Raw genomic sequence first — 116,157 nt, forward strand, 5'->3', positions numbered from 1 at the left:
AGGAAAGGAAAGGAAAGGAAAGGAAAGGAAAGGAAAGGAAAGGAAAGAAGAAAGAAAGAGAAAGAAAAAGAAAGGAAGGAAGGAAGGAAGGAAGGAAGGAAGGAAGGAAAGGAAAGGAGAAAGAAAGAAAGTCATGTTGCCCACCTGGAAGTTTGGTCCCTAATGGGCAGTTCCTTCTCTATTCACAGAGGAAACCCTGAGGGTCTTCCCCTCCCAGATCTATTTTTTAAATTTTTTATTAATTTATTTTGATTTATCAACAATCAGTTCCATAAGCTTTTGAGTTTTAAATTTTTCTCCCTTTCCCTCCCCCCAACTCCCCAAGATGGCTCGCAATCTGATATAGGCTCTACACATACATTCCTATTAAACATATTTTGACATTAGTCATGTTGTAAGGAAGAATTAGAACAAATAGGAAGAACCACCAGAAAGAAGAAACAAAACAAAACAGAAGAAAAAAGCAAATAGTATGCTTTGATCTGTATTCAAACTCCATAGTTCTTTCTTTGGATGTGAATAGCATTTTCCATCATGAGACCTTTGGAGATGTCTTAGATCCTTGCATTGCTGAGAAGGACTAAGTCTATCAAAGTTAGTCATCGCACAACATGGCTGTTATTGTGTACAATGTTCTCCTGGTTCTGCTCACTTCACTCAGCATCAGTCCATACAAGTCTTTCCAGGTTTTTCTGAAGTCTGCCTGTTCATCATTTCTTACAGCACAATAGTATTCCATTACATTCCTATACCACAACTTGTTCAGCCATTCCCCAATTGATGGGTATCCCCTCAATTTCCAATTCTTGGCCACCACAAAAAGAGCTGCTATAAATATTTTTGTACATGTGGGTCCTTTTCCCATTTTTATGATCTCTTTGGGATACAGCCCTAGAAGTGCTATTGCTGGGTTAAAGGGTATGCACATTTTTGTAGCCCTTTGGGCATAGTTCCAAATTGATCTCCAAAATGGTTGGATCATTTCACAACTCCACCAACAATGCATCAGTGTTCCAATTTTCCCACATCTTCTCCAACATTTATCATTTTCCTGTTTTGTCATGTGAGCCAACCTGATAGGTGTGATGTGGTACCTGAGTCGTTTTGATTTGCATTTCTCTAACCAACAATGATTTAGAGCATTTTTTCATATGGCTATAGACAGCTTTAATTTCTTCATCTGAAAACTGCCTGTTCATATCCTTTGACCATTTATCAACTGGGTAATGACTTGTACTCTTATAAATTTGACTTAGCTCTCTATATATTTTAGAAATGAGGCCCTTATCAGAGACACTGATTGTAAAATGGAATTCCTAGAACTTTTAGGCATCTGCCTACTTCCTTAAATCTCCTTCCTCCTTGAGTCGAGCCCATAGTTCTGCTCAAACCTAACTCAATTCCCTTTCTTGTCTGCCTTTGCAGTGCCCAAGATGCTTGCCACTAACTACGCCTATGACAAGCCCTGCTCCTGGGTTATCTCAGACGGGACCAAGAATGCCATGGCCAGTAAACGGATCCTCTATTTGGCCAAGCCCAAGGAGCAGAAAGATTGCAACGAGGGCCATGACCCCTACTGTATCTCAGTGGCTGCCTTGAGGGCGGAGCCATCTCCCCGAATCTATGAGCTTGCCATCCCTAAAAGAGTAGCCAAAAAAATCTAAGAGCCTCATGTACCTCATCATCACCCTTCTCATACTCCCAAAGGGTGGCAACTCAACCTTTCTTTCCAACTAAACAACTCCAGCATATCTTTCCTGTGCAATCTATTTTGAATGATGAGGAGTAAATGAGGGGAAGGGGTATAATAGTAATAATACTATTAATTATAAGCATTATAATAGTTACTACCATTTATACAGTGGTATTTTTTTTTTGTTTTTTGTCATTTTATGTTCATTCTAGGGAATGGAGACAAGAGAGAGATTTTGATCTCTACTTTACAGAGGAAAAAAATGAGTGCCAAAGAAAGATGAAAGTAATTTGCTTGAGGTCTCACCAGAAAATAAGGAGCACCACTGGGATTAGAACCCAGGTCTCCTAACTTCCAGCCCAGGCCTCTTTTCATTAGTGGATCATATTGGACAATGAGGTGGGGAAGAGAACCCAGGCTAACTGCTCCCAGGGGCTCTGGTGACTTGAATATAGTCATTGGCATAAGAGCCAAACATGTGGTTAGGCCTGAGTCAATAGATGATATACAGCAGCTGGCCTCTTGCTCACAAATGCGTCTCTAGAAAGCCAACCCAGGTTCATGTCATTTGAATGGGGCTGTTCCATCCTTCACACAGAAGTGCACTCTGCCACAGATTAGTATTAACAGTGTGGTAGAAGGAAAAACACATGCCCAGGGAACACATATGGAGGGGTACATACATAAGGCACATAGGTAGGGAACAAACATAATGGAGGAGCATGCATGAGCAGATGGCTTCCGCCATCGCCCTCTAGTGGCAACGTCCTGCTGCTCTCTGCTGGTGCACATACTTTGATGAGTTCCTGCTCAGTTCCTGCACCTGCTAGGGTCTCAGGTCTGAAGAGGACATCCTGAAAATATACTATTTCAGCTATCTGGAGTCATAGACCCCAGCCAGTCATGTGCTTCTGTGATTAGGCATTTAATTCAACCTTGTGTTTAGAACTCCTCTTATCCTGCTGTCTCCCTCTTATTCGACTCTCTCTGAGGGCTCTTCCCCAAACTGTACACATGTGGTTTGGGGGAAGGGGGAAGGGGGAAGGGGAAAGGTGCTACTTACTCCCCTCAGGATAGAAAGAAATAAGCATTTGTGTAGCACCTACTCCAGACACTGTGTTAAGCACTTTGAAAAATGGTCTTCACAATAACCCTGGGAAGTAGGTGCTTTTAAGATCTGCATTTTATCACTGAGGAAACTGAGGCAAACAGAGGTTCAGTGACTTGCCCAAGGTCACATAGCTAGTAAGCATCTAAGGCCTGATTTGAACTGATTTGAATTTTCTGAACTCAGGCCCAGTGTTCTAACCATTGATCCACCTAGCTGCCTCAGGGTTCTAGAAGGAAGACTGAAGGCTGTTTTTAGCACTTCTACTCATGAACCCCAATAATAACAACTTACATAACATTTTAGAAATATTTTATCCCTGAAATGCTGCTGGAAGATGGGTGCTATTATTATCCCCATTTGACAGATGATGAAACTGAGGCAGATAGCATGTAAACCCTTGCCCAAAGTCACACAGCTACTAAGTACCTCAGGCTAGATTTGAACTCAAGTCTTCCTGACTCAACACCTATCACTCTGCTATCCCAGCTCTATGCTCAGTATCAGGTAGATTTAATTAGCTTTTCCAAAGGTTATTTACTAATATATCTATTATTATATACATAAAATTATAATCTCTGAGTGGTCTCAAACTGAAAGATTATAGGTAGTAAGACACATGAGTAGAGAGCACAGGTAACAAAGGAGTATTGTGGTACCTAGTTACTATAACTCCCTTGCTCTTAAAAGTCCTCATGAACTCCCCGTCATGTGTTCATATCTGCTGGGCTCTGAGAGCTATTGCCCTTGTAGAGACCATATACAACCCTTCTCTTTGCCCTGAGGAGTCAGACTCCTTGAAGCTCCCTTTCTTCAGTGGATCTACTTTATTCTTGGAATGTCAGGACTCAAAAGAGCCAACTGAAAAATTAATTTAATTGCTTTAGTGAAGTTGAAGATTATGAAATAAATATGCATAAATCAGCAGCCTTTATATTGGCCAACCAAACCTGACAAGAAGAGATAGAAAAATTCCATTCAAAATAATTAGAGAATGTATATATTTGGGAGACTACCTTCTAAGAGATGTAGGAACTACGTGAATACAATGATGAAACACTACTAAAAATAGACAAGTAACTGGAGAAATATTAATTGATGATGGACAGGCCAAGTCAATATATTTAAAAAAAAAAGGCAGGCTCAAATAGAGGCAGCTTTATGAAAGCTTATTTCCTTCCTTCTTTCTTAATATGTCCTAAATTATTTTATTAATTCAGTGTCATACCAATCAAGCTACCCGACTTCTAAAGGATTATTTTCTAATATAGAAAAAAAGGATTATGAAATCTATCTGCAGGACCAAAAGGTAAAAAATTTCAAGGGAAATCATGATAAAAGGTGAGAATAAAGGGGACCTAGCAGTGCCAGATCTCAAACTATACTACAAAGCAGTAATCATCTAAACAATTTGCTACAGGTCAATCAGTGGAATGAATTAGGTGCACAACATACTGAAATAAACATGGTATCATAGTGTTTGATATACCCAAAGATCCCAGTAAAGATTCACTATTTGGCAAGAACTTTTATGAGAACTGGAAAGAAGACTGGTAGACATCTCCCACCACATAATATAATCTCTAAATGGATAATGATTTAGATTAAGAAAGGTCACATCATAAATTAGAAGAGAAAGGAAGAAAATACCCTTCACAACTACGGATAAGGGAAGAGTTCATGACCAAAGGATAGAGAGGATAACAGAAGATAAAAATGGACAATTTTGATCCCATAAAATTAGGCAATTTTTACACAAAACCAATGCAGTTAAAATTAGAAGGGAAAAAGTTAACTGGGGAAAAAAATCCATGTGGTGAGTGGCTCTGATAAAGGTCCCGTATCAAAGATACGTAAAGAACTGATTCAAATTTATGAGAACAAAGCCACCACCCGATACATAAATGGCGACAGGATACAAAAGGCAGTTTTCAAAGGAAGAAATACAAACTATCAACCACATGGGGAAAAAGTCCCAAATCACTAATAACTAGAGAACTGAAAATTAAGCAACTGTAAGTTTCCATGTCATACCCATCATATTGGCAAAGATGACCAAAAAAAAAAGGAAAATGATTATTGTTAGAGGCTGTGGGAAAACATGCACACTAATGTATTGTTGGAGAAACTGTGAATTGGTCCAGGCTTTCTGAAAAGCAATTTGGAACTATGCCCCAAAAGTCATTAAACTGTCCGTACCCTTTGACCCAGCAATACTACTATTAGGCCTATGTCCCTACGGAGATCAAAGAAAGAAGAAAAGGACTCATATGTATACATATGCATACATGTAAATATATACAAATAGTTTAGCACTACACAAAAGTATGTATACATATACATATATAGACAGATATGTCATATATATTATATGTCAGTCTTTTTGTAGTGGCAAAAAAACTGTAAACTAAGGAGGTACATATCATTTGAGGAATGACTGAAAAAATTATAATGCATAAATGTAATGGAATAGTATTGTTTAGTTTAAAAATGATGAAAGAGATAATTTCAGAGAAACCTGGGAAGAGTTACATGAACTGATGCAGAAATGAGCAGAACCAGGAGAACATTTATTTGATGACAACATTGTAAAGACAAACAATTTTGAAAGACTTGAGAACTTTGATCAATGAAATGACTAAACATGATTCCATATGACTGATGATGGAGCAGAGGGCACTCAGGGATCACCATAGTGCACAGAGTTTTGGGCCTTGAGTCAGGAAGACCTGAATTCAAATTCTGCTTCCAACACTTGTGTCCCTGGACAAGTCATTTACCTCTGTCTCAGTTCTGTCATCTATAAAGGAGGATAATAGCACTTACCTCCTAGGGTTGTCGTGTTACGAATTAAAAAACCCAAGAGACAGAGTTTCTGGGTAATTAATAATCAACTTGTTGTTCGGCTAGCTAATATTCAATAAATTGATGGTCAGTGGTTTCTCTCAGTAACCAAAGACCGGTAATGGAGATACTGAATGCCTTAAACATCTTTGTAAAAGAGAATGTTCCTGACAAGTGAAAATCAATCCTGATTGGTGGACATTTAATGAGGAGGGGCTAGAGGTCTTCAGTTCCTCCTGCTGAGAACGTGGGTTGATCATGAGACTTAGCCACCACCAGCAATCTGGACAGGGGAATCCATTTCCATACAGACCACTCTGGTTGGTTTTCCTTCTTGAGCTGAGTTACCCTAAACTCTAATGGAAGGGTACAAGGACAGGGGCTCACTTCTTTCAGGGTAAGAACTTGCCTAGACTGGATTCTGTTTACACTCTAAACGAAAACAAGGTCTCTTAGGTAGGTTCTGCCCTAGACTGAAGAGCATGTTCCCCCAAGGGCCAAGGCAACTTCATTAATCAGTCATGTCTTTCAGAGACTGACTGACCTTCAACAGGGGCTGGGCCCTAAATGAGGAAATAAAGGAGAAAAGCCTGGATCCCAAATTAATAATTGGTTATTAACATAATAGAAAAATAATTTCTTTCATAAGGATCAAATGACATAGTATTTGTAAAGTGCTTAGCACAGTGCTTAACACATTGTAAGCATTATATAAATGTTAGCTATTATTATTACTATTATTACCACTTCTTGACGGAGAAGTGATAGACACAGGAAACAGGATAGGGAATTTTATTTTTCCTGACTAGGCATATTTATTAAGTTCTTTTTTTTTTAATTTGGAGAAAAGGAGGGGGTAGATGAAGGGATAGCCTAGCAGAAAAAGAAGAGAGAGAAGGAGAGGGTGAGATGGAGAGAAAGAAAGAAAGAAAGAGGTTATGAATTCATTGTCTACTCTCTTCTCTGTTACCATGGGTCATGCTCCTCGAAACTGTGCTGCTCCCTTGAGTCACGGCCTCTCTGACTGGAAGGTATAAAAAAAGTGAAGTTGTAAAATTTCAGTGGGAAAGCAAAAAAAGTGTATTTCAAATTTTTTTAAGTTGTGTATCAAAATGATAAAATTTAATGAGTCATAGTTCTTAAAAGTAGTAAGAACATGGCGTTAAAGTCAACTTCAAGCTTGAAACATTAAAGGAAAATTGAAATAACACAAAGAGAAAAAACAAAACAAATATATAAAAACAAAATTTTCATAGAGAGGACAACTACAATGCTTATAGCAATAATTCTAGAAATCTTGCTTAAAACAGAAATAATAATAATAATAATAATATCTAAACTCCCAGTGCAGAGGGGAAAAAAATTCGTAAAAATTATGTTCCCAGATGAGCTCATTCTTATAGTAATGGTGGCATGGTGTGGTATGGTTGTTTTACCACTCCTGTTTGCCCCCAGCCTTACTGCTGACTCATTGCCTGGGTGTGTTGGTGTTGTTCGGTTGTTTCAGTTGTGTCCAACTCATGACTCCAATTGGGATTTTCTTGGCAGAGATGCTGGAGAAGTTTGCCACTTCCTTCTCCAGCTCATTTTACAGATGAGGAAACTGAGGCAAACAAGATGAAGTGACTTGCCCAGAGTTACACAGCTAGTAAGTGTCTGAGGCCACATTTGAACTCAGGTTTTCCAGACTCTAGGCCCTGAGTTCTATCCACTGTGCCACCTAGCTTCCTCGCCTGGCTGTATTTACCACTATAAAAATTCTCTTTTGGCTCAGAAAAGTTATAACAAAAGATTTTTATTGTTTTTTATTTTGATCATCATCACCATCATCATCATCACCACCACCACCACCACAATCATCATCATTATTGTAGTTCCAAGCACCCAGACAGAGGTAGCACTCTGGCAAAATACTTTAGTTTTAATACCACCCCACTCTATCTCTTCTGGTTTACTTTCGCTTCAATCATCTCTTCCCAACTGTAATCCCCAAATACTTGTGGTTAACGCTATTTATAAAGATAAAGTAAACATTTAAGACAGAGGAAAAGACTTCAGACTCCCAGGAGGATGTACAAACCCAGAATTATGACCTTAGGATCTAGAGTTCCTGGGAGTGGGAGGAGGTCCAGAGACAGAGGATTTGTCCCAACACTCCCCATCCTGATTCATGCCCACAGACTCCACTCCTGAGGACAGCTGCCTCAGCCTCTACTTCTACTCACAGATCCATGTGACTTCTCACGACTTTCTCATTCCTTTCTCCAGTTTTATGTGTCTTCTATTTGCCAAGAGTTGAGTTCCTCATCAAGTCTGACTCCTGCTAGATTTCCTTGAACTGACCTCTTCTTGAATTGTTCCATTGTCTCTAAAGGGTCACCTGGGAGCACGATCAATCTTGTCTCAGCCAATGGTCTCACTCTTTTTCTAATTCAATCAAGGGACTTGTTTGAACTATTGGGCATGGGGGCCATCACCAGCCATCTTGACTTATGCCTTGCCATTGGACTCCAATGACTGTAGGAGAGAGTGAGGCTGGCGACTTTGCACAGCTCTGCCTCACTTAAATCCAATTAACTTGCAAGTCAAGACATCACCCTCCCGATGTCATCGGTCCTCTCCTCGTCAGAACGAAGGCCAAACAACAAATAACAACAACTGGGAATAGCTGTGGTTTTTTAAGTTAGTTTAATACTTTATCAGCCCCTTACTTTCTGTGATTACATCCTGGGTTTTCAGAGAACGCCTTCTCTATACAAATAAAAGACTATACACTTACCTTCATTGAATTTGGTCTTACAAGATTCATTCCATAATTCTAATTTGTTGATATCTTTTCAGTTCCTGGCTCCATCATCCAGTATTTTAGCTTTGCATCATCTGCAGATTTTATAAGTATGTCATTTATACCTTTATCTAAGTTACAGATAAAAAATGCTAAACAGCCCAGGAAGAAACACAGATCCTTGGGGCACTGCCCTGGTGGCCACCTTCCAGGTTGACATAGCATTATTAACAACTCTTCTGATTTGGGTCATTCAACCAGTTCAAAATTCACCTAATCATGCTATTATTTATCACACAGCTCCCCACATAGTATAATATATACATCTTTATTATAGCTATATAATTATATCTATAATTACATCTACATAATACCAATTCAATAAACATTTATTAAGAACCTACTATGTGCCAGGCACTGTGCAAAGTGCTGAGGATACAAATTAAAACAAAAAAAAAGACAGTTCCCATCCTCAAGTAGCTTACAATCAAATAGGGGAAGATTATACATGGATCACTAGATCATAATGCTCTTGGAGCCAAAACCAAGCAGAGTTACCTGAAAAGTTCTGAGGCCTCTCTGAAGGACGGCTTTGAAAGGAATTTATTATTCTGCCTGTCAACCCTCCAACCAGAGGGGAGAGGCAACTGACTGTGTTGAGAATAATAAACATAATAATAATAATAACTAACAAACACTTATATGGTATGTACTATGTTCTAAGCACTTTACAATTATCACTTCATTTGGTCTTCACAACAAGCCTAGGAGATAAATATTATTATTTTCCCTGTTTTACACATGGGGAAATTAAGGGAAACAGAGGTTAAGTGGCTTGCCCAGGGCCACATAGCTAGCAAGGTACCTGAGTCTGGATTTTAACTCAGATCTTAGGTGGCTGCCTATCACCTCCAGATCCAACTATAAAATCCTTTTGGTGTTCAAAGCTCTTCATAACCTTCCCTTTTCCTCCTTCTTTCCAGTCTTCTTACATCTTAGAGCCCCTCACTCCCCCTATACACACACACACACACACCTGCAGTCCAGTGACAGTGACCTCCTTGCTGTTCCTCACACAAGACCCTCCATCTACCAACTATGAGAATTTTCCCTGGCTGCCCCCCATGCTTAGAATGCTCCCCCTTCTCAGCTTCAAGTCCCAGCTAAAAACCCACTTTGGATAGAAGCCTTTCCCAAGCAAGCTTCCCAATTCTCTTAAACAGTACTTTCCATTAATTATCTCCATTTTATGTTTCCATATCTTGTATGAACACAGTCATTAGCATTAGACAGTGAAGCTCCTTGAGAGTAGAGACTGTCTCTTACCTCTTTTTTTATCCCTAGTGTTTGACACAGTACTTAGCAAATGCCTATTGACTGACCCACAGCAATCTTAACAATTGTTTGATTGATTAACTCATTTGTTTTATTTACCTTGTCTTACTTAGTGGGATTGGCTGACATGGTGGATAGAGCACCTGGCCTGGAGTCAGGAAGACCTGAGTTCAAATTTGACTTCAGACACTTACTAGTTGTGTGACCCTGGGCAAGTCACTTCACCTTACTTGCCTCAATTTCCTCAATTTCTGTAAAACAATCATCTACTTTTTAGAACTGCCTCCTCCATTGTCTTCTCTTGGAATCCTTCTCTTGAAAGCCCTTTAATCCTATTCCTTATTTCTCTTGTTCCTGCAGACTGAGTCCTCTTTCTCTACCCTCTGATCATACTAACATAGATTTAAATCCATGAGGAGCCTTAAAGATCATTGAGTCCAACCTTCTCATTTGTAAAATGAGGAAGCTATGGCCCAGAAACTAACAGATTTGGCCAAGATCACTGAGAGAGTAATAGGACTTGAATTAAAACCCAGGTTGTCTCACTTTAAGGAAAGCTAGATGGCGCGATGGACCTGGGCCTGGAGTCAGGAAGACCTGAGTTCAAATATGAACTCAGACACTTACTAGCTATGTGACCCTGGGCAAGTCACTTAACCCTGTTTGCCTCAGTTTCCTCATCTGTCCAATGAGCTGGAGAAGGAAGTGGCAAACTATTTTAGTATTTTTTTAATTAATTTATTTTGATCTATCAACAATCACTTCCATATGCTTTTGAGTTTAAAATTTTTCTCCCCCTTCCTCCCCACCTCCCTCCCCAAGATGGCACACAATCTAATATAGTCTATACACATACATTCCTATTAAACATGTTTTCACATTAGTGATGTTGTAAGGAAGAATTAGAACCAATAGGAGGAACCACCAGAAAGAGGAAAACAAAACTCAACAGAAGAAAAAAAAAATAGCAAATAGTATGCTTCTATCTGCATTCAAACTCCATAGTTCTTTCTTTGGATATGGATAGCATTGTCCATCGTGAGGCCTTTGGAGATGAATTAGATCCTTGTATTGCTGAGAAGGGTTAAGTCTATCAATATTAGTCATCATACAATGTGCCCGTTACTGTGTATGATGTTCTCCTGGTTCTGCTCACTTCACTCAGCATCAGACTATACAAGTCTTTCCAGGTTTTTCTGAAGTCAGCCTGCTCATCATTTCTTATAGCACAATAGTATTCCATTACATTCATATACCACAACTTGTTCAGCCATTCCCCAATTGATGGGCACCCTCTCAATTTCCAATTCTTTGCCACCACAAAAAGAGCTGCTATAAATATTTTTTGTACATGTTGGACCTTTTCCCATTTGTGTGATATCTTTGGGATATAGCCCTAGAAGTGCTATTGCTGGGTCAAAGGGTATTTTTATAGCCTTTTGGGCATAGTTCCAAAATACTTTCCAAAATGGTTGGATCATTTCACAACTCTACCAACAATGCATTAGTGTTCCAATTTTCCCACATCTTCTCCAACATTTATCATTTTCCTGTTTTGTCATGTGAGCCAACCTGATAGGTGTGATGTGGTACCTCAGAGTTACTTTGATTTGCATTTTTCTAATCAATAGTGATTTAGAACATTTTTTCATATGACTATAGATGGCTTTAACATTTCAGTATTTTTGCCAAAAAAACCCCAAATGGGATGACAGAGAGTCAAATACCAGTGGAAATAACTGAACAACCTCTCACTTCACCTCCAGGGCACTTTATACTCTATTGTGCTAGGCCTCCAAGTTGCTACCACCAAGGCCCAATGCATGATGGAGAAACCTCAGAATCATTACTGGAATGATATCATATCCTGAACCCTTCTTTCCCTTCAGCTCAAATTGTTATTTTTCAATGTATCCTCAATTTCTTCCAGATTTGTCTTCCTCCAGATTCCATCTCTGAACTTCTTCATAAGTCGAAACCCTTCAAAATCACCTTTGTAAATTCTTTCCACTTCTTCAGCTGAAGACTTTGTCTTCTCTTTTGCTTCTTTTTCTACCTCCTTCTGTCACAGAATTTGGAAGTAGAATGGGGGAAGTAGTTTAGAGAAGAAATGTCTTATTGCAACTTTTCTCACTGATCTTTTCTGTTTGTTTGCTTTGATTTTTGTATTCAAACAATTTGTTGATGGCTTTTAGGATTTTTAGTGAGCGTGTTTTATTCTGATTTAACCAACACCAAACAAAATGAACATTTTTTATACAAGAAATTAGAACAGAAAATAAGAATTGTATGTGAAGCTGTGAATATGGGTTGTGAACAACTTACTTTTAAGTTTCTAATTGACTCAACATGTTCTTTCCAAAGCTGTCTTGTATCTGAGTTTCCTACTGTCTTTCATTCTATTCTGTCCTATGTATTTTTAGATGCTTCAATGACCTCTTTTCTTAGTTTCCTTTCTCTTCTTAAAGGTTCAATCATCCCGTTTCTAACTTCCCTCCCCTCCTCCTTCCAAAGAAACTGAAAGGAAGAAAAATAAAACCCTTATCTCAGATATAAATAGTCAATCAAAACAAACTCCTTTAATTGGCTATGATTGACAATGTATGTCTCTTTGGAACTGTGTTAAAGAGGGAATAATATATACATATATATATATATATTTAGTAGGGTACAAAAGTCTTCTTAATTTGCAGACAAATAGGAGTGAAAGAGGATAAGATAAGGATAAGGAAAAAGGATAGGAGTTTTAGAAGGGTGTATGGATTAAGAAATAGGAGGCAAGAGGATAAGATAAGGGAGGCAGTGGTCAAATAAATCGTATTTCTGAAGAAGGATAGAGTAAGAGAGAGAGGGGGAGGAGGATAAACATTGAGAAAAAATAGGAGGAAGGTAAATACACAACTAGTAATTATAACATGTGAATGGGATGAACTCACCCATAAAACAGAAATGGATAGCAAAACGGATCAAAAACAAGAACTTGACAATATATTGTTTGTAAGAAACACACTTAAAAACTAGTAACACACATAGAGTAAAAATAAAAGGGTTAGAGTGGAATTTATTGGGCTTTAGCTGATAAAAAAAAAGCAGGGGTAGTAATTATGATCTCAAAGTTAAAGATAAAATAGTTTTAAATAAAAGAGATGCCCAGGGAAATGACATTATGTTAAAAGGTTCCACAGTTAATGAAATAATATCAACGCTAAACATATATGCACCAAATGCTATAGCATTCAGATTTTTAAAGGAAAAGATAAATGAATTACAAGTGGAAATTGATAGCAAAAACTATAATAGTGGGGGACTTCAAACTTCCCCTCTCAGAACTAGACAAATCTAACCAAAAAATAAATAAGAAAGAAGTCAAGGAGATTAATAGAATCTTAGATAAGCTAAATATGATAGACATCTAGAGAAAATTGAATGGGAACAGAAAGGAAAATACCTTTTTCTCAGAGATATATGGCACCTTTACAAAAATTGACCATATATTAGGCCATAAAAATGTTATAGTTAAACGCAGAAAAGCAGAAATATTAAATGCACCCTTTTTAGATCACACTGCTTAAAAATTGTAGATTAAAAATTAATTGGAGACTAAATAACTTAATCTTAAAGAATGAGTGGGAGGCAGCTAGGTAGCACAGTGAATAGAACTCTGGCCTTGGGTTCAGGAGAACCTGAGTTCAAATCCAGCTTCAGACACTTAACATTTACTAGTTGTGTGACCCTGGGCAAGTCATTTAACCCCAATCACCTTACCAAAAAGCAAAAAAAAAAAAAGAATGAGTGGGTTAAAAAACAAGTAATACTAATGTGGAAATATGTTTAATATGATTGTACATGTATAGCTTATATCAGATTGCACATCATCTTGGGGAGGGGGAGGGGAGGAAGGGGAACATTTGGAACTCAAAATTTTATAAAAGTGAATGTTGAAAACTAAAAATAGACAAATAAATGAATTTTTAAAATAAAGAATAAGTCATAGAAGCAAAAACAAATATTAAAGAGAATGACAGTAATGAGACAACATATCAAAACTTAGGGATGCAGCAAAAGCAGTAATTGGAAAAATTTATATCTGTAAATGTTTACATCAGTAAAATAGAGAAAAAGCAGATCAATGAATTGAATATGCAATTAAAAAACTAAAAAAAGAACAAATTAAAAATCTCCAATTAAACACTAAATTGGAAATCCTGAAAATTAACGGTGAGATTAACAAAACTGAATGCAAGAAAAACATTGAATTAATAAAATGAGGAGTTGGTTTTATGAAAAAAACTAATAAAATAAACAAACCACTAGTTAATATGATTTAAAAAGAGAGAAGAAAACTTAATCACGAATGTAAAAATGAAAAGGGTGAATACACCACTAATGAAAATGAAATTGAAGGCATTATTTTGCCCAATTATATGCCAGTAAATTTAACAATTTAAATGAAATGGAAGAATACTTTCAAAAACATAAACTGCCCAGATAAACAGAAGAGAAAACAGAATATCTAAATAAACCTATTTTAGAAAAAGAAATGGAACAGGCCATAAATGAACTTCCTAAGAAAAAAGCATCAGGACCAGATGGCTTTACAAGTGAATTATACCAAACATGTAAGGATCAACTAATTCCAATATTAAATAAATTATTTGGAATGATAGGAAAAGAAGTCCTATCAAACTCCTTTTATGAAACAAATATGGTGCTGATACCTAAACCATGAAGAACAAAAACAGAGAAAGAAAATTATAGACTAGTTTTACTAATGAATATTGATACAAGAATCCTAAAAAAATACTAGCTAGGAGACTGTAATAATACATCACAATATTATACATTATGACCAAGTGGGATTTATACCAGGAATGCAGGGCTTGTTCAATATAAAGAAAATTATTAGCATGATTAATTATATCAATAACAAAAGTAACAAAAATCACATAATCATACCAATAGATGCAAGAAAAGTTTTTGACAAAATACAACATCCATTCTTTTATTAAAAATACTTGAAAGCATAGGTATAAATGATAAGAAACATCTACCTAAAATCATCAGCAATCATTATCTGTAATGGAGATAAGATAGAAGCTTTCCCAAAAAGATCAAGAGTGAAATAGGGATGCCTATTATCATCAATATTGTATTCTACTAGAAATTGTACTAGTATTGTTCTAGAAATGCTATCAATAGCAATAAGAGAAGAAAAGGAAATTAAAAGAATCAGAATGGGTAATAAATAAATAAGGTAAAGTAATAAAGGTAATAAGGTAATAAAACTATCTCTTTTTGCAGATGATATGATGGTACACTTGGAAAATCCTAGAGATTCAACTAAAAAGCTAGTAGAAATAATAATTTTAGCAAAGTAACAGGATATAAAATAAAACCACATAAATCATCAGCATTTCTACATATCACCAACAAAGTCCTACCAGAAGAGATAGTTCATTTAAAATAACCATAAATAATATAAAATACCTGTGAGTATGCCTGCCAAGACGAGCCCATGAACTAGATGAACATAATTATAAAGCAATATTTTATACAAATAAAGCCAGATTTAAATAATTGGAGAAATATTTGTTGTTCATGGGCTGAGCCAATATAATAAAAATGACAGTTCTACCTAAATTAATATACTTATTCAGTGCCATTCCAATTAAATTACCAAAAAGAAAAATTTTTATTGAGATAAAAAAAATTAAAAAATTCATTTGGAAGAACAAAAGGTCAAAATACCAATGGAATTAATGAAAGAAAAAATGTAAAGGAAGAATGTCTAGCAGTGTCAGATCTTAAACTATATTATAAGGCAGTAATTATCAAAACTGTCTGGTACTAGCTAAGAAAAAGAATGATGGGGGCAGCTAGGTGGATAGAGCACCAGCCCTGGAGTCAGGAAGACCTGAGTTCAAATATGACCTCAGACACATAACACTCACTAGCTGTGTGACTCTGGGCAAGTCACTTAACCCCAATTGCCTCACAAAAAAAAAAAAGAAAAGAAAGAAAAGAGAAGAAAAGAAAAAGAATGGTGGACCAACAGAACAGAGTAGATGTACAATACACAGTAATAAATGATTATAGTAATCTTGTGTTCAACAAGTGTAAAGATTTTAAGTTCTCAGGATAAAAATTCACTAGTTAAAAAAAATTATTGGGAAAACTAGAAAACAGTATAGCAGAAACTAGGTATAGGCCAATTTCTTATACCATTTACCAAGATAAGGTCAGAATGAATACATGACCTAGACATAAAGGAAGGTATCATAAGTCAATTAGAAGAACAAGGAACATAGTACTTATCAGATTTATGGATAGGAAAAGAATTTATAAATAAACAAGAGATAAAGAACATTGTGATATGTAAAATGGATAATTTTATTGCATTAAATTAAAATGAATTTGTACAAATAAAACCAATGTAGCTAAGATTAAAAGGAAAGCAGAAAATTAGGGAAAAAATTTTATAAACAGTTTCTCAGAAAAAGACATCATATCTCAAATACATAGAGAACTTTGTTAAATTAATAAGAATATGAGTCATTCCCCAATTGATTAATGGTCATAGGATATGAACAGGCAGTTTTTAGGGGAAGAAATCAAAACTATATATAGTCATGTGAAAAAATGCTCTAAATAATTATTGATTTGTTGTTGTTGAGTTGTTTTCAGTTGTGTCTGATTCTTTGTGACCACATTTAGGTTTTCTTGGCAAAGATTCTGGAGTGGTTTGCCATTTCCTTCTTCAACTCATTTTACAGATGAGGAAACTGAGGTAAACAGGATTAAGTGACTTACCCAGAATCACACAGTTAGTGAGTGTCTGAGGCCAGTTTTGAACTCAGGAAGATGAGTCTTCCTGATTTCAGGCTTAGCACTATATCCACTGTACCATCTAGCTGTTGCCGTTATTGATTAGAGAAATGCAAATTAAAACAACGTTTAGATACCCTGTTACATCTACCAGACTGGCTAAAACGATAGCAGAGGAAAATGACAAATGGTGGAGGGGATGAGGAAGATTTGAGACACTAATACACTATTGGTGGAACTGTGAACTGATCCAACCATCTTGGAGAGCAATCTGGAATTATGCTCAAAGAGTTATAAAATTGTGTATACCCTTTGATCCAGCAATGTCACTATTAGGTCTGTTTCCCAAGGTGATCAGGGAAAAAGGAAAAGAACCTATATGTTCTAAAATATTTATAGTATCTCTCTTTGTAGTGGCAAAGAACTGGAAGTTGAGGGGATGTCCATCAATTGGAGAATAGGTCAATAAGTTGTGATATATGATTGTGATAGAATGCTACTGTGTTGTAAGAAGTAATGAGTGGCTGATTTTGAGAAAACATGGAAAGACTTGCATGAAATAATGAAGAATGAAATGAACAGAACCAAGAGAATAATGTATACAATAACAGCAATACTCTTTGAAGAGTAAATGTGAATGACTAAGCCATTCTGAATTATATAAATATTCAAATCACCTACAAAGGACCTATGAAGAAGGAAGATGCTATCCACCTTCTGAGAAAGAACTGACATATGGAATTATGTATTGTATAGTTTCATATATATGTATATGCATGTGTGTATGTATGCATGTATATGCATATACACATACACATATATGTATATACATACATACATTATATATGTATTATATATCTATCTGGGTCAAATGTTGGCTTTTTCTAGTGCAGGGTTGGAAGGGAGGGAGAGAAACAGCTTGGAACTCAAATGTAACAATAAATAAACAAACGAATGAATGAATGAATAAACAAACGATTTTTGTTTTAAAATGAAAGAAAATGTATATCTCATTCTTTTCCTTGAGTCTATCACCTCTCTGTCGGGGTGGCAGGTAACAGGCCTAGTCACGGGTCCTTTGGAATTGAGGTGCGACATTGCATCCATCAGAGTTAGAGCACAAGTCTTTCAAAGTTATTTTTCTTTATAATGTTGCTGCTTGCTGCCTCTGGGTTGTTGATATCTTTAATTTTTTCTAACACCAATGTTTTCCAGTAAGTCCCTCACTCATCCCTTTCCCAGAGAGCATCCCTTATAACAAAGAATAAAAATGAGAGGAAAAGAAAAAACCCAGTTCGGCTAAACTAACTAACCCTTTGACCAAATTCATTATTATCTACAGTGTTCTGCATCCCTACTATCCCATCTCTGCAAAGACAGAAGGGAGATGCACTCGTATACCTTTAATTTGGGGTCAGATTTGATCATTATAATTTCATTGCATCCAGTTGTAATTGCTTGGTTGTTTCCATTTACATTGCATATATTAGTTTTCTAGGTTCTAATAGAACTACTGCATCTGGCAGAGATTCAGAGAAGCTTTCCCATGCTTCTGTGTGTTTAATCATATTCACTGTGCCTAGACGCAGAAACATTCCCGGGCTTTAATAAAGCCCACCCTGCTCAGGGCACTGTAGAATGAAAAGGAGCCCGAGAAAAACAAAGATGCTTTGATATGTCTAGGGACCTCTCTTCTCAGTTGTAGCAGCAACAACTGCAGAAATCCTCCCCTGCTTTTATAATGTAGGTGACCTCCGACTAAAATGACCGCAAACTCTGACTTCCTCTGGACTCTCGAGCAGCAAGGGCTACGGCAATCGCCTCCCCATGCCGTCAGAGGCTAGGTTCAGTACGAGGTAAGAAGGTCCGTGGGTATGCACGTATCAACTTGTGTTTTGGCATATGCATTACAGAAAATTATTTAAAATAGCAAATTTAGTGTCTTTCACTGGGTCTTCCCCTCCCCATCCTCCCAACCCCCACCTCCAAGCTTAAACAGAAGAAAATGGTTTTTGTCTTTTTTAGGATTGAATTCCCTCTTTCTCATTCTCAAACCCCAAACTCATAAATCACAATAAAAGAAACCAGCTTTGAGTAACAGAAATTAGCAGCTTTGAGTAACAGAAAATCAAATTAGCATCTAAAAGGAACAGGCTTTCAAATACAAGCTGCAGTTTACCAGCTCTAGGAGGATACTAGGTCTCTTTTACCTTCTTTCTCCATCACACCCTCCAGGCCTTGGAGGGGTGAGGGGAAAAGAGCTTAACCTGATTAATGAGGTATAGGTGCCAGCCTGGAGGAGCTAAACTCCAGTTAAACCATAGGGCCCTTAAGGATCCTTAAGTGCGGATCTTAACCTTTAGCTTTTATCTTAACCTTAACCTTAATCTTAACCCTAACCTTTTCTGTGTCCTGACCCTCTTCGGCAGACTGGTGAAACCTAGCAACCCTTTCTTGAAATAATGTTAAGTGCACAAAATAAAATACCTGGGATTACAAAGGAAAGCTATTATATTGAAATACAGTTATTAAAATATATTTAATAAAACAACATGAATGCCAGGTTAAGAATCCCTGCCTGGGAGTCTCCCTTCAACACTCTTGCTTTTGCCCCAGGGGTCCTCAAAAGTCTCTGGTCTGATCCTGACCTCTCACTGTCCCTTCCTGAGCTCCTCCTCCCTCCTTGGCCCTCATACCCTCTGTTCATGGATGCTCAGCAAGAAATGGCAATCCACCCCTTGTCTGTCCCCTTCTCAGTCAAACAAGATGGAGTCTAGCCTGGTTTGGCCACAGCTCCCCTGGGCAAGTTGGTCACTTGTCCAAGTCACTGAGAACCGTCAGCACATGCCGCCTCTAGCACTTGTTACCTCCAGTCTTCCTTAGTCTTCAGAACTCCCATTCTCACTGGCCTCACTCAGGAGATAGTGGTACATGCATTCATCTACCAAATCAAGTCAGCTAGCAATTGCTAAGAGCCTGCTGTGTACTAGGCACTGAGCTAAGGAGAAAAAAAAGTCTCCTCCATAGAGGAGACAACATGCAAATGATATAGAAACAAGAATCAGACAGGATCAATTAGAGATAGACTCAGAGGGAAGGCCCTAAGATTAAGGAGGGTGGGGACCGGCAGGGTTTTAGATGAAACTAGAAGGAAGTCAAAGATGAGAGAGACAGAGAAAGAGCTGGCATTCGAGGCATGGGGGAAAACGCTCGGATCATGATCTAGAGTGTCTTGTGTGGGGAACAGCAGAGACCAGTATCACTGGATCCACAGGATCCACAGCAGAGTGGGAAGGGAGGACTAAAGTATCAGAACACTGAAAAGGTGGGAAGGGGGCTGGTTATAGAGGGTTTTAAAAGCCAGAGGACTTCATATTTGATCCTGGAGGTAATAGGGAGCCACTAAAGTTGATGAATAGGAAAGACTTGCACTTTAGGAAGCTCAGACCCTACACAGTTCTGAGTAGGAGGGGTTGGAGTGGAGGCAGGGAGACCAGCCAGCAGGGTACTGCAACAATCCAAGTGTAAGACGATTGGGTGCGGGTGTCAGAGGAGAGAAGGTGACATATAGGAAAGATGTTATAAAGATAAGAATAAGACAGGGCTTGGCAAAAGGGCAAAAACACTTTGATGAGCCTCAGAGATTTACTATTCTTCAAGGTCTTATTTGTGAACACTTCTTTTCTTCTTTTCTTAAATTTTTTTTTATCCTGAACTAAAATACCAAAGAAGTTCATTATCCATAAACACAACAGATCACAAAAAGAGGACTCTACATGAAACCATAAATCTCCATTCCGCATGAGTTGTTTTTTAATATATATGCACATATAAACATAAATTTTACATATTACTTTACAAACTGTTATCCTTCTCTGTTTCCTTCTAAACTTCCTACTGTTCTCTTCTGTGCATTTTAAAAAATGTTTTAATGGCTCTCTTTCTTTTTCTTTTCTTTTCTTTCTTTTTTTTTGGCATCACTATTGCTAACTCTTGCTCTCCTCCATTCCCCATTAAGCCAGAGAAAAGGGCAAAAAAGCCTTGTTACAAATAAACTTAGTCAAGCAAAACACTAGCACATAGTGATCATGTCCAAAAATGTGCCTCTGTACTTTGTGCCCACCACTCATCTACCAGGAGGTGGGTAACATGCTTCATCATAGGTCCTCTGGAGACATGGTTGGTCAATGCTTTGGTCAGAGATCTTAAGTCTTCCAAAGTCGGTTTTTCTTTTTACTGTGGTTGTCTCTGTTTAAATTGTTCTCCTGGTTCTGCTCATTTCATTCTGTGTCAGTTCACATGGCCCACCATTCTGTGAAATTGACTCTTTTGTCATTTCTTACTGACCAATAACATTCCATTATATTCATATACAATTTGTTCAGACATTCCCCATTGTCTAAGAGGTGATTTAAGGCACTCTCTTAGATTCTAGATATTTTTGTCTCCCCTCCTCCATCTCTTTTTAATCCTCCCTTGTTTTTCTTGTGACTATTCCCTCCTTGGTATTATTCTCTCTCTTAATCTCCCTCTTTCCCCTCTTATTTTCCTGTTTAGATTGATACATTTCTATATCAAACTATATCCAATCCTCCTTTGTTCTTTTTAGATAAGAGGAGGTTCAGATGCCCCCTCTTTCCATACCTTCCTCCATGGTTGTATGCTCTCTTTGTCAAGCACCCCAATAATAAGAATTAGCAAGTTCCATTCTGGTGTCCCTTCCTTCCTCTTTTTGTCCTCCCTTCCCTTGTCCCTTTTAAAACCCTCTGAATAGAACTAATCACTGCCCTACCCTCCCAACTAGGACCTCTGCCCTTTTGTTTGTTTTTTAGATCACTCAATACTCTTTGAAGATATTAAAGCTCTGGAGGAACATTTGTTTTGTCTTTAGAATATTAATACTACATTATCATACAGTATCTTCAAATTGCTCAAAGAAATGAACCTTTCTAGATTTCTTGTGGATCTTTTGTTTGTATTTCAATGTTCCTACTCAGCTCTTATGTTTTCATCAGAAATGCTTGAAAGTCATTTATTCTGCTAAAGATTTATTTATTTCCCTATATGATTATACTTAGCTTTGCAGGGTAAGATAGTCTTGGTTGTAAGCCTGTATCTTCTGCCTTTTGGAATATTGTATTCCAAGATTGCCTTTGTTTTTCAGTAGATGCTGTCAGGTTTTGTATGATCCTGACTGTTGTGCCTCAAAACTTTCTAGATGTTTGTAGTGTTTTTTAATTCAATTTTATTTTCAGTTCTGAATTCTCTCCCTCGCTCTTTCCCTTCCTCTACCCACTGAGGCGAGAAAAACAAAACCCATTACAAATATGCACAGTTCTAAAAAACAAATTCCCACATTAGCTATTCACCCTCCCACCCCACTCCCCCCAAAAAAGGAAGAAAAGAAAATATGCTTCAATCTGTACTGAGTCCATCAGCTTTTTATCTGGAGGTGCATAGTATGTTTTCATCATAAATTCTTTGGAATTATGGTTGGTCATTGTGCTGATCAAGGTATTAAGTCTTTCACAGTTGATTATTTTTATAACATTGTTGTTATTATATAAATCCTTCTCCTAATTCCACTCACTTTGCATCAGTTCATGTGTTGACCCAGATTTTTTTAAACCATCCTCTTCATTATTTTCTTACAACACAATTGTATTCCATCACTTTCAGATACTATAACTTGTTTAGACATTCTCCAATTGATGGACATCCTCTCAGTTTCCAATCTTTGCCACCACAAAAAGAGATACTATAAATATTTTTTGTACATAGGAATCTGTGTCCTCTTTTTTTAAAAAAAATCTCTTTGCTGTATAGACCAAGTTGCTGTATCACCTGGTCAAAAGGTATGCACAGTTTAATAATTTTTTGGACATAGTTTCAAATTGCTTTCCAGAACACTTGAACTGGTTACAGCTCCATAGTTGCTTATGATGTCATTCTTTTTTTTTTCCAGATTCTTTTTTCTTTTTTTACTTAATAGTACTTTATTTTTTCCAATTACATGTAAAAACAATTTTCAACATTCATTTTTTGGAAGATTTTGAGTTCCAAATTTTTCTCCCTTTCTCTCTTCCCTCCTCCCCAAGACAACAAGCAATCTGATATAGGTTATACATGTGCAATTATGTAAAATATATTTCCACATTAGTCATGTTGTAAAAGAAGAAACAGAACAAAAAAAAGTGAAAATAGTATTCTTTGATCTGCATTCAAACTCCATCAGTTCTTTCTCTGGATGGGGATAGCATTTTTCATCATGAGTCTTTTGGAATTGTCTTGGATCATTGTATTGCTGAGAAGAGCTAAGTCAGTCATAATTGATCCTCACACAACGTTACTGTTACTGTGTACAATGTTCTCCTGGTTCTGCTCATTTCACTCAGCATCAGTTCATGTAAGTCTTTCTAGGTTTTTCTGAAATAGGCCCGTTCAACATTTCTTATAGAACAATGGTATTCATTCATATACCACGACTTATTTAGCCATTCCCCAGTTGATAGGCTTCCACTCAATTTCCGATTCTTTGCCACCACAAAAGGAGCTATTATAAATATTTTTGCATATGTGGGCCCTTTTTCCTTTTTTATGGTCTCTTGGGAATACAGACCTAGTAGTGATATTGCTGGATCAAAGGATATGCACAGTTTGATTGCCCCTTGGTCATAGTTCCAAATTGCTCTCCAGAATAGCTGGATGAGTTCATAACTCCACCACTAATGTATTAGTGTTTCAATTTTCCTATATCTTATCCAACATTTATCATTTTCCTTTTCTGTCATATTAGCCAATCTGATAAGTGTGAGGTGGTATCTCAGAGTGTTTTAATTTGCATTTTTAATCAATAGTGATTTAGAGAATTTTTTTTCCATATTGCTATAGCTAGCTTTGCTTTCTTCATCTGAAAAATGCTTATTCATATCCTTTGACCATTTATCAATTGGGGAATGGATGTCATTCTTTATGTCTAAATCATGTAACCATTTGCAGCTTATCTTGGTATACATCATGAGATAAACCAACAATTTTTGTTGACTAGTGAGTTCTTGCCCCAGTAGCTGGAATCTTTGTATTTATCAAACACTTTGTTATTGTGATCATTTGCTTTGTATATTGTGTACCTAATCTATTCTACTAATCAACATCTCTATTTCTTACCCAGTGTTTTGTGATATAGTTTGAGATACGGTACTCATAGGCTCTCTTCCTTCACATTTTTTAATTGATTCCCTTGACCTTCTTGACTTTTTGTTCCTCCAAATGAATTTTATTATTTTTTTCCTAGCTCTATAAAGCAATCTTTTGGTAGTTTGATTGATATGGCATCGAAGAAGTAAATTAATGCAGGTGGTATTGTTATTTTTATTATATTGGCTCAACCAATTTGTAAATACTTAGTATTTCTCCAATTATTTAGATCTGTCTTTTTTGTGTGAAGTGTTTTATAATTGAGTTTATATAGTTTTTGTGTGTGTTTTGGCAAGTAGACTCCCAAGTATTTTATACTGTCTGCAGTTATATAAAATGGAATCTTTCTATCTGTTCTTTCTGGATTTTGTTGCTAATGCTAATGATTTCTGTGGGTTTCTTTTACATCCTGCAACTTAGCTGAAGTTGTTGTTTTGATTTTTTTAGTTGACTCTCTAGAGTTCTCTAAGTGAACTATTATACCTGCAAAAAGTGATAGTTTTGTTTCCTCATTGCCCATACTTATTCCTTCAATGTCTTCTTGTCTTTTTGCATTTCTAGTATAATATTAATAATAATAGTGATAATGGACATCCTTGCTTCACCCCTGATCATACTGGAAAAGCTTCTAGTATCCTTTCCGGTATTTTTAATAAGAATTATTGTCAAAAAGCTTTTTTTGTCAAAAGCTTTTTCTGCATCCACTAAAATAATCATGATTTTTATTGTTTTTGTTATAAATATGGTCAATTATGTTTTCCTAACATTGAACCATTCCTGCATTTTAAATCCAGGATGGTGATAGTGTATTATCTTTTTGATATATTGCATTAAGTTCCTTTCCAATATTTTATTTAAAATTTTTGCATTAACATTCATTAGGGAAATTGATTTATCATTTCTTCTCTTTGTTTTGACTCTCCCTAGTTTAAGTATCAAGGCCATACTTGTGTAATAGAAGGAATTTAGTAGGACCTCTTCTTTACCTTTACCCAGAGTACTTTCCCAAATAACAAGCAGAATTTTTAAAGATTAAAAAAGAAGAGGAGGGCAGTAGGTGGTGCAGTGGATAGAGCACTGGCCCTGAAGTCAGGAGGATCTGAGTTCAAATCCGGCCTCAGACCAAACACTTGACACTTACTAGCTGTGTGACCCTGGGCAAGTCACTTAACCCCAATTGCCTAAAACAAAACAAAACAAAAAAAAAAAGGAAAAACTCAGAATAATACTCAGATTAATGCATAAAAAAGTCTGTAACTATTTGCAATGTACAACATGTAGACTTCCCACCTCTAAGAAGGGGTGTGGGTGAATGTGTCTTCCCATCTTTTCTTTCAAGTCATGTTTGTTTTTTATAATTTTGCAACATTCACTCGTGATTTTTTTGTGTGGTTGTTCTTTCCATTTACATTGTTGTAGCTTTTGTGTCTCTTGTTTTCTTGGTTCTGCTTACTTCATCCTTCACAATTAATGTAGATCTTTCCATGTTTCTCTGTATTCATCACATTCAGCACTTCTTCCAGCATGGCAATATTCTATTCCATCCATGTACCTGAATTTGTTTAGACATTCTCCAATCAACGGACATTTACCTTGTTTTCAATTCTTTGTTATCACAAAACAGAACTTTTTGTTAACATAGTGTTGCCATAAATATTTTAGTGTATAAAGCTATAGACATTTCAGTTACTTTTTTTCATAATTCCAAATTGCCTTCCAAAATATTGTACAAATTTACTGCTCCATCGATGATTCCTATCTTTCCACCACCCCTCCAATATCGACTATAACTATCTTTTGTCAATTTTCAGAGAATAAAGTGAAACCACAAGACTGTTTTGATTTGTATTTCTTTTATGATTTGTGACTTGGAGTATTCTTTCATGTACTTGATAATTTATAATTCTTTTGAGAACTATTTGAGCATATCTTTTGACCACTTATCTACTGGGGAATAGCTTTTGGTCATATATATATACACACATATATATATATATATGTATGTATATATGTATATGTATACATATGTATATATACACACATATACATTCATACATGGAACCAGCAGTTACAGTAAATGAAGAAATTTTGAATGCTGTGGATATGTTCACTCACCTTGACAGTACACTTTCCAGGGATGTACATATAGAAGATGAGGTTGACACATGCATTGCCAGAGCTAGCTCAGTGTTTGGGAGGCTCCCAAAGAAAGTGTGGGAAAGAAAAGGTGTTAGATTGCCTACCAAAATGAAGGTCTACAGAGCCATTGTGCTGACCTCATTATGGTATGCCTGTGAAACCTAGACAGTTTACCAGCACCATGCCAGGAAACTGATTTGTTTCCATCTGAATTGTCTTAGGAAAATTCTGAAGATTACCTAGGAAGATAAGGGACCAGACATTGAGGTCCTTTCTTTATCTGAACTGCCAAGTATTCAAACTCTACTGCAGAAAGCAGCCCAACTCCAATGGGCTGGCCATGTTATTTGAATGCCAAATGTGCATTTGCCTAAAAGACTATTTTACGGAGAACTCACACAAGGCAAGTGCTCATACGGAGGTCAGAAGAAGCAAAACAAAGACACTCTCAAGGTCTCTCTGAAGAACTTTGTGAATTGATTGGGAGACATGGGAGATACAGCACAGGACTGTCCAGCACAGTGTGCCTGCATCATAGAAGGCACCATACCACAGGTGAGGAACCTGTAGCCTTAAGGCCACATGTGGCCTTCTAGGTCCTTGGGTGTAGCCTTTTGACTAAGTCCAAGTTTTACAGAACAAATTCTTTTACTTTTGTTCCGTGAAGTTTGGATTCAATCAAAGGGCCACACTTGAGGACTTAGAGGGCCACATGAGGCCTCAAGGCTGCAGGTTCCCCATTCCTGCACTATACTCTATGAGCAAAGCAAAATGGCAGTAGCTCAAAAGACAAACAGGAGACGTACAAATTTAGAGACGTCTCCAGTCCAAATGTTCATGTGAGCTATCTGTGTCTGACCTATAATAGAGCCCTCTGAGCTCAAACTCAAATTGGAATGATCAGCCACAGTTAAACATATTGTACCTTGACCCCAACATAGTGATGTCATTTTGGTCCTTTTCCAAAAGGAAGGACAACAACTACCACCAACCATATGTATTGGACACTAGACTCTTATCAGAAAAATTTGATATTAAGATTCCCCCCCATTTTATCACTTCTTTTCTTATTCTTGGCACACTAACTTTATCTGTGCAGAAGCTTTTAAGTTTCATGTAGTAAGTTGTCTCCTTTGTCTTTTGGAATTGACTCTATCCTTTGTTTGGATAAGAATACATCCTTCATCCATATATTTAAGAGGTATATGATCTGCTCCTCTTCTAATTTTATTTTATTGTATGATCGTTAATATGAAGGTCACATATCCACTGAGAACATAAGGTGGAATATCATATAATGTGTTAGTCTAAGCATAATTTCTGCTAGACTGCTTTCCAGTCTCCCCAGTAGTTTTTATCCAAATAGGGAGTTTTTTCCTAAGTCGTTTATGTTTTCCATTTATTAAATATTGGTTTATTGTGTTCCATTGCTTCTGAATTTTCTTTGTCCAATCTATTCCATTGATTTATCTCTCTATTTTTAACTAGTATCAGATTATTTTGATAATTATTTTATAAGATAGTTTGAGGTCTGAAAGTGCCTACTTCTATCTTATCTCTTTTCATCATTTCTGTTGATATCTTGATATTTTATGTTCCCAAAAGAATTTTGTCATTATTTTATTGAGTTCTGCAAAGTACCCCTTTGATAATTTGATTGTTATAACAATAAAAATGTAAATTAACTTTGGTCATATTGTCATTATTAATATATTGGCCCAGCCCAGGCATTAGCACTGAATATCCCTTTATCTATTGAAGTTGTTCTTTATTTCTTTAAAAAGCAGTAGGTAATAGAATCTATACAAGTATTTTGTATGCTTTTATAGGATCATCCTCAGATATTTTATGCATTTTATAGTTATTTGGAATGAGATTTTCTTATTGCCATAAATGCTGTTGATTTTTGAAGATTTATATTTCAGTCTGAAACTTTGCTGAAGCTGTTATTTCAACTAGTATCTTAGGTAATTTCCTAGATTTTCTAAGTAAACCATCATATCATCAGAAAATAGGGACAGTGTTACCCCTCTTTACTTACTTTACACCTTCATTTCTCATGTCTTATTGCTATTGCTAGCATTTGCAGAACTGTATCAAATAATGGAGGGGAAAATAGACATTCTTGGTTTACTCTTACATTTATTGGAAAAGATTCTGTTATGTCCCCATTCCATAAGATGTTTGTTTTTGGTTTTAGATACTTTTTATAACTTTAAAAAAGGTTTCTCTAGGTTTATTCTTTGTAGAGTTTTTAGCATAAATGAGCAATGTACTTTGTCAGAGGTTTTTTTTTCTGTATTCATTGAGATAATCATGTAATTTTGGATGTTTTTGCTTTTAATGATTAATTACACTGATTGTTTTCCTAATGTTGAACTATCTTTGCATCCCTGCTGTAAATCTAACTTAGCCATGATGAATGATTTCTTGGATGAATTACTGAAGTCTGACAATATTTTATTCAAAATTTTTGAATCTATATTATTAATGGTAATTGGACTATAATTCTTCTGTGCTTAGTTTTTCCTGGGTTTAGGTATTAAGACTATGTTTATCTCATAGAAGGAATATAATGAGGTGCTTTCTCAACTTTTGAGAATAATTTGTGTAGTACTGATACTAAATGTTTGATAGAATTCTCCTATCACTCCAGTAGGACCAGGGCTTGTTTTTCTTTTATAGCTAGCTCTCTTTTCTTTTTTTCTTTTTTTTGAGAATGGATTATTTAAGATCTCTATTTGATCTTCTGTTAATTTGGGTATTTTAAATTTTTGAAGGGATTCCTCTAATTCTTTTGTGTTCTGTTTTGTTTACATATAACTGCACAGTAGGTTCTGGTAATTCTTTTATTTCTTCTGGTTTTGTTGTGATTTCTCCTTGTTCATTTGCTATTTTTGTTGATTTGATTTTCTGAACCTTATTTTTAACCAGTTTGGTTAAAAGTTTTTCAATTTTGTTTGTCTTTTTAAAAAATCCTGCTTTTAGTTTTATTTATAATTTCTATTTTTTGTTTCCATTCTATTTTTCCTCTAATTTTTAATATCTCCTCTTTTGTGCTTAGTTTAAGCTTACCTGTTGGTATTCTATTCTATCATGGGACTGAGCCTCCTGATTCACTGATATTGTTTATTGGAAATCTTGAGGGGAAAAAGGAGATATTTCCTAGAAATTAGGAGTATCTGATCTCTTGAGGAAAATGGGTCCATTATATAAAATTACACCCAAAAGGACCTGAATGAATGCCTTTTCCCAGAAGTCTGTTACTCAACACGGATTTATGAAGTGCCTATTATATAGCAGACACTTGGGTAAGCAGTGGGGTTACAAAGAAAGGCAAAATCAGTACCTACCCTCAAGGAGCTTACAGTCTGGGGGAGACAGCATGCAAAGAACTATGTACACGCCATATATATTTATATATACGTACATACTGCATAAACTGGGGATAATCAAGAGAGGGAAGGCACCGGCATTAAAGAATATAGGGAAAAGCTTCTGGTAGAAGTGGGATTTTAGCTGGAACTCCTGCTTCTCCTCAATCTTTTTTGCTGGATCTTCACCCAGGTCATGTCCACTAACCATATACTCCCATAGGGTTCGTCTCCTGGGTCCTTGTCTCTTTTCCTTCAACACTATTTCTCTAAGTGATCTCATCAGCTCCCATGGATTCAACTTTCATCTCTATGTTGATAATTCCTAAATCTACTTATCTAGTCCTAACACCTCTGCTGACCTCCAGTATCATATTTCTACCATTACCCCCAAACCCTCACCTCTTTCCAACTTCCCTATTGTCATCCTCAACTCCTCACTCTCACCATCCCATATCCAATCTGTTGCCAAAGCTTGTAGATTTAACATTGTAATATCTCCTACATGACCCCTTCTCTTTTCCAACACCGACACTACGCTGGTGCAGGTCCTCATCACCTCACACCTGGACTATTGCAGCAGTCTCCTGACTGGCATCCCTACCACGTCTCTCCAATCCATCTTCCACACAGGTGCCAAGATTTTCCTAAAATACAGATCTGACCATGTCGCTCTCTTTTTCTCAGTAAACTCCAATGGCTCTTCATCACCTCCAGGATCAAATATAAAATGCTCTGTTTGGTGTTCAAAGCCCTTCATAACCTCCCTTGCCCTTCAATACCCTGTGATCCAGTAGTGCTGTTCCTTGAGTTGTAAGATTCAAATGAAACTGTGTAAGTAAAATGTTTTGCACAACTTAAGTGTTAGATAAATTGTCGGCCATTTTCAAAAATTATAAACTAATAAAGAAGTACTGACTTGGGCTGGTTTGGGAATACCACAGAATTCCTGCCCTCAAGGAAGCATATAATTAGTTTGGTGAATCCAGACCCAACAAGCAATAAGTTTCCAAGTAAGTTATATTTGGGAAAAGCACTCAGAAGAGTGGGGAAAGGAGGATCACTGGGTTAAGTTACATTTAGAATAAGAGCTGAGAAGGGAGGACAAGAGGATCAGTGGGTTAAGTAAGTTATATTTGGAATAAAGATGGAGAAGGGAGGGAAAGGGGATCAGCTGATTAGTTAAGTTACTTACGGAATAAAGCCTGAGAAGGGAGGGGAAGGGAAAGGACTGACAGTGTTAGACATAGAAGGGACCTGACGACAAGTGAGGTTAAGCGACTTTCCCAGGCTCATCCAAGCAATAAGTAACAGCGGGGATTTGAACTCAGGTCCTCTAGACTCCAAGTTCCATGCCCTTTTCATTGTACCAAGATAGCTTTCCCATCACCTTCCCCATAGGTCTTTTGCAGCAAACCCCTCTATTTACAAAAAAGGAAACAGACCAATAAAGAGAAAAGGACTGGTCCAAAGTCATTTGGTGAGTTGGGGACTGTGCAGTTATGTGGGCACAATGCCTCTCAGGGTAGGGGTCTTCCCTGCCCCTCAAGGTTCTTTCCTACCTCCTAAGCTTAAAGCCCTCTCCCCTAACCTTACCCTAAAGACCCCCCTACCCTTTGCCTTTGAGGCCACGCCCTCTTCCTAGCTCCTCCCACTCCCCTTTCTGGCCCCTAGTTTTCTCTCTCTGTCTCTCTCACTCCGCCTCTAGACCACACCACTTTCCCCTCCACTATTTTTGGTCTCCAGGCCCTCCTTTCTCCCCCTTCCTGGACAGTCTCACCCTTTTTTTACCCCCACCTCCCCTCCTTGTCCCTCCCTTTACGGCTTCTCCCCCTTCTCACAAACACATCTCTTCGTGGCACCTCCCCTTTTCCTGGCCCCTCCCCCTCGCTCCCCTTCTCTTCCTGGCCCCTCCCCTCGCTCCTCCCCCCACCCCTCCCTCCCACTGCCCGCAGCCTCCCCCTGCCCCCTGATGGAGGCGGCGGCAGCCAATGAGCGGGCGGCTTCACATCCGGGGCTCCCGGCGCGGCCGTCGCCTCCCGCTCACACACGGCCATGGCGGAGGTGAGTGAACCGGGGTTGGCCGAGGACCGCCCGCCGCCGCTGCTGTATCCCCCCAAACCCCCCACCTCCCGGTGTCCATAGCCCCTCCTGGCCCGCAGCTGACTAGACACAGATGGGGACAGGAGCCGGGACGCGGGGGGGGGGGAGGGTTTGTAGCGGGGCGCGAGGACCAGAGCCCGGCCACCTCCCGCCGGGGGCCGCGCGCAGCTTTCCTCTCCCCCCCCCCAACCGCCAACCGCCCCCGGCTGCTACATAGCGAGCTACGGGCCGAGCTCCGCGGCGGCGCAATAGTGAGCCGCGGGCCGGGGTGCGCATGTGCGGCGGCTGGCCTCGGCTCTGCTGGGCTGGAGGGGGGGCGGAGGAGCGGGGCGGCTGGATGGGGGGGTGGAGCGGAGTTGGGGCTGGGAATGGGAGGGGGGCGGGCCGCACGCTGGCGCTAGGGGAGCTGGAGGGGAAGAGGGGGCGGTGCGCGCCTACTCGGCGCTTGCAAACTTTGCGGAGCTAGCTGTTGGTACGCTGAGGCTTAGCGTCTCCGTGGAAGGGGTGTGTGTGGTGGTGTGTGTATTTTTTTGGGTTGGGGGACCGGGAATCGCTGAGATCTTCCTCCCCCTCCTATCCGCGTTCCCCCCACCTCCCCAGCTCTTGCTCTGCGGCTCTCCAGTTGACGCTCCGCGCATCTTAGCGTCGCGGCGCCTTTGCAAACTTTGCTGAGCGCACCCTGCGCTGTTTGCGCCGGAGGAAGGGTGCTTGCCCAGTGTCCAGCTAAGCCGTCCATTGGCCGGGTGCGGCGGGGCTGGGCGGGGCTCTCCCGGGGTTTTGCGAAGCAGTTGCTCGGGGTGGGGTGGGGAGGGAATGTTTGCGGCGCTGCATTGCACTCCCTGCGCGTTGCGCGAGCGCAGCTGCTTCGTAGATCTGGGAGCTTTGCGCTTTGCTGCAGCGGAGGTGCATGGGTTCCTCCTCCACCCTCAGAGTGGTTAAGAAACTTTTGCATGGGCCGTTACACTTGAACCTGGGACCTAGGTAAGGCGTTACAGCAAATGCAGGAGGGAGGGGAAAGGAAAGAAAGAGGGCTTTTGCATCTCAGATCCTAAAAAAAGGCAGCGCTGGAAAAAACCTTAGAGGAGGGAAATGATTGCCACAGTTCCCATTGTGAGTCAAGAGGCTGGGACCAGGACTAGAAGCCAAATCTGCTTACCCCTTCCCGCCCCTTTCTCCCAGGCCAGGGCTCTTTCAACTTTGCCTTACTGCTTCTCTCACACCAGAAAAGTGGGTTTTCTGGGGGATCCTGGGTGATGACAGAGATCAGCAATGCAGGTAGCAATATTATTCCTAAAGATTCAGTGGTTAACGTGCTGGTGTATAAAGTTGTCTGGGTAAGAGGGGCTTTATTCCCTGGCAAAGTGACATTTAAGTATTGCTTATGGTTTGGGTTGCTTTCTTGGCAAAACCTGGAGGATAGATGTCCTCCTATTGAAGGTTTGGTACAGATTGAAGTCATTAATTTCAGTAGAGGAGAATGTAATAAACTGATTTGTGGGGGGCATTTTGTTGTACCAGAGCCGCTGAGGCAATCCCAGGTAATTTCTGGTGGCTGCCTGCTCTGCTCCTGGTTCCACCACCACATTAATTCGTTCAAGTTTCCGTTCATTCTTCAAGCTTTAAGCATCTACTGTATGCCAGTCACTGGGGATACAAAGTAGCTTCTATATAGCTGTACTTTGCTCTCAAGAAACTTAAAATCTAGTAGAGAAAGACATTCACAATGATATATACAAAAAGGAGTGAAATGAATGCCAAAGAAAGCCAGGTAAAATGTTGTGAGAAATTTGAGGAGGGAGAAATTACGTTCTCTTCAAAATGTTGTGAAAAATTACTTGAGGAGGGCTGAGAGAGAGGGTTTCAGGAAAGGCAAGGTTTCATCTGAGAGATGGCACCTTAATGAGACTTTGAAGGAAGGGAAAGACTGAAGCGAAAGGAGATAGGAAGGAGAGGTGGGAGAATGAAGACCAGGACAGAGGATTAAAAATAATTCAATTTTACTGGAATTTAGAGTATGTGGAAGGAAGAGTATGTATTAGAGAAGCAGGCCTGGACCTTGTGTAGGGTCTTAAATATTAAGAGGCTTAAAATAAAACCCAGTATTCTTCACTACTTAAAGGCCTGAGAGAAGGGAGTGTGATGTAGCCAAAAGAACTCTGGGCTTAGAGTAAGGGCACTTGGGTTCTAGTCCTGATCGGGGCATCAAGGAAGCCAGGTTCAGTGGATAAAACACTTGACCTGGAGTCAGGAAGACTTGAGTTCAGATCTAGCCTCAGATACACACTAGCTATGTGGGCCTGGGTAAGTCACTTAACTGCTGTCTGTCTCAGTTTCTTCATCTACCAAATGGGGATAATAGTAGCACCTACCTCCTAGAGTTGTTGTGAAGATCAAATAAGATAAAGTACTTTGGTAATCTTAAAAGTGCTATATAAATGCTAGCAAATATTACTGTTATCTTTAACTTCAACTTGAATCTGAGTTTCCTCATCCATTTCCTGGGGGCAATGATAATTGTACCTCCTGCCTTCCAGGGTCATTATTCAGAAATGGCTTCATAAACCTAAAAATACTCAAATGGATTTGTGATCTCATTGATTTGGATGTCCCCTTCAAAGATACAGGTTGTAACCCATTCATGGCTTGTCCATGTTTTTCTATAAGGTTTATGTCATGGAGGAACTCATAATCCTTAAAGGGATAGAGATTGAACACTGTCTAGGGAATTCCTTCTTAATACAAGTTGCACTTTTGCTTCCATTTGAAGTCTAAGTTACCTAGAGAGTACAGAAGGGTTAGGTAACTTGCCCAGACTCACACAATCAGTTTGTGGCAGAGGCTAAGTATTGGCATTTCTTATTAATAGGATTACACAGTACTGTTGGGATTCGGAGATGGCAGATATTTCCACTTGGTAGGTTCAGAATGGACTTCAAGGAGGATGTTTTATTTGAGCTGGGCCTCAAAGAAGAAATGGTGAGGATTTTGACAGGTAACTTAGCGGCCCAGGAAAGACCTTCCAGGAAAAGGAATAGGTGAGGGGCAGCTAGGTGGTACAGTGGATAGAGCACCGGCCCTGAAGTCAGGAAGACCTGAGTTCAAATCTGGTCTCAGACCAAACACTTGACACTTACTAGCTGTGTGACCCCCCTAGTTGCCTAAAAAGAAACACAAAGAAGAAAAGGAATAGGTGAGAAAAGGTACAGAGACTAGAAATTTAGGGGCATGCCTGGTGCAGCTGGTACACTGGTACACTGTACTCTAGCCAGACTGGGAGAGGAGAGAGGAGAAAGATAAGGCCATGAAAGTAGGGAGTATTTAGATTGAAGATGGCCATCTGAAGAGTTTAGGTTTATTCTTTGGTCAGTGGAAAGTACTTGAGGATTTTGCTGGTTTCTTTCTTTGCTTTTTATCTTTCTACTTATTGTAGTTGTTCTGCAGTTGAAACTTGGAGCTAAAAGGTGCCTAAGCCTTGGCCTAATGAGAATAGACCAGCTAGTGTAAATCAGTTCCTGAAGGAATTTTAACTGTAGCTTCATCATCTCTTGACTTTATTTAAAAAAAAAAAAAACGATTGGTCCAAGATTACTACTTGATACTTGCAAAAAAAAGAATCTATCAGGAATATTGTCACTTAGTTCCTACCAGGCATTTTGGGTTGTGTGTAATCTTCCTGAAAATCTAGTTGGTGTTTAGATGAAGAAGAATGATTTTGAAAAGTGTCCTCTGTAACAGTGAATGGTTGCTTTACCTAATGGTCAGTAACACAAGAGCATGGTTAATTCCTAATCAGAGCTCTGTGAAGGATAGTTTCCACCAGACCCTTCTGCCCACTGTGCCAGAGTAGGCTTTTCTGCCAGTGATTCTGTGGGACAGCTTAGTTTTTCTGACAGGAGGGCATTGAGGCTTTGAGCACCACCAGTGACAAGCATGCATTCCCTGGCTTTCTGGTCCTAGAAATGGCCGTAAATCCATCTACTATTTGAAGCGTCTTCATCAGTTTTACTAGCTGGGCAGGGCAGTACTGTCAGCTTCATGGGAAAATTAAAGTGATTTACATCAGAGACCATCAGCAGACAATTCCATCAGGAGCAACAGCTTTGCCCTGTTATTAAAGCATGGTTGAATCAGGGAAGGTTCAACCAGGTGGGGTGGGGAATCTTTGTTCTCTCTGCCAGTATTTTGTACCTCTTTGCCTTGCCCTGTCCTCCCATATTTTTTCAGTCAACAAGTGTTTGGGTCTTTCTTTGTGCTGGCTCTGCTGGGTCAGGGGCTTGGGAGGCAGGAAGGGACATAGGGGATGCAAGAGAAACACAAGACACGATCCCTGCTCGTGAGTGGACAGCAGTCTGACTGGGGAGACAAGACGTGATTAAGATAGATGCTGCAGTGTGAGATCTGACTTCCCAAGTGTTGTGAACGGCTTGTTAAAACGACGACACCAAGACTTTGCAGAGTCTTGATTATGTCCAAGTAGTCACACTTGGAGGGTACATGTGTTCCCCTCGTATTGCTGTAACCCAAGTCAGTTACAGAGGAATTCAGTGTTACCATGTGCTCTGCTTCCGTAAGGTGGGCCATTTTGTGGGTATCCCAGACAACCTGGTTCTTGTGCTTTTTAATCACAACCAAGTGTTAACAGAATATTCATAACAATGTCATGGTTACAAAGAGACTGCTTGACCCCAGCTCCCAAAGAGAGCCTGAAGAGAAACTGAGGCATTAAAGCAGGCAGGGCTGACCTGGGGAAAGGAGCTGCAGCAGCTACTGCACAGGGCATAGGATTGCATAGGAACCCTACATGGGAAACCTTGTTAAAGTGAAATGACTCAGAGAAAGAAGGTGCGTCCTGAGAGCAGGCTTGGCTAAACTATACCAGCCAGTACCTAGTGTTTGCCTGGCACATTGAAAGGCTGAATAAATGCTTTTGGAAGACTTGGATCCAGGAGTTACCTTAAATTGGATTTTTCTTTTGTTATTGTTGTAAAACCAACCTCCAGGCTATGGGGATCCTTGGGATCACAGACATAGTTGGTTGCTTCCCAGAGTATTTAGAGTAGAGATTATTTCCCATAGATTCCAAACCAAATAAGAATGTTGTTCCCTAAAGGTGAGTTGGGCATTTAGGGCCACTGGTACCCTGGCATAAGTTACCCTGCCATTACTTAAATCACATCTGGAACTGCTTTCACAGCCAGTCTAGAGGCTGTAGGAAAATCAATCTTGTGACTTTTATCTAAGATATCAATTCATCAGCACGCGTTTATTAAGACCCTTCAATTTGCTAGGTATTGGCAATGCAGAGAGAAAAATGAACTAATCCTTGCCCTCAAGGGACTTACATTCTATGGGCAAAAACAGACATATGTAAGGATACAGTAAATATAAAAGTAATGGGGTGGTGGTGGGAACTGCTGGGGGCTTTGAGAAAGCTTCATGTAGGAGAAAGCATTGAGCTGAGTTTGGAAGGAAACTAGAAATTCTAAAATTATTCTAAAGGATCCTGAAATTATTCCTCAAATATTTTATTTTAATGAGGAATGGGAAGGACTTGAGGTCTTTATTATAACCACGTGAGGAGTTCCCAAAAACCTAAGTGCTTTCATTCTATCTCCTTTTACAATCTGCACAACATTCACTTGACATTTGTGTTGCGCTTTGTACAGATTGGTTAAGTGGTGTAGCCTGTAGAGCAAGTCAGTGGTCGAGCTGCGAAAGTCATCTGACTCCTACTTTACTCTTTTATGGCTTGTTTTCTTCCAATCTCCAAGAGAAATATTTTAGAATGGTGGTATGGTTCTGGACTTGGAGGTCAAGAAGACCCTGTTCATATCTCTGAACCTGGACAAGTCACTTAACCTCTAAGATCCCTCCTCCAGCTCTTAAATCTACAACTTTATTTATTTTTTTTACAGCATATATACCTTCTTAGCTCTTTCTGTTTTGTTGTCCAGATTTAGTTTCAAATGATATCTTTTCTAAAATTCGTATATGCTTGCAAAACAAAGATTTGCCGTCATTGAAGATATTCAGAAGACAAAATAGCAGGCCTTGAAAGCAGCTTCCAGAGGCAAATTTTGAGCAGTGGCAACATTGTTGGAATCAATCCTAAGGTTTTGAAAAATTCTAATTGGGGGTAGTGTTGGGGGGGGATGTGTGGAGCATGTGTGGTTATTGAAGAGGCTGGCCTGCTTTTAGAGCAGAGACTATATAGGAATAGTTAAGGAGAAGATTAAGTTGTCTGATGTCTTAAGATGGGGAGAAAGAAGAGACTCCCTCATTCTCAGTGGATAGTGGATGTAACTAGTGTTATTTTTTATGATGAGAGACTTGCAGAGGCAGCTAGGTGGTTCAGTGGATAGAGCATTGAGCCTGAAATCAGGAAAACCTGAATTAAAATCCATCTTCAAGACGGTAGCTGTGTAATCCATGGCAACTCATTTCATCTCTGTCTACCTCAGTTTTCTCATCTGCAAAGTGGGATAATATTATCTAACTCTCAGATATGCTGTGAGGATCAAATGTAGATAGAAGATGTTTGTAAAGTGCTTAAGATAGTGTCTGGCACATAATAGGTGCTTAATAAATCCTTTCTTCTTTCCTCTCTTTTCCTGCTGGAAGTTGGCTACGTATAGTATTTCACTGCATAATTGACACAGATTTTATGACAGGTTTTTGTTTTTGTTTTTTGTTTTGTGTTTTTGCAAAAAAAGGTGGGGGTGTGAACATTATGTGAAGCTTTTAAAAACTTGTGCCAGTGTTACTTAAAAATCATTTATTACTAAACTGTATCACTGGCAGATGAACTATACAGTTTAGCTAGTGGGGGAAGATGCAAGTTTTACCGTATCACGTGATTTGCTCATGGCAGCTTCGCCTGCCCACTTGCTACCCCTTGCGACTACAGCTCTTCATTGGGTTGAGTGACAATACCATAGCTTTCTAAATAAACCACGGAAGTGGGCTTTTGGAAATGTACTGACAGTTCAGGTGAGCCGAGAATTCTAGGCTCTAGGCTTGCAATGCAAGAGAAATAAATGCTTAATAGATGCCACTGGTAAATACGTTGCTGTTCTGTTTACATGTTAAGCAGCGTGAGAAACAGAATTATACAATGCTATGATTATGTGACGAAAGGTTATAAACCAGTTTTTGGACTGGGGGATGAGGTGGGAGAGAACCGGGTTCGATAATTATGCGGTGAAATACAGTAGAAGGGAGTTAAAGCCTTTCCTTTCTTTTACATGGTTTAGCATGTCTTGCCCTTTCTGTTATATGGCCTTTGGTATAAAAGGCAGGTTTCTTCCTAGGTCCAGCCTAGGATGACTTTATTTTCTGATAAGTCAAAAAGTCTGCACGCGAAGGATTAAGGTCATCTCTCTAATATGATCCCATGGCATGGTGAGGTCCTTGTGCTATAGTTGAGCTGCTTAGTACACTTGTGGAAATGTATTTTCTGACTTTTGTCCCTTCAATGACTGAATCACCATTGCAGTCACATTCCTAAAGTTTGCCTGACCAAGTCACTGAAGCTGTTGGTTCATTTAGATTTCACAGTCTGGCAACAATTTTCCCAGAGTCCAGAGTAAACGGTGAGAGGGGAAATGAGGGAGGTGGAGTATGACTATCAAGTCTCTGGGCAGGAATGGGGCATGAGGAAGTAGGGAACAATTTCTGGCAGACCATCATGTATGTGATCCGTTGGTGTCTGTTTCCTTCCGTAGGCCTCGGCGGGGAGGCAGAGCCCGCGGGTGGTCTCCTACCCAGCTCACAGCCTATGCCCCGGGGAGCCCGGCCTGCAGACAGCAGCAGGTATTTGCCCTCAAGTTTTCATGGCTTCTTTCTCTGCTTCCAGCCACGGGCACGGGCACCCTGGCACTTGACTGCCAAGGCCGAGGCCAGTCCCATCCTCCATTTGTCACCTGGCAGCTGGGTCTCTAACTTCAGTGCTGTTTGTTTTGAGACAAGCTGGTGAGTGGAGACTGCCCAGGGCTCAGGCAGGACCCACCCACCCCTTGCTTCTCCCTCCTAGGCCGGAGAGAACCCAGGGCAGAGAATAATGCTGGGTTCTGTTCCAGATTCTCTGCTCTTTACTGGCAAACAGCTTTCTTTGGCCTCATGGCTTGCTTGACCAAACAAGGAGGCAAAAGGGGAGCCTGGTTATAAGGTGTTTTCAACTCCAGTTAAGAAACATGATGGCAAAAGCCGTTGTAGTGCAATTGACAGCCCTTTATAAGACTGGCGTCAAGGGATAAGTCTCAAACTTCTTTCGTGGGTTAGATCCAACCCTTAAACGATTGATTTGATCTGTGGTTTATGCAAATCTGTGCAGTAGCAAGTGGTATTATAGAACTTGACTTGAAGATTCCTCGAGCTAAAGTAACACAGTGTAGGCAGGACTGGGGCCTAGATTGTCCTTTCTGGGGAGTAGTGTTGGTTAAGGAAGAGGCTGGCAGGCAGTCTATGCAAAATGAAGTTATTTATAAAAATAACGTTTTTGTGTTATTCCAACAGATTTCTAAGACTCTTTCCCAGTTACCTTAATGGTTTCAGTTTTTCCCATCTTTCTTAGTACCTAATACTAGAAAAGCTAGGTATATTTTCTTGGAGTCATTCATATTGTTGATATGCTAGAATTAAACTCAACAAATATATATTAAGGACGTCTTATGTGACTCTAGGGGAACCTCCAAAGATAAGTAAGACATAGTCCCTGGCCTCAGGGAACTTCAGTTTAATAGGACAGGTACCAGACATTATTCAGATTAGAACAAGTACATGAGAAGAGTATAAATTCCTGTGAAATCAAATGATGAAAGAATCACTTCCAATTGAGGGAGCAGAGACTGCTTCATGAGGGGAGGCTATATTTGAGCGTGGCCTTTTAAAGGATAGGTAGGATGGCAAAAGGCAGAGTTGGGGATAGGGGAAGCAGGGACTTTACTCCATTGAACAACTATCCTACAAGTCAGGGAAACTCACTCAGATTGGTATCCCCCACAGTTGTGTCCATGGGCTCTGATGACCACCGTTTCAACCTGTCAGAGATCTTGTCCCAAAACTACGGTATCCGAGAAGAACAGGAAGGTGAGACACAGGACAAAGAAAAGTCACTAGAAGAACTGGAGAAAAGCTTCAACACATCTCAGGTACACAGTGAGATGAATCAGGATGGGCTGGGAAAACCTGTCTTGGGTAGCCTCTAATCCATCCCAGTAGCCTCACCTCCTCACTTTTCTGATTGGGAATTCCCAGGCATGTTTTCAGCATCTGGGGATGAGAGTGAAAACTTTGAACAGTTGAATCCTCATTTGGTTCTTTTTAGGGGAAATAAGATATTCCCCAGTGAAAAGAGTCCTTGAGGGATTGACTTGTTTTCTAGTATCCTGCCCTGAAGATAAAAGACTCAGTTCACCCTCCCACCATGCCTTGGGGCAGTAGGCTGGTAGCATGAATGATTGGAATCCCAGACCCCTCTCCAGAGCTGCTTCCCCTTAGTGTTCCTAGACTCTCAACCGTAGCCTTTCTGGGAAAGGTAGCCTTCTGAGCCATTGAGGGTGGGGTGTGGGGTTGCTCAGGAAGTTGACACCCTATCCCTTTTCCAAAGGATGCTAGGACCCCTGCAGAGACCATGGAGCATAGTCCTAGAATCTTGGAAGTTGACATTACGGTCAGTAAAACATGCCCTCCTCCAGACCATCCCTTGGTGTCATTTTTAGAGACAGGCTGCTGGACTAATAGAACAATGGGGGTGAGGCAGGAGGATGTTTTACATGTCCTTTCTCCCCACACCCCAAGATTTCTTTAAATTGGCTTCAGTAAAACCTTTTTCATTCAGCCCTTCATGACTGTTTTGACTTCTTTCCACTCCTTACCTCCCTTTTCTCTCTAATCATTTCCAAAGAGGAAACAAGAGTCATGGAAATATATAAAAACCTGAAGTTGTAGAGTGAAAAATTTTGTCAGCTCCACCCAATCATCTCCTGTTACAACATGCAATAAAAATACTAGTTTGTGTAACATATGTTACAGCTTGCATTTGTACTCCATTTTACTGTTTTGAAGTGCTCCAGTATCTTTCTGCATCCTTGGGATAAGCAGGATGGAGATTTATTATTCCTCTCTGATACATGAGGAAATTGAGGCCCAGAGCAGTTATATGCTTGGCCCAAATGTGTACTACACCTAAGTGACAGAGCTGGGATGCAAACCTAAGGTAGCAGACTTCTCGCCTGTTACATCCTTTAGTGCCCAGCACAGCCTTATCAAGATGTGGTACACCCAAGATAGGAGGCTCTCGGGGAGTTAGAAAGTAAAATTCAAAAGATGTCTGTGGGAGGCCTACCAAGTGTCCACTGGAGTTCAGTGCAGGTCCATATTCTTGAGGCTCTTGGTTTCATTTGAGAGAGAATGCATATACTGTGAAACAATTAGACCATAAAACAGTGTAACAGAGTACTCAATTGTGTGGTATGCACAGTAAGTACTGATCACTGAGGGTTGATGCTAAAGAATAGGAAGGGTTGAGATAAATGTACCTGATTGTCTGCATGCGTCCAACTCATCTTAATAAGTTTCTTAATGCTGGGTTTTCCTCTTAAATCCCAGCTTAGGAGCAAAGGTCATAGTACTCTGAAAGGATTGTTCTTGGGCCCGCCAGTCTCCCTTGGTGATGTTTTGTCATCTTCTCCCTCAGAGCAGCGACATGCCGTTTGAAGAACTGCTTGCACTCTATGGCTATGAAGCATCAGATCCAATTTCGGAGCAGGAGAGTGAGGGCAATGACATTACCCCCAACCTCCCAGATATGACCCTGGATAAGGTAAGGGAGAACTACAGAACAGAGACAGATCACTTGGAATGATTGCAAACTGGTGTGGAAACTAGGTTAACCTTGTTGTTCATATCAAGGCAGTTTTTTGTTTGACTAAACTTGTAAATCCTGTTCAAAACGTAACAGCTTTGTAAAATTAACAGAGTGTTTCCTGCTAATATTTTCAGCATGAACTCACCTTGGGTGAGTGTCAGTCTGCAAGTCTGGTTTAGACTGATTAATTGATAAAATTTACCCTGACCTTGGGGAATGTTAGATAAGAAGTGAGGCCAGAAGGAAGATTGGTTAAAGGGAGAGGAACACAGAGATTTTCATAGAACATCATGACCTGTGGATCTCAGGTAGTGGGATCCAGAGGAGATTATCTGGGAGGCTCATTTGTGGGACTGTCTTGAAGGGAATTCCCTCGGGGAGTTAATGACATTGAGGGGAGTGCCTAAGCTTTATAGTACCTGGGGAAAACATTTGCTTCATTCTGGACCTCAAGTTTGAAAAAAAAACTGTTTTTCACTTTCTTGTTAAAAGGAACAAATAGCCAAGGATTTGCTTTCAGGGGAAGAAGAGGAGGAGACACAGTCATCAGCGGATGACCTGACCCCATCTGTCACTTCCCACGATGCATCGGACCTGTTCCCCAACCAGGCCAGCTGTAGGTTTTACTACTGATGTCGATTGAGAATTTTGATAAGTGTCAAGGGTAGAGCACAGCTTCACCCAAACAGATGGACAGGCTAGGAGTTGAACTTCGATTCAGCCCCTCTGCCCACCAGTTTGAGCCTCTTTTTGGGGTGAGGCAAACTGTGTGTGGGGCAGTTGGGGAGAACCCTTCAGAAGAGTCAGCCCCTGCTCCTCGGTCCTCTCCAAGGGATGTTGCTCATATACCTTGGTTTCCTTTTTCCTTTTTCAGAATCACATAATTAGAATCAATGCAGCCACTTGTGTAGTGTCTGTCTGTCTGTCTGTCTGTCTCTCTCCCTCCCTCCCTCTCTTCCCCCCTCCATCCCCCTTACAGACAGGGGTTTAGGGTATGATGGAAAGAGCATTGGCCATGGAGACTCAGGTCTTCTGAGTCTCCCACTTAGACAAATCATTTGCCATCTCCAAACCTTAGTTGCCATGAACAAAATGAGGAAAATACTTGTACTTCCAAACTCACAGTGTAGCAAAATATGTGCAGCCCTTTGTTTTCAGAGCTGTGAGCTGCCATTCTTTATTTTTTGTGGCCTTATCTGTAGTACGGAGTAAAGTAGTGTTACAAGCCAAGTCGTAACTGCCCACGTTACTGTTTTCCTCTTCCCAAAGCACATTTCCTTGCTGATGAAGACAAAGAGCCTTGTTTTTCTTCCTCATCTGACTCAGAAGAAGACTCTCTGCCTTCCAACGAGTGTAAGAAAGTGAGTGATCCTTGGGACGCTCTTTGAGAACAGAGACTTTGAGGTGGGATGAGAGCCTAAGAGAACCCAGGGCCACATCAACAGACCTTCCCCAGCATTTCTGATAATCATTTTGTGGGGGAACATGGCTTAGCATAAGGGAAAGAGGATTGGAACCTTACTTTGCCAGTTATAGATTCTATCACCTCAGGATGTCAATCTACTTCTCCTCTGTGAAATGGTGATAGTGATAGTTGATAGAACATCAAGGGCTCCATTAGCCTCAGAGCAAGAATAGTTTTCTCCTACCCAAGCCATTTGGATAGGGTAGGAACCAACAAAGATACACACCTGGGAGGACCTACAAAGGGAATTGACCTGCATGCACTTGTGGAAAAAGCAAGCAAGAAGGTTGGGAAATAGCTACCCAGACCATCTGCATGCTGGGAGCCCCATGAAGGCCACATTGTGCCCTATTATTAGTGGGTAATTCTTCTGGCATATTGACTTTTCAGGAGATCATGATTGGACCTCAGTATCAGGCTATTATTCCTGCCCTCCACTTAAACAGACACAGTGAAAAAGGTAAGCAATAAGGTTTTTGAGGTCTTTGAACCAGGGTGGCATTATAAAATGGGAAGGACAAGGAAGAAAGATGAAGTTTTCCCTCGTCTGCCCCATATGAGGGTACACAGATGTATCCTTCAGTCAGCAGATCCATTCATTCAACAAATATTTCTAAAGCACATACTCTGTAAGTTCCATTATCATATCTTTGTGCCTTTGCTAATGCCTAAGGTAGTGTTCTGTACACGGTAAGTACTTAACATTTGAATAATTGAATGCCTTCAGAGGCAACTAGAGGATAAAACGTTGGGCCTGGAGTCTGGAAGATCTGGGTTCAAATTCAGCCTTTGGGAGTAGCTAGGTGGTACAAGTAGTAGGTAGTAGCTAGGCAATTCAAACCTCAGACACCTACTAGTTGTGTGACCCTGGGCAGGTCACTTAATCCCAATTGTGCCCCCCCCCCCAAAAAAAAGGAAATCCAGCCATTGACACTTCATAGCTGTGTGATCTTGGGCAAGTCACTTCACCTCTGTCTCCATTGCCTCATCTGTAAAATGGAGATAACAACACCTACTTCTCAAGGTGGTTGTGAGAACCAGTGAGTTAATAATTGTAAAGCTCTTGATGCCTACAGTGCTTAGCACATAAGAGGTGTTTAATAAGTACATCCTTCAATAACATTCACTTTATTAGAGAAGTAAAATGAATACCCATAGGTGATACACGCAAGCATTAGAAGATATGGCAGTGGCTATATTATACTTAGAAGGGAAAAGTTAAGAGTCCAGTTAGTTCAGGGCTGGGGAGGGAGACCTTTATTGTGGAGATGTACTTGATCTGGGGCTTAGAAATTGGATAGAATTAGTGGAGTGGTGGAAGCAAGAAGGAGTCTGTCGCATCAGAGGGACCATGAAAAGACCTATCCTAGAGGAACCAAGCCAGAGGAGTGGATTACCAAAGAAGTGAATCCTGGCTGTGCCACTCACCAGGTGCTTAGGGTCCCAAATAGAGTGCTTCTTGTGACTCAGAGACCATAGTTCACAAGTTGGTGGGAAGATTGTGAGTAGAGAAGCTTTTTTGGTATTAAAAACCATGGAAGGGATCAGTTGAGAGCCAGCCCTCTTCTCTTAGCTGAGTAAACTATGAATAAAAACAATTTCAGACTAATAAGTGCAGTGTAGGAAGCAAAGAAAAAATGGAAGACAGTCATTCCAGGTCTGCAGCGAATGTTGGAAGTTATGTAGAGGCTTCCAAATCTGGCATTGACCTTGGGGACCACCATAAGGCAACTTTTTTTTTTACTTTATGGCCAGCATAGCAGGGAAATTGGAGAAGAACAAAAATATAAACACAGGAGGTGGGTGTGCCTACTTTACTGTTTTCATGTGGGAGCCCCTCTTCAGAGTGACTGGTTATAGGAGGTTGGCTTCAGTATGGGAGTCATTCATGCCAGAAGAAAGTCTCTCTCTTTATTACTACTTTCTCCCCTTTAAAGCACTCCTCTTAGCCTCACTCAGTGATATCAACCTCCAGTAGCCCCAGAAAAAGAATCAACACTCAGAATCCTCAGAATCGAGCCATGTAGAACATCCAGCCATAGGATGACAGAGAGCTCAAGTCAGATACTTAGAGATCAGTAGGACCAGGAAAAACTAAAAAGACCATGGGTTTAGGATTCAACACTTGGATCTGGTTGGAGATGTGGGTTGAGATGCCTAAGTCAGAAGGTTGGGGGACAGAGTCTAGTTCAGAGGTGTCAAATATGTAGGCTGCCTTTCACCACACACTAAGACAGCCTGAACCTGATTAAAATGTGCTTAGGAAATGTTACACAAAATAAATAAAAATACAGTGCAACATAGTTAATGTTAATATGTGGTTTTCTAATTGAAGGTGTTGCCTGCAGGGATCCTATATATGGTTTATGGTGTGAAAGCAGGCTAGTACATTTACTTTGTGATTCTTTTTCCATTGATTCTAGTGGGGCAAAGAAGTCCAGGTCAGGTATTGGGTGGTGGGTGTATGTTCAGATCTGGTATTCACACAGACTTGATAATCCTGGTAACAAACAAAATATTAGGAGTTCACAAGACCCAGGACAGATTGTTGCAGTGGGGATGTGAAGCTTTTTTCCAATGGATGGGGCCTTGATATAGATCTAGAATCTGGAGGTTGCTGCCAAGGTTACCAGGTAGTTAGGACTTCTAATAGCTATTGATGAAGGAGATAATCCATTTTGTTAGCTCCTGACTGTGGTTAGCACAGTCTCATCTATTAGTTGGCGATTTCTTTGGTATGGGAGTGACTGGAGGTCTGACTGGTATTCATACACAGCCTGAGATGAGAGCCTCTTAGGTTTGCTGTTAGGCCAAGTTTTCTTTGCCCTTTTAGTGAGCAGGAAAGTGGAAGGAACAGGCCCCCAAAGTCCAGTCTTAGCACAAATATTAGTTAGATTCTTAAGAATTCCATTTAGTTTTTCTGTTGCCCTGTGCAGACTCAAGGTAATATGGGCCATAAGAATGCTGCAAAATCTCTCAGGCCTTGAAATTCCCCTTATCATTTGTTATGAGTAATGGGTAACTGTCATTACTGGTAAAAAGGGATACCCTTTATGGGCGTAAATTCTTTTTTAAATCTCATAATAGCTACAAGGAAAAGATTCAGTTCACAAACTAGCAAACAATTACAAATACATATTCAGTGAACAACCATGTGTCATTAGAAAAACTCAGTCTGTATATTTTCATCTCTTCTTCCTGAGTTCAAATCTGGCCTTAGACACTTCCTAGCTGTGTGACCCCGGGCAAGTCACTCCACCCTGTTTGCCTCAATTTCCTAATCTATAAAATGAGCTAGAGAAGGAAATGGCAAACCACTTCAGTATCTCTGCCAGGAAAACCCTGAAACGGGGTCATGAAGAGTTATGAAGACACAACTGAAAAATAACTGAACAACAAATATTTACAGTCGTTTTAGAGGATCCTCCTGGTAGGCAATGAGATGTTTGTTTTGCCTTTATAGGTTTTTCAATTTATCTCCCAGATAAGGTAGCCTGAACAGCACTGTTGGACTTACAAAAGACAATTTAAAGAAATTAATGTCCTAGCACCAGCCCTGGAGTCAGGAGGACTTGAATTCAAATCGCCTCAGAGACTTAACTCCCTCTATTACCTTGGGCAAGTCATTTAACCCTGTTTGCCTCAGTTTCCTCACTTGTAAAATGGGGATAATAATAGCACCCACCTCCCTGATATGTCATGAGGATGAAATGAGATATTTGTGAAGTGTTTAGCACAATGCCTGGCACATAGTAGGTATTATATAAATGCTAGTTTCCTTCCTTCATTCATTGATTTGTGTGGGTGGTGTATTTATCTTCTGAGTACCCTTCCTCCTTGTGCCCTCCACTTTAAAGTATATAGTTTTTTAAAATGTAAGTTATTTTTATTTTATAGAGTATCTCCAAAGAATGCAAATGACTGAATCATAGAGGACCATTAAAGTATAGGGGTTTTGTTTGTTTGTTTGTTTTTGTTTACTTAGGCAGTCAGGGTTAAGTGACTTGCCCAGTCACACAGCTATTGAATGTTATGTGTCTGAGGTCGGATTTGAACTCAGGTCCTCTTGACTCCAGGGCTGATGCTCTATCTATTGCACCACCTAGCTGCCCACAAAGTATAGTTTTAAAGTTTAAAGTATAAAGTGTAGTTTGGAGGGAAGCATTGGACAAGAGTGCCCTTAAATCGGGATAGATTCTTAGAGTTCATCGTGCTAGTTGATGAGACTCTGAGTCACCTGCTGTTTTACTTTAAAAGCCTTCATACCCTGAATGCTTGAGTTTAGGGGATTGCTTTAGCTCTGGTATAGACAACACCTGGGAACTGACTGAAAGCTACTCACTGGATTTAGGGAGACAGTGACCCTGAAACATCCTAAGGCATTTGAAGTGTCTACTGCAATAAAGAATGTACTGAAAAAGGGAGACAGTGATATGTTCTTCTAGCATTGCATTTGTGTCGGATTGAAGTCTGAGCTGAGGTGTCATGTATGATCTGTGGGACGAGACTCCTTTACCTGTTTGACCCAAGGATTAGACTCTGGGAATAATTTTAAACAACCAATTCATAACTTCATGTTTGCATATGGTATCCAGGGCTATCATCGAATAGGCAGGAGATTTTATCATTCAGAATGGATAAATGGAACACAGTGGGAAAACGAGTCAGGATGTTAGTGCTGTGGCCCCAGAATTCCTGTGCTGTTCACTGCTATTACCCCAAACATCCCACCAACATATATCCAGGGGGAATTGCTTTAACATGGACCGTGCTCAGCTAGCACTTCTTCTAAGTGACAGTTGGCATTTTTCCAAAACTTAATGATGTATGCTGATGTGTCAGCATAAACATTTTAACCCGGATCAACTTGAGATCATAAAAAAATAAATCAAATCTGTAGTCCCCAGAGATTCTGCCTAACACAGTAAGTTTCTCTGCTGATGATTTAGAGCAGGGTTTAGTTAGTTCTGTTGGCATTAATAACACAAGACGTTTGGATTGTTTTTTTTTTTAATTAATTTTTTTGATCAGCAAAAAATCTTTCTCGCCCTCCTACCTCACCCCCTTCCCCTCAATTAAGAAGTAAAGAAAAACAAACACCTGTTACAGATATTTATAGTCAATCAAAACAAATGTCCACATTGGCCACATCGCAGCTCGGTCTAGGAGCCAGTGCTTCCAGAGGGGTATGATCTCAGGAGCAGTCTGTTCACTGCCCCCCTAGTCAAAGCTCTTTGAGTTCCTGACCCAGGTTTGGGTCTGCTGTGTTATGTGTGTTTAGGGTTCAGTAGGTTGTGGCTGGACTCAGTCACTATTGGCCTGCCAGGAGGGTCTGCAGACTCAGAGCTGCTGAATTACTTGGCTCTTCTTTGGTTTTCATCTTCTGCTCTGGTTTTTCTGCTGTGGGTTTATGTATGAGGTTAGAACTGAATCCCCACTTTGCTCTTGGTGTTTGAGCTATGCACCCAACTTTTTAGAACTTGTTCCTTTCTTATACACAGGTAGGGCCCCTGTGACCTCAACTGTTCCTCTATGCCCAGGAACTATGACCCAGACCTGGATAGTGGGCAACAGAGCTACTAGATGGCGCCCATTCCTGTTCCCTGTGCAAGTACATAAATTCCCTGGGATTTTTTTTGGGGGGGGGGGACCCATATGTTTAATCCCTTTACTATTCCTGAACACTGGGCTGCTGCCTGCCACTGCTGCCTTGCTGCTGTGTTCCTGGCCAGCCTCCATCTCAATGTTCATTGACCTCTCTGTCTTTCTAAGCTGCCTTGGGCTGGAAGAATGACTCACTGTGACTTTTTCTTGACTTTCCCAATGAGAATTTGGTCTAGCCTGCTTTCTTGGTCATTGGAATAACTAAGGTAAAAATGTTACCTCTCACTCCACCATCTTGATTCTGTTCCCCCCCCCCCCCCCCCATTGCCCCCCCCATTGGCCACATTCCCCCTTCCCACCTACCCAGTTGTCTCTCATTCTGTTTTTTGTGTCCTTCACCTCTTTATCAGCAAGTATGTGTTGTGTTTTGTCATTAGTCCTCTGGAATTGTGGCTGTTGATTACCCTAATCAGAATTCCCAAGTTGTTTGTATTTACCATATTACTGTCATTGTAAAAATTATTCCTGTTTCTGCTCACTTCACTCTGCATCAGTTTACACAAGTCTTCCCAGATTTCTTTGGTTTCATCCTCTTCCTCATTTTTTGCAGCAGCATCATAATGTTCCATCACATTTCTATACCACAACTTGCTTAGCCATTCCCCAATTGATGAGCACCCCTTAGATTCCTATTCTTTGCCACTTCAGAAAGAGCTTATATTTTTGTGCATCCTCAGTTTGTTTTGTTTAGGACTAATCCTTCCCTTAATCTACTCTCCCTGTAATTCCCCTTTCCTTCTTATTTTCCCATTAAGTAAAATGTATTTCTGTACCCAAATGTTATGTGTATGTGTGTGTATATTCTTCCTTCTTTTGGCTAGTTCACATGAGAGTGAGGTTGAAGTGTCACCTACTCCCCTTAGCCTTTCTCCTTGTTTCTGTAGATTTTACTTTCTCATCCTGATTGTGTGAGACAACTTTCCCTATAACCTCACTTCCTCCCCCTCTTTGTATTCATTCTTAAGATTATCAAGATATAACAGAATTACTCCCAGGCCTTGTCTAATAGTCCTCCTTTTTTAACCTTTGATGAGCAGTTTATCCTTGTTTAGTTCCTTATCATTGTTCATTCCTGTTTACCTTTGTATGTTTCTCAACTCCTGTATTCGAACTTGAAAGTTTCTACACAGTCTTTTCATCAGGAATGTTTGGAAGTCTTTTATTTCATAGAAGGTCCATTTTTTTTTTCCTGTTAGACATTTGAGAATTTTTTAGGTTTGCTCAGTTTTGTTGGGTAAATTATTCTTGGCTGTAAGCCCATATCTTTTGCCTTCTGGAGCATCTTCCAAGCTCTCCATTCTTTATAGTGGTGACTGCTAAATCATGTGTGATCCTGAGTCTGGCTCCTAGGTACTTGATTTCTTTCTTTCTGTCTGCTTGCAGTATTTTTTCTTGGACCTAGAAGCTCTAGATTTTGGTTATAACATTCCTGGGAGTTTCCATTTTGGGATTTATTTCAGGAAGTGACCAGTGGATTCTTTCTGTTCGTGCTTTGCCCTGTGGTTCTAAGATATCTGGGTAGTTTTCTTTTAAGATTTCTCAGAGTAAAATATCTAAGCTCTTTTTTATTTTTTTTTTGGTCATGGCATTCAGTGATTCTTAGATCTTTTTCTCCTCGATCAGTTTTTGCTATGATACCTTATATTTTTTCTGTTTTTTTTTCAATCTTTTAACTTTGTATCATTATTTCTTACTGTCTTGTCTCGTGGAGTCTTTTGACTTGTTTCATTCTAATTTTCAAGGAGTTTCTTGCTTGGCTCAGGCTTTGTACCTCTTATGCTAATCTGTTAACTCCCTTTCCCATTCTTTCTTCCATATCTCTCATTTCTTTTCCATTTTTTTCTTCAAGTGCTCTCATTTCATTGACAAAAATATTTTTAAATTCTTTTTTTTTTTTAACTCTTGATTCATCTCTTCTAGTAATTCTTGTTGAATCCAGCCAAGCTGTGTTTTTCCCTGAGGTTTTGCTCATAGATGATTCAGAGTCATTTTCTTCTTCTAGGTGTATGTCTTGAGCTACCCTGACACCACAATAGCTCTTTATGATGCGATTATTTTTCATTTGTTCGTTGTTTCAACCTGCTCCCTGACTTTGGACTCGGTGTTAGGGCTGGGCTCTTTATCACTTTTGGAGGGAAGGCCTAATCTGGTCCTGTTGCTCTTTTCTTTGGGTGCTATTCAGAGACAGGCTGGGGGCCTGCAAGCTTTTATTGCTCCCAGAATGGTCTGATCCAGAACAAAGTGTGATTGCTGTGCCTAGTCTGAGCTTTGCAAGTTCTTGACTTGAGTGTGGGTCTGAGCAACAGTAGATGCTGCTCGACTCAGCCTCTGTCAGCCGGTTGGAAAGTTCTGTTGGTTCATTGACAGAATTGTGGAGTCTCCTGTGGTCTGGGGTTCCTGTCCTGATTATTTCTCTGCAGGCTGGACTAGACTGTGGGGATGAGATCCTGCTCTGCTCCTGGGTCTGAGCTGCTCTGCTGCAGCTGTCTTCTGAACTTCCTCATAGCTCAGTAGACAGTGCAGGGCCTTCCTATCTGGGCACACAACCCCTAGTGCAATCATAGGTCCTCTTCTCCATCCTCCACACTAGATCTGTGACCCAGAACTGGAGAGTGAGCGACAGACCTGACAGTTGGCATGTATATCCATTGTGATGCCCTGTATGGGTCTGAGACTTCCTGTTGCCCTCACACATAGCCTTTTCCTTGGGTACTGGAATACTCCAGGAGTACCATGCTCCAACCAGATCCCATTCCCAGTGTCAGCAGACCTGTCTCCCGTTGCTGACTTGGGTGGGACAAATGACTTGTTGACTTTTTTTCTGGATTTCTCCATCAAAATTGTGTTGGGTGCAATTTTTATGTCTGTTGGGTGGAGTTTTGTACTGCTTCCTGCTATAACACCATCTTGACTACCCCTCTTTGGGTTATTTTCCAGGTGTAACATGGTACATGATAGTACAGTATCCCATTCATAATATGTTTCAAAGCAAACATCAGTGATAAACACGAAACTGAAATGATGACTTTGACATTTTACAAAGGAGTGACATGGCTCACTTAAAACCAGAAAGGCACTTGTTAAGATTAGCACACATTAGCAAACTTAATGTGTCTGAAGTTGTAGCGGTCTACATTGTTGTTCTTTTGTCAGATTACCAGTATAATTAATGTGTTCTTCTGAGTGGGAATCTATAAATTTGAGGTTAAAGACCTAGATGAACAACAGTGTTGATAGATGGGATGCCCAGTGAGGTTTTATTCTTTCCCCAAGTGATCTTTTTCTTCTTAAGCTGCATGGAATAGAGATTCTAGGCCCTGGGGATGAATGTCTTTAACACACATCATCAGGATGTCATAGCAGGTTGAAAACTTAACAGTCATAAAGGTAAGCTGCTATTTCATTATTTTGATCTATTACATGATGAACAGATAGGTCCAGTATTTACAATATTGTTGAATTAATTAAATGAAGGAGATTTGGCACATCTCAGTCCATTTATAGTTTGTGCTATGCATAATACGGGAAAAATATATAGCGTTTTTAATTTTGCAAAGTGCTTTACATATATTATCTTACTTGCTACAGTAGCCCTGTGAGGTAAACATTGTTGTCGATCCCATTTTACAGATGAAGAAACTGAACCTCAGGCTGAATGACTTGCCTAGGGTCACACAGTTACAAGAGTGTCTGAGGCAGTGTTTGAACTCTGTTGTTCCTAATTCCAAGTCCAGTGCTATATTACATCATATGGTAGCTCTAGGATAGAAGAGGAAGTTAGTGAGAAGACAAGATAAAAGTTTAGAAAGGTAAGGGAAAGAAAGTTAAATATGGCTGTCTGAGTGCTTACTAGGTGAAGAAAAGATTGACAGATCAGGAGATAAAGCCTGTAGAGACAAGCAATTTGCTGTAGATTTTTGCCAGGAATGCTTCTCTCAAGAATGACCAAAAATATTGAGTGCCTCTCTTCCAGCAAGTATGGAAAGCAGGAACTTTCCAGTTTTTCAGTGACCTGAATAGAATAGGTGTTGTTTGCCTTTCTGCTATGGCCAAGGGACTGTTACCTGTTCAAAGTACAAGCTAGTCTCCCTCCTGGAGGATAGAAGAGAAGGTAAAGAAATTTCCCAGGTACTTTAAATCACAGAAGATTATCAGTGTGAAAATAAAGAACAAAGAGGATCTGAAGTTGCAGAAGGACAATCCCTACCTGTGTGTTGAGTAGAAGGACCATTAAACACTTTGAACTGAAGAATAGATGTAACCCTCAATCTCAAGAGGGGAGAACTGGAACCCCTTACAACAAGGAAGCTGCAGTTAGCCCTCCAATGAAGACATCTTTGTCCATCTAGAGGCACCATCTAGTGAAAGGTGTAAGTCCTAGGGGGTTGATGAGTCTGTGTGGAAAATACAGGGGCAGGTCTTTGGTGATCAGATAATAATAGAGAGGTCTGTCTTACGTCTTTTTGGAGACTATAACCAGGATGTGACTGAAAACCTTACAAGACTCTCAGGATGGTTACCACCATTTTGTGGTGATGCCCAAACTTGATTTTCACCAAAAATGAGAAACTGAGGTAGAAATGGTGAGAACTTTGCAGCGCAGTGACTACTCTATCTTATATAGAGAAGATGAAGGTTGGGCATAGTCTGATCTGCACTCTAGAGTTTGAGAAAGGATTCAGAGAGAGATTCTGTGAACTTAAAGTTAGAAAATTCTACCCAGGAGGGAAGAAGTATGGAAGAATGAAATGCCAAACAGGCAAAGAGAAACAGTTTCAATGAGGGAGAAAAAAGGAAAGTGTCTACAGAGAAGATAATGGGTAGCCAAGGAACTCTTCTACCAACTTGGGGGGGCGGGGGGCGTTGTTTGTTTTGGATTTTTTTAATTTTATTTTTATTTTGTTCCGAATTCTCTTCCTCCTTTCACTTCCTCCCCAACCAATTGAGAAGGCAAGAAATCTAATACCCATTATACATATGAAGTCATGCAAGGCATATTTCCCCATTAGTCATGTTCTAGGGAAGAAAAAGGTGAGAAAAATAAAGATATGAGAAAAAATGGGCTTCTTCTCTATCTGGAAGTGGATAGCTTTTTCTTATCATGAGTCTTTTGAAGTTGTGATAGATCACTATATTGATTAAAGTTACTAAGTCTTTCACAGTTGCTTATCTTTATAATATTGTTCTTATTGTATAGGTTATTGTTCTGGTTCTGCTCACTTCACTTTGGATCAGCTCATATAGGTCCAACCAGGTTTTTCTGAAACCATCTTCATCATTTCTTACAGCACAGTAATATTCCTTCACAGTCCTGTATGACAACTTGTTCAGCCATTCCCCAGTTGATGGGCATCCTCTTCAGTTTCCAATTCTTTGCCATCACAAAAAGAGGTGCTATAAATATTTTTATACATATGAGTCCCTTTCCTTCTTCTTTGGTTTCCTTGGGGTATACATCTATTACTGGTATTGCTAGGTCAAGGGGTAGGTGTAGTTTTATAGCCTTTTGGGCATGATTCCAAATTGTTCTCCAAAATGATAGGACTAGTTCACAGCTCCATCAGCAATGCATTAATATGCCTATTTTCTCACATCTCCAGCAACATTTTGTAATTTTCCTTTTCTGTTGTATTAGCCAGTCTGATGACTATGAGGTCGTACCTCAGAGTTGTTTTAATTTGCATTACTGTAATTATTAATGATTTTGAACATTTTTCATATGATGATAGCTTTGGTTTCTTCCTCTGAAAACTACCTGTTCATATCCTTTGACTATTTGTCAATTGGTGAATAACTCCTATTTTTATAAATTTGGTTTAATTCTTCATATATTTGAAAAATGGAACCTTTATCAGAGGACCTTGCTACAAAAAAAATTTCCCTACTTTCCTACTTTTCTTTTAATTTTGGCTGCATGGATTTTGTTTGTGCAAAACCTTTGTAACTTCATGTAATCAGAGTTATTCATTTTACTTCCCATTAACCTCTCCATTTCTTGTTGGTCATGGACTTTTCCTTTATCCATAGATTTCACAGGTAATTTTTTTCCATGTTTCCCTAATTTGCTTATCAAAATCACCTTTTATGTCTAAATCATATGGCCATTTAAAAATTTTTTTTATTTTTTATATTTTTTATCATGTACCCAATTTTGAGCTTATCTTGGTATATAGGGTGAGATATTGGTCTGTGCCTAATTTCTTCTAAACTTCTTTCCAGTTTTCCCGGCAGTTGTCGTCAAATAGTGAGTTTTTGCCCCAGTAGCTGGGATCTTTGGATTTATTAAACACTATGCTACTGTCCTCATTTGCCCCTATATTGTGTACCTTATCTACCTTTCTATTTCTTATCTAGTACCAGATTGTTTTGATGATTACTGCTTTGAAATATATTTTGAAATCTGGTACTACTGGGCTGCCTCCTTTCACATTTTTTTTCCATTGGTTCCCTTGATAGTCTTGTTCTTCCAAATGAATTTTGTTATTTTTTCTAGCTTTTTAAATATATAAATAATATATTTATTATGTGTTATATTGATATACATTAATATGATATATTAATGTAATTATATGTAATAATATAATTGTGTAAATAACATATAATAAAAATAATAGATAAAATATTTCTTTGATAGTTTGATTGATATGGCACCAAGTAATTTAGGCAATATTGTCATTTTTATTATATTGGTTAGCCTACCCATGAGCAATTAGTATTTCTCCAGTTATTTAAATCTGTATTTATATGAAGAATAATTTATAATTGTGTTATTGTATTTCCTTTGTGTGTCTTGGCAGGTAGATTCCCAAATACTTTATAACTGTCTTCAATTGTTTTAAATGGAATTTCTCTTTCTATCTTTTCCTGCTGGGTTTTGTTGGTAATGTATAGAGCTGCTGCTGATTTATATGTTTTTGTTTTATATCCTGTAACTTTGCTAATATTGTTCATTGTTTCAACAGGTTTCTTTAGTTGGTTCTCTGTGGCTCTCTAAGTATATCATCATATCATCTGTAAAGAAGGAGAGTTTTGTTTCTTTATTGCCTGTGCTTATTCCTTCAATTTCTTTTTCTTGTCTTTTTGTTATGGCTAGCACTTCTAGTATAATATTAAATAACAGTGGTGGTAACGGATATCTTTCCTTCACCCCTGATTTTATTGGAAAGGCTTCTAGTTTATCTCCATTTCAGACAATGTTGCTCTTGATTTTAAATAGATTCTACTTATTTAAGAAAAAACGTCATTTATTTCTATGCTTTCTAGTGTTTTTACTGGGAATGAGTATTGTATTTTGTCAAGCCTTTTCTGCATATATTGATGTAATCATATGATATTTTTATTACTTGATATGGTCAATTATGCTTATAGTTTTTCTAATATTGAACCATCCCTACATTTGTGGTATAAATCTAGTCTGGTCATAGTGTGTGATCTTTGTGATGCAATGCTATAACCTCCTTGCTAATATTTAAAATTTTTATATCAATTCTCATTAGGGAGATTAGGCTATAATTTTCTTTCTCTGTCTCTCCCTGGTTTAGGTATCAAAGCCATATTTATGTCATAGAAGGAATTTGGTAGGACTCCTTTTATCTGTTTTTCAAACTGTTTATGCAATATTAGAATTGATTGTTCTTTAAATGTTTGGTAAAATTCACTTGTAAATCCATTTGATTCTTGGGGAGCTTATTTATGGCTTATTCAATTTCTTTTTCTAAAATAGGGTTATTTAAGTCTTCTGTTTCCTGTTTTGTTAACCTGAGCAATTGATATTTTTGTAAATATCCATCCATTTCATTACGATTGTCAGTTTTATTCGCATGTAGTTGGGCAAAATAACTCCTAATAATTGTTTTAATTTCATCTTCATTAGTCATGCTGCATTCACCCTTTTCATTTTTGATACTGGTAATTTGGTTTTTCATTTTAATCAAATTAGCCAGTGAGGTATTTTTTTTTTTTTAAATAAAACCAACTCCAGTTTTATTAGTTCAATAGTTTTGTTTTTTTTACTTTCAGTTTTATTAATCTGTGGTTTTTCAGGATTTTTATTTTGTATTTAATTGGAGATTTAAAATTTTGTTTTTGTATGTGTTTTTTTTTAATTTGCATGCCCAATTCATTGATTTGCTCTTTATCTCTTTAATTGATGTAAGTATTTAGGTATTTAGAAACGTAAATTTTTCCTTAAGTACTGCTTTGGCTGCATCCTACAAATTTTGGGAAATTATCTCACTGTTATTATCTTTAATGAAATGCTATTTCAATGAATTATTCTTTGACCCACTCATTCTTTAGGATTAGATTATTTAATCTATGTTTCAAAGGTCCTTTATTGAATGTAACTTTTATTGCATTATGGTCCAAAATTTAATATTTCTGCTTTTCTGCATTTGTAAGGTTTTTATGCCCTAGTACATTGTCAGTTTTTGTGAAAGTATCACATATGGCTGATTTAAAAAAAATATGGCGTATTCCTATTCCCATTTCATTTTCTCCAGAGATTTATCATATCTAACTTTTCTAAAATTCTCTTCATCTCCTTAACGTCTTTCTTATTTATTTTATGGTTAGATTTATGTAGGTCTGAGAGGGGTAAATTGAGGTTCCCCCACTAGTATAGTTACTATTTTCTCCTGCAATTAATTTAACTTTTCCTTCAAGAATTTGGATGCTGTGCTCTTTGGTGCGTATGTGTTCAATATTGATATTATTTTTTTTGTTTTGGCCAGATGTAGTTTCTCAGATGATCTCTTTTCATTAAGCTGTTTTTGCTTTCGCTTTATCTAAGATCATGATTGTGACTCCTGCATTTTTAACTTTGTCGGAAGCATAATAGATTCTGCTCTAGGCTCATATTTTTGACTGTGTCATCATGTTTTAAGTGTGTCTCTTGTAACCAACATTGCAAGAATGTGGTTTCTAATCAATTCTGCTATTATCCTATCCCATTCACAGTTATAATTGCATTGTTTTCTTTTATTCTTCCTTTTTTACCATATCCTCTCTTCAAAAATATTTTACTTCTGATCATTATCTCTTTTAATCTACCCTTCTTCTTCTCACTGCTTTTCCCCCACCCCACCCCAAGCCTTCTCTTTGAGTCAACTCTTACTCTCCTACTTCTGTGTTGGGTAAGATGAATTTCTATATCCAGTTGCGTGTTTGTGTTTATATTTTCTTCCCTCCTTGAACCAGTTCAGATGAAAGTGAGGTTCATATGTTGCCTACACTCCTTCCTCTGTTTTCCTCCCATCATAAAAAACTCTTCCTTTCACATCTCTTTTATGTGAGGTAATTTCCCCCTTTTTTGCTCTCCCCTCTCACAGTTAATCCTGCTTTCTCTGCCCTTCTATTCTTTTGAGATTATCCTAACATAAAACATAATAGATTCACACCCATGTTCTCTAAGTAGACTCCTAACTGTCCTAATGATGCTAAAGGAGTTACATGTATCATCTTCCATATGGGAATGTAAACAGTTTAATATCCATATGATTTCTCACTCATTTATCTTTTTATGCTTGTCTTGAGTCTTGTGTTTGGGTGTCAGATTTTCTATTCCGCTCTGGTGTTTTCATCAGAAGTGCTTGAAAGTTCTCTATTTCATGAAATTTTAACTTTTTCCCCTGTAGGATTATGCTCACTTTTGCTGGGTAGGTTATTCTTGGTTGTGACCCTAATTCCTTTGCCTTCCAGAATATCATATTCCATGGCCTTTGCTCCTTTATTGTGGTAGCTTCTAAATCTTATATAATCCTTACTGTGGTATTTAAATAGTTTCTTTCTTGCAGCTTGTAGTATTTTCTCTTTGACCTGTGAGTTCTGGAACTTGGCTATATTCCTGGGAGTTTTCATTTTGGGAATTCTTTCAGGAGAGGATCAGTAGATTCTTTTAATTTCTATTTTACTCTCTGGTTGTTAGATATCTGGGCAGTTTTCCATTATATTTTCTTGAAATATGATACCTAGGCTCTTTTTCTTTTTATCATGGCTTTCAGATAGTCTAGTAATTCTTAAACTGTCTTAATCTGTTTTCCAGGTCAGTTATTTTGCCATGAGATATTTCATATTTTCTTCTATTTTTTCAGTCTTTTGACTTTATTTTATTGTTTCTTGATGTCTCGAAGAGTCATTGTCTCCCACTTCGCTAATTTTTAGGAAGTTTTCTTCAGTGAGGTTTTGCACCTCTTCCCATTTGGCTGATTCTGCTTTTTAAGGAGTATACTTAAGTATTTTTTTGTGTGTGTGTATGTGCCTCTTTTACCAAATTGTTAATTCTCTTTTTGTAATTCTCTGACATGACTCTCATTAGTTTTCCCAATTTTTCCTCTGCCACTCTGATTTTTAAAAACTTTTTTTGTCCTCTTATTGCTTTCTTTAGCTCTTCTAGGAATTCTTATTGGGCTTATGTCCAATCTGCATTTTTTTTTTTTCCCTTAAGGCTTTACTTGTAGATATTTTCACATCATTATCTTCACAGTTTGTGCCTTGGGTTTTCCTATAACCAACCATAAAAGTTCTTCATGGTCAGGTTCTTTTGTTGTTGTTTGTTCATTTTTTCAGCCTACTTCTTGACTTTGGACTTTATGTTATATTTGGGCTCTGTTCACCTGTTGGAGGGGGATGACTGGCTGGCTCAAGCCTTTGTCTTTCATGTCATTCTGCTTTCTCAGCTTAGTAGGGGCCTGTAAGTTTTTGGTGCTTCCAATGTAGTGTGATCTGGAAGCAGTCTGGTCGCTGTCCTTCTGATCTGCATGCACTCTGGTCCTTACCCAGATAGGGCCCCTGCTTCCTCACAACAGTGACTGACCATGATTGCTCCTCTCTGCCCTGGAATTGGATAGTGGATGAAGGAGCTCCCAAACAGCTCCTGGTCCTGCACCCAGTACTGTACTAGTAAAGGGGTCCTCTGCGATCTCTTTCTGACCAGGTGTAGCATCTCCTTGCTATCCTGGGTACTGCTGCTACCCCACAGCCGGTGCTATTTCTACCATGCTGTACTCCTGGCCAGGCCCCACCTCAGTGTCCTCAGACCTCTTTCTGCCTTCTTAAGCTGTCCTGTGTTGGGAAAATGACTCAGTGTGATTTTTTTTTTTAATGTTTTCCTGCTCAGAATTCTGTTTGGTGTTTTCTGTGGTCATTTTATAGGAGAGGTTTTTGGGGGGAGGTTTGGTAGCTGTGATCTTTCACTCTACCTTCTTGACTTGGCTCTTCCCCACTAACTCGGGTTTTAAGAGACAGGTACAGAAGATGGAAGAGCAGGTAATGGAGGGTGGATATGAAAACATGGTAGGGTTCTGTAAGAATCAGTGATGCTAAAGCTCACAAGGTGAAGTTGGCTAAAAGGAAATCTAATTTGTGGGGAAAGAGGGGGATCGTAGGACAAAGATAGGACTGTTGGTAGATAGGATAATAGCAACCATAGTTTTCATAGCTGCTCAATTCTTGTTTTTAATAAGTGAAGAAGATAAGATTTTTCCAACTATGGGCAAGTTATTTAGACTTTAATTTTTAGCAAAATTTTGGAATTAATAAAAGGGATGTTTAATGAACCTCTAAAAAAGAAAGCAGTGGTCAGCATAGTTTCTTCAAGAGGAAGTCGTAAATTGGGACACTAATCCCCTGTTGCTGAAGTTGTTGGTGGAGAACTGATCCAGTCTTTTTGGAGAGCAATTTGGAATTATGGCCAAAGGGCTACAAATACCCTTTAACAAATCAATGCCACTGCTAGATCTGTATCCCAAAGAAATCAAAGAAAAAAGAAAAGGATGGATATATACAAAAATATTTGCAGTAGCTTCTTTGTGGTAGCAAAGAATTGGAAATTGGGGGGATGCCCATCCAGTGGGGAATGACTGAACAAGTTGTGGTATATGATTGTGATGGAATACTATTGCGCTATAAGAAGTGATGACCAGGGTGTTCTCAGAAAAACCTGGAAAGACTTGTATGGTCTGATGCTGAGTGAGCTGAGCAGAACCAGGAGAATAATCTATACAGTAATAGTAGTGTAAAGATAATTTGGAAAGACTTAGCTATTCCGTTCAATACAAAGATCCAAGACAGTTTTGAAAGCCTTAGGATGAAAAATGGCATCCACCTCCAGAGAAAGAACAGATGGACTCTGAATGCAGATGGAAGCATAGTTTTTTCAGTCAGTCAGCAAGCATTTACTAATCACTTACTATGTGCCAGACATCCTACTAAGCACTGGGATGCAAAGAAAGGCAAAAGCATGATCCTTGCCCTCGGGGAGCTCATATTCTAATGGAAGAGACGGCACACAAACAGCTCTGTATATACAAGATATATGCAGAGCAAATAGGTGGTCATCTCAGTAGGAAGGACAGCATGAGGACAGGCCTCTTGCAGAAGTGGGATTCCAGCTATCTTGAAGGAAGTAAGCAGGTGGAAGTGAGGAGGGGAAGCCTTCCTGGCATGGGGCCCAGAGAGGGAAAAGCAGGGAAGGACATCACAAAGGCCCACGTGCTGGACCGTACAGTACGTGGAGGAGAATCAGGTGTAGAAGATTGACCATGTATGGTCTGATGTCAGTTTGGGAAAGTCTTTACTGGAGTATCGCTTGGCCTTATGCTGTTTAGCATTTTTATCAGTTGACTTGGATGAAGACATGGCATGCTTAGCAAATTTCTCGACACAGTTTGCAGTTCACACAGTGATATAGGATACAACTAGAACTCAACAGGCTAGAACACTGAGGCATATCTCACAGGTTGAAATATAATAGTGATAGACTGAGAGGCAGCACAGAATAGAAGATGGAAAGATGGTTGAAGAGTCAGGAAGCCCTGGGTTCAAGTTCTGTCTCTGACAAATGCAAGCTCTGTGACCTTCAAGGCGCGTTACTTAGTTTCTCACTTTCTCAGTCTAAGCAGCAGAAAGTCGTTTCTCTGCATTGTGTAGAGAATTTTATTACATGGATGACATCACAGGTCCAAGGCAAAAAGAAAGACTGGTGAGTAGAGAGAAGCCAGCCTGGGCTGGAGGGCAGGGTGCCTTTTGGTCCTCTTCTTCCTCAGTGCCTCCAGCAACTCAGATTCTGAAGTTTTCCAAGGTGCCAGTCAGCCTCCATCCTCTGATGAACTCACAAGTCTAAACCACCTTCCCTAACTCCCTACACTGACATTAAGAAACTCGCCTTTGCCAGGTCTGAAATGGGCAGACCCTGGCTTAGCACACACAGACGCCTTGCCCATCATGGTGCCCGTGAGCTCGTACGTGTGTGGACTGTAGTAATGAAAGTAGTGAAGAGGTTGTGGGCCAGTTCAGGGTCATTTCATTTTAACAGACATTATGAAGTGCTCACTAATGCTGGACACAGAAAAAAACGAGATCCTTCTACCTGGCAGCATGGTGGTTAGGGAGCTTCAGTATGATGAACCTACAGTTCAGAAAGCATAGTGACGCTGAGTAGCATCTGAGTAGAGCCAGAGGGCAGTAGGTTGTCACACCCCCTTTACAGCACCAAAGATAATGTGCATTTGACTCAGGTCAGCCCCTGAGAAAGGTGGAAGTGGTGGGGAGGTGTGTGCTCAACAACAGAGCCAACATCCAGTTACTGGACCTGTCTGACTGTTGAGGCAGGGCCCCATGGATTCCTGGGGCCTCATTCCCTCTAAGGGGTATGTTTGAGGCATCTTTGAACTGCTGGCCCCCGCTGAGCCCCAGATCAGCTCTCCAATATCAAGGATTATCTCCCTCAAGAAGGACCCGGAGGACACGGCATATGAAGATTGGTTAGGGATATTTCACCAAGAAAAGATAAAATGTAGAGGTTACATCAAATAGCTAAAGGGTTGTTTTGTGAAAGAGGTAAATAGACTTGACTTGTTTAGCTCCAAAGGCAAGAACTAGGAGTAATGGGGGGAAGCTACAAAGAGGCCATATAAGCTTGATGTCAGGGAAAACTTCCTAACAATTAGAGATCCAAACCTCGAACATCCCTGCTCAAGAGGTAGTGCATTTCCCTTCACTGGAAGCCTTTAAACAAACATTGGTTGACTACCAGGCTTGGATTAAGTTAGATAGCTTCTGAGATCCTGTTCATCTCTATGATTTCTGAGAGGAGTCTCTTCCCTCTGCTTTGGCCTAAACTCACCCTGTAAGCTTGGCTTCTGAAAGCTTCACTTGTTCTCCCTTTCTGGGCTATTTCAGGTATAAAGGCCACAAAAGAATGTGAGCTTTCAGTTGGAGTTAGGGTTCCAGAGATCTGAAAATAGACTAACTCCCATAGTCCCTTCTCCCACCAAGTTGATTTCAGTCAGACCTTCCTAGAGATAGTGACAACTCTGGCTTTGGAAGTAGTGAGATGCCCTGTATGAGGATTAGGGTCATCCATCTGCCTGCCAGCATGAGATTGCAGGAGATCAGCAGGGGCCATCTCTCCCAGAAACTAAGAGTTGGCTGGCAGGATACGGGTTCCAGAGAGGTGACTCACTTCTTCCCCTTCCAGCAGGGCCTGGCAGAGCCTGGGCAGATGAACTTAAAAGGAAACACTGAGAGCAGAATGTGGACACTGGGTTCTGGTTTGGTTTACTGAGTTTTCCTATCTTCTTTCCACCGTGTACCTCCTCCCCAGTTCTCAGCATCTCTTCATAAGAGTACATCTTAATATCTGATGGCACTTCACCCTCCTTACCTCCTATTTCCTATCCTGCTCTCATTGAATAAAGTAGATAGACCCTTCCAGATCTCTCTTTTCCAGCATGGGAAGCCATTCTAAGCATCTGGACCGACAGGAACAAAAGCATGATGGTAGTTAAATCCAGGGTGTGTTCAGTGTGCTTGGTAGATAGGGCAGCATTTGAGTTGCCTGGAGTGTAGTGCACATGCGGCTGGAAAGGGAGGAAGGTATCAGGCTGGTGATGCCTTGAAGGTCTGGTGAGATGTGTAGTAAGCCATGGGAGACGTTTGGCGTAGCCTGGGAATATGAAGTATCAAAAAGATCTCTGCTGAATAATGCTAGAAACACTTAGAAGTGGTGCTGGGGGTTGTAGGAAGAAAATTATCTGAAGCTTTCCAGCATGATGCCCTTGCAGACTAAGGTCTTGTTATACCCCTTCACCCCTGCACCCTTGTCCTGTATAGGGCTGATTGGGGAAGAGTTGTCATCTTGTCAACGTGTCCCTTCCCTTTATTCTCTCCTCAGTCTATGAGAAAGAAGACCAGCTGCTGTGGGATCCCAATGTCCTTCCTGAAGGGGAAATAGAAGAGTTTCTGTACCGGGCAGTGAACCGGCAGTGGGATGAGATGGCCACCTCTCAGATCCCTGTTGGGGTAACTGTGAAAGACAATGAGCAGGTGAGCCTGAGGGGGAGGAAGGGTCATCTGAGCCTGGTGTAGAGTGAGGCGGCATGTGCTTGGAGGCAGGGAGCCTGGATTTGAATCCGGGCTCTTTTCTGTAGTGACCCAAGGAAATTCATGGTCTTTTGGGGCTTCAGTTTCCCTGTCTTTAAAGTGAGGAAATTGGACTAGATTCCTCTCAGCTCTAGAGCCTGTGATCTTAAGAATTAAGTTTTATCTGTCTCAATTTACTTAGTTAGGAGTAAATAAGTAGAGAACTAATAGGACAGACTTTAAATGTGAACCAGTTCACAGGCTCAATGACTTTCTGGATGTGTGATACATAGTGAGTTATAGGAAGGTTGGTGTGTGGGGGGCCTCTCTCTATCCTGCCCTTTGGCATCACAAAAGGCAGCTGAGGCTTTCCCCAAACCACACCACTCTACTGACAGAGCCAGCATTGCAGCCTGAAGGTGCACAAAGCCTGACCCTGTGGTGTATTGCTGATGACCTTGCGCTTTTGAATACTAAGGTTCTGAGTCTGAGCCGAAAGAGAGGCTTTGATGGTACCTGGAGCAGAGGGTTTGCATCTCTGTCTCTATTACAAGTCAAAGAAACGTTGCCTAGATTCTCTTCTGACCTACATCCTAACTGTATGGCTAGATTTTCTTCCAGTCTTTGGACTTCAGTTTCCTTTTGTGTAGAGTGAAGCAGGAGAGGGGTATTCCAGCTGGTTTATGGGGTCCTTTCTAGTGTTGGATTCTGTAATTCCTTTTGGTACCTAACTGGAGGTACTTTAGAATACCTGGGGCCCAGCCACACAGCTGTACCTCGGTCACGACTAATAATGAAGTAAGCAGGCACCAGACCAGAGCCTAGGCCCTGCCTATTAGGGTCAGCTCTATAATCTGTACCTGCCAAGATTTTCTCCCTGGCCACCAAAGGTGAGGCAGAAGCCAGGCCCCTGCAACCACATGACTCCATTCCCAGGCTCCTTGTGGCCGTAGCTCCAGGGATTTGTCATCAAGGGTGGTAACTTGGTTGTCTTCAACTTGGGGTTCTATAGGTGTGGGATGTGGGGGACTCAGCCATGGCCTCTCTGCTGTCTCCAGGCCCTGTATGAGCTGGTGAAATGCAACTTCAATGTGGAAGAGGCACTTCGGAGACTTCGGTTCAACGTGAAAGTGATCCGAGGTGAGAGGGCCTCCCTGTGGCTACCTGACCTGCTCGGTGCCTTTGAGCCCCACCTCACAGAATACTCTCTTTTTTTTATCATAGATGAACTTTGTGCATGGAGTGATGAAGAATGTAGGAATTTTGAGCACGGCTTCAGGGTCCATGGGAAAAATTTCCACCTGATACAGGCGAACAAGGTACAGAGCCCATAGTTTGGAATTTCACAAACATTTCTTAAGCTCCTGCTCTCTGCTGGACACAGATGAAAACAACACAGTCCCAACCCTGAGAGGGATTTACAGTCTAGTGAAAAAAAGCAACACACACATGACTATGGCTTGAATCAGGGTATGAGGAAAGCAAGGGGAAAGTTCATCGTAAGCTCAGGGAGTCAAGGAAGACTTCATAGTGGACGTGGCACCTGAGCTGAGCCGTGGAAGAAAATGAGGATTCCAAAAGCAGAGATGTGGGGTTAATGTGTTGTGAGTTTGGGGAGATGGCCTGTGGCACAGAGAATGGAGGTGGCATGTTGAGTTCAGGGAATAACCAATTGGTTGGAATACAGAATACATGAAGGTGTATAACGTCAAATCAGGCTAGAAAGGTCAGTTGGAACCTTGAGTGCTCTAGGAGAACAATGACTGTCAGTGCTTCAGGCAGCTCTGAGACAAGGCATCTTCACCTTCTGTATCTGGACCCCTTTGGCAGTCAGTCTGCTGAAAACTATGGATCCTTTCTCAGAAAAATGCTTTTAAATACATAAAATGCCAGGATGACAAAGGAAACTATATGGAAATCATTCTTTTAAAAAGTGTTAAATTGATAGAGTTCAGGTTAAAAACTGCTGATTATTTGAAGAGCTTCAGGGGGGAGCCGGCCTCAGCCCCCGATAGCTGGAGTGGCTGCCTCAGCCTGGAGTTCTGAGACTTCAGTTCAGTCCTGCCCCCAACTTTGGTCTTTACATCAGCTATCGTTTGTACTGCTTCCCTTCCCATCCATCCCCTGGAATAAAGAGTTGTTAAAACACGAAGGATGAAAAAGTTCAACAGAACTAATCAGCATATTGAAAAGGTGGTGACATACAGTGGAAACAGAGTGGCACAGTGTGAGGAAGACTTCTTATATTTCTTTGGTCCTTCTAATTTTGTAGCATTCAAGTTTGATTGTTTCTTTATTATTTCTGTTCTGTTTACATTTGCATATTGTTTTTTCCTGGTTCTGCTTACTTTACTTTGCATCCTTTTCATATTTCTTTGTATCTGTGATACTCTGCATTTCCCACAGCGCAATAACATTCCATTCCATTAATGTACCATAATTTGTTTAGACCATCATCTGTCAGTGGGCGCCCACTTTGTTTCTAGTTCTTGTTACCATGTAAGATGTTGCTGTTAATATTTTGGCCCTTTCTCTTTGCCATTGCTTCCTGGTATAAATGGCTAAGAGTGGAACCCCGGGGCCATCCCTCTCTTAGGAGAAGTCCAAGTTGCTTTTCCTGGGACATTTTAAATTAAGTTTGGTTTACACAGAATTTTCCAAGAATCCTTCAGGTGCCTAAAGGCAGGCTTTTCCTTCTCCCAAAGAAAAAGTTAGCTATGTATGGTCACATGCTATTATTCCCTTAAGGGCTGCAGATACTGAACTTGGAGATGTTGTGAAATTATTTAGTTAGTCTAATGTATCCCTCCACTTCGTTGTTCATTGTGGTACTTGAAGCTGTGGAAATAACATGCAAGATCATCCTCATTCCTGATCAGAAAAGCTAGGAAATCAATTCAACTCCTGTGAATTTCTTTATTCTTCCTTTTCCCCAGATCAGAGTAGGAGGAATCCTTCCTTTTTCAGGCCTTCTCTCTCACTTCTTCCTTTCCACAGTCCCAGAGTCAAAGGTTAGACAACCCTAGCAGTAGCAGAAATGTAGAGGGCTTTGCCCTGAGACCCAACAACCACTAGCTTTTTCTATATGCACCTTCCAGGGACCTGTCAAATTGGATGGGAGAAAGGTAGCAGACCTTAAAGATGAATAAATCTGTGTCCTTGGCCAATATCATCAGCACCTAATGGTGGATGACAGTGGGAAATAGAAATCAGTTTGTCCTAGTGAATGCCACAGTTGGGTCACAAGGTGAATGTAGAAACAGGGTAAGTGAATGCATAGGAAGTCAAGGGCGGAGTCCAAGCTGTCAGGTCAAACCTAAGGAGACAGACAAGGGACACAGTCCAAGTTAGAGTAGGGAGGAAGGACAGCAGAACGTCCAACTCTGTAAGCATGTACAGGGAATGTTAGAGACGGGGCAGAGACTGTCAGTGGCACTAATAGCTAAAGTGCTTCCAGAAAGGGGCATTCAGTTAGGTGTGAGAGGGAGAGAACCATGTCATACATAGTCTGGTTAAAGGAACTGAGAATGTTTAACCTAGAGAAGAGAATGGTGGGGGGGATTGGGGGGAACAGTGTGTGACGTCATCACTAGCTTCAAAGTATTTGAAGGGCCATTGGGTAAAAGAGAGACTAGACTTGTTCTCCTTCCCCCCCCACCTCCACCCCGCAAAAGGGCAGGATTGGCATCACTGAGTGGAAATTACAGAGGCAGATTGAGGCTTCATGTGAGAAAATACTTCCTAGTAATTAGAGCTGTCCCAAAGTGAAATCAAAGAACTATCTTGGGAGGGAGATAGTGAGAGTCTCCTAACTGAAAGGTTGAATGATCCACTTGGGGTGGGGGTGGGGGGATTGCTTGGTTAGGTATGGGTTGGATTGGCAGGGTCTTCAAGCTCTTGGATTCTGTGGTTTCACCCCAGGTGCGCACACGGTCAGTGGGTGAGTGCGTGGAATACTACTATATGTGGAAGAAGTCTGATCGTTATGATTACTTCACCCAGCAAACCCGCTTCGGCCGGAAGAAGTACGTCCAGCCCGGAGCCACGTGCGTGAAAAGCTTCTCACGATACCATCAGTAACGTCATGAAGGCCCCTGGGAACCGCTGGTGCTGGGCTCCTGGTTGGAGTTTCCCCAGCTCTGACCCCTTTCCCAAGCAGTGGCAGTGGCAGGGGAGGGATAGAGCTTCCCATGGGCAGCTCCTCAGGCCTTCCCTTCCCAGAAGGGGCTCTCTGGGAACAGGGTGAGGGAGGACGAGGTGAAAGACTACCATCTTGCCTTCAGGTTAGGTGCTAGCCTGTGCCCTCATGGTGCCCTCTTTGTTCCACAGGGACTTTGCAGACAACGACTTAGACAGCGGAGAGGTAGAAGGCGCTGGCCGCTCACGGAGCTCCCCACCCGTCCCCTCTGCCACTGACTGCCTGGACTCAACCTTCCACCAGGACCACTTGGCGATGGAGAGCACAGGTAGCTCCCAATGGGGAGTGGAGACAGTGGAATGGAAGGAGACCTACCCTTGGGGACAGAAGACCCAGGTTCTCATCCCAGCTCTGCTGCTTACTAGCAACATTGGATAAAGTGCCCTGAGTGTGGGAGGGAACCTGACCTCAGGGCCTGCGCCCTACCCCAGGACAGACCCTGTAGGAGAGGGCCAGGCCAAGCCAGGACTGGGGTAGGCAGTGTGCAGCTCCTTGCTGCTTTCATCAGTAAAACTGTCTTCTCTTTCCCTACCAACCCCATTTAAACCTCACTGCCTAATTCTGTCCACTTAGACTCTTCTCTTTCACCTCTCCTCAGTCTGCATTACTATGGGTACATTTGAGAAGGCGATACTTGATTTGCTGCCTCCTGTCCAAGGCCAAGATCTGGTCAGTGGCAGAGCCGGAACTAGAACCTAGGTGTCCCGACTTCTAGCCCTGGGCTCTTTCCTCTCTGCAGTGCTGCTCCTCTGGAAATGTGCCAGTGAGAGAGAAAATAGAATGGGCTGCCTTGTGAGGTAGTGAGCTCCCCATCACTCAAAGTGTTTAAGTCTGGTTGCACCTGGGAATCATTGCCTCAGTATTGGGAATTAAGTCTTAGGGGAGGGAGGGTGTCAGGGGTGTCCTAAGAGGAGTGTCTAAGTGGAATTGCCTCCCTTTTGCCCAATCTCTCTTTCCCTCTCCCTTCCCCCAGAGCCTCTCAGTGTGGAGAGTGCAGCCTGCAGCCTGGGCAGCCTGAGTGAGTCTGGCCAGTGCAGCACACCCTCAGAGGCCAACTGCTCCTTGGACCCAGCTGAGGAGCACTCCGGCATCCCTCTGCCCCAACAGTCCCTTACGCCAGCTAACGTAGGCTTCTATCCACTGCCAGCCGCAGACAAGGCAGAGCTGGACCCAGCCCCTGCTGAGCGGCTCGCAGTGGATTTGGCTTTGCCTGCGGCACTCCCTGGAGAGGAGCTGCCTCTCATCTCTAGCCACGTGGATTTGGACAGAGACCCAGAGGAAGCTGTGGCCCCTGCCCAGGTGGCTCTGTCGGTCACAGATTTTGGACTCCTTGGCATCGGGGATGTAAATCCTTTCCTGGCTGCCCACCCTGCCTGCCCAGCCCCCGTGCTGCACCCTGAGCCCTTGTCACAGTAAGCATCCCTTGCTCCAAAGCCCCCAGACAAGGCTCTCTCCTTCCCCAACCTCCTCACGGTCAAATCCATTCTCCATTTACCTAGTACATGGAAAGGGGAGGTGTGGGGCAAGAAGCCAGCAGGGCCCAGGATAGAGTTCAGAGGCCCACCTTGGTCTCCTAGAGCTATAACCTGAGTGGAAGGAGGGCTGGCCAGCTGGCTAGTATGTGGGTGTCAGGAGGACTGCCCCTGCCACGTAGGCAGTTGTGGCCTGAATACCCAGGCCCCACAAATGGGAGGAGAGTCAGCATCTCTTTTTGGCAGGTGGGTGGGGGTGGTTCCTACTAAAATGAAAATAATTCTCTTTCTCTTCTCTTCTGACAGCTGTAACGTGATGACCTGTTGATTTGTTAATCTGAGGGCAGGTGTGTGCACCGAGACTCCTCTCTGTTAACGCGTCACTGTTTTCAGACTGTAGGGCTCTGGCTGACAACTTCTCTTCCCCCTTCTGCCCATGCCAGGCCTGTCCTGCTATTGCCTCTGTCAGAGTCCCCCTACCCCTACTTCCATCCTGCTCCTCCCAGGCCTTGCTTGGTCAGCTCCTCCATTTTGGAAGGTGGAACTAAGGGGACGAGGAGCTCTGGGCCTCCTGGGCCCTTGATGACTGACCTTCCCAGACACAGCCACATAAAAGGGTTGGGGCAGAGAAGGTTCTCTGAAACAGTGCTTGGCAGGGTCCCGAGCCCTCTCAGCTCAACTTGAAACCTGGTAGCAACTCCCAGGGCAGAGTAGAGTGGGTGCTGGAGGGCATCCTGTAGGGAGCAGGAAGGAGGAGGACCTAGGCCTCCCAACCCCTCCCTGGACTTCCGTTGCTGGCAGCGGACATGATGGCCTCTTGGACCACTCCACCACTGTAAGGATGAGCTTTCTGGGAGGGGTCTGCTGAGACTGCCAGCCTAGCCCAGAAAAGGGACCCCCCAGGACCTTCAGAAAAGGTCACGGTCACTCCCCTCAATGGGGAGGGGGAAGGCGGGCTTTGGGGGTGAGTGGGACCTGGCCCAGCCCCTTCCACCAGCAATCTCCCCCAGCCTGATGGCAGCTCCTGACTTTGTCAGCATCGAGGCTTGGGCAAAGGGAAAGACTTTCCCTTCCGGAGAAGGACCTCCCTAGGGGCATGTGGAGAGAGGACAGCAGGATGGCCAGCTGCTGCTCATGGTGCCAAATAACGTGGGGGGGCAAGGGTGGGGCAGGGGCCGGACTCGGAGCCATATACCTCTTGACTGTGTTTGGGCCCTTAGTGACTCCTGTCAGCTCCCTTCCACTTCAGGTCAAGCAGCACTTTACACTCACTCCCTGCTCTTCCCACCACCCTTGTGTCACAGTGGCCACCGGCCCTGGTCAGATGACCTCACCTCCCAGGCCCACTGCCTCCTTTGCTCCAGAGGGCCCAACAGGCCCAAAGACCCCAGTTCTCCACTCTGTGTGAAATGGAGGGAGAGAAGGCCCTCTTCTGGCTTGGCCCTGGCCAAGCTGCAGGGGTGGAGGCCTCATGGGAGTGTCCAGCCTCTTGGCTTGCATAAAGCAAGCAGCAGCCACAGCTCGATTTCAGAATCGCTGAGGGCTCTTGGGAAGGAGGCAACCTCCTCCCCCGGCAATATAGAGAGGGCACTTGTCCTTGCCTGTGTTCCCTCCAAGCCTTGATTTTGTTTTCTGCAGAATGGCTGGAGGGCTTTGTTCTTTTTTTTCCTCTTTTCTCCCCCTGCCCCTCCTTTCCCGTTTATTTATATTTCTGTTGTTTACAAATCTGTGGGCTCCTGAAGGTTAGGCAGGGGCCATGGCTTCTTCTGCCCCCCCTACCCCTGCAAGGTCCATATGTCATGAAGCACATTTGGTTTCCCGCCCTGAGCTGTTCCTGAGGGCCAGACTCAGACTCTCCCCTAAGGACCACACTGTGAAGTGAAAACTGCCTTCAATAGCCCTCGCCGTTATTTATTAAATTTGATTTGAAGTCAAAGACGTTTCCTTCTAGTGTTACTGGGGAAGCCTTGCTGCCTTAGAAAGTGCTGACAGCCCATGCCTTAGCTGTTGTTTGAGCTAAGGTCCTCAATGGAATCAATGGCTGATTCCATTGAGGTGGGCATCAATGAGGGCCTGTGAGTTCAACACTTGGGTTCCATGACTCCAGATAGTCCTGGGTTGGGGTCTAGCAAGCCTGGGGCTTGTCCGCCAACGTAGTTTTCTCATTGATAATTTCGGGGAAGTGTGTGGATAGATAAATTGTTCCTGCCCCATTTTGGAGAAAATCACAGGTGTAGTTTGTAATCTGGGTCCACAAGAGGTTATGTTTCCTAAAGTAACCCTTTGCCATCTGTGAGGATAAGCAGCTACCAAATCTTTTTGCAAGTTATTCCATTAAAAATTAGAAAAAAGCCAAGAAACAATGGGTGTGACTGAGAACAGGGCCAATTAGACAAGCGTTTATTACCAACTGATAGTTTCTGCTTGCTGGGACCAGTAAAGGGAGGGGGAACAGTTCTTGCTGGGACAGTTCTGCTCTATTTCAGGGACCTGGTCCTGGCCCAAAGTAGAAATGTCTTCACATCTCTGACGTTTAGTGGTTCCAAGGTTCTTCAGGGATCAGGGGTTCTAGAATACTTGAGTATCCCGCCAGGCAGCTATGGTTGTATAGGCAACATGGACCAACTTCTGTCACCACCAATGGAATCTGACCCAGAATATGGGTATTTTTAGGCACATTCCACATCATTTCAAATCTTTGGATGTTTTAAATTGAGTTTGATTTACACAATTTCTCAGTTGTACAAGAGCCTGTTTTTCTATATGCAGGATGAGTGCAACCCTCTGGAGATCCATGCAGATAAAATTTATCCAGGGCCCCTTCCTCTGGTTTTAGGAGACTCCTATTGGAAGGAATCTATCTGTTCTGGTGGAAACTAAATTGGTCCATCTCCTGTGTGACAAGTCTCCACCCTACATTCTCCAGAATGAAAATAGGTCAGCAAGCCTTTGGGTCTGTAAATTGAAGGGTTATTTAGCTAATTAATCCTCTAACCACTTACTTAACACCACTACCCCCACCGTGAATGAGGAAAAAATTAGCTTATAACTACATCTTATATTCCAAAGGAAAGTCCCTTCTTAAAGGGAAGAGGAAGTCGACTGAATCAATAAGTTTGAGCCTTCCCTGTGCTAGAGATGTTTCCCTGTTGGGATCCATGACTCCATTCTCCCCATTATAAAATGGAGGTGGAAAAAACGCAACCAAGTTTCTATTCCAAAGGTTGTCATTTATAAAAAGCAGGGAACCCTTAGCTACTGAGACAGCTTACAAGAGCATTCAGAGGTTAGGCAGGTAACTTAGGGAACTCCTTGTAAAGAGGTGTCTAGTCTAAAGGATCTGAGGACTGCATCTAGTGGAGATGAAGGTTATGGTGGTGCCTGGGATTGTTATGAGAGGCAGATGAAATGAAAGAACCGGAGGCATGTGGAAATTCTTTCTCCAACCTAGAAACACAGCCCTCTTCCACTCGTTCAGTCTGCTCCCCTATCGAACTCCCCAATGTAGTCCAAACCCAGTGATTTATAGGTGAGAAAATTGAGGCCCAGGGAATTGAGGAGACGGTGAGCTAAGGTCACTGGGATAGTAGGTGGCAGGGCCAAGATTTGAATCCAGGTTCTCTGACTTCAGGTTTTAGTCCTCTCTCTACTATGCAATGTTGCCTCTCCGTCAGAGCCCTGGGTTGGGAATTGGGAAGATCTATGTGTGAACAGGTCCCTTTGGTTTTCAGTCTCCCCACCCCCATCTTAATGGACTAGTGTTGGACTAACCCAATTTTTAAGGTTCTTTAAATGATTTTGAGGCTCCAGAAGAGTCCTCCATTCCCAGCCTTCTTTCCTGGTCTCAGTAACAGACTAATTAACCCTGAGGGTCCATGAATGAAAAGATCTTTGTTCCAGAGCTATTCAAAACCTCGAGTGTGGGAGAGTGGATTGCTGTCATCTAGATGGAGTAGGGACCTGGATTTTGGATCCCTCAGAACCAAAGGTCAGAACTAGATGGAACTTTAGAACAATTCAACAAGCTAGTTATTAAGTACTTACTAGTTGCAAAATACTAGATTCTGGCTATATAGAAATTAAAAAGAAATCTTTACCCTCAAGGAGCTTGCTGGGGATGATACAGTATGTACATGAGAAATAGGATTCAAGGTACGATGCGTTTCTTAAGGACAAAGGCCCCAACAATGTTCTTCAAAAAAACTGGAGAAGGAAGAGAACGCTTTCTGCTGAGGGAAGAGGGGGAGGAAGTAATGGAAAAGTCTTTATGGAAGTGGTTCCAGAAGTGAACCTTTCAGAATTAATTGGAGAAAGGAGTGACTGAAGGCAGGAAAGCACTTTAACAAATATTATATGCTATGATTATCCCAATTTTACAGTTGAGGAAACTGAGATTAGCAGAAGTTAACGTGACCTGCTGCAAGGTTGCACACAGTTAAGTGTCTGAGGCAGGATTGGAACCTGGCTCTTCCTAACGCCAGGCCCCAGGGTTGTATCTACTGCTTCACCCAACTACCTCTGATTTGAGAAGTGAGTTCAAAGTTACTCTTAGGTTCCAAAATTCCTCCTCTGTTTCTTCTATGAACAAAGGGAAATCGGATTGGGGGCGGGGGGGGGCGAGGGATGACGTCAGATTTGAAGGGACTTGGGCTATGAAAGAATTTGCAGATGGTAAAACAGGCTAGAGGGGAGAAGGGGCTTGCTCAGGAAAACTGGCCAAAATGACCTCTAAATTAAGAGGCAATGGCATAAAAGCCTTGGACGTTTTCAGGAGACTCGGGTCCTTAGTCCCGGCTCTGCCACTAGTACTCCCCATGACCCTGGAGATGTCTGGGTGTCGGTTTCCCCATCTCCAAAACGCAGGGAAGGGAAGGGAACAAGCATTTATACAGCGCCTACAACGCGCCAGGTACTGAGCCAGTCGCGTGACGAAACACTGTCTCATTTATGAGATAGGAGATAGCTGGACGGGGCGGACCTCCGGGGGCGCTTCATAAGGTTGGCTTCCCGGGAACCTGCTTCTTCCTTCTCACCTCGTTTCTTCCTCCTCCTTCTGCCTCCGGGGGCGGGACGGGGCCAGAGTCCAGCCTCCCCGCCTGCTCCACGCCTCTCGGGCGCCCGCCCCATCCCAGCTCCGCTGCCATGTGACCCTGCTCCCTTTCCCTCTCCTCCCCTTGGCCCAGCCTGGCTAGCGTCCCTACCTCCCTCGTTCTACGCAGCTCCGGCCCCCGGCCGAGGAGCCGGAGCCCCCGCCCCGTCAGCGTCCACCTCCCAGGGCAGCGGAGGCGGGTCTCAGCTGCGCTCGGAGTCAGCCGTCCGGGGCCCGGCTGGGACGGGCCGGGCATGGAGAGGAGCAGGGTGTTCGTGGTGCTCGACGTGGTGTGCCTTGTGGTCGGTAAGCCGGGCGTTCCAGCGCCAACCCTTCCTCCTATTACCGGACCCCATCCCCATCCAATTGTGCCCCTCGCCCATCTTCAAGTTGTGCAGGACCCAGCCATCTGAAGGAAATGGAAGAAAGGGCCTTCCTACTTGGACGTCAGTACCAAAAAAGGTGCTCCAAGGGCCCAGATCTGGAAAGGCTGGAGCTGGGGAGCTTAAAGCAACGCCCCCACCCCCGACCCCGCTCCGAGAGTCTGAGGAACGATTCCCCTTTGTAGAAGACCTCTTGGTCGGGGTAGAGTGGAGGGAGAGGGAGGGGAACTACCTCTGGAGCAAACTACATTGTAACCCCAGCTTTGCGCTTGACTCCATGACTTAGGGTTGAGCGCTTGACCCGCTTTCTCTGAGCCTCAGTTTCCCCATCTGTAAAATGAAAGGATTGGATTGCACTGTGTCTTTACAGCTATTATAATCCATAGTTCTATGAGTAAACTCCCACCTATAAAGGGGAATTCCTTCAGAAGAGGAGGAAGTTAGCCCCTCTTCCAACCAGGGTAGGTTGTGCCAGCCCCCCTTCCTCTTGTTTCCCTCCCTGGGGCAATGAATCATAGCAGGCGGGGAGCCCTGATCTGAGAGAGCTCTGTCTGACCAAAGCCTGGCCAGTCCCTGTAGGGAAGGGAGACCTTAGGACTGAACCGGGCAGGGTTGAGATCCCTTGCCCACACACAGCACACACCCAGGACATCGAGCGGGTTGAATGAATGAAATTTCGGGGTCTGGACCTCAAGGTCCTCCCTTCTATACTCATCTAACTTCCGAATTTGGAGGATTACTTTGGGGACTTTTTCTGACCCATCCCTAATCGCAGTCTTAGAAGACTTCATAACATAGAATGTCAGCGCTAAAATGGAGATCGTATAGCCAGCATTTTTGTTCCACTGACAGGAAACCCAGAATTTTAGAGACTTGCCCAAGGTCACACAGGCAGTTAAGCCCAGGACTCCTGATTCCCAGGTCAGGGCTCTGTGGCCTTTTTTGCCAATTCCCAACAAATCTGAACCATCTATCCCCCGTGCACCTGCGCACTGAGACAGACCACAGTCAGTCGAGCTGGCCTAACCTCCTTCCTGGGTTCCTGGTCTGGCCCAGTCCTGCTAGCCTCAGAAATCGCTCCTCTAGGGAGACATAATTGTTGATCGTGTGTGTGGGAGGCTTAGGGGACAGGTATGGGTTAATCAAAGCTCTGAGTGGCTGGGGGAGGGAAGGGGGCAATCTGAGCTGGGACCCTGGCCCCTGCCTATCCCAAACCAGTCTGACTGGTTGGTTTTCCTGGAAGGGGGGTGCTGCTGCTGACAGCCTGAGGGCCCCCTCCAATCCCCTCCCCCAGGGCCCAGACAAAGGACGAGTGTTTACTGTGGGGCAGAAAGACAATAGCCTGGGAGGCTTGGAGCTGTGGGAGCCTGGGCTAAAGGTAGCCCTTTAATGGGGCCTGGGGGAGGGGAATCTGCCAGACCTGGGCTGTCTGGAGCTAATCCCTAATCCATCCCTAATGAGGAGAAGAGAAGGGAGCCGTGGCCCCCTGGATCATGTTAATACCCCCGCTGTTGTATCTCCTTCCCCTGGGGCCCTGCTAGGGGCCACTGCTTCCTTTCCGTAAAATATGAAAGGGAGGGAGAGTTGCATTAGTCTATCTGGTCCAGTAAACCTTTTCCTGCTCTGACATTACCTGGTTCCCCAGAGACAAACATAGAATACTAGACCCTCATTTTTATGGAGGAGAAAAGTGGGATCCAGAGAGGGAGGACGACCTTCCCTTTCGACCCTGTTGTGGATCTGTTCCCCAGCCTTCACAGTAGATCCTTTTTCCCTTACTTCAAACCTGTGAAGTCTGAGAGCCAGCACTTTACCTATGACCCCAGAGGAAAGGGAGGCTGAGGCCTGTGCTTGGGTGAGGCTGTTCCGGTGGGCCCTGCCCTGTCCCACACCTGAAACCAGCAGGGAATGTGCCACCTCTTGGGTTGAGGGCAAAGGGTAGGCAGGGTGCTTCTGGGCATGAGCAGCTAGTGCCGGGAGGGTGAGGGCAGGAAGAACTCTGGGTCAGAAATGAGGAGACCTGGATTCCAGTTTTCCCTTTTACCATTGACTTAATCACCTGTGGCAGGTTCCAATCCTCTCTGGGCCTGATCTGTAAAATGAGAGAGGGTTGGACTCTGTGATCTCTTAAGGGACACCCTCCCCCCAGCTCAGACATTGTGGTTTTTTTGTTTTTTTGTTTTTTTGGCAATTGGGGTTAAGTGACTTGCCCAGGGTCACACAGCTAGTAAGTGTCATTCTGTGGCTTAAGGACCCTCCTGGCTCTGACATTCTGTGTTCTAAGGACTCTGACATTGTATGTTCTAAGGGACCTCCCAGTGTTCTAAAGCCTTCCCAGCTCTGACACTGTTCTGAGGACCCTCCGAGCCCTGACTTATTATTATTTGTCCTTTGTTGTCAAAGAGGACATCAGGAAGATGATGCCACAACTCGAAAGTGAATTGGATTTAAGTGAGGCAGGGCTGTGCAAAGTCACCAGCCTCAGTATTTCCTTCAGAGCCATCTGGGTCCAGTGACAAGATATAGATCAGAACTACTAGAGAAGGCCCTAGATGCATGGGAGACCCCTGGCCTTTTTAAGCTAAGGTCTTTCCCAAGTCTCAGTTTGTCTGAGGCAAAGTCCATTCTTTGATTAAGGCTAAAAAAGGTAAAAAGAGGCAAAGAATGGCCTCTTGTACCTAGTAAAAAAAAAATCTGGGAGGGGAAGACCCCCAGGGTTTCTGGCCAAAACAGAAACGATTGCTATTTATGCTCACTCTGAGCCATCAGGATCCAGATAATGACCATGTGAGGCTTGGTCTGGGACATGATGTTGGCCAATCCTTGAGAGCCAGAGTGATTTGGGTTTATGGCATGGTCCATAAAAAAGAAATCTAGCCCATGAACCCCAAGATAGCTTGCTAGGTTTCAGTGATCAAAATTTGTATTCCTTTGGGCAGAGCACCCGCAAATAAGGGTATGACTCCCTGTGTGGACAGAGGGAGAGACGAAGGGAAGGAAGGAGGAGCTGCTTTGCCCAACTGGAACTGGTCAGTTGGGTCCCCAGAGGGACAGCTACAACTCCTCACGGGTTGTTGTTTGTCCTTCATTCTGGAAGAGAACCATACATCAGGGAGGTGATGCCATGACATTCAAGTGATTGGATTACAGTGAGGCAGGGCTGTGCAAAGTCACCAGCCTCACTTTGTCCTCCAGAGGCATCTGGGTCCAGGGGCCAGATACAGATTAGGATGACTGGAGGTGTCCGCCTCCCCCTCCAAGCTCTGTCATTCTGTGTTCTGAGGACCCTCCCAGCTCTGACATCCTGTGTTCTAAGGGCCCTCTCAGCCCTGACACTGTGTTCTAAGGGCCCTTCCAGCCCTGACACTCTGTGTTCTAAGGGCCTTCCCAACTCTGACATCCTGTGTTCGAAGGGCCCTCCCAACTCTGACATTCAGTGTTCTAAGGACCCTCCCAGCTCTAACATCCTGTGTTTTAAGGGCCCTCCCAGCCCTGACATCCTGTGTTCTAGGGGCTCTCCCAACCCTGACATCCTGTGTTCTAAGGGCCCTCCCAGCCCTGACACTCTTGTGTTCTAAGGGCCCTCCCAACTCTGACATTCAGTGTTCTAAGGACCCTCCCAGCTCTAACATCCTGTGTTTTAAGGGCCCTCCCAGCCCTGACACTCTCTGTTCTAAGAGCCCTCCCAGCCCTACCATCCTGTGTTCTAAGAGTCCTCCCAGCCCTGACACTCCGTGATCTAAGGGCCCTCCCAACTCTGACATTCAGTGTTCTAAGGGCCCTCCCAGCTCTAACATCCTGTGTTCTAAGGGCTCTCCCAGCCCTGACACTGTGTTCTAAGGGCCCTCACAGTAGTGATGTTGTTCTGTGTTCTTTATTCTAAGCTTCTTTGCCCTTTATCATCCTGACGCTGGTGAACTCTCCGTACAAGAGAGGCTTCTATTGCAGCGATGACACCATTCGATACCCGTACCGCCCTGACACCATCACCCATGGCCTCCTGGCTGGTGTTACCATCACTGTCAGCGTCATCATTGTAAGGATGCTGTGCCCTCTGGGAGCAGCCAGTCTGAAAGGGAAGCTGGCCCAGAGTGGGGGTTGGTGGGACAGTAGGAGAGGGGAGTCTTTTTCTCTGATGAGAGCTGATACTGCCCTTTCTGAGCCAGGAATTCCACCACCTAGAGTTGGGGATATATTTAGGGGCAGCTGGCAAAAGGTGCCCAGCTTATGGTATAGGCAGAAGAAGGGAACAGCAGGGGGGAGCGGGAGAGACCAGTGCTAGATACTGCTAAGCACTGGGGATAGAAAGAAAGTAAAAAACAGGCCCTGCCTTCAGTCTGACGGAGGAGACGGTGTGGGAATAGTTAGGAACAAGTACATGGCCAGTCACATAGCTAGTGACTGTTTGAGGCTGAATTTGAACCCTGTCCTTCCCAGGCCCTTCCTGAGCTGTCATGTGCCTAGAAAGATAAATCCCTTTTGTCGTGTCTGCCTCTCTCCTGGGTCCTGGCTGAGCCCTGTCTGTGCCCTCTAACCAGCTTCCACTTGGCAGGTCTCATCTGGTGAGGCCTACCTCGTCTACACAGAGCGTCTCTACTCCCGATCAGACTTCAACAACTATGTGGCTGCCCTCTACAAGGTCTTGGGCACCTACCTCTTTGGGGCAAGTGTGAGCCAGTCTTTGACTGATCTAGCCAAGTACATGATTGGCCGCCTTCGCCCCAACTTCCTGGCGGTCTGTGACCCAGACTGGTCTCGGGTCAACTGCTCTGGCTATGTCCAGCCTGAGGCTGTGTGCCGGGGAAGCCCTGCAAATGTCACTGAGTCCAGGTAAGCAAGGGGGCCAGGGCCCACAGGGCACACTGCCCAAGAGATGCGTTTCCTCCATTGAGACCTGACTTGCCTAAGGCAGAAAGAATGAAACTCTGTTCTAAGGGCCTTCCTAGCTCTGACACCCTGTGTCCTAAGGGCCCTCCCAGCTCTGATACCCTGTGTCCTAAGGGCCCTCCTGGCTCTGACATCCTGGGTTCTAAGGGCCCTCCCGGCTCTGACACCCTGGGTTCTAAGGGCCCTCCCGGCTCTGACACCCTGTGTTTTAAGGGCCCTCCCAGCTCTGATATTCTCTGTTCTAAGGGCCCTCCCAGCTCTGACACCCTGTGTCCTAAGGGCCCTTCCAGCTCTGACACCCTGTGTTCTAAGGGCCCTCCCAGCTCTGACATCCTGTGTCCTAAGGGCCCTCCCAGCTCTGACACCCTGTGTTCTAAGGGCCCTCCCAGCTCTGACATCCTGGGTTCTAAGGGCCCTCCCAGCTCTGACATCCTGGGTTCTAAGGGCCCTCCCAGCTCTGACATCCTGGGTTCTAAGGGCCCTCCCAGCTCTGATGTTCTGTATCCTAAGATCTCATCAAGTGCATCTTTTTGAGGGCTGGGGGGAGTGGTGGGAGGGGTCAGCCTTGGCAGGGAGGGGAGACTGTTGACCCTCTAGGACATGCTTTTGCTCCTACCCTAGGTTGTCCTTCTATTCTGGCCACTCCTCCTTTGGCATGTACTGCATGGTCTTCCTTGTGGTGAGTGAGCCCTGATGGGCACTCCAGGATTCCTGAGTCTCCCAGTTAGACCAGCAGCAGAAGGGTGGGGAGGAAGGGGAGAAGGGAGGGAGGATGAGGTGGGAGAGGGCAGAGAGGGCCTTCCCCCAGTCCAGTCCCGTGAATGCTTCAATCTCCTCTGCAGTTGTATGTGCAGGCCCGTCTCTGCTGGCGGTGGGCACGGCTCCTGAGACCCACTGTCCAGTTCTTCTTGGTGGCCTTTGCCCTCTACGTGGGATATACTCGAGTGGCTGACTACAAGCACCATTGGAGTGACGTGCTGACCGGTCTCCTGCAGGGGGCACTCGTCGCTGGGCTTACGGTAGGGACCACATCCACCCCCCGGGGCTATCCCTGGGCTCCCCCGTCTTTGGGGTTTTCCAGCCCTTCTGTTCTCCTGTCTGCCTCTCCTGCCTCTTTCCCCTTCTCTCCCAACAACCTTTGCTTTTCTGGCTCCTGGTGCTTTGCACACAGTAAATTAAATTCTTTTTCATTAACTCATTCATTCAGTCCTCTCACCGGCCTGTTCCCCTTTCAGGTACGATATATCTCGGACTTCTTCAAGGTTCGCCCCCCTCAGCCCAGCCCAAATGAGGAGTCGGAGCGGAAGCCCAGCCTAGCGCTGGCCCTGACCCTCACTGAGGGCGACCGAAATCATTTCAGCTATGTGGGAGCCTCCTGAGCTGCCCCCCACCCCTCCCTCTCCTCCTGGATGGACATCCCCTGACCCTGGTCCTGGCCCAGCGCTCCCCAGCCTGGGCCAGACTGGTCCTCTTTGTTTCATGTCCCTGGGCTTGGTCCTTCCAGTCAGGGGGAGGCTGCTTTAGGGAACCGTGGATGGGGGGGGTCTTGTCCCCCATTTCCCATTTGGGACTGTAGGAGCTAAAGGAAGATCCTGCAATGGAGGCAGGAAGCCAGGCTAGCGTCCTCTGTCTCTAGAAATGCCAGCATCCTCCACTTTTCTGGAGAGGAGCTGGGGGTGGGGTCTGTATCTTTGCTGTTTTTGTAATGTAATTTACATTGGAGTTTTTATTGAATTAGAACAACTCTGGGGGGAATGGGGGACTGGTTCCTCTTCCTCAGTCCTGGGCTGGCCTCTGAAAGTTGGGGAAAGAGGACGGAATGGTTCCTATGCTCTCATTCTAGTCCTGTTCCTTTTGCCCCACCTCATTCTGAAGACTTTGGATTCAGCAGCTTCCCAGAAACTGGGGAAGGATTTGGCTGGAAGTTCCCATTGCTGCCTTCTCAAAGCCCAGGGAGGGCAGCCCGAGGGAGAAGGAAAGCCTTGGCCTTGGAGTCCCCTCTGTCCCCTAGCCTGCCCTTTGGTGATTCAGCCCAGGAGGACCCCCAGGAGGAATAGCTGCTACCCTGGACTGCCCTAAAATTCTTACCCAGTTTGGAAGGGCAGAGAGAATGTCTGAGCTGGAAGAGAACTTAAGAGATCATCTAGTTGAACCCCTTTGTAGATGGGAAACTGAGGCCCAGGAAGAGGCAGGGACCTTTGGGAGGTCACCAAATGAGTCATTGTGTTGGATACAGAACAGGAATTCCTAGTCTCCCCAGATCCTAGCCCAGGGCATCCATCCTCTCTAACCTGCTCAGCTGGAGAGCACCCCTCCTCCTATGCCTTCTCATAGACTATTTCAGGATTCTTTCTGCTTGGAAAGTTAGGCTTCCCTGACCCTGAGCCTTAGGCCTGGAGCTGGAGGAACCTGTCTGGGCTCTTCAGAGTAATGGGGGAGGGGACAATGTGAGCATCCTGGCCCCCTGCCCCATCCTTGGGCTCTTGGGGCTAGGAATCAAGGCCAGAATAAGCTTTCGAGCCTGGTGATTTGGGGAGGGGCACTCATGCACTGGCAGTTCCCCCCTTTCTAACCAGGTCCACCTGTCTCTGGATGGGCGTAAGTGCATGGGGCTGTGGAAAAATTCTGTGCTGGCATCCTGGAGATTCCATACTTGGGCCACTAATGTGGAAAATCTCCTTACCCATTCTTCAACCCATTTCCCCATTTATGAACTCAGGCCCAGAGGAGATGGTCTACAAGGCCCTTGAAAAAGACCTAGATTTGGAGGACCCAGGTTCCAGCTCTGCTGGGTGACCTTAGGCAAGTAATTCTTTAGGTTCAGTTTCCAGTAGGATTCTGTGATTACCACTTCAGCCAAGCAACTGTCTCTTACAAGGGTATATCAAGCATGTCCGCCGTGCTCCTGGGATCAGGAGAGGAAGGGGAGGGGAGAGGGGGACAGCAGGAAGAAAAGGAGCCAATTATACCCAGAGTCTGGAAGACCTGAGTTTAAATCTGACCTCAGATGTTTACAAGCTGTGTGACCCTGGGCAAGGCAGTTCACCTCTGCCTCAGTTTCCTTATCTGTAAAATGGAGATCTTAAGAGCACCTATCTTCTGGGATTATGGGAGGATACGTTAATATTGTAGAACGCTTTGCAAACTTGGAAGTACAAACTATGATTGTGGAAGGAGGGTCTGTTATTTGGAACCAAGATCAAAAGGTCCACGCCCCCCTCCACTCTGTCAATCTAGCTTGAAAGCTTCCCTGTCTGAATTGTTCCTGAGGCTTTGGTACTATTTCCAGGAGGCCCCTGGTAAGTGGCACAATTGTTTCTGGTAGGCGAACATTTCTGTTCTCACACATTAACCTTTATCAGGCACCCAGAGCCCTGGAGCTAGAAAATGGCTTTGATTGTACTGGAGAGGGGAGGTGGGGCTGGGTTGCTTTGTACATCCTGGGGGTAGCTTAAGGACAAGGGGAGAAGTAACAAAGAGACTTAATTGGCAGCAAAGACCAACCTGACTTAGAATCCTAGCCTGTCACAGCCAGGAGGAACCTCAGAATGGGAGATATCAGAGAAGGGAAGTCACTTGCCTAGGATCACTCAGCAAATCAGAAGCATGGCCAGTACTAAGTACCAGCTTCCTCTTTCCCAGCCCCAGGCTCTTAAAAATGCCTCTGAAGCTGCAGATTGAGGTCTGAAGGAAAGATCAGAGGGGCTTTCCTGGTCCAAAAGCAGGGCCATACCTCATTTGACACCTATACTATATACTATAGGCCAGCCAATCTAGCCTTCTTGCTGTTACCTGTATAACACACAACCCCACTCACCTAGCCCAGGTGAACTGTGTCCTCAGATACTGAAAGAACTGGCCAGAAGGGATTGTTCAGCTATTGTCTGTAATATTTGAACAAGACAACGTTGTGAGGAGAAATGCAAATGTCCCAATTTTCAAAAATGGGAAAGAGCCTTCAAGCTATAGGCCAGTGAACTTGACTTTGAGTCCTAGGGAGATTCTGAAATGGATAGTAAATAGATGGTTAGTGAATATCTGAGCCTAAAGGGCTTCGTCAAATATAGCTCATGTCAAAATAACCTTCTTTCCTTTTTTGGACAAAGTATCTTAAGTTGGTCAGTGAGGGAATTCCATAGAAATGATTTACCCAGATTTTGGCAGACAGTTTGATAAAGTCCCAAGTACAGTTCTTTTGTAGTAGATGGAGAGATGTGGACCAGATGACCACATAATTAGAGTCAAAATTGGTTGTTATGATTTATCATCGACCTGACCAGAGGTGCCCAGTAGAGTGAGTGCCTCAGGGATCCATGCTTGGTCATGTGCCTACAACGTCTTTATTAATGATGGTTAAAAGTGTTGGTGGCCTGTTCATCAAATTTTCAGTTGACAAAAGACAGGAAGGGTAGCAGCTAACCCATTGGTTGAAGGCACGGGGCCCAGAGCTAATTCAATGAAATTAATTAGGGATGAATGTAATGTCTTATATTTGGGTTCAAAAAGTCAATTTCCCAACCATGGGACCGTGGAGACGTTACACAAAAGGTCTGAAAAAAACCTCCAGAAGGTTTTAGTGGATTACAAATGTAACGAGTCAGCAATGGGATATGGCAGCTAAAAGAAAGCTTTTTCGATCCTGGGCTACATTGAGAAGGCATAGTTTTCAGGAATAAGGTGATAATAGCCCCTCTGTACTCTGCATTAGAGCACATGTGGAGTGCCATGTTCAGTTTTAGGCACTTCGGTTTAAAAATAGTGATAAGCTGAAGAGTTGTCTAGAGAAAGGCAACCAGGGTAGTGAAGGGCCTGGAGCCCATATTCCATGAGCATGACTTTGAAGCAATTGAGGATGGAGAGAGGACAGTGACCATTGAAGGCCTGTCTTGTGGAAGAGAGATTAGATTTGGAACCAGGAGCTACGTGGATGGTGTGAAAAAGCAGATTGAAGCAAAGTGTTGGGAAGACCTTCCTAATACATGGAGCCGTACCAAAGTAGAGTGGGCTGCCCCTGGCTGGAGGGCTTTAAGTAGAGACTGGCTGGTTCCTTTCCAGGTGGGTTATAGTGGGGATTCCTTTTGGATGTGGATTGGACTATTCCACCTCAAACTTCAATGCCAACAAAGGCTGACCCAGATTCCCCAGAATGAATGACCTCCTCCCTTAAGAGTCTTTGATGGCGCCCATGATTTGGCTGGCCTTTCTCTACCAGTCTGCATCTTCTCCATGGCTTAGTCTTAGAGGATTACCTGGGTGAGTGTCTGAGAGTTTAAGTGACTTGACCAGGGTCTCGCCATCAGGTATGTGTTGGAGGCAGTTCTTGAACCCAGGTCTTACTGAACCTCTATCTGTTTCCTTAACTGTAAAATAGGGATAATAATTCCACCTACATCTTCCCAGGGTGGTTGTGAGGACAGAATGAAATAATTATTGTAAAGTGCTTAGAGCTCTATAAATCAGCTGTTCTGAATATGCTTTTGTATGTAATTCTCTGTGGAATACAAGCTCTTTGTGGAAAAGGATTTTCTTTTTTTCTTATCTGTGTTTGCTTTTGAGTTTTCAGCACCTAGACAGCGACTGACACACAGTAGGCACCTAAATGCTTGTCACTGGGTTGGGAGAAAGGAGGCCCATTGACCAGGGAAGAAAGTGTTAACCTGCCCCCTGCTAGGGAAGAGAGGTATTTGAACTGAGGGGCCGGCAGAACAGGGACTGGGGCCCCTGGATGTCTGAGACTGATCCCAGCTCCAGGCTGTGGTCCCTCAGCCTGGGGTTCCTAGGAGTCCTCCATCATCCCAACCCATTAGATGATGGGGATGGTCCTTGCCAGAGGTAGAGCATGTTTGCTGGACAGCCACAGAGCCAGGAGGGGGCAGCAAAAGCCCAGATTTCCCATCCTCGGGAGTGTGGGCAGGGCAGGGCCAGCCGGGCAGGGCTGGGCCAAGCCGGGAGCTGCCTCTTAGCTCAGCCTTCCGCTTCCTGTACTTACAAACAATCCTGAGGGATTGCCTAAAACCGGCTCTGGGCAGTCCTCAATCATGTGATATTGCCTCGCCCCAAGTGGGAGGCCCATGGGCACCCCAAGCCCCTGCTCTTGGCGTCAGAGCCCACCTCCTCCAGCAGGTCCCCTCAGATTATCTGTTTATCTGCCCCCTCCCCATAACACATAATGTTAGCTCTTTCCCTGCTCCATGGCAACATCTCTGTCTAGGATAGGGGGCTGGCCTCGGGGTTCAGCTGCATTTCCCCCAAAAGTGGAAGCCTCCCAAGGTCAGGGCTCTGTCTTCCCCCCATAGAGGGGGCTTCCCAAAGGCAAGGGAGTAGGGAACGAACACTGCTCTCTGATTCCCTTTCCCAGCTCTGTGACTAGATTCTCAGTGCCCCAATTTCCTCGCTTGTATAATAGTGCTAATGGTGCTAACACACATTAATAACCACTCCCAGAGTAAGGACTTTGTAGAACTAAGCTGTAGGATTCAAGATTGAGAGCTGGAAGACCATCAAGTTCTCATTTTATCGATGCTGAAAGTGAGGCATACATGGGTCAAGTGACTAGCCCAGGGTCACACAGCTGACCCACTCCCCAAAGCCTTCCTTTCTAGAAGGCTGGGACCTGAACTTTCTATCAGAAGCTCTGCTTGGTTTGGACTCTAAGGAACATCAGGGCCTCAGTCCAGGTCCCTTTCCTCTTCCTTAGACTGTAAACTCCTTGAGGGCAAAGACTGTCTTTTTCTTTATTTGTATGCTCAGTGCCTGGCTCATAGTAGGCTCTTAAAGAATGTTTATTGAATTGAAAAAAAAAATAGTATTTAAGGGTGGGATTTGAACCCAGGCCTTCCTAACTCCAAATCCAGCATCCTATCAAATACACCACACTTGCCTCTTGAAACAATGTTCTTTGCATGGGGAAATCAAAGCCTGTTTTGTCTTAGAGCTGAAGGAGAATTGTTACTGTTGTTGTCTTTTTGCCCCATCTCCTCTACAACTTGGGGTTCCCTGAGTGCAATCAATCAATAATAAGTCTGCCAGGACCCGGGCCCAGTCCTAGGCATGGGGTGGGGGGCGGAGGGAATCCAAGTACAAAGAATGAAATCATCCCTACCTGCCATGAGTTTACATTCCAATGGGACAGAGACCGTCTATCTCTCCCTCTTTCCCACACTAGGTCCCTTTTGGGGTGCCACCCTTGAGGGTTTGGGGAGCAGAGAAGCAACAGGGGGAGGGTATGGAGAGGTCGTTATGCTTTCCCTCTGGGAAAAGCTGGAGCTCATCTTTGTGTCCTGAGGCCTCGGTTGCCCCATCTGTAAAATGAGGAGATTGGACCTAGTGACATGGGGAGCCCCTTCCAGATCTAGGATCCCTGGCTTTTCCTCCTCACCCATGCTCTGCTCCCCTGAGCTTGGGACACTTGGCCATCCCCATTCCCTGCTTCCACATGGGGGTAGACAGGAAGGGGTTAAGCCTTCCCGTGTTAGTGGGGCAAATTTAATTTCCTTATCCTCTTCTCCCCACCTCCATCTCTGGGCCCTGGGGGCTTCTCCCCTTTGGTGTTCCTCTTTGCAAGGCCTGGCATCCTTTCCCTCGGCCCAGGGTGGGGGCCTCCTCCCAGCATGGCTGAGGCTTGGAAGGGTCACCCATCCAGGCCCTGTTTCCAGTGGGAATCCCAGCCCCGGCCAGACTGCTGGCCCGCAGCCATTCCCAGAGCCTGCCGGGCTCGGTGGCTGCTAGGCCAGCCCTGAGGTCAGCGGCTTCCTGAAGACCAATGATTGATGCCTTAGCCGCTCCCCAGGGGCGCTGGGGGAAGTTTTCCTTCCTCTTCCCGCCCTTGGCTCTCCAGGCAACCTGACCACAGAGGCCTAAGGCTCCAGAGGGATCAGACTTGGTGGAAGAGGAAGTCTGGGACCTGCCTAGGCTGGGACTTCTGTGGCCTGAGGGCAACTGGTGGCTTCCAGGGCTCCTGGGAAATCAGCCTTCTGAGACAATCGGGGGTAAGGTGGGGATCAGGGAGCGGTCTGGAGATGCAGTGTGGTGTCTGGGTGGCTCAGCCAGGGTGATGAGGGTTCAGTGAAGGGTCTGAAGGAATAGTGAGGAAATTAGGGAATCTGTGAAAAGGAGGGGACCCCATGAGAGGGCCAGGAATTCAGGAGGATGGGGGCTCAGTGAGACAGGGGCCCAACAAAATAGAGGAGGGTCAGTGGAATGGACCCTCAGCCCGGGAAAGAAGCCCCGTGGAGGGGAGGGGGATGAGATGAGAGGCCACTGTGGGATGACAAGTCAGTGAGGGGATTAGGGCTCAGGAAGGATGGGGGTCAGTGAAGGGATGACAGGTCTAGGGAGATTGTGGCTCTGTCAGGGGCCAAACACCAGGACTCTCCCAACCCGGCTTTCTGGACCCTGCCAGAGATCGGGCCCTGGATCCTTCCCCTTCCCTAGATTATGAGAAAGTAAAATTAATTAAAAATTAATATTGAATCATCTGACTGGGGCTAAGCTTATTGGAAAGGGTGTGACTGTCTGCTGATCCACACTGATGATATACTAACTCCTCTTCTCCAGCACTCCCCCCTCTTCTCGGTCCACTTGAGCCCTCTCCCCATCCCTCCTTGGGCCGTCCCAGAACCCCTGTTCTGTTGTTAACAACTACCCTGAGGTTAGCCCTCTTCCTCCCACACTCCCTCCCTCTTCCTGCATGCTTGGCTCCCACCAGAAGACACAGCATTGGGGACCACCCTCTCCAGTGCCAGGTGGACTTCTCAGGCCTCTCTCTCCCCAACTGGGTCAGGCGAAGGAGGAGGCATATCCGTTGGTCCTCATTACCACTTCCAATTAATCAATCAGTTGAGCATTCAGTAACCTCATTTCCCTTGAGATTTACTCCATCCATCTAGGATGACCAGATCTTGTGACTCTTAGCTACTGGCCCTCAGGTCTCAATCAATCAATAAACATTTATTAAGTGCCTACTATGTGCCTGGGCAGCAAGTGGTGAAATGGATAGAGCACTGGCCTTGGAGTCAAGAGGACCTGAGTTCAAATCCAGCCTCAGACCAGACACTTAATACTTACTAGCTGTGTGACCCTGGCCAAGTCACTTAACCCCAATTGCCTCACCAAAAAAAAAAGAAAAAAAAAACTTCCCTCGATTATTCCATCTCCTCAAGCTATAATCCTCTCTCTCTCTCTCTCTCTCTCTCTCCTTTCTCAGTCAAACTTCTAGAAAAAGCTTCCTGTATTCTGCCTCCATTTACTCTCCACTCACTTCTTAAGCCCTTCTAAGAGGCAGCTAGGTAGTGTAAGTAGATGGAGCACTGGGTCTGGAATTAGGAAGACCCGAGTTCAAATCCAGCCTCAGACTCTTACTAGCTGTGTGACCCTGGGGAAATCACCATCTTTGCCTCTCTTTCCTCCAGGGGATGATAATAGCACCTGCCTCTCAGCGTTGTTCTGAGGATCTGATGAGATGAGAAGTGCCTAGGCAAGTGTCCCCTGACACATACTAGGTGTTTAATAAATGCTTGTTTCTTTGTTTGTCCTTTGCCATCTGACTTTCAGTTCCACCCCTTTGCTGAAACATCTTTCTCTGAGGCTACCAGCAATCGCTTCACTTTTCTCAGTCCCTTTGCAGCATCTGTCACTGGCCACCCCTTCCTCCTCGATAGTCTTTCTTTTCTGGGTTTTCATGGAAATGCTCTCTTGGTTCCTCCTCCATTTCTGTGACCGCTGTGCACACGCCTTGGCTGGATCATCCTTCCTATCCCCCTCCTCTGCATAGGCATACCCCCGGACTGCAGCCTTGACCCTCTTTTCTCTTCCTCCTACACTCTCTCAGTTGGTGACCTCATCAGCTTCCATGCCCTAAATTATCACCTATACCCATCTGCAGAGATAACTCCTCGACCTCCCTTTCTGTCCAGGTAGACACCTACATATATATCTACCTAGTCCTTATATATGATACAATAGACATGTATTAAGTACCTACTGTGTGCCAGGCACTGTGCTAAGCACTGGGGTTACAAATAAGGAAAAGAAAGATGGTCCCTGCCCACAAGGAATTTATAATCTAAGGGGAGAGGACAATGCACAAAAGGCAGCTGGAAGGGGGAGTGTCAGAGGACATAATGAGGATGATGATGATGGTGAAGGTGAGGATGATGATGGTGATGGTGATGATGACGATGATGATAACGGAGTTGAAACCAGAGGAGCCAAGGGCATATATCTCCCAAATTCTAGTCTCAACACCATAAGCCAGCTTTCGGTTAGATATTACCACCTGGATGTCCCAAAGGCATCTCAACCTTTTTGTTGTTCATCTGGTTTTTCAGTCGTGTCTGACTCTTCATGACTCCATTTGAGATTTTCTTGACAAAGATACCACAGTGGCTGGCCATTTCCTTCTCCAGCTCATTTTACAGATGAGGAAACTGAGGCAAATAGAGGGTTAAGTGACTTGTCCAGGGTCACACAGGCTAGGCCAGATTTGAACTCAGGAAGCTGAGTCTTCCAGACTGCAGGCCCAGTGCTCCATACACTGGTGCCACCTTGCTGACCTCAACAGACCCAAAGCAGACCTCATTATCTTTTCCCCAAAACTCAGCCCTCTTCTTAACTTCTCTATTTCAGTTGGCTTCACCATCCTAACAGCCACTCGTGACTACAACAACCTGATTCATCCTCAACTCTACCAACTCCCTATGTCCAGTCACTGGCCAAGTCTTGCCCTCTCTCCTTCCCCAACACCTTGGGCACCTTCCTGTTCTCTGTTTCCCTGGCTACTACTCCCAGTTCAAGCTCCCGTTCCTTCTAACCTGGATTGCTGTCATATTCTTCTAACTGGTCCCCATGCTTCCGGCCTCTCCCCTCTCTGAACCAGCCTCCATGTAATTTCCAGATTGATATTTCTCACGCTCAAGTCACTCCCCTGACCGAGAGGCTCCTGGCTGCCGACCGTGCCCAGAACAAAACACAACCCCCTCTGTTTGGCATTTAAGGCTCTTTCCAAATCAGGCTCTGACCCATCTTTTTAGAATTATTTCACATTATTGCCCTTCACAGGCCTACCTGCTGTTCCCCAGTATATAACATAGCATCTCCCAAAGAGATCAAAGATCCCATGACCCCAAAGAGATCGAAGAAAGAGGGAAAATCCCATATGTACAAAAATATATGTAGCAACATTTTTTTTTAAGCTGGAATATGGTTGGAAACTAAAGAAATGCCTATGAGTTGGGCAACGCTGAACACAATATGGTACGGGAATGAAATGGGATGCTTTTGTGCTCTAAGAAATAACAAAAGGGATGGGAAGGGGTGTGCTGGAGCCAGGTCTAACTGGAAAGCCAACTGTCAGATTTTCATTGTGAGCTTTTACATGTTAGAAATCAGCAAACTACAAATCAGACCTTGGTCCCTGTTATTCTATTATTCTATTCTATTCTTATTCTATTCTTCTATTCTTCTATTGTCCTATTCTATTCTTTTTATTCTATTATTATACATTATTATAATATTATGTATTGTATTCTTTGTATTATTCTATTGTTATTCTATTATTATCATACATTATTATATTATATATTGTTACAAAATATATATTATATATTGTTTTGTTGATTGTTGAGACTTAAGAAAGCAAGAGAAAAATGTTAATTGAACTTGAAAGTGTAACTTTTTTGGGGCAAGGGAGATCTGTTTGAAACTCTTCACCAATGGAGAGGCTACCACCTGCTAAGGTAGCACCCCCCCCTGCTGCTGAATAGTTCTAGGTTTGTTGTTAAGAACATTTTTCTGAAAAAACAAAAACAAAAACAAAACAAAACAAAAAAAGAACGTTTTTCCGGTCAGACTTACAGTGGTCTCTTCAAAATCTCCACCCGTGGCTCCTGCTATTCCTTCTAGGGCCAAGTGGAACAGTCCTGTTCCCTCTTCCTTCCGATAATTAAACGCAGCTATCGTGTCCTCTGAGTCTTCTCTCTTTCAGGCCCAAAAATCCCCATTTCTTCCGAATGGCCCTCAGAGGGCAAGGTAAGATCCTTCACCATCCTGGCTGCCCTCCTCTGGAGTTCTGTAGCCTATAGATGCTGCCCCTTGGACGCAGTATGTGAAGACCACTCCTGGTGTGGCCAGGCCAGGGCACAGTACAGTGGGACAATCCCCTGCCTGCTTCAGTGTGTACCATGCATCTCTTAGCAGCCTAAGATGCTGAGTTTGGATCTGAAAGGGACCTTAGAAAGTTACCCGATCCAGTGGCATTGAAAATGATCCCTGCGGGCCACAATTAATATCTATGCCGCATTGTATTTTCCTTAATTTTGTGAAACACTTCCCAATTACATTCAGTCTAGGTTAGGCTCACACTAGGGAGTTTTGGGGTGTGGGCTGCAAATCTGATACTTTGGATTTAATCACATCCTTCACTTTACAAATAAGGAAACTGAGACCTGGAGAGGTGGAATGGTAATGTGGAAAGAGGGTTGGATTGGGAATCATGAGACCAGGGTTCGGATCCTGATCCTGGGCCTTAGTTTCTTCATCTGTAAGATGAGAGAGTAGGACAGATGACCTAAGAGGGCCCTTCCAGGTTAGACGACTCACCCGATGGAAGTGGCAGAACCAGGATTCAAACTCAGGCCCCTGTGACTCCAAGTCCAGCCCATCTATTTCTCAGTTTTCCAGTAGCTTTTTTGCTGCTCTCCCCCCTCTCCAAATGCTAGCATTTATCTAGGGGTTTAAGGTTTGCAAAGCTCTTTATGAACATATCTCCTATGGATTCTCACAACCACCCTGAGAGGTAGCCCCAATTTTAGTCCCATTATTCGTCCCATTTTACAGATGATAAGACTGACTCAGACAGTGGTCTAGCGGCTTGCCCAGGGTCCCTTAGCTAGGAACTGTCTGAGGTCCTATTTGAACTCAAGGCTTCAGGACTCCCATTCCCATCGAGTTGTACCCTATGGCGCCCCTTAGTGGCCCTGCGTATCCCACTCTGGCTTTCTATTGAAGTTACTCTGTACTCATACCATAAGATTTTTTTTTTTATAAGATTTTTTTTCAAACCAGCAGCCCGCAAGGTACAGCAATCAGTTTGTCCTTGGGAAGTTAATTTTTAAAAAATGTGAGTATATTCTATTTCATTTTATCTTAGAGAAATAAAGGTTCCATCAGCGCCAAAATGTTCTCGGGAGACTTTTTTTTCCCCTTTCCTTCCTTCCTCTCTTTTTCTTTCCTTTTTTCTTTTTTTTCTTTCTCTTTTTCTTTATTTCTTTCCCTCTCTTTTCCTTCCTTCCTTCTTTCCTTCCTTTCCTTCTTTTTCTTGTGGTAACAAAATAGATGCTAGGGGGCAGCTAGGTGGCACAGTGGATGGAGCCCTGAAGTCAGGAGGACCTGAGTTCAAATCTGGCCTCAGACCAAACACTTGTCACTTACTAGCTGTGTGACCCTGGGCAAGTCACTTAACCCCAATTGCCTAAAAAAAAAAATAGATGCTACTCATTGATTGGAGATGAGCTAAACAAATTGCGTTCTCAAATATAAGGTGATATTTCAGTGTTACCAAAAAATGATGCTTGTTTTTGATGCGATTGGCTTAGTTGTTTTGATGTTCTCAGAGAAATTGTTTGTAATAGCTGTAACCAATGTTCTGATCCAACCATCCAATATTGTCTTATTTTACTTGACTGCAGTTTGTTAGTATTGACTTACAAATGCTAGAAAGGGTAGAGAAACAAAAATGACTTTAGTTTTCCTGAAGATTGGTCTTTATTAATGAACCACTTTCCTAGTAGTGATTGCTAACTTTTATACAGGTGTTAACATCTGTTTCAGGAACATGGCAGTATGTTTGCATGTTCAGAGTTTTGTTTAATTCAGTGACATTTCTTTAAAAAAAAAGACATTTCTAAGTTGATTTGTTTAAATAAATTGAGCAAATGATAAAAAAAATGATGCTTCCTATTTGTATGAACTTGGACAAGTCAGTGAACTTCCCTAGGCCTCAGTTTCCTCATCTGTGGAATGAGGGATTGTCTCTGAGGTTCTGGATCTATTATCCTATGAAGAATGCAGAGCAACATGAGAAGACTTATATGAACTGATGCAGAATGAAGTGAGTGAAACCAGGAAACCACTGGACACAACATAGTGATTAAAAACAGGAAAAGCAAATAGAAACTCCTAAGTAGGAAGAAACCTTGAGTGCCTTATAATTACCCTGACCAATCTTAGCTCCAGAGAAGAGATAAGAAAATCCTCCTCCCTCCTTTCAAGTTGAGGACTGTGGATCTGGAGTCCTGCATATACTGTCACACCCAGTTGATATGTTCATTTGCTGCACATCTTTTTTTCTTTCTTAATCTTTGTTATAAGGAATGGCTATCTCAAAGGCAGATAAAGAGGTATGTGTTTGGAAATGAAAGTGATGTAGAGTCAACAGATAAAAATTAATATGAAAAAATAAAAGAAAACGCACCTTTCTCTCTTTTTTTTTTTTTTTTGCAAAGTTGGACAAGTCTGTGAGTATGTTGATGTTTTTTATTCAGTGGTTTTTCAGTTGTGTCTGACTCGTCATGACCCTATTTGGGCTTTTCTTGGCCAAGATATGGGAGTGGTTTGCCATTTCCTTCTCCAGCTCATTTTACAGATGAGGAAACTGAGGCAAATAGGGTGAAGTGACTTGCCCAGGGTCACACAGTTAATAAGTGTCTGAAGCCTGATTTGAACTCAGGAAGATGAGTCTTCCTGACTCCAGGCCCAGTGCTCTATGCATTATGGCGCCATCTAGCCGCCCTTCTGTGGATGTAGTTCACTGCATATATTTTCAAATTCTGTTGACATGTTGTTTAGATTTATTAAACTGCTTTTTCTCCATCTTTTTAAAACCTTTGTTACTAGGGTTGGATGGCCCACAGGATAGGAGAAGGATATATTCAGAAATTAATATGATATAGCAACAAAAGGCATCAATATAAATAAGATGAAGACTGCAAAAAAATGAAGAAAAATATCTTTCATCTTATTAGATTCAGTCTCATGCTCTAGCCTGTCAAGACCTTCTCCATGTTCCATCAGCTTGGTTTCAATTCCACAGGAACATCATGCCTCCTGATGATTTGAAATGTCATCACCATGCAGACTGACTCAGTTTTGGATACTCATTACTTTCTCCTCTCTGATCGGAGGACTGGAGGGTGGAACAATAAACCTTTCCCCAAACCTTCTTTTATAGAAGACTCTGGGTACTCCCTGGTGCCCCCCCTCACCTTCTCCCATTAGATTGTAAACTTCTTGAGGGCAAGAACTGTCTTTCTTTTCCTTATTTGTATCCCCAGCCCTTAGGACAGCACCTAACCCATAGCAGATGCTTAGTATTTGCTTACTGATTTGAATTGAATTGACTATCACACAGGATAGTAACCATCCCTGCCCCCAGCTTTGTGTTGGCTGGAGAATTGATAAGTAAGACATCCCTAATGCCATAATAAGCATGTTAAACAGCGCAGGGTCAAGAGTAGATTCCTGCAGCATTCCACCAGAGACCTCCTTCCCAAGTTGGTATTAATGACTGTTCTTTGGGTTTAGGCATTCAGCCAGGTCTGGTTCTATATAATTGTTCTGCCGTCTAGACCACATCTTTCCAATTTTTTCCACAAGAATTCGGGGTGTATGGGATATTCTAGAAAGACTAGTTCCTCTGGTACGAGGGCTTGCCAACCCCTTTTCAGGGCTGCTCATGCACCTTTGGTGTCCACCTGTCACCCAACTCTTACCTGTGGCTCCAAAAAGCTGTAGCATGTGCAACAGCCACACCCCAGTAAAAGCCTCTCTGCAGACAGGCTATACCAGGGTTTAAGGTAACCCACGGGCTTCAGTGATTTAAGGAGGTAGCTACCCCAAGCGTAACAAGACTTCCCACCAGGCAGAATGGGCAAATAAGAACAATTTGTTCAATGGCCACAAAGGCAGCTGAAGCAGCCACTGTTGAGCACTCGGGGCTTGGTCAGACCTCGAAGATGCCAGGGTTATCCACTGTGTCCCGGGCCATCACCAGTCACCCTGGATTTTGTCTTGCCACTGGACTTAAACAACTCTGGAAGAGGGAGTGAGGCTGACAACTTTGCCCGACTCAGCCTCACTTAAATCCATTTCACACACAGGTCAAAACATCATTGTTCCTCTTTGAAAACAAAGGATAAACAACATGAAAGACTGTCAAGCCATTTAAAATCCAGGTAAACCACGTCTGGCATAGCAGATAAAGCACAGGGCATGGAGTGGAGAAGACTCATCTCCCTGAGTTCACATCCAGCCTCAGCCACTTACTAGCTGTGTGACCTTGGCCAAGTTACTCAGTAACCCTATTTACCTCAGTTTCCTCTTCTGTAAAATGAACTGGAGAAGGAAGTGGCAAACCACTCCAGTATCTTTACCAAGAAAACCCCAAATGGGGTCATGGAAAGTCAGACAACTGAACAACAAAAACCACATCTACAACATTAGCAGATGGAGTGCTGGAGTTAGAATTAGGAAGACCTGAATTCAAATCCTGCCTCAGACTCTTACCAGCTGTGTGACCTTGGTCAAATCGCCTAACCTCTCTCAGCCTCAGTTTTCTCTTCCGTAAAATGGGGGTGATAATAATAGCACCTCCCTCCCAGGGTCTTTGTGAAGATCAAGTAAGATACTATTTATAAAGTGCTTTACAAACCTAAAGCTGTATATGAATGATTGCTATTGTTGTTGTCATTACAAACCCTGTCCAAAAAGGTCATGACCTGTTCTTGGTGAAGTTGCAATGTTTTGTGATCACCCCTTACTAACCGAGATATTCTTTCACCATGCCTTTCACAACCTATCCTAGAACTTTACCAGGAAACAAAGTCAGGCTCATTAGCCTATACTTTGTAGACTCCCTTCTACACTTTTTTTTTTTTAAATTGGGACATTTGCCCGATTTTTATCACTTGACTTTTTCCCCATCCTTGACCCTATAGTTGAACCATTTCTCTACCTTTGAATCCCTTTCCCTCTTTTCTTCCCACCATTTATGTTCTGTCAGTTCTCAACCCTGAGTCACCTCCACCAACCACTTTCTCCACTCCTACTCCCAGGCTGATGAACATCTCTGGGGGGACTCATGTAATAGTGCTGCCTGGGTCCACCATAAATTCCCATTAGCTAATCTCCACTGGGCCCTCTTGGCTGTATGGTAATCCTTTTACTCTTTCCTGATGGGCTCTTTATCACACATTAGTAGCAGCTATTCCAAACCTTCTCCTCTCTCCTCCCTTCCCCCTCTCAGCTGATGACCTTGCCTCCTACCTTACTGAGAGAATAGAAGTCATCCATTGTGAGCTGCCTCATCTCCCCTATGTGCTATATCTCACCACTCCTCTACATCCTTATCTCTTCTCTGCTCCTTTACTGCTGTCTCTGAGGAAGGGAGGGATAACCCTTCTTTTTGTTGAGATCTGTGCCCTTCATCCCTTCCATGCCCTCTTCTCTCCTCTGGGTGCTTACCCCAAGGCTCTGTCCTATCTTATCTACTCATCTTCATCCTCTCTGTTTCTACTGGCTCACTTCCTTTTTTTTTTTTTTTTGACTTTGTTTTTTTTTAATTTTTAGGCAATTGGGGTTAAGTGACTTGCCCAGGGTCACACAGCTAGTAAGTGTCAAGTGTTTGGTCTGAGGCTGGATTTGAACTCAGGTCCTCCTGACTTCAGGGCCAGTGCTCTATCCACTGTACCACCTAGCTGCCCCTACTAGCTCCCTTCTTGCTGCCTACAAAGGTGCCCTGTTCTCCTGTATTCAATTCATTTCAACTCAGTTCAACCTTTCTTCTATGAATAAGGCACTGTGCTAGGCCCTGGGTGGGGCACACAAAGACAAAAACAAAACTATTTGCCTTCTAGGAATTGAAAGTTAACAGAGAGAAGTAAATATTGGATGTTTGAGGAGGGAATGAGCATTAAGAGTAGGAATGGGGAGATCCAGAAAGGCCTCATGGAGGAGGTCAGAGCTGAGTCAAGCCTTAAAAAAAAGAATTCTGAGAGGCAGAGATAATGAGGAAGGGTGTCTCCTTCAGAGGAAGGTTTAGGAAAGTGCCTGACAGTGGGAAAGGCAAGCTGAGCACCAGTAGGCCACTTTGGCTGAAACACAGAATATAACATGAGTAAAGACTAGAAAAAGAGGTTTACAGTCAGGTTTGGGCTGTCTCTAATGGCTAACTTAAGGAGTTTGCATATTATCCTACAGGCATAGGAAGCCAAGGAAGGCTGGAGTGACATTTTGCCTTAGGAAGATTATTTTGGCCACCATGGACATGATGGATTGGGAATGAGAGAGAATGAAAACAAGGAAACAATTTAGAAGGCTATCATAGTTTTCCAAGCAAGAGATAATGAAAGCCTAATATAGTGAGGTGGCCATGTTTTTAACTGAAATTGCCCTTTCCGAAGCTATCAATGATCTCTTAAACCAAATCTTGCCAAATCTATTGGACTTTTCCTCAATCCTCAACCTTCTTGCCTCGCCATAGCCTTTGACCCTGTTGATTACTTCCTATTTAAAAAAAATTAATTCATTTTAAAATTAAATACAAAACAAGAAAAGAAAAAAAGAGCATTTCCATGTACACAGCAGAACATAAGAGAGGATTCAACGTAAAATAATACATTTCCATTCCTCGGAAAACTATGTAATAAATCCTATACATTGTTTTCCAAGCAACCTAGCTTTTCTGTGCTTCCTTCAAGTTTTTCTTTTGTTCTCTGCTGTGCACTTTTAAATTTTATATTTTATTTTTTCCCTCTCTCCCCAACCCTCTCCTTCTAAATATTCTCTCCTTTCTCTTTCTGTGGCACTGTTCTCTCTTGGTTTTTCTCTTGTTTGAGCTATCCTTTGATGGATATTCGAAAAAAAATTTTTTTTAATTAACAGATATTAATCTTCTATCCCTCCCATTCCCTGACCTAAGACCCTTGTACCAATGATGCATATTCAAGCAAAATAAACTCCCACACTGGCCACATCTAAAAAATGTATATCTCATTCTGCACCCTGAGTCTGCCACCTCTCAGTTTTTCCTCACCAGTCCCCTGGAATTAGGGATGGTAATTGTGTTGATCAGAGTTCTGAAGTCTTTCAAGGTTATTTGTCTTTCAATGTAGTTGTAATTGTATAAATTGTGCTTCTGGTTTTGCTGGCTTCACTCTCTGCATCAAAAAGTACAAGTCCTCCCTGGTTTCTCTGAAACAGCTCTTTTCATCATTTCTTATGGCAAACTATTATTCCATTACATTCATATACCATGATTTCTTCAGCCATTTCCCAATCGATGAGCACCCCATTAGTTCCTGTTCTTTGTTATTAGAGAAAAAAAAAACTACTATAAACATTTTTGTGCATAAGGATCTTTTTCCTCTTTCTTTAAACTCTTTGGGATATAGGCCTCATAGTGATATCACCGCATCAAAGGGTAGACACAGTTTAGTGACTTTAGGAGCACAATTCCAAATTTCTTTCCATAATGGTTGGACCAATGTATAGCTTCATCAACAGTATATTCCTGTAGTTGTCATCTCATAGTGCTTAAACAACATTTATCACCTTTCTTCCCATTGATGGATCCTTATCCATGTCAAACCCAACTGTGGGTATACCTTGGGGGGCTCTCCTGGGTCCTCTTCTCTTCTCCTTCTATACTAGTTCACGTAGTGATCTGATCAGCCCCTGTGGGTTCAATTATCATCTCTATGTTGACAATTCCCAGATCTATAAAGCAGCTTAGTTCTCTCAGCAGAGCTAAGCCATACCTCTCCAACTGCATGTCCTACAGGCTTCTCAAACTGAACTTGTCCAAAATCAACTTTCTCCTCCTGAAATGTCCCCCCTTTCGAATTTCCCATTACTGCCAAGGGTGCTACCTTCCTCCCAGTTACCTAGGCTGGCAGCTTTGATGTTGTTCTCAATTCCTCACTTTCACTCACACAATATATATAGACTTTGCCAGGTCTTGTTATTTCTTCCTCCGCCATATTTCTTGTCCCCTTATCTCCACTCATTCAGTCACTACCCTGGTTCAGGCACTTACCACCTCTCTCTGGGAATAGTGCAGTGCCCTTCTAACTAACTGGGCTCCCTGCCTCCAGTCTCTCCCACTCCAATCCATCCACCACTCAGCTATCAAGGTGATTTTTCTCAAGCATGTCAATGCCCCCACATCCCCCTGATCAATAAGGTTCAGTGGCTCTTTATTACCTCCAGAAGCAAATACAAAATCTTTTTGGCTTTTAAAGTCCTTCATAATTTGGCCCCTTCCTACCTTTCCAATCTTCTTATATCTTCCTCCCCTCCATTCATTCTAGGATCTGTCTATACTGGCCTACTTGCAGGTCCTCTAATGCAATCTTCCATCTCCCAGCTCTATGAATTTGTACCTGGAATATTCTGCTTCCTTACCTCTCATTTTTAGTCTCCCTGGACTCCTTCAAGCGTCAGCTAAGATCCCACTTTCTCCAAGTGTCATTTCACGGTCTAACTCCATCCCCAACTGCTAATGCCCCCCTTTTATTTATTTTGTATCTATCTTGTATCAATCTAATTATTTATACGTTGTCTCCCTGTCTGCCTCATTAGAATGTGAGTTCCTTAAAGGCAGGGACTGTGTTTTTGCCTTTTTATATCTCTAGCATTTTGCATACTGTTGGCACTTAATAAATGCTTGTTGACTGTCTGACTGACCCCGAATAGAGAGACAGGAATGGATGTGAGCCATGTGGAGGCACTAGAATGAACAGGACTTACTGCTTAGCATAGTACTTGACTCACAATAGGTGCTTAGTTAATGTTTATTGACTATTGCCTGGCAGCTGATGTGATCTGTGAGCAAAGAAGAGTGAAGGTTCAGGGTTGACTGAGGTTAGGAACTCAGGTGACTGTGAGGATGGCAACGCCTTTACTGAGCCCTTGATCACTGAATGGGTGTTGCCTCAGACAAACTGAAGCCTGGGAAAGATCTTAATTTAGAAAGGCCAAGGTCACCCACTGCATCCCAGCTGTCCTGACTTTCATCCTACCATTGGACATTGATGACCCCGGAAAACAGGGTGAGGCTGACAATTTTGTACAACTCTGCCTCACTTGAATCCAATTCATGATCAAGTCAAAGTATAACCTTGTGATGTCATTGGTCCTCTTCCAGAAGGAAGGATGAACAACAAAAACAATAGCTTTTGACAGAAATAGGAATGTTTGGAAGAGAACTAGGTTGGGGGTGGGGGGTGAGGGGGCCAGGAGGCAGAAGATGATGAGTTCCATTTTGGACATATTAAATTTAATATAACTATGGAACATTGTGTGTGCATGCTCCGCAGGCAGTTGGAGATGTGGGATTGGAGCTCAGGAGAGAGGTCAGGGATGGATATATAGATCTGGGAGTCATCAGTAAAGAGATAATCATTGAACCTTTATGGATACTGAGGAAATGAGCTTGCCAAAGGAAGGAGCAACAAGGTCCAAGAGGGTCCAAGGTAGTGGCTTAGGGGACATCCACGCTTCGTGGGCAGGACATGGTTGATGAAACCACCAAAGGAGACTGAGAAGGAGTGCTCAGAGAAATAGGAGGACCTTGATCCCCTGGCCTTCTCACACTGGAAGTATACTCTGCCCCTTCCTCTGATTGGCTGGTTCCTCTCAGAACCTCCATTTGTAAGCACAGCAACCAGACCAGCCTTGTTTTCATTCTTCTCCCAACTCTACTCCTAGACTTTCTCTACCATGCCACCTCCTGGTTACCTTCCTTCCATTGTTGTCTCCTTCCATTCCTTGAGAGCAGACTGTCTCTTTGTTTTCTGCTTGTATATATAGCACAGTGCTTGGCATACGGTAACTACTTAATAATCCCTTGTTGTCTTGACTGGAAGAGGACCCAGAGAAAGCAGTGTCCCAGAGCTCATAACACCTTCACTTGGCCCCGTCATTCCCCCACGCTCTTCCTATCCTTCCCCTCTCCTTCATTTCCAAACTCCTACAAATGTTCTACCCTCAAAGCCTCCACTTGGGATCATTAGAGAGGGGATTGATTTTAAAGGTCACTGAGTTCAACTTCCTAATTTTAATTGATGAGGAATCTTTGTTCCCTGAAGCAGGGACTGACTTTTGCCTTTCTTTGCACTCCCAATGCTTAGCACAGTGCCTGGCACACAGTAGGTGCTTAATCAACACTTATTAACTGACTGAAAAAGTTGTGGTATATGAATATGATGGAAAATTATTGTACCATAAGAAATAACAAAAGAGACAATTTTAGAGCAATCCCCACTAGTATGAACTGGTACACAGAGAAGGGAGAACAATTTATACAGAAACAACATGGCCAAAAAAAAACAACTTTGAAAGACTTCAAAACTCTGTTCAAAGCAATGACCAACCATATTTCCAGACTTAGAATGAATCATAATTTTATAGAGAGCTTTATAATTTGCAAAGCATTTGGCAAATATTATCTCACTTGATCCCTGGAACAATCCTATGAGGTAGGTACTATCATTATACTCATTTTACAAGTGAGGAAACCGAGGCAGATGACTTTTGAGTGGGCACACTGCTAGTGTCTGAGGCGAGATTTGAATTCACGTCCTCCATTGTCCTACCCACAGTGGCATCTAGCTACTTGATGCCAGCCTCCAGAGAGGCGACAGACACAAGGAAAAGCCTCATGCAGAAGAGTCTTGAAGGAAACCAGAGATTCCAAGTAGAAGTGAGGAGGTAGAGCCTTCCAGGTGTGTGGATCTATAGCGTGAAAAGTACAGAGTGAAAAAGAGGCAGGAGATGAAGGAATAGCAAGGAGGCTGATACGGCTGCATGGAGGGGGTTCGTATATAATAAGGCTGGAAAGGTAGGATGGGCGCAGGTTGCAAAGAGCCTTAAATGCCAAACAGCAGAATTTATATTGGATCCTGGAGGTAATAACAAGCCGCTGGTGTTTATTGAGTAGGGGCAACACAGTCAGACCGGAGCTTTGGGGATAAATGGGAGCTGTATGGGGGATAAATTGGAGCAGGGCGAAACTAGAGGCTGGACAGTCAGCAGGTCAGTTAATAAGCATCTTTTAAAAACTTCCTATGTGCCAGACACTTTGCTAAGTGCTGAGGATACAAAAAAAAAAAGTAGTTGTGGTGGGGTGAGAGGAACAAAGAAAGCCTCTGTCCCCCGGTAATTCATAGTCTAATGGTGAAAATAACTTGAAAATAATTGCATACATGCAAGATATATACAGTGCAGAAGGAGAGTAATTAGGAAGCTACTCCGATAGTCTAGTCAAGATATAATGAAGGTGACTGCACATGTATAACCTGTATCAGATGGCTTACCATCTCAGGGAAGAGGGGAGGAAGGGAGGGAAGGAGAGAACTGGGGACTCAAAACTTAAAAAAAAAAAGTTAAAAATTGTTTTCACATGCAATGGGGGGAATAAAATGTATTTAAACAAATATAATGGACTAAACTAGGGTAGTGGTTGTATGTGCAGAGAAAGGGGACAGATGGGAGAGATGTCACGGAGCTAGAAATGCCACAATATGGCTAGGGACTGGCTATGTGGGGTGAGTGAAAATCTGAAGAGCTGAGGATGACATGGTGATTGTGAACTTGGGTAACTAGAAGGATGGAGGTGCTCTTGGCAGTAATAGGGACATTAAGAAAAGAGGAGGGTTTGGGAGAAAAAGAATGGTTTCTGTTTGAGCATGTTGAGTTTGCACTATGTACTGTATATCCAACAGGCGGGTGATTCAGCACTAGAGCTCAGGAAAGAGATGAGGCCTGGATATACAATTTGGGAGTCATCTGCATCCAGAGGATGATTGAACCTGGAGCTGATGAGATGACCAAGGGCAATAACACAGAGGGAGGAGAGAAGAGGGCAGACTCTTTAGAGAACATTAATGGGCTTGACAGGCACAATGATCAAGCCAAAAGAAGGAGCCAAAATTCATCAGAGAGGTAGAGTTGTATCACAAAAACCCAAGAAAATAATAAGCATAACTACCATTTATAGAAGCACCTAGTAGGTGCCAGGTGCTGTGCTAAACGCATTACAATTATTATCTCACTTGATCCTCACAACCATCCCAGGAGGGAGGTGCTATTATTATCCCCATTTTACAGATGAGGAAACTGAGGCACCCAGAGGTGAAGTGATTTGCCCAGGGTCACATAGCCCGTAAACGTCTGAGACTGGATTTGAAAACAGAGTCCTCCTGACCCAGGCATGGCAGATCTATCCACTGCAGCCACCTAGCTGCCTACCTAAAAAGAGAGATTATCTAGAAAGACAGGGTTTTCCATTCAAAGCCTGAAGACAGGTCAAGAAGGATGAGGACTGAGAAAAGGCCATTAGATTCAGCAATTACGAAGTTGTCGATAACTTTGGAAAAGGCAGTTTCAGCAGAATGATGAGGTCAGAAGCCAGCTCTCCAGTTCAAAAGAATGAGAGGAACTCGAGGTACCATGGGTACACAACTTTTTCAAGAAATGTAAGAGAGAAAGGGAAAAGGGACACGAGACAATAGCTGCAGGATCGTAGGGCCCAGTGAGGGTTTTTCAGGGATGGGATTGTTTGTAGGCGGTGGAAAAGGAATCAGTAGATACGGAGAGATTGAAGATTTGGTGGGTGGGGAGCATTGATAGTAGGAGAAATCTGTTAGAGGAGATAGAAAGGATGAAAGAGAGCATTGAATGTTTAACATGATTCTACATGCATAACCTATATCAGATTGCTTGCTGTCTTCGGGGGGAAGAAAGAGAGGAAGAAAAATTTGGAACTCAAAATTTTACAAAAATGAATGTTGAAAACTATCTTTACATCTAATTGGAAACAAATAAAACACTAACACTATTTTTTTTTAAAAAAAGAGTACATTGAATAGAGTAATTTTTCCAGTGAGGACTGAACTAGATGGCTTTTGAAGTCCTTTTCATTTTTAAGATTTGGTATGACTCTCTAAGTAGGAATTAGCAAATCCAGGATTTGAACCCAGATCTACTGACTCCAACTGGGACAATACCCACTATACCAGGCTCCCTTACCACCCCCTCACTCCTCTACCCCTTACAACCGAGTTTCAGACCACATCTAGGGTACCAGGTTAAGTTCTGGGAGTTTGACGTCCTTTAGAAAGGACATTGAGTGGTGAGCTAGAAGCAATAAAGATGCCCTCCAGTTCACATCATATCAAAGTCACACAGAGGAAATGAGGATGTTTGGCATGATCAGAAGATGATAGATTCAAAGCTGGAATCTCAGGGGCAGGGGGGAGGTCATCCCCTTCATTTTACAGACAAAGGTTAAGTGACCTTCCCTGTGACAAGGTCACCCAAGTAGTAAGTGAAAGAAGCTTGATTTTGAACCCACACTCTAGAAACGTTCACAAATTTGAAGGGTTATCACTTGGGAATGGACGTCTATCTTAGATGGATATCTTATCTGTTATAGGATCCTATGAAATATGGGCTAATAGATCCAAAATGGGATCTCAGAGGCCATTCGCTACTGAGTCCAAAGCCTTCATTTTACATTGTTTGTAAGCAGATAGGGAGCCTCAATAGAAAGATCGTTCATCTTTAGTCAGGAAAACCTGAGTTCAAATCTGGCCTCAGACACTTACTAGCTGTGTCATGTTGGGCAAGTCATTTAACCTCTCTTTGCCTCAGCTTCCTCAATTGTAAAATGGGAATAAAACAGGGACGTGGCCTGATCTGGGCAGAGGATAATGGGCCTATTACTTCCCTAATCCCTAGGAGTGGAGAGAAGGGTGATGGATGAAAAAGATGGCATGGAGGTCAAATCAACAAGACTTTGCAACTCATTAAATATTGGGAACGTGGGGATGGGGTAAAGGGAGAGAAAGGGGAGAATCAGGGATGACTCCAAGGAAATGGAGAAGGATTGGTCAGATAGGTAGGAGGAAAATTGAGAGAGGGCAGCATCAGAGCAGAACTCAAGGGAAGAAAGAGGATCTGGGAGTGGGAAGAAATCAACAATATCAAGAAGCTTGCAGAGGGGTCAAGACAGATAAGGACTAAGAGAATGACTCTCCATTTGGCAGTGCTTTGTACAATATTTAGCACAGTGCCTGGCACATAGTAAGTGCTATATAGATGCTGGCTAGATAAAGATAATGAGGCTCAAGGAGATTAATTCGGTTTGTCCACTAACATTTTGGTAAGTGCTTATTATATGTCAGGCATTGTGCTAAGTTCTGGGGGTGCAAAGAAAGGCCAAAAAAAGTTCCAGCCTTCAAGGAGCTCACATTCTAATGGGGGAGACGATATGCAAATAACTACCAACATACAAGACATACAAAGTGTAAATGGGCGATGATCTCAGCTGGAAGGTACTAACTGTGGAGGGTGGGGAGGGGACTTTTGGCTAAAGTAGGGTTGAAGTTGAGTTTTGAAGGAGGCCTGGGAAGTCAGGAGTGGGAGGTCAGGAGGGGGACAGTCAGTGCAAAGTGTCATGTAGGAAAAAGAGTAAGGAGTTACAGTGAGAGTATGTGGAAGAACGGAAAGGCAGGAAGGGGCCCGTGGTAAAGGGCTGCAAATGCCCATTGGCATTTTGTATTTGATCCTGGAGGCAATAGGCAACCACTGGAGTTGATTGAGTAAAGGGAGGCATAATAGTACCTGAGCTTGAGGAAAATCATTTTAGTGGCAGAATGGAGGATAGATGGGAGTGGGGAAAGATCTGAGGCAGACATGCGCACCAGCAGACTACTACAATAGTCCAAGTGTGAAGCCATGGAGGTCTGTACCAGGGGGTGGCCGGGTGAGAAGTACACGAGCTATGTTGTGAAGGTAAAAACCCTACTTGGCACAGATTACCTATGGCAGATGAATGAGAGTGAAAAGTGCAGGAAGACACCTAGCTTTCCAGCCTGAGTGACTGGGAAGATGCTAGTGCCCTTAATAGGGCAGTTCAGAAAAGAGGTTTTGTAGGAAAAGTTTCATTTTGAACCTACTGAGCTTGAGATAACTACAGTTAAAAGATATCCAAAAGGCAGTTAGTTGGTTGGTGACGAAAGACTCAGGAGAGAAAGTAGGGTTGATAGATAGATCTGGGGGCCATCAGCATAGAGATGATTGGTAAATTTACAGAAACTGATGAGATCACCACGTTGAGATGAAGAGAGCCCAGGACAGACCTTTGGAGGACATCCAAGGTTAGTAAGCATGACCCGGAAGAAGATCCAGCAACGAAAACTAAGCAGGAGAACCAGGAGAGAACAGTGTCATAAAAACCTAGAAAGAGGAAAGCATCAAGGAAAAGAGGGTGATCGACAGTCTTAGAGGCTGCAGAGAGGTCAAGAGGAATGAGGACTGAAAAAAGGCCATCAGATTTGGCAATGAAGAGGATCCTTGGTAACTTCGGAAAGAGAGCAGTTTCAGAGGAATGATGAGGTCAAAATCCAGAAATGTAGCAGGTTTAGAATAGGAAAGGGGCACCAATTAGGGATGGCCCCCTCAAGTAGCTTAATTAGGAAGGGGAAGAGAAGTATATAAGATGATAGCCAGGTAGGATGGTTGGGTTAGGTGAGGTTCTTTTAGGATGGGGAAGAAGCGGCTCGTGGGTAGGCGGCGAGGAAGGAGCCAGTAGCTAGGGAGAGATTGAAGACCATAGAGAAAGGGGTTGTCACTCGGCACTAGTAGAGATGGGACTCAAACCCAATTCCCCTGCCTCCTGAGTCAGCGCTCTTTACATTGCACCCAGCTGCCTTTAAGGGCTTCCACAAGTGACATCTGCTGTGATCATCACTCCCAGCGTCTAACCTAGCTCTGCCCTGCTATGGCCCAGGTCTGGCGGCGGCTGGTTCAGACTTATTCTGGCTATGACAAGTCAGCCATGGGCCTAGGCCAGCAAGCTGGGAGCCGAGGCCCTTTGTTGGGCCTGGGGGAAGGGTTTTGGTGACAGAATAATAATGTCACAACAGCTCTCACAAAGTAATTTCCTTACTGGAAAGCATGAGAAGGATGAGGCTCGTAGATTCAGAGCTAGGCGGGGTGTTAGACGCCATGTAATCCAATCCCATCATTTAACAGAAGAGGAAAATTATCTCCATCCAGGTGAAGAGAATGGGACAGGGTGACCCAGGTAGCAAGTGTCAGAGGTGAGATTTGAACCCAAGGTCCTTTGATTCCGTTTCCACTGTGTCACCCTTGTTTTCCAGAGAACGGTACTGGTCAGAGATCACACAGAGAGTATTACATAATAATTAAGTAACCCTAAGAAAGGGAGATGTCGTTTACCTAGCCAAGGCTTGCAAAGGGCTTTATATGCATTATTTTATTTGATCAGTGTGAGAGAACAAAATGTGGAATCCAGGTCTCCTGCCTGTTTAAACTTTGTATCTCTCCCAGCATCTCTGTACCCAGTAGGTGATTAATAATCGTCTGCTGTTCTTTGCAGGGGCCTGAGTCTGTTAACATTTGGGAGACAGTCCAACGCACAAAGCCATGCCAGGAGATAGGGGGTTGTGGAGGGCAATAGGAGTGTACAGGGCCTGGCTCATCCTGTTAGCCTGAACGCCCAGATCCAGGGAGCTAGCTTTTACAGCCTGCCCCACTTCAATGGATGGCTGGGGAGGAGAGACGCCAGGCTGGGTCAGCAAGAGCAAGGACAGGTGGTGGAGATGGTAGGACTCAGGAGCGGATAGGCCGCCCTTCCTCCCTCTCGCTCTCCCCTCCCTAATCCATCCCCCCCCAACCCATCCTGGCCCAACCCAGTCCCTAGGGAGCAGTAATTACCCAGAGAAGGAGGAAGGGCTGGCCTTAGACCTGGGAAACAGGCCCCTGATGGGACTGACCATCTCTGGGCTAATTCGTTAGGAAACTCAGCTCCTTCCCAGCCCCCTCCCATCCCACTCCCCCCGCCCCTCCACCGCCCCATGACTCCACTAATTGAGCTCAGGGTGAGATCTTGGGGAAAGCCCAGAAGGATGGATGGGGGATGCAGGAAAGGCTAAGCTTTTGATGATCCTCTCTCTACCTTTCTCAGAAGAGGGGCAACCTTCGGGGTGGAGTCAAGCCCTCGAACTCTCAGGTAGTACATTCCTTGACCCGGGCTGAGACACTTCCCTTCTCCTGGCCTCAATTGCCCTATCTGTCAAACGGATTAACCATTCCTGCCCTCGAGATCTCCCTGGGCTGTGGGGGAGGATTAAGTCGAGTGGGAGCTCTGGGCCCAGAGCCAAAAGGCAGGAGTTCCAGTCTAGATTAGGCGGCTCAGGAGCTGGACAACCTTGGGCAAATCGTTTCCGGGCTCTGGACCTCAGTTTCCCCGGAGAGAAAAACAATGGGATGATTTCTAAGATTCCCAGCTCTAAAGGCCCATCCTGGATCTCTGTTTTAATACTGTCAATCCTAGGCTGACGCCCCGGCTTCCTCCCACAATTGTCCTACAATCCTCTCCCTTTCCCACTCTCCCCCCTCCTCCCTTTTCCTGGAACAAAACACCTCCATCCCAGACCATCCAGTCAAGGGTTAAATCCCCAGCCCCGCTTGCTCGCTCCGCAGGCTCCGGGCTGATTGACACATTCCCGGGGCGGAACTCTGGAGCTGGCCAATGGGCGCGGGCGGCGGTGGCAGCGAGGGGGCCCCACGTGGGGGCACGGTGGCCCCCGCGGCGCCCTGATTGGCCGGCCCGGCTCGGCGCTGGCCCGCACGAGCCCCGGCCCACGTGGACCTGGCGCGCGTTCATTGATCAGTTTCCCCGCAGAGCCGCTGCTGCTTCTGCTGCCCGGGGAGGCGGGGGAGGCGGGGGAGGCGGGGCGGGCGGGGGCGGAGCCGAGCGGAGCGGGGAGGGCGGCCCGGAGGAGGAGGAGGAGGAGGAGGAGGAGGAGGAGGAGGAGGAGGAGGAGGAGGAGGAGGAGGAGGAGGAGGAGGAGGAGGAGGAGGCGGCGGCAGCGGCGGCGGCGACAGCGGCGGCCGAGGGGGCGGGGAGGCCGAGCCGAGGTTGGGGCTGGGGCTGGGGCTGGACCGGGACGGGGCGGAGCCGAGCGGGACCGAGCAGCGCAGGCCAGCTCGGGGGGCTCCAGGCGCTCCTGGCCTCGGCCTTCGCCTTCCCCCCTTCCCTTCCCCCGCGGGCGCCAAGCTGAGCGGGCCTGGCCGGACCGGACCCGGCTGGGCTGGGGACGCCGAGCCTCCGCCCCCGACGGCCGTCCTTCCTCCTCGTGCCCCAGCCTGCCGGGTGAGTCCTGGGGGAACGAGGGGGACGACCTCCTGCTCCCTCCCCTCCCATCCCCTCCTGTCCCCTCCCTTCCCTGAGAGGGAGGTGGGAGACGGGGCCGGGGGGGGGCGCTGGGAAGAGGGGGGGGAGAATGGGAGTAAGGGAGAAGAGGGAGAGGATGGGAGAGTAGGGGAGAGGAGGAGAGAAGGAGAGAATGGGTGAGTAAGGGAGAAGAGAGAGTGAGGGAGAGAAAGCAGGGGAAAAGAGAAGCCAGTGGGAGAGGATGGGGAGAATGAGGAAGAAGAGAGGAGAGGAGAGTGGGGGAAGACGGAGAGAGGAAGGGAAGGAGGAAAGAGTCGAGAAGAAGGGGGAGAGGAGAGGGAAAGAATGGAGGAGAGGGGAGAATAAGGAAGAGGAGAGACTGGGGGAAAGGAAGAGAGAAGGGGACAAGTGAAGATAGATATAGGTGGAAGTGGAGAGGGGTAAGGATGAGAAGGAAAGAGGGAAGGAGAGAAAAGGAAAGGGAAGAAGAAAGGAAGGAAGAAGGGAAGAGGGAAAGGAGGAAGGAGAGGAGGAAAGGGGGAGGAAGAAGGGAAGGAAAAAGAAAGGAGGAGGGCCATTGTATGGCTGGAGAGGAGGGAGAGGGAGCCAGAGCTGGGGGGGGTTGGCACTGGGGAGAGGAGTGCTGAGCTGGGGAAGAGGGACGCTGGCCAAAGTGGCCTACTCGCCCCAGGCTGGCCAGCTCTGGGCCTGTGCCAGGCTGGAGTTGGACAGCAGGTGGAGAGGCTGCTGGCAGGAGCTGGAAGGGCCTGGCCAGGAGGGGGGATGAGAAAGCCCTGAGTTCAGAGTGCAGCCAGGGGGGTGATTATCACCAGCGCTGTCCCCAGATAGCACCTAGGGCCCTGCACTGAGGGTGGCACAGCAGGGGACACCTCCCCCTCTTCCCTTTTCCTTCTTCCAGCCCAGTGCAGCCGGCTGCCTTCAGAACCCGTTGGCAGCAGCCTTGGCGGTTTCGAGCTGGAGCCTGTCCGAGGGCCTGGGCAAAGGGCCAGAGATTGGATCTAGTAGCCAGAGAGGTGGCTGGTGGATAAGACGGAGGGCTGCTCACTCTGGCTGAAGATGTTTCCCCAGAACAGGCCGCCTTTGGTGAGTCCTGCTTTCAGAGCTGTCCTGGGGACCCCTGCTTAGTCCCTACCAGCTTAGGTGCCTGCTGCCTCATTCCCATTGGGACTGCCAGGGTTTGAGGATACTAATTGGGGGGAGAGAAGAAAGGGAACCCCAACCTGGGGTAATTAATAGCTCTTATACTGACTTCACTGTGTGACCTCAGACAAATCCCATAGTTGCCTCTCCGGGTCTCAGTATTCGTAAAAGAAAGGTATTGGACTAAAGGGTCCCCAAGACCCTTTCCTATCTCGGACAACATGAATTAGAAGTCCTGGGTCTGAGTCCCAGCTCACATACTTCCTGGCAGCAACCTTCTTCAAATCCTAACTCTGACCCCAAGTGACTGGTTATGAGTAATCTGATGTCTCCAAAATAGTCTTGGATTTTAATTTAAAGAAATGAGCATTGGGTTCAAATTCTGACTCAGTCAACTTAAAACCTTTGTGACTTCGATCTCTCTGAGATTCAGTTGTCTTCATAATGAGACCCTCTCATTTCCACCCCCTGGGTATAGGCACCAGAGCTGTGTTTTCTTTCCCACTTATGTAGAAAGGCTGTCTTCTGGTGTCTTGGGGGCCAGGGGTGGGTGCTGACTGACTGAACCTTTGCCCCCACCACCACCACTATAGACCCACCTTCAAGCGCCACCAGTGGCCTCAGCGGCAGCTGTGCTCGTCACCACCAATGCTTCAGCCACCACCCCCCAGACTCTAAAACTCACCTACCCAGAGACATTGGATCGGATCAAGGAAGAATTCCAGTTCCTTCAAAGCCAATACCACAGGTATGGGGATTGAGAAGAAGGAAGACCTTGGCTTAGGATCTTGGGTAGAGGTCAAGAGACAGGCATGGGGCTCAAGGAGACTGACCAGCCCAGGCAGCCTTGGGTTACCCTTTGGCCACAGGCCCCTGATTTTTGAGTCAGGAATACCTGGGTGTGAATGCTGACTCTTGCCAGCTGTGTGATCTTGGCCAAGATCCCTTCTCCCCTATGATCCCTTTTAGCTGGAATCCCCAGTTCTCCAAGCTCCCAAGGATCTCCATTCCTCTCCCCCCCCCCACCTCCCCAATACAGCCTCATCTGGTACAGTGGAAAGAGCCCTGGAAAAAATGTCAGTTCCAATTCTGAAGCTGCCACTGACTTGCTGTGTGACGGCTGGAAAAGAGCCTTCCCCACTCTGGGCCCAGGCTTCTCCATCTTTAAAAGGAAGGTATTGAACTAGATCATCCCTTACTTCTGACGCTCTCCTTGAGGCCCCTCTCCCTTTCCTCCTGGGGCTGGGCTCCTGGCCTTGTGTGAGCCCTCCTCTGGATGCAGCTGTGAGCCCCTTGTGCTCCGTGTTACGTGAGTGCTCTAATAGGTGGGTAGCCCCCTTCCTGAGCCTGGCCTGCCTCAGGGGCCCTCACTCATCACTTTCATCTGCCCCTTAGCTTGAAGGTGGAGTGTGAGAAGCTGGCATCAGAGAAGACGGAGATTCACAGGCACTATGTCATGGTGAGCTGTCCTCTGGCCAGGGGTGGGAAGTCCTGTGGGGGAGTAGGGGGGTAGGGGGCTCAGGACAGCTCCTTTTGGGAAGGCCAAGGGGCTAGCGTGTGCCTTTGTCTGCCCTCCATCTCCGTGCTCGCCTTCTTTGCAGTACTACGAGATGTCCTATGGCCTCAACATCGAAATGCATAAGCAGGTGAGTGGCCTTGATGGCTCTGGTCCCCATTCCCTCCTCCAGGAAGTCTCCTGGGCTCTGGGGGTGGGAGGTGGCCCACCCACCAGCAGCTTTGGGGGTGGGAGGCAGGTAGGGGGGCCTCCTGGGCATTCTTGTGGCTTCTCTTTCCAGCAAAGCTGCCACCATCCTCCCCCCATTCCCTTCCTTCCCCTGCCTGCCCATCCTTGTCTCATCTGGCCCAGGGGCTCCTAGGCAGCAGTATTTACGGAGATCCGATCCCAGGTGCTGCTGGCTGCCTGCCAGGGCCCTGTCTGTGCTTTCACAGGGGCCTGAGCGGAGGCTGGGCTGACAGGCAATGGCTGCTGAGGGAGAGTGGAGGGACCTGGTGACCAGGGCCTGGCCTGCAGGCTTGGGTCCTGCCCAAACATTTGTCCGGGGGCTCTTAGCAGAGCAGTTGTCAGAAGGACTGAGGGCCCGGCCTGGGACCCTGAGTCAGGGCAGGGGAGCAGCAAGATCCTTGCATCGTCTTCTACCAGCCCCTCACTGCCACACTCCAGCGTGGGCTTCCAGAGCCGACTATGCAGAGGGGGGAAGGGCCCTCAGGGGTGACAGTCATGGTCCAGCCCCTTCCTTTGGGTGACCAAGGACATGGGGGCCAGAAAATCGAGGGACTTGCCCTGGATCTCTCAGTACAGCCGTATAGCCAGGAACTAGAACTCGGATCTTCTGACCCTCCCACCTGGTACCCTCTGCATCACAGAGGGAGATGTGTGCTCTAGAGAAGGGTGAACGGGGAATATCCTTGGCCTCCCAGCTCTGACATTCAGAGTTCTTTGCTCTTCCAGCTCTGACATCCTCTGTTCTGAGGACCCTCCCAGCTCTGACACTCTGGGTTCTGAGGGCCCTCCCACCTCTGACACTCTGGGTTCTGAGAGCCCTCCCACCCCTGACACTCTGGGTTCTGAGGGCCTTCCCAGCCCTGACATTCTGGGTTCTTCAGGGCCCTTCTACCTCTGACATTCTCAATCCTAAAGGTCCTTCCAAGTCTGACATTCAGTGCTTTATGGGTGGTAGGGGCCACTGCTCCTTAGACTTATCTCCTGCTTGCCCTGCCCCCACCCCTGCTTCTCCTGGCCTTTAAAGAAGGAACAAAAATCCAGCCCCCCTCCCCCACCCCCTGCCTGCCTCCTCCTCAAAGACCTCCTTTGGAGGGAAGGGGTGGGGGGAAGCCATTGAGTGCACAGCAGAGAAGAGGGAGAGAGCGAGAGGGAGCCTAGAGCAGCAGGATCATTTTTCATGCTGAGAGCGTTAAAGTGCCCGTAAATTGCACATTAACGAGCCCGAGTGAATTGGAGGCTGCCTCCCCCGGGGCCCTGCCCATCAGTGCATCAGGCAGGAGGATCCGTCACTGCCCACCTGCCCCAGGAGACAGCCTCAGACTACCCAAAAACCACCCACTGGGCCGGTGCCTCAGGCTGAGGGGCTGACCATGAAGGCCAGGGCCTGGGAAGCACCCCCACCCTCAGCCTTGAGCCAGGCCCGTCCCAGAGAAGAATCCCCCTGGATCCCTAGTCATTCCCATCTAGCAGTGGGGCCAGCTAGGGACCTCCCAGAGGAGTCTCCTGCCATCTATTTAGCCTGGTGAGGGCTTTCCAGGGCTGCGTGCCCCAGCATCCACTGGCCTCTGGACGCCCTTAGCCTGCAGGCCCCCTGCTCTCAGCCCTTTCCAGCTGTTCCTTTATCCTCCAGCCTAGGCAACAAGGGAGGAGGTGAGAGCTGATTCTCACACCCCTCATCAGCTAGAGGCATTGATCGTACATAGCCCGGTGCCTTACCACCCCCGCCTTCCCCTCCTCAGCCATCTTTGCTGGCAATTGAGGTCCCTGATTGCTTGTGGCACATAAGTGGTACAGGGAAAACTGCAGCTGGAAGGAAGAGGGACCTCTCCAGGGCTTCCTGACAAGCCTTGAGAGCCTCATTTAGCACTCAGCACCCAGCCTCTGAGCTGGGGGGAGGAGGGGCACCCCTCTCATCAGGACCCTGAGCCCTAGCCTGGCAGAATCCGCTATCCAGGTGACCCCTCTGGAACCACAGACACCAAATGTCAGAGCTGGGGGGCCCTTAGGACACAGGGATGTCAGAGCTGGAAGGGCCCTTAGGACACAGAATGTCAGAGCTGGGAGGGCCCTTAGAGCACAGGATATCAGAGCTGGGAAGGCCCTTACGACATAGGATGTCAAAGCTGAGGGGCCCTTAGGACACAGGATGTCAGAGTTTGGAGGGCCCTTAGAACACAGGATGTCAGAGCTGGGAGAGAACTTAGA

The 116,157-nt window shown here is 43.8% G+C and overlaps 4 protein-coding genes across 9 annotated transcripts in view; all 4 read left to right on the forward strand.

The window, feature by feature from the left end:
• THEG (theg spermatid protein) overlaps positions 1-1,664 on the forward strand; it is a 23,377-nt gene extending 21,713 nt beyond the window's left edge. The window contains exon 7 of the mRNA XM_027857872.1: positions 1,426-1,664. Coding sequence (XP_027713673.1) covers positions 1,426-1,664 — 239 coding nt within the window. The remainder of the gene's footprint in view (positions 1-1,425) is intronic.
• A 29,663-nt stretch (positions 1,665-31,327) lies between these two features.
• MIER2 (MIER family member 2) lies at positions 31,328-72,365 on the forward strand. Of its 6 annotated transcripts, none has more exons than XM_027859752.1 (15): positions 31,342-31,364; positions 39,128-39,215; positions 40,407-40,552; positions 41,011-41,073; positions 42,100-42,225; positions 42,763-42,886; positions 43,540-43,631; positions 44,126-44,195; positions 64,572-64,723; positions 65,818-65,899; positions 65,984-66,078; positions 68,681-68,805; positions 69,089-69,225; positions 69,931-70,369; positions 70,736-72,365. In XM_027859752.1, the coding sequence occupies exons 1-15, from the start codon at positions 31,356-31,358 to the stop codon at positions 70,755-70,757; spliced, it is 1,770 nt and encodes a 589-aa protein (XP_027715553.1). In that variant the 5' UTR covers positions 31,342-31,355; the 3' UTR covers positions 70,758-72,365. The 6 variants fall into 6 exon arrangements, with proteins under 6 accessions (XP_027715773.1, XP_027715553.1, XP_027715859.1 ...); XM_027860058.1 differs by having other exon boundaries at positions 70,105-70,369; XM_027859820.1 differs by having other exon boundaries at positions 68,681-68,784.
• Positions 72,366-75,724: 3,359 nt separating this feature from the next.
• On the forward strand, positions 75,725-87,206 carry PLPP2 (phospholipid phosphatase 2). Its single transcript, XM_027860246.1, has 6 exons — positions 75,725-75,824; positions 79,786-79,937; positions 80,454-80,731; positions 81,410-81,467; positions 81,631-81,807; positions 82,024-87,206. The coding sequence occupies exons 1-6, from the start codon at positions 75,773-75,775 to the stop codon at positions 82,165-82,167; spliced, it is 861 nt and encodes a 286-aa protein (XP_027716047.1). The 5' UTR covers positions 75,725-75,772; the 3' UTR covers positions 82,168-87,206.
• Positions 87,207-110,949: 23,743 nt separating this feature from the next.
• The window catches only part of LOC114042051 (transducin-like enhancer protein 1), a gene marked incomplete at its 3' end in the record, with an annotated part of 9,204 nt that continues 3,996 nt past the window's right edge, over positions 110,950-116,157 (forward strand). The window contains exons 1-5 of the mRNA XM_027860782.1: positions 110,950-111,026; positions 111,967-112,151; positions 112,802-112,956; positions 113,604-113,667; positions 113,810-113,854. Coding sequence (XP_027716583.1) covers positions 112,125-112,151; positions 112,802-112,956; positions 113,604-113,667; positions 113,810-113,854 — 291 coding nt within the window. The remainder of the gene's footprint in view (positions 111,027-111,966; positions 112,152-112,801; positions 112,957-113,603; positions 113,668-113,809; positions 113,855-116,157) is intronic.

Source organism: Vombatus ursinus, unplaced genomic scaffold (assembly GCF_900497805.2).
Source record: "Vombatus ursinus unplaced genomic scaffold, bare-nosed wombat genome assembly UNPS02000546.1, whole genome shotgun sequence".
Taxonomy (NCBI): domain Eukaryota; kingdom Metazoa; phylum Chordata; class Mammalia; order Diprotodontia; family Vombatidae; genus Vombatus; species Vombatus ursinus.

Coding starts and splice junctions, on each gene's coding strand:
- PLPP2 (XM_027860246.1), top strand. CDS start 75,773: ATGGAGAGGAGCAGGGTGTTCGTGGTGCTCGACGTGGTGTGCCTTGTG. Junction 79,938..80,453: donor TCACTGTCAGCGTCATCATT/GTAAGGATGCTG, acceptor TCCACTTGGCAG/GTCTCATCTGGTGAGGCCTA. Junction 80,732..81,409: donor GCAAATGTCACTGAGTCCAG/GTAAGCAAGGGG, acceptor CTCCTACCCTAG/GTTGTCCTTCTATTCTGGCC.
- MIER2 (XM_027859752.1), top strand. Junction 39,216..40,406: donor CGGCCTGCAGACAGCAGCAG/GTATTTGCCCTC, acceptor TATCCCCCACAG/TTGTGTCCATGGGCTCTGAT. Junction 42,887..43,539: donor GTTCCCCAACCAGGCCAGCT/GTAGGTTTTACT, acceptor CTCTTCCCAAAG/CACATTTCCTTGCTGATGAA.